Source organism: Dama dama, chromosome 20, assembly GCF_033118175.1.
Source record: "Dama dama isolate Ldn47 chromosome 20, ASM3311817v1, whole genome shotgun sequence".
Lineage (NCBI taxonomy): Eukaryota > Metazoa > Chordata > Mammalia > Artiodactyla > Cervidae > Dama > Dama dama.
The window spans coordinates 23,207,876-23,331,080 of NC_083700.1; the positions used below are offsets into that span (position 1 = coordinate 23,207,876).

At 39.0% G+C, this 123,205-nt stretch overlaps 2 protein-coding genes and 1 non-coding gene across 3 annotated transcripts; all 3 read right to left on the reverse strand.

Moving 5' to 3' along the window:
* Positions 1-15,034: 15,034 nt before the first annotated feature.
* LOC133074498 (olfactory receptor 5J3-like) lies at positions 15,035-91,800 on the reverse strand. Its single transcript, XM_061168428.1, has 5 exons — positions 91,794-91,800; positions 81,883-82,811; positions 31,007-31,153; positions 16,690-16,746; positions 15,035-15,451 (listed from the first exon to the last, which is right to left on the reverse strand). Exons 1-5 carry the CDS (start codon positions 91,798-91,800, stop codon positions 15,035-15,037), a joined length of 1,557 nt encoding a protein of 518 aa, XP_061024411.1.
* On the reverse strand, positions 56,366-56,470 carry LOC133041756 (U6 spliceosomal RNA). The gene has a single exon (XR_009689331.1). It is a non-coding gene; the product is annotated as a U6 spliceosomal RNA (small nuclear RNA).
* Positions 91,801-115,269: 23,469 nt separating the features above from the next.
* On the reverse strand, positions 115,270-116,556 carry LOC133074499 (olfactory receptor 5J3-like). Its single transcript, XM_061168429.1, has 2 exons — positions 116,547-116,556; positions 115,270-116,231 (listed from the first exon to the last, which is right to left on the reverse strand). The coding sequence occupies exons 1-2, from the start codon at positions 116,554-116,556 to the stop codon at positions 115,270-115,272; spliced, it is 972 nt and encodes a 323-aa protein (XP_061024412.1).
* Positions 116,557-123,205: the final 6,649 nt, after the last annotated feature.

A 123,205-nucleotide genomic window follows, 5' to 3' on the forward strand; every position in this document is an offset into this window, starting at 1 on the left:
AATACTCTATCTGCCACATAGCAAACACTCAATAGACATTAACTCTGACATACATATGTATAAAACCTACACTATCTAGATTGCTTGAGTTATTTTTTGTGCATGTGGTTGTATTAATGCCTGCTTGAGTTATAGCTATTTCATTATTCAATATGTTCTCCGCTCTTGCTTACATTCACAGAGCTGTTGTTTTTCTGCAGTGATCTCTTCCACTAGTTTTCAAGCTCATCTTAGAAGGTCTTTTACAGTCTGGCTAACTCCCTGCAGTTATTAGTACCGAGAATGCTCTGTGCACAGTGGGTACCTAGCAAAGGCTGCTGGCTGGCTGACTGATTGATTTACTACCGACTCCCCTCCCTCCTATTATAAGCTTTCATCACTGCAAATATAAGAACCTCCTTATCTACATCTCCTGCCGTCCAGAACAGTCTTCCTAGATCTCCCTGCCTCATTGACTCACCATCTCATTTCACCCTTTCTTCCTTTTCCTGGACATTCTAACTTAGTTCTTCTCCCCAGACTATCATTTTAAGTCAGTGCACACATTTTTAGTTTTGGAAAATGCTTCCCATTTTCTCCTGTGTGTTAATTTGGCCATACCCATTTCTATGGAGCCTAGCTGTATAAATGAGACAATGGCTCCAAGAGCCACTTGTAAAAAAAGAAAAAAAGAAAAGTTCTATGCAGACTGTCAGGGACATTAAACACATACTTTAGACCAGAAGCTGAAACTGTGGGAGAGGAAGCTTCCTTAGATTGTCTCTTCTCTCGAAGCTGTATCTGGGGGAATGTTTTTATTTATTTATTTATTTTTGGGGGGGATGTTTTTAAAGGAATTCTCTGAATATGGAGTGGGGGCTGGGGTGGGATGAAGCCTTCGCCATCTGGATGAGAAAGATTCAGATGTTGAAACAGATCTCTGGAGTTAATGAATTTCACAGTCCTCTGCTCTTACTTTCCTTTCAGTCTCAGTCTAGGAACAGACACCTGGTTGGAGCTCCTAAAGTGGCAGGCATAAGTAAGGAAGTGAAGCAGAGGTGAAGCAGACTTCTCTGGGAAGTGCTCTCCTTCTGAAACTAAGCAAGGAGCTTTAGGGGCGAAGGTAACCCAGGCAGTCTCCTGGCTCTGTGCTGATCAAGTACCAAGGTTCACCCACATTTATGCACCTGCAGCTTTTTTTCCCCCCAAACTTAAGTCTGGGCTAATTACAGAATTTCATTGTATTTTCATACATATAATAATTTAGTCTATCCTGTAAACAATTCATTTACAATTCAATTAAACAGCCAAGGAGAACAAAATGTTAAAATAAACATGTGTTTAAATAAGATACAATATGTATAATTAGACATAACACATCCCCATATCTTAAGCATTTAATGTGCACAATAACACAAAACAGGTCATTTGAGGCTATGCCAAATATCAGGGATTAGATGACCTTTAAGTTCCTGCCAAGCCGGAGAGTCTATGATTTTGTGATCTGAATGAAAAATGAAAAATTCATTGCGTCATCCAAATGTTTATAAGGATCCAGCTGTTTGATGTCAGGTCGACAAAACACCCAGACTACTGACAGAGGCATTTCATTTTCATCCAGATGTTTCTGCATTGTGTTGATTTAGCCTGATGCATAGCAAAGTTAAGTGACTTTCTCAGGATCTGTGACAAAATCTTCTGAATATACCATCAGTAAAAGGATTTAGGGGTTTACCACCTTAGTATCCGTACCACCAATGTCTTGCTCCTGCCCCACTGATAGCTTCTGCATCCATGAGATGAAAACAGTCCGTTCAGTTCTCTTCATTCTCCAGGTCATCACTCTCCTCATGCCCCCCTCCCCCTCTCCAACTAAGGTCGGTGTTTAACCTGGGCTCTGACCCATGACAAAGTGGACTCCTCCATCACAGAGCTGTGCATCATGGCCTTTGTCTTTGTTGAAGCAGCTTCTGTTCATGGTGATCACTGTGTCTCTGGGACACTATATTCCAGGCCAAGGGCTGGCCAGATCAAAATTTCTAGCCATCTTAAAGGTTGATTGCCGTGCAAGCAGTCACAGCCACCATGCATCCTCCCATTAGTATGGTCAATAATACAACTCATCTAGATTTGGCTGTGATTCACAGGCCTGGCTGAGGTGACTGATGCTGACCAAAAGTCCTATCCACACTCTGTAAATCTAAATGCTGTCCTTGAGTTGCAGCTGCAGCTTCTGTATGCAGAATCCTGTGCTGTTTGCAAATCAGTCTCTTTGACTCAGCTTCTTCCGGTTGCCTTGACTCCCAGTGAATTTCCCAGTGTCTGATTGCTGCCCATCCCAGGCCCATCTGGTACCTCTCACACCCAGATGTCTCAGGCTTGACCATTCGGATTGAAATTGTGTGGCTACAACCTCTTCCTCTGCAACCTCTCCTGGCTTCTTTTCTTCCAGCCCCTGCCCCTCACTTAATCATTGCCTCCAATCCTCTGCACAGACCCTGCTGTTGCTACTTGAGTCCCACCCAAGTCTAGATAGCCTGGCCTTGACTGTCCACAGGGCTGGTAATAGACCAAACTCCCTATGTGACCTTGAGCAAGTCACAACACCTCCCTGCACCTCACTGTCCTTATCTTAACATGAGAGCATTGGATTAAATCAGGTCTGAGGCCCCCTCCAGTTCTAAAATTATATTGTCTCTCTCTAATACTGTTAGACTGGCTGCCTTCCAAAGTGTCACTGCTTATCATTCTATCTAGTTGTTATGCAGGAATTTTTGGAGGTGGGGGTGAAAAAAATGAGGTCATGGGACTAATATCTTGAAAAATTATAAAATGTGTCTATTACCCTTCTCATCTTCATCTTTTTTCCCCCTCTGTTGAATTTAAAACTCAGAGACTTAAACATACACATTATGACAGTTCTGTCACTTCCCCAAATTGCAGGGTGAAAACAGAGAAAGGTGCAGGTTAGCTTAGCACTCTGTTCTACAAGCAATGCTGCTTCTGGGCCCAGGGTGGAGGCAGGAAGAGGCTCTACACAGGGAAGCTGGGGAGGGGGAGAGGGGAGAAGAGAAAGACACAGGACTGAAGAAAGGTGCCTGCATTCATGTGGATATAGGAGAGAAGTGCTCACCTGGAGCATCCAAGCAGTTCTGTGTGTGGAGTTTAGATATGTTCATTTCAAATGAATATAACACTTAAGACACTTAGCATATGTACAGTGTTGAGAGATTTCCAGTGTTTAGGTTTCCAGATAAACTATCATCTATGGTAGTAAAAGTTTGTCCATTCCTGGTCTGGATGTTCCAGGGAGATCACATTAACTGCTCTACGCTCACACGTTTATACAGGTAAAATCAGGTTAGTGAACATCCAGCATAGTTTTCAAGAAATCACAAAGGGTGTTAATCTAAGGAGGGGGGTGTTGAAGTGGAGAAGAAGGCACTTACTTCTATAACCTCTTATGTGAATGAGGTTATAAGGTTTTTGCTGCCATGATTGTTTTTATAATTTGACACTGCCAACTGATACAGTGGTTGACTTTCCCACAGCATAACCCTGGTGGTGATTTTTTTAAAAAGATCACTTGATATTATCTCTGATTTTTGGCCTCTAAGCTCAGGAATGGTTCTGAATACCTAACTCTGTTTCCAAATTAAATCACAAGAGATCAAATGTAGCAATACGTCCTATGTTGGGTAGCACCAGATGAGACTGGGACCTCCACCTCTGTTCAGAGCTAGCCAGAGACACAACCTTGCTTCAGTGAGATGTACCATTCTCAAGGGAACAGAGTATGACCTGGGAGGATGGATTCACTACCCTGTTCACCCAACAACTCTTCTACCCTCACACGTACTCCTTGTTTCTCTCTTTCTTCCTTTTCTCATATCATCTCTAATCTCTCTCCCCTGTAACCTCTGGATTGAGATTTTGCTTTAAAAACTCTTTCAGCATTCTATTCCTCTCCAAATTAACTTCTCCAATGGCCAGGGTAACCTTGGGTTATAACCCTCTCCTGCAGTTTCTGGAGTGAGTGAAAATAAGAGGGCTTGTTAGCCTGGTCAGGAACAGAGATGCTAATCCTTAGTGCAAAGGCAATTGCTAAGAGTCCTAAGGGTGGGGAGAATCAGCCAAAAGAACCAAATTGGACTGAACCAGCATGAAGCTGTAGATATTGCAGGGGTGAGTACAAAGCTTTGGGATAGCTGCTGATTGAGCCAAGCTGGGGACGGCACTGACAGAGATGCTATGGAAGACAACCTGAGCAGTTTCTAGATCAGAAAGGAGCCCCCAAGTGAGAAAGCACAGGGCAAGTCTCAGCTGACGTGAGTTTGATGCATCATGATCTCTCAACTGTTGAGATAGTGGGTCCAGAGAGAGGATGAAAAATCTAGAAAAGTATGGGAGATCAACCATGCATAATTTTTTTTTTTATTGTTGTGGGGGTTTGTTCTACAATTTCACAGCTTACAAACTGTAATAACAAATACTATCTCATGCAATTTCCACAATTACCCAATATAACTGAGAAGTAGTTATAATTAACTCTATTTTGCAGTTCATTCATTCAATATACTCTGAGAGCCTTTTATAAACAAGGTGCTATGCTAGATATTCAAGATACTACAACAGACAAGACTACATCAACAATTGAAAAGTAAAATTGCAATGAAGTGCGATAGATTATGTTTGAGGAAAATAAGAGTGTCAGCAGGAAGGTTTAACCTGTTCTAGGGAAGTATTCTCAAAAGACGTGACATTTAAGATGAGAACTGACTGGTAGGTAAGCAAGGTTGAGCTAGGAGAGAGGCAAGGGATGAAAAATATTACAGTTATAGGTACAATTGAAAAAAAAACTGGAGACAGGAAAGACAGAAAAGGGAAGTGAGTTGGCTCATTCTAGGAACTGCAAAGAGTGATCACAGTTAGGTGAAGACTGTCAGGGAATGAATGAGAAGAAATGGAGCTGGAAAGAGAGGCAGGAACCAAGTCTTAAAGGGCCTTTGGAGCCATGTTAGGGAGGGTAAATGAGAGGTGAAAAAGATGACACTGAGTTTTCTGCCTTGGGCAAATGTTGGATAATGGTGTGATTTTACTGAGATAGGAAGTCTGGGAGGAAGACCAGGTTTTGAGGGAAAGATAACAAGTCCTGTGTGAGACATCATATGCTCCTGTGCCTTGGGCAGTTGGAGAAAAAGACCTGGAGCTCAGGAGAGGAGCATGGACTGAGGACAGAGGATAGTAATATTTCTACATGGATGGTTATTAAAGACAAAAAAGTGGGTGAAATTATCCAGGGAGAGATGACCGAGGAGAAACAGGCCCAGGATAGAGCTCCATGGCATTCTAAAAGTCAAGGGAAGCGTAGAGGAAGACAGCCTATAAAGGAGAGTGAAAAGCATGTTGTTGAGAGAACATGGTTTGGAAACCATGTTCTCTCTCCTGTCTGTTGAGAGAATATGGTTTGGAAACAGACAACTCTGGCCACATGTCCCTGGGCAAGTTATGTTACTGCTCTAAACCTTGGTCTTTTCCTCTTTGTGTGCATGCGTACTAAGTTACTTCAGTCGTGTTCAACTGTTTGTGGACCCTATGGGCTGTAGCTCACCAGGTTCCTCTGTCCGTGGGATTCTCCAGGCAAGAATACTGGAGTGGGTTGCCATGCCCTCCTCCAGGGCATCTTCCTGACCCAGGGGTCGAACTTATTTCTCTTATGTCTCTTATAGGTACTAATAATAGTACCTATCTTATTGAATAGCATCTAGGAAGTTTAGCATAATCTTGGCACATAGTAAGCATCAACTAATGCTAGCAATTATTTTAATTATTTTAATGAGAAACAAAAATGATAGCAATAAGAGGAAGCAGCAGCTACAGAAGTCAGAAAAGTATCAGATGAAACAATATCATAAAAGTTGAAGGGACAGTGTTTAGGAAAAACTGGTCAATAAGGACAAATGTGATAAGAGGTCAAAATTAAAAGGCTGAAAAAGGTCTACTGAATTTAACTGTAGGTAAGACATTGATGACCTTTGCAATATGTTTCTGTGGCATGGTATGGGAGGGGAAAGTCCTGGAGAACAATGATTGGGTAGAAAATGATACTCAGAAGGGTCTGGTGGCTTAGCCAAGGTGATGCAGCCAGCAAATTCTGTTGTCATGTAGTGACCAAAGCTTATATCATAAGACTTCAAATTTGGTTTTCTTTCCACTTGTATTACTCAAAGAAGGTGATTTAGTAGATAAACATGACTCCGTGACTTACACTGAGTTAACTGAGGAAGGGAAGGAATGAAAAAACAAGAAAGGATGGGAGAGAGAGTGATGGGAAGTATCCAGCAAGGGACAGAATGTGTCAAGAGGGCTAATTAGGCAGACCCATTCCGAAGAAGGGGATATAAAATCAACAAACATTTATTGAATGCCTAAGAGTTGGACTGGCTTCCCTGGTGGCTCAGTGGTAAAGAATCTTCCTGCCAATGCAGGAGACACAGATTCAGTCCCTGGGTGGGGAAGATCCCCTGGAAAGGGAAATGACAACCCACTTCAGTATTCTTGCCAGGGAAATCCTGTGGACAGAGAAGCCTGGCGGGCTATAGTCCATGGGATCACAAAGAGTTGGACACGACTTCGTGACTAAACAACAACAAATCATGTGTTAAGCAGGTGGGAACTGTTGATGAAACAGACATAAGACATGGTTCCTGTTTCCAGGAACAAGATAGAAATATGTAAAAGATGTAAGTGCTAAACCAGTTGTTAAAGGCAACAGTAGAAGAGCTGTCACAAAGCAATATGTGATTTACTGTCAAATGTACTATAGTATTTCATGAATGGATGGACTTCTTCAGACCTTGTCAAGGAAGGGTCACCTAGCGGAGGTAGAGTTCCAAACTGCCAGTTTCACGTAGTTGAACTGGCCCCCTGTCAGTCATCAGGGGACAGGTACTGAGGTTTCCTGGAATTGTGTGATAAGAATGGGGCTGCGGAATGGCAGGGTTCAGAACTACTGGTCCATGATTAGGCTGTAGGATGAGAGTGCTGTTCTCCACTTGGCTGGGGGGGAGTATGGCAGAGGAATAACAGAGGGAAACTAAGAGACAAAAAGACACAGAAAAACAGACATAGAGATATTATATCTTAAAAAAAGGAATGAAGAACACCCAGCACATAGTGGGTAGTCACTGGGTAAATGAACAGAAAATCCAGGGAGACACAGTCCACAGCATACAGGAAAGGCTGAGCCACATATTGGGGAAACTTCAGACTCAAACTTACGTCTTTTTATCTGTATACATTTAGACAAGTTTATTTAATTTTTCTGGGCTTCCTTTTCTTTGCCAGAAAGCCAGGGTTAGTAACACCTTCTTTGACAGCCTGTTGTGAGGCCTGAATGAGATAATACATACATAATATCCAGCACATGGTCTGACCCAAAGTCAATGCTCAATAAATATCATTTGCCAACGACAGTTCAAGGTGATTACAGATGGTCACTTTTTGCTGAAGAAGTTCAAATGCTTTATAAATATTAGAATAGGAAGCTTTGTAAGACCCTGGAAAAGTGGAGGACAAACGTTATCATCCCTGCTTTATGCGTGGAGAACCTTGGCTCTGAGTATCAGAATTCTACCAGAGAAATAAGCCATTCCGTGGGAGGATGGGAAGAGGAGGAAGAGGAGGAAGCAAAGCCCTCCACAAAGATTCTTGAAGGCGGCCTTCCTTCCCTCCAGCCCTCCAGCCAGCTTTCCAGCCTGCCAGCAGGTGGTGGGGTCAAGTTTCACTCCTCTAACGCAGCCCTACCGCTGGCCTTCACTGGGAGTTTGCAAGGATGCAATGTAACCCTGGGCATTTATTTCTTAAAAAAGGCAGGCAGCATTAAGAGAAAAAGCTCTGATCAGACCCAGCATTGGCTCCCTCTGAGAGCAGTTTGCGAATCAGATTCTCTTTGGCAATCTTTCCCCACCCCCTCCACGACAGCTTGATAACAGTCCGTCCTGGTGGGATTTTCTCCCCCGGGACATTCCTGCAACTGAGTTTCAAAACACGAGCGAGCAGAGCCCAGAGACTAAAACAGCCTTCCGGTCTCATTAGTGTGCTGTCTTTCCCTGTTGTTCTGCTTTGCTATTGTGGTTTCTATGTGTGAATGTGATCACTTGTTAGAGTGGTCTATTTACACGGTTTTTCTCTTCCGTTTATTTCCATTACTCAGCACCCTAGAAATCAAGAGAAGTCAGTGCGTCGCGCTTATGATTTCTGGGGCCCTGGTTGCTAGGTGCGTGTGTGAAGACCTGGAGCCTGAGGAGGCGCTCAGCGTCTGAACCAGCATCAAGGGTCTCCTCCAACCCGTCCTCAGGCGCACGCACCAGTGACACTCGTTGTTATGGCTGACTTGAGCGTGTGCGTCACAAAGAGGCCCCTGGAGAATGCCAGAGTACTGGGGTTGAATGGGAACTGCACGCACACGTGCACGATTGTGGTGCTTCAGAAAGGCCTGGCAGGGAGGAGAGGCCTAGAATATTAATGAAGTGTGGGACCTTCAAGTGGGTGTGGCAAACAGTAGGTGCTCAGCTAGTTCGTGGTTGAAGGTGAAAAAATAGAGCCAAACGACCAGGAGAATGGACTTCCCTGATGGCTCAGAAGGTATAGAATCTGCTTCCAATGCAGGAGAAATGGGTTCTATCCCTGGGTCAGGAAGATCCCCTGGAGAATGGAATGGCAACCCACTCCAGTATTCTTGTCTGGAGAATTCCACGGACAGAGGAGCCTGGCAGGCTACAGTTCATGGTGTCACAGAGGGTTGGACATGACTGAATGACTAACACATTCACACACCCCAGGAGAATGGGTCATATGCTAGGTTCTTAGGCCTGAGACTTGGATTGTATTTTCTTCTAGTTACCCCTGGGCCTTGGTTGAGCCCGCACTTCAGCAGGATAAGAAGTGTCTATCTCTTTCCAATTTAAAGCTCTGAGAAGTAGGAAACAGGAACCACTCCTTCTCCCTTAGAACTCAATACCTCATCCCTCATCAGGAGATTCTTCCCTCCTATATGAAGCAAGCTCATTTTCTCCAGATCCATCCTCAGAAGAGCTGCAGAGGTACATTTGCTGGCCCGTTTTAAGGACCCTCCTTATGCCTCATGCTTTTTTCACTCACGTGACCTTTTTCCTCCTTGATGGCTTGTCTCAGTTCCTTTGATGTTTGTCAAGGATCTTACTAACTGGCTATTTTACATCATCCTCTTGTCCCTGCCACAACTTCTGTCGAGGAATAATCAGGCTGTATTTAATGAAAAGGCTGGAATGCTACTTGTCTTGTTTTGTTCACACCAGTTTAGGATTAATAACAATGGCTAAATTCATAGAGCACTGGACCATGTGCCAGGGCTCATGTGTAAGTACTATCTCATTTTATCTTTCAGCAGCTCTATAAGGAAGGTACTAATATTATCCACAAATAATAGCCAAGAGAAACCAGGCACAGAGAGGTTGGGGTACTGGCCCAAAGTCACACTTCAGAGTGGCAGAGCCTGCCACTGTTTGAACTTGAAGTAGTCTAATGTTAGATTTGGCACTCCTGATGAGCCTACCATGAAGTCTGTGTATGGGTGTCTGTTGTCACACTTCCTCCCCATCACTCCCACTGGCCATTCATGAACTTGCTTTTACTTTCTTTTCTGGTCAATATTTTTCCATCTCTGAATGAGCTTTTTATTTTTCCTCTACAACTTCCTTCCTTCATATACTTACATTGTTCCTCAGATGTTTCATGTTTACCTCCTGAGTGCAGGTTCTTTGGTATTAACTGTTGGACTTCCAGCGGCATCTTCCAAAAAGCCCTGGTGGCCTTAGTCTACTTTCCTCCTTTTCTCATCTCTTGCTTTTCCTTACTTTACAACATACGAAACAAAGTGAAGAAGGATTTTCAAGGTGTGACATTGAAAGGCCCTCAGAAAGTATCTACTGACTCGTTCACTTACCCATAAAGACCCAAGTTTTATTCTAATTAAAACATTTTCATTTCTCTCTACTCCTTGCTTTAACCTTAGTATCAGGTACATTGTAGACAATAAGCGTTACTTGGCCATCTGTATCATTCTATGACTCAATTTTTTAGTCTGTAAAATGGAAATAGTATTACTACTTATCTCTTACAGTTCTAGTGAGAACTAAAGGAGTTACTACATGTAAAGAGCTTAGACTGATGCCTGAATTAATAAATGTTGGTTTATTATTGTTATTTTTAATTCTATTTCATATTTCTTTATAAGTCAATATTTCTAAATATTTGTCATATTAAGATGTTTTTGAATAGGAACTGAAAAAATGAACTTCAGTTGATCTTATGATGCTATCAGTGAATTAATAGAAGTTATTTGTATGATTTGGAAAGCACTATGAAGGCTTATCAGTCCTCTTCTCTACCCAGAGGCTTTGGCATGGTCAGGTCGTGCATTTTCCTTGGCTTCCAGATACCCTGAACTTTGGATCATTACCATTTTCCACTCCCATTCCTAAGACACTGTTGGAAGCTTGAGGGCATAGCCTAGACCTGTTCATCTTTTTTTTGCCAGCTCTAAGTCCTGGATCTTCCTGGGCTGCGAAGATCCCCTGGAGAAAGGAAAAGCTATCCACTCCAGTATTCTGGCCTAGAGAATTCCATGCACTGTATAGTCCCTGGGGTCGCAAAGAGTCGGACATGACTGAGTGATTTTCACTTTCACTTTCAAGCCCTGGATCAAGAAGATTCTCTGGAGTAGGAAATGGCAACCCACTCCAGTATTCTTGCCTGAGAAATCGCATGGACAGAGGAGCCAGGTGTGCTACAGTCCATGGGGTCACAAGAGTTGGACATTACTCAGTGCACGTGCACACACACACACACGCACAAGCATGCAGTAGGTGTTCAGCACAGATTTGTTGTTGAATAAAAGAACACAATATCTACATGTTTGTATTCTTTCCTCCCCAACTTTCTACTATGGTTCACCAACTTCTTTCTCATATATAATATACATTTTTCTGGCTTGACTTTTAATTCATTTTCTAATTTACCATAGAGTTTAAAACAAAAATATAAACTGTTAAATGCAGCCAGATAGGTGGCTTACATAGAAACCACAAAAAGGAAAATGAAAGCAAAAATCAATCAGAAGTCTCCAATGCTATCAAGGGAAGAAGGTGGTCCAAGTATGGACAGATAATGTCAGCCTTTTAAGTAGCCCTAATCCTAGAGAAACGGGACAGAGCAGGTGGTTGAGAGCAATCAGCTTTGTAGTTGGACACTCCTGGGTGTGGAGTTCACTGACCTAGATCTCTGATCTTTTGTTTTACCACCAAAAATGAGGTGATAACTGGTAGCCTTCTCCTAGGACTCCTGCAAAGACTGAGATCATTTCTGTCCAGTGCCTGGCATATTGAGAGGCCTTGATAAGTATTAGCTGTAGAAGGGAGGCTGGCCTGCCATGGTCCCCACACCCACCCCAGGCAGGTAGAATGGTTTCTTGAGACCATTCCATGCCCTTTATTCTAATTTTATTTATTTTTTTAATTCTATTACTTATTTTTGGCTGTGCTGGCTTTTGGTTGCTGTGCATGAACTTTCTCTAGTTGCAGAGAGCAGGGACTACTTTTTAGTTGTGGTGCGTGGGCTTCTCATTGGGGTGGCTTTTCTTGTGGCGGAGCACTGGCTGTAGGGCGTGTGGGCTTCAGTAGCTGGTGCTCTTGGGTTTAGTTGCCCCAAGGCATATGGAATCTTCCTGGCCCAGGGATCGAACCTGTGTCCCCTGCACTGGCAGGTGAATTCTTAACCACTGAACCACCCGGGAAGTCCCGTGCCCTTGATTCTAAATCTGTGGTCACAAAGTGTTTGTTCCCCTATGGGACTCGACAGTGAATTCTAGGGATCGGAGAAGGATCTCTCCTTTTCTTTGTGAATGTGTTTGCATTCTGGTTTGTCAGTCATTTCTAAAAGGAATTTCCTACTTGAGGCTTGAACCTGTACTGACAGAGTTTGAGCGCAGTTCTTGGACTCATGGTGACTTTCCCTCTCCCCTTCCTATGATTCAGACGAGATGCAGCTACGTGGAGAGAGCCTGTCAGAAAGAGCTGAGCATCTCTCACCACATAGAGAGCAACAGCAGTAATTTTCATCATGACCATCACCATCATAATAGGTTAATAGGGCACAAATACATTAAGGACAAATGTGAGCCATAAATATAAGAATAATAATTTAAAAGAAATAAGATCATTCATTTTAACTCTACTCCCTACTCTCCTGAGCTTTGCTGAATTTATACAACCAAACAAGCAGCAGGCAGACACCCAGTTGAATACGGTTACCAGAAAAAACTCCCTGCCTTTACCTTGTGATTGGCTGAGCGTCTCCTGAGGGCCGAGAGCTTTTTAAGCAGCTGGTGCAAATGGATGCCTTTCTGAAATTAACCAGTTGATGAATGTCACAAGCAGCAGGCTCCATTCCAGGGTTCGGCCAGGCTGTGCTCAAACTGTCCGTTTCCCTCACAGCCTCCAGGGCCTATGACTAACGAGGAGATGAATGGTCCAGCGCGGGTGGAATGGGATGGGGGTCGGAGGCAGTTTGAAGGGAATTGTGAGATGCTCACCCCTTGCGGGCAGGTGCGTCTCTCTCCTGTGCATCCTTGGATCTATGCAATCCCTGCTGAGACCACAGTTTCTGGATATTGGTTCACATAAGGTCTCAGTCCAGGAGGTTTATGTGTATGGTATAACGGCCGTGTCTTGGCTCAGGTACTTTGTGAACGTGTGTGGTTATTACCCACCCTGGGTTTGAGTTTTCTTATCTACTTATGGAGAAAATAAGACCTGCTTCCCATGTGCCTTGAATGATACATGTGCTTCACGCCGCCTGGAATGTGCTGCATGTGTATGTGTGCTTAGCTGCTCAGTTGTGTCTGACTCTTTGAGACCCTATGGACTGGAGCCCATCAGGCTCCTCCGTCCATGGGATTCTCCAGGAAAGAATACTGGAGTGGTTGCCATTCCCTCTCCAGGGGATCTTCCCAACCCAGGATCAAATCCATGTCTCCTGCCTTGCAGGTGGATTCTTTACCATCTGAGCCATCAGGGAAGCCCTGGAATGTACTGGGTACTCAGTAAATGGTAGGTCACTGATGACGGTGATGATATTGCTTAGCATTATTACTACTGCTATTGAAGAAGTTGAGGTCAGCTAACTTCAGCTATCACAGACTGAAAGTGCTATTGGCAGAGACCTTCTTTTTGGATTCATGTCCTCATGGGTGCTTTTTTAAAATATGGATTCACGTTTTGTGTATACTGAGGTATTAGCAATGCATTTTAGTCACATATCTCAGTGTATTTAATTCCTTCTTGACATGAAAGAGGTGAGAGGTTATAAGACTAGCTTTATTTATAATCATGATTTTGCCAAAGGTTGGACCCATGCCTGAGAACCACTAAAATGAGTCTGGTATAAAGCTATATTTTAAAAATGAGTCTGGTAACTGTGTGTTCCTAGAATTAGCCATTGGAATGGGATCTACACAGGCAATGCTCTGTAGTCCTGGTGGCTCTGTCCTTACAGAGCAACTGGGTTGGACCAGGAGGCTGGGCTAGTCCTAGATCTCCCACCCTCTACTAGGTTTTGGCTGAGTCTCTCGTTGGACCTCAGTCTCCTCATTTGCAAAATGAGAGGGTTGCATTTTATAGGTGACAGACACTAGGAGTGAGAAAGAATGGTGCTTAGAAGAACAGAGAGAGATGAGTCCAGGCCAAAGTTGCTAAAGAGAGAAGCACAGGGCTGGTAAATCTGTTATGAAGAGTAATTCCTGGTCCCCAGAGGACTGGCACTCGGGAAACTAGACTCAACATCTCCGAACCCACCTTGGGAATGTCATAGCCCACTGCCGGGTAGGCAAAGCTGTGTGTAGCCTAAAGAGGCAAAGGTTTCATAAGGCTAAAGAGCCACAAGGAGAGGGAATTAGATTTCAAAGCCTTTGCGTTTGGCCCACTGTTTAGCCACAAGCTGCACCTGTCTTCCTCTTTCTATTAACACAGGCTGCCCCTCAAACACCTATTGACTGTTCCTTAATGGCCAGCAAGTCAGCCAACCTGTTAGTACTAACTACTGTTCACAGCCCAAGAATTTGTGCAATAAGTTGTATTCTTCTTAGGGGTTGTTAGCATACATATCCCAAGGCCAATTGTTGAACATGGCAAGGTAATCTTTTAAGTGCTTACTTACTATTCTGGCCACAAGGCCCTGTTGCCTAGAAGAATCCTTAATGAAAATAGTTACATAAACAAAGAGTTGATCAACGTAGGCATAGTTTTAGGAACACTGCTGGACATCAGCTGGTTGGTGGACATTTGTTATAACAAGTCGGTCCATCTAGGACTCCCCTGTTCTTTCAGCTCTTGACCCCGGCCGTGGTGCACTTATGATGTGCCCTGGACCTCTTCCCAAGTTCAAGTCCTCTGTATGTTGCTCAGTGATAGGGAGTAGGAGTCCTGAATCAGAAAACCTGGTTCCTATGCCTGCCCTGCTGTTTTCCTGCTGTGTGACATTGGGCAACCAGATATTGCCTCTGAGCCTCAGCTGTCTCATCTATAAAATGGGTAAGAAACAATACTCCTCCAGGCTGGTTGTGAAGGTCCATCAGTGTTACCTGCTGGGGGGGAAAAAATAGCACATTGTAAACTGTAGGGCTCTGTGACACCGTGAGCTCTGTGAGGTCTGGTTGGTGATTCTCTTTCTCTCTTCTTTTGTATGTATAATATCTCATACAGTGATTCGCAACCACAGAAGAATTATCCAGAGAGCTTTTAAAGAATACCAAGGCCTGGGCTCCACTCCCAGATATTCTTACTTAATTGGTTTCGGGTGGAGCCCCGGCACTGGTATTTTTAAAAGTTCCCAGGTGATTCTAATGTGTCAGCCAAGGTTGAGATCTACATTTGGCTCATAGCTGGAGGCTCAGTTCTGGTGGATGAATGAATGATTCGCATTCTGACTTCCTCTCCCTGCCCCTGTGGAGGAGGGTGCTTTACACCGGATGGAAGGGTGCTTCCCGTGTCGGGTTGCACTCAGGTGCCTGGCTATTTCTGGAACTGCTCTGCGAGAGCATCTGGACGGTCATGCTCAGAAGATGCCCACAATGACTAACGTGCCGGTGGGCAGCACCCCTGGAGCCCGGGGTGGGGGTAGCCTTGCAGCTGCTGCACTTGGCCACCGGGGCTAGCATCTTTACATGGAGGCTGACCAGGTGGGGGATAGAGGGGCCGGGGGCGGAAGTGAGCTGGGATTCCCTGGCCTCCGATCTACTCTGGTCAATTAAGTCAGGCCAGCCTTCGGCTGTGTTAAATGCTTTAGAAAGTTCCTGGAGTCTTTCCCATTGTTTACCTTGTGGAGACACTTCCGTCAGGGTTTTTTTAATAGAACAGTCCAACATGAAATTAATTTCCTGGGTGAGTTGGTAGTGAAGCACACTGGTGTTACAACTCCAACTTAAGATTTTTCACTTCAGCTTTTGATCCTACTTCCTTCCAGGAATTCTTTTCTAGAATTCAATCAGCCTTAGAGTGTATGTGTATGTGTCTTTGTCTTTTTCTTTCTTTTATATACAAAATTCACCATGATTCAATACATCAGATTTCCTGCACATAGACATGTAGGAATTCCTTCTTTCTTTTCCCGCCTCCCCGCCAGTCACTTTCCCTGGAATTCCTTTCTGATCCCCTCAGAAGTTTCCTTCGGAACTCCCAGTAGCCTTCTTTTCATGGCACTTCCCACGTTCTTGTGTTTTTACCTTGTAAGCACCTTAAAGAAAAGGGGGACACAGTGAAAGCAGAGGCGGAGCTGAGCTTAAATTCCAGCCTTCCCACTTGTTTGCGAGAACTCTGACAAGTTACTTAACTTCTCTGAAGCTCAGTTTCTAAAATCAAGCCAATGATGCCTGACTCTCAGGTCTCAGGACTATTGTGGGAATAAATGAAGAAAGATAAATTGTGGAAATAAATGGAATAAGATAAATAATGTGACAAAGGCAATACCTGAAGCAGAATGGTTCAGGTATTTATTGTTGCGGGCAGGATTTGTGTGTGTGTGTGTGTGTGTGTCTGTCTGTCTGTCTCCTCGGCACACTCCTTTGCCCATTAGAAGTACTCTACAAACATTCACTGATTGGGGTTGGATGAAGGGACCTGGGGATCCAAATCCTAGGACGTTGGCAAGGAAGCTGCTTTATTTACCCCAGCTCCTTGTTAAAGATAAATACACCTCCTACAGTTTTGTTTGTTTTTAAGTGATACTCAGTGCCCTTTATACACATCAACATGCGGCAGAGTATTGTCACCAGATGGAATCATTTGGATTCATTACTAAAAGCTGCTCCATGAAGCTGAGCTAGTTCAGAGAGGAACCAGGGCCCCAGCCATAAGGGGAGGGCCTGGCCAGTGTTGACTAAATGCCACCCCTCTCGCCTCTGCTGACTTACTGACATAATATGATCCGTAGCATGACAGAAGCACTGTCACCCACAAAACACGAGGACACAGAGGTTCAGACAAGTTAGGAAATTTGATCAAGTACCCCAAACAAGGTACAGGGGATTCTTGGCTCTAAAATCCAGGTATTGGCTGTTACATTACACTGGATTTTGAATCAGAGGACTTGTGATGGAATTGTGGTTCTGCCACTCACCACCTGGGTGGCCTTGGGACTGCCACTTAATCTTTCCGAGGCTCCAATTTCCTCCACCTAAAGGGAGATTGGACCACTAGGTGATGGCCGTCTGTGCCCGTCACTGCTAGTCTCTGCAGCCCTCTAGTGGTGCTTTGCAGGTCACGGAGTGGTGCCTTACCTTTCATCACCACAGTCACAAAGGGCTGATGCAGACTCCCAGGGCTCCTGGGAGTCAGACACCCTGTTGATATTCACTTATGACCAAGATAAATGGGGTTCAGAGGAGCCTTAGAGATAGAGATGAACAGCCTGGTCCCCAGAAGACATTATTGTTTTAAAAACTTTTGGTCCTATTGGTTCTATGCTGCACCTAGAATTCTCACTCTTGAATGATAAAGAATGAAAACCTCAAATATAGATTGAAATTTTAAGTTTAAAATTATTTATGGAATAGATATACTCCTGACCTTGTTTGCAGTCTGCTGACTCTAATATCATCAGGCCACTTTGGCTGCTGGAGGTTGTGTTGAGGGGACACTGTGCTGGGGGGTCCTCACATGTAGGTCTAAGCTCTGACTCTGCTATGTATGTACCAGCTGTGTGACATCACTGGTCTCTCACCTCTCTGCACACCAAACTCTTCACTAATAAAATGAGGGGTTTGGCGGCAGAGCTTTTGCTAAGTCTGATATCTTATGCCGGTGCCTGGAGTTGCTTCTTCTTTAGAAGGGTAGATTTTTAACATTCCATCCAGTCATTTACTTTGCTATGCTTGCTGATGGAAAAATGCTGTTCTGGGATAGAGGGTGTTAGGTAAAGATATTATCTGAAGCTATGAAGCTGACTAAGGTCAACAAACATGATCTTACGAAGCATCTACATGCTGATGACTCTTAGATCTCCAACTGGGCTTCTTCTCCGAGATCCAAACTTAGAATCTAAGTGTCTGTTCCATTTGGAAATCTAACAGCTATTTCAGGCCTCTCATGGCCAAATAGAGCTATTGATTTCCCACTCCCAAATACATTCCCCCACCCCGGCCTTCCTCACCTCAGCACATGCTATCATCTCTACATTGTTGTTCTGGGAGCCCTATTTTGTTCCTTTCTTTCACTCATATTCCCACATCTACTTCTTCAATAAACCCTTCATCTCTACCTACAAGGTAAATCTCAAAGTTGACATTTCTCCCATCTTCACTGTCTGCTGCAGCACATCACCCCCTTGACACCTAGATGACAGCCATGGCCTCTTAATTGGTCTTTGGTGTCCACTCTTTCCCTTCTAATCCATTCTCCACAGTGATCATTCAGAAGAGAAGAGCAGATTGTATCACCCCCTTGCTTAAGTTCCTCTAGTGGTTTTGCCTTTATGTATACGGTCAGATCCAAATGCCTTACCATGGCCTACCAGGCACTTGCCAGTCCCACCCTGCCACTCTTGCCAGCCTCCTTTTCATCTAATTGCTCCTCACTCACCTCATGTTGCTCTGGCCACCCTGGTCTTCCCTCTTCCCTAAGATTCCAAAGTCCTTCTCGTCTCAGGACCTACCTGTTCTTTTTTATTAACTACTTTTTATTTTTGGTTGCACTGGTCTTTGTTGCTGTGAACGGGGTTTCTCTAGTTGTGGCAAGTGGGAGTGGCTCTTCATTGCAGTAAATGGGCTGCTCATTATGGTGGCTTCTCTTGCTGTGAAGTACAGGCTCTAGACACACAGGCTTCAGTAGTTGCAGCACATGAGCTCAGTAGTTAACTGCTCATGGGCTCTAGAGTGCAGGTTCAGTAGCTGTGGTGCAGGGGTTTAGTTGCCCTACAGCATATGGAATCTTCCTGGACCAGGGATTGAACCCATGTCTCCTACACTGGCAGGTGGATTCTTATCTACTGTATCAGCAGGGAAAGTCCTTAGGATTGATTCTGACCTTTCTGCCTGAAATGCTCTTCTCATAGAGCTTGGCCTGTCTTCCTCATTTTCATTACCAGTATCATCTCCTCTTACAATCGTGACTCCTCTAAGGGGCCATCCCTAGTCTAACTGGAGTAGCATCTTAGTCTCAGGGCTATTTTTAACATACTTTCCTAGCCTACTCATGTATGATATTATTTATTTGTTTAGGAGTTATCAGAACCCTTCACAGTAGAATATAACCTCCTTTAGGGCAGAAAATGTATTTCTCTTGTTCATCGCTGATTCCCCAGAGCCTTGAATTATACCTGAAACATGCTTTTGTCATCCAGAAGAAAACATTTTTCTGATCATGGCACTTTGGTTGCATTCTCTAGTCTTAGTTGAACACAGTGCTCAAGAAAACCTGTAGGTGTGATTTATTTCCCCCTCTCATGGGTGGGGGTATAAAGAAACAGAATGCAAATAAATGCTGTTTTGGGCCAGCAGAGATGGAGGCAATGAGAGAAAGTAAAAATATGTGTTGGGTGGTGAGTGGGTGTGTATTGACATGTGCCTGCATATGTGTTGGAGAGCAGGATTTCATTTTATAGTTGAGCATGGTAAATGATTTTCAGTTGCATTTTCTACGATTCTGAGCCCAACTTAGTGGAAATAAAGCAGCAGGTGGCAGCAGGAGAGTATTACCACATTTTCTTAGCACTTAAAAGCACTTTTCCAGTGGATGAGAGGCTTTACAAAATGGACAATTAGACACAGCCCCTGCACAAAGAGCTTGCAATCTATAGATGGATCAGTTGTCATTATATAAAAGTCTGTATCTTCAGTACCAAAAACACATGTGCTGAATGTCCTTCTTTGCAAGACGTTAGGCAAAGGCTGCAGAGTCTTCAACCAGGGTGGACCTTGCATTGTGGAGATTATAGTAGAAAACAAAAAATAAAGGAAATATAGATGGTTGCATGAGCCCTGAACAAGTTAAGAAGTGATCATGTATTGCAATTATTTGTCTACTTGTTTTACAGTTTATTGTTTCCTACTTCAGACTAAAAGTCCCTTGAGGGCAGGGACTTTTTCCTTTTTTATTCTTGAGGGCAGGTCTTTTGTATCTTGGAATCCTGAAACACTTAGCAAAGAGCCTATCACAAAAATGAAGCTTAATGAATGTTTGTTGAAAGCATGAAAAGAAGAGTTTAAAAAGCAAGACAGAAAAAAACCCCAGTATATGTTACTATGTAGAAAGAAATTAGGAGCATGTCTTGTATAAAATATTTGAGTTGCATGCTCTTAATCCTAGTTTATGGTCATATTCATCTTTCTTCCTTTTCTGCTCTTCAAGAAAAGTTAAGAAACCTTCCACGCCTCACTTCAGTGGAATATTAGCCATTGAGAGCTCTTTAGACCAGGAAATCTGATTGAATGGGTGAGCTTAGTATTCAGAGAAAACTCTTAAGACATATTCCCATTAAGTTGATTAACGTTGCCCACTATTTTTATAGCTGAAAAGCATCTCTGTGGACCTAGAGACCATGTTCTGTGTTTTATAATCTCCAACATCTTAGGCTCTGTATTGTCACCCAAACAATGAAAGGCAAGAGCCATGTCTTACAACTCAGTTCCAGAGCTTCTCTTGAGATGAAGAGAAGCTCACCATGCCACCGAGCTTTTCCATGCCAGCTCACCGCCCCTGCCCCACAACAGAGGGGACCTGGAGCAATTTCTCCCTCCTAGGGTGGCAGGATGGTGGGATGGGAAGAAGACTGGTAGGCACCAGAAAGTGGAAAGGCAGAAAGGAAGAGCACCCCAGGCCAGAGCCAGCTGTGGCACAGGGCCAGGGAGGAGGAGAGCTCTGTGGAGAAGGGACTTGCAGTGTCTTAGGCAGGTTAAAACAGGGGGGACAGCTTTCTCTGGGTCAGACTAGCTGAGCCTGCGCATGCAAGTTAGATCTCAGATTAGGTTAGGGTTATGTTGGAGTTCCTTCCTAAGCATAAATTCTAAGGAGAAATCATTCTTATATATCTTCTCTATATATCAGATCCAGTATCTGCCACTAGTCCAGGGATTTCTGAATCTTAATTTCCTTTAACAGAGGGAAAGTCTTTGCTTCTACAATGATAGATTAAAAGTTTTAAATGGAAGCAGCACATTTGTGTGAATGAATGTCAATGTATACCTGATAGTCAGCTCCTTTCCTGTTTTGTTTGAGGGGAGGGGAGAAAACCATAGAAAAGTAGGTGCTGGAGACCAGCCAAGGCTGTTATTTTTTTTTTTCCCCTACATTCTCATGCAGAGAAGAGAAGCTGCTGGACCAACTTTACAAAGATCGATATAGGCATTTTAGCAGCTTCTAATCTCTGTTTTTCCCATGATCTGTTCCATGTTTATGATAACCTCTAAAAAGTAATATAAATGTACTCTGAATTATAGATGACTATCTTAAAGACTGAATATGGCCTCCTATTTTTGGTGTCCCAGTTTGTGTCTGTTTCTGATCATATTCCTGCCACATGAAGGACAAATAACATCTCCACCTCATCTGTAGATGAAAGTTTTGTACTGGTTCAAGAAAGTGAAACTGCTGGGAGAATTGTCATCACTATTGTGTGACAGAGAATAGAAATGTCAAACTTGAAAGAATCTGTGCATGTCAGTGAGTACAGCATGTGTATGGTATCAATATTTTAAGTGTTTTACTTGTATTCTTTGTTCATACCAACATGCTGTGGTTCAACAGGAAGAAATAAATGTGCAATAAGTAATTTTTTGCTTAAACGATTTTTAAAAAATTACAATGTTTTATTTGGAAGGGGTGCACCCTTAAATTGAGTCACTCACCCATCAGAGAGTAAAGAATCTGCCTGCAAGGCGGGGGAACTGGGTTCGATTCCTGGGTTGGGATGATCCCCTGGAGAAGGGAACAACTACCCACTCCAGTATTCTGGCTTGGAGAATTCCATTGACAGAGGAGCCTGGCAGGCTACAGTCCATGGGGTTGCAAAGAGTCAGACATGACTGAGTGACTTTCACTTCATTTCACCCAAAAACAAATTTGTGGTTAAATGAGCTCCTTTTTTTATTTTTTTTGAATTATCGGCAATGATATGACAATGATTTAAATGCACATCCATTGTGCACAAAATCGAAAGAATCAAGTCAATAAGATGTTACATTTTTATCAATAAACTCTGCATTGGTGATTTTGCTTAAACAAAATAGTATTACGTGTCACATTAACTTAATGAGGTCAATCTGAATTTTATTGGTGTGCCTATATTTAATTTGTAAATTGATTTGGTTTTATGGTTGCTTATATAAGAGCTGTACGTATAAGGAGTGGAGTTTGCGTTTAGTTTCGTGATTGTACCTGTTTACACTTTATCCCTTTTTACCTGTTTTACTCCTTCCCCACCCGTTCCTCTGCCCCTTCTCTCTGGTAGCCACTATGCTATTCTCTCTACGTGTCTTGCTTTGTTTATTGTTTGTTTTTTCTGTTCCACATATGAGTGAAATCTTGTGGTATTTGTCTTTCTCCATCTCAATCAGCTAATTATTTTTGAAAGTGAATGTTATACTTTATGACATTTATAAAATAAATGTTATACTTTATCATACAGATAATTTAACACTTATTCCACTTGGATCACATATCTTTGAATATAGTTCTTTTCAGTTTTATTAGCCATTAACAGCAAATATCTAAAACTTAGATCTTAGAGACAGTATGTCAGAAAGTATCAAATCAAAAATTTCCAAATCAGAACAGACTTGTGGTTGCCTAGGGGGAGCGGGGTTTGGAGAGGGATGGATTGGGAGGTTGGGGTTAGCAGATGCAAACCGTTATATATAGAATGCATAAACAACAAGGTCTCACTATATAGCACAGGGAACTCTATTCAAGATCCCATGATAAACCATAATGGAAAAGAATATAAAAAAGTTTATTCAGATACGTGAGTGTGTATGAGTCAATCACCTTGCTATACACAGAAACTAATACAACATTATAAATCAACTATACTTCAGCAAAATAATTATTTTAAGTCTCTAAATCAATAAGGCATATTCAATGATGTTGCTGCACTAAAAATAACTCATTATTGTAAATTTTATAAATATTTGAGAGTGAGCACGAAGGCTTTTGCTCTTAATACTTAAAAAACTATTTAAAAGGTTTAATTTTAAAAACTTTTGATATTGGATTATAGGTATCCATCAGCTAATTTTTAATGCTTTCAGTTTCTCTCTTCCTATTCACTCATAAGCTCACTCCAATCATTTTTCTACCCTGACTATTCTATCAAACCTTTCTCTTGTCAAGATCACCGGTGACTTTCATGTGGCTGGACTCAATGAGCGCATCTCAGTCTTCATCTCCCTTGACCTGTCTGCAGCATCTGACATTACTGATCATTTTTTCCTCCTGGAAACACTTTGCACACTTGGTTTCATGGTCAACACACTTTTAGTTCTCTTTCTATCTCACTGGCTGCTCCTTCTCAATTACTTTGGCTCATTCCTCCTCTCCCTCCAAACTTCTTAAATTTGGCACACTTCAAAGTTCAGGTTTTGTCCAACTACTCTTCTAATTCCCCTGGTGTATCATCTAGGCTTTTTTTAAAAATTAGGTGTAATTTATGTATAACATTACCTAGTGTTACAGTTTTAAAATTTCACCCAAATGCTGTTGAATTTCTATAGCCCAGGCTATAGAAAAAAAAAAAGTATATGTTACTGTGTGTGGTTTTTTTTTTTCTCCCTCTCATTTGGCTATAGCCCAGGCCTTTCTCTTGAGCTTCAAGATTTTATACCCAAATGCACTTGTTATCTGTGCACAAGTGTCACAAATGTAACAAAACTGAGCATTAGACCTTACCTGGTAAATGCTCTTCTGCACTGCCCACATCCCCCTTCAGGACTGAGGCCCACAGAAAAGTCCCTATGAGAATTGCTCTCTGCTGAAAGGAGCCGTCTTGCCTATGGTAACACCCTTATTGGGGGTAGCTCCCATCCAACACCTGAGAGGCCTGGTCCCCTCACCTCAACTGGAGACAAGGCTTCTGAGTCTTTCCAGCTCCACATGCATCAACTGGAACCTCTGCCAAAGCTGGATCATAGCAGCTTCTCTGTCCACCCATTTCTACTTCTCTCTTTCTCTTTACCAGGCGTGTTCCAGGGAGCAGTCTTGGGCACAGTAATCTGTCTCACATTTGTTTCCTGGGGAACATGCCTCAGATAGTGAATACAGAGAATGGTCCTTATATATTGATAATTGCCTTAAATGTAAATGGATTTTGGTTGGTACATTTAATCCATTTACATGTACGCACTTCCACTTATCACATCACTCCGCATGATCCTCCAATTGTATGTAATCATTTTATATTGTCAGGTTAATCGTCTTCCCATTAAGACTTGCAGTTGTAATGATCTTTTATTTTTTTTTGTCTAGCTATTGATTATGAAACTGATAAACATCTTTTATTATTGTGATTATGTAACTATTACATAACTCACTCATGATTGGTCAACATAAAAATAATAGAATTCCATATCACCCAAACTACCATTTAATAGAAAAACCTGTAATCACTTAAAAAAATCTAGATGCATATCAGAATCATCTTGGAGATTTTTGAAAAATACAAATGCCCAGGTGTTGCTTTTTCCCTCCAGAGCTCCAGATATGTTTCCAATGAGCAGCCATGTTTAAAAACAACTGGACTCTATGAGAATGGTCCTAGGGAACAGAATTTTAAAAAAGCGTTTTGGAACTGGATCACCAGCCTATTGACTGGAAATGAAAGCCTCATCACTAGCAGTGGGTGGGATACTCATAGTTCTTGGTTTTCTGTTGTGTTTTTAAAATGATGTAGTGTCTTATTATCATCAATTTTTCTATTAATGATTGAGAAGGGTGTTGATATCTCTACTATAATATTGGATTTATATGTTTATCCATTCAGTTCTTTCATTTTTTTCATGTTCTGCTATTAAGTACATGCACATGTAGGCTTGGTATAGCTTCTTGAGAATTAACCTTTTTATCATTATAAATAATCTTGGCTGTATATTTTATCCTGAGTAAGAATTTTGTTTCTTTGTATACTTTGCTTCACTTTGGTTAGGTCAGCAATCTATATATGTGTGTTCTCAGTTATTCAGTTATTTCCAACCCTTTGCGACCCTATGGACTGCAGCCCATATGAGTCAATAAACTCTGTTTTCGGTCTCAACCATATTTGCAATAGGATTCTATTCTCCTCCCTTGTTCAGGACCCCATTTAGTTATATCTTTTCTGAAGCTTCTGAAGACAAAATTTGTTGTTACCTCTGGCAATCATACTGAGCATGGAATCCATTGAGCACATATTGCATGCATTCTAATTTTATTGAGCATGATTGCATGTATTTTTTTTACTTGTAGATTGGCTGCTCTTGGGTTAGTCATCAGTTGTCCAAAATAGGTAGAAGGTGGGATCATGTGATATAATATGACTGTCCAGGGATATTCCTTGATTAGGGCCTATGGATGTACCACTCCCTTGTTGAAAAGTAGAGAACATATACACCATTGATGACAAAATGTAAGGTAAGCCTAAAATATAAGATAATCCTCCTGATATTTTTAAGGTGTATCTCTGTTGTTGCATATATCTCTGGTTCATATTTTGTTTAATGTTGCATCGTATGAATATATTGTAATTTATCAATTTTCTATAGATATACATATGGAAACCTATTGCTTTTCAAACTGATATTTAAAATGTTTATTTATGCTGTCATCAGATAAAATTGTGAGGTCATGCTTCTAGGAAAATTACTAAATCTATAAATTTTTCTTCCTCTTTCTTTCTCCCTTCCCTCCCTTTCTTTCTCTCCTTCCCTTCTTCTCATGATTTCAGTCAGGATACCTCTTGAATATCTAAATAGTTTTATTTGTTTGATGTCATTTGAAGCTGATTAGTCTTTCCCCATCAAAAATACACTTGGTAGTTCAAAAATAAAATAATTAAGGGTATCCTGTAACATGAGAGACTTTGCAAATATCCTTTTTTTCTAATTGAGTGTTGCAAGAAATAAAAATATATCCATAAAATGCTTGTACACAAATATTTATAGTAGTTTATTCATAATAGACTCAACTGGAACTGATCCAAATTTCTATCACAAAGTGAATGAATAAACATGTCATGGTATATTTCTAAATGGAATACTAATTGTATTAGTATCTGTAAAATAGCAGTTATTGATGCACAGAATCTCAAAAATTTTGATCATATTTGGAAGATCCATATTTACATATCCACCTTCAATAGGTTGTGAAAGTAATAGAAGGCATAAAGGGGAGTGGGTTGGGGTAAGGTGTAAGGCCTGGCTATATGAAAATGGAAATTACAGTCTCTTTGAGGTGGGAACATCTGAGATAAGATCTTAATGAGAATGAGAAAGGCTGGAGACAGAGCTAGGAAACAGATTATGTACAGTTCTACAAACTATGGAAAGAAATATACTTTAATAATCAATTTGGTGGGGTATCATGTATATGTTTATTCTATATAAATATATATAAATTAATATTTTATTTGTAAATTTATATCAACACACTATATATTTATAAATAAATACATTAACAATTATACAAATTATATATGTATAGTTTACTTATTATATATTAGGGCAATATATATTATATGTAGAATAAAACAAATATATTTGTTATTAATTTATATATCATATATTGGGATATAACATATATTACATCAGTTCAGTTGCTTAGTCATGTCCAACTCTTTGCGATCCCATGGACTGCACCACGCCAGGCTTCCCTGTCCATCACCAACTCCTGGTGATGCCATCCAACCATCTAATCCTCTGTTGTCTCCTTCTCCTCCTGCCTTCAGTCTTTCCCAGCATCAGGTTATTTTCCACTGAGTAAGTTCTTTGCATCAGGGGACCAAAGTATTGGAATTTCAGCTTCAGCATCAGTCCTTCCAATAAATATTCAGGACTGATTTTCTTTAGGATTGACTGGTTGGATCTCCTTGCAGTCCAAGGGACTCTCAAGAGTCTTCAACACAGTTCAAAAGCATCAATTCTTTGGCACTCAGCTTTCTTTATAGTCCAACTCTCACACCCATACATGACCACTGGAAAAACCATAGCTTTGACTAGACAAACTTTTGTTGGCAAAGTAATGTCTCTGCTTTTTAATATGCTGTCTAGGTTGGTCATAGCTTTTCTTCCAAGGAGCGAGCATCTTTTAATTTCATGGCTGCAGTCACCATCTGCAGTGATTTTGGAGCCCCCCAAAATAAAGTCTCTCACTGTTTCCATTGTTTCCCATCTATTTGCCATGAAGTGATGGGACCAGATGCCATGATCTTAGTTTTGTGAATGTTGAGTTTTAAGCCAACTTTTTCACTCTCCTCTTTCACTTTCAACAAGAGGCTCTTCAGTTCCTCTTTGCTTTCTGCCATAAGGGTGGTGTCATCTGCATATATGAGGTTATTGATATTTCTCCCGGCAATCTTGATTCCAGCTTGTGCTTCATCCAGCCCAGCATTTCCCATGATGTACTCTGCATACATGCTGTGGTTCATGGGGTCGCAAAAGGTTAGACACGACTGAGCAACTGAACTGAACTGAACTCTGCATTTAAGTTAAATAAACAGGGTGACAATATACAGTCTTGACATACTCCTTTCCCAATTTGGAACCAGTTTGTTGTTCCATATTCAGTTCTAACTGATGCTTCCTGACCTGCATACAGATTTCTCAGGAAGCAGGTAAGGTGGTCTTGAATTCCTGTCTCTTTAATAATTTTCCAAAGTTTGTTGTGATCCACACAGTCAAAAGGTTTGATGTAGTCCATAAAACAAAAGTAGACATTTTTCTGGAACTCTCTTGCTTTTTTGATGATCCAAAGGATGTTGGCAATTTGATCTCTGGTTCTTCTGCCTTTTCCAAATCCAGCTTGAACATCTGGAAGTTCACAGTTCGCGTACTGCTGAAGCTGGGTTGGAGAATTTTGAGTATTACTTTGCTAGTATGTGAGATGAGTGCAATTGTGTGGTAGTTCATACATTCTTTGGCATTGTCTTTCTTTGGGACTGGAATGAAAACTGCACCTTTTCCATTCCTGTGGCCACTGCTGAGTTTTCTAAATTTGCTGGCATGTGAGTGCAGCACTTTCACAGCATCATCTTTTAGAACTTGAAATAGTTCAACTGGAATTCCATTGCCTCCACTAGCTTTGTTTGTAGTGATGCTTCCCAAGGCCCACTTGACTTCACACTCCAGGATGTCTGGCTCTAGGTGAGTGATCATACCATCGTGATTATCTGGGTCATGAAAGATCTTTTTTGTATAGTTCTTCTGTGTATTCTTGCCACCTCTTCTTAATACCTTCTGCTTCTGTTAGGTCCATGCCATTTCTATCCTTTATTAGAACAAATCTGATCTATATATTTATGAGTTTGTTTGTTTTTGAAGTATAGTTGACCTACAAGCCTACGTTAGTTCTTGGTTCACAATGTAGTAATTCAGTATTTCTATACATTTCAAAATGACCACCCTGATCAGTCTAGTTACCATTTGTAACCATACAAAGATATTACATAACTATCAACTGTATTCCCCTCACTACACATTTCATACCTGTGGCTCATTGATTTTGTAACTGAAAGTTTGTACCTGTTAGTCCCCCTCACTTGTTTTTCTCTTCCCCTCATTCATCTCCCCTCTGGCAACCACCTTTTTTTAAATCTCTGTGTCTATAACTCTGTTTCTATTTTGTTATGCTTGATCATTTGTTTTGCCTTTTTGGATTCCAAATGTAAGTGAAATTCATATAGAGTTTGTTTTTTCTTGTCTGACTTATTTTACTAAGCACAGTACAGTGTAGGTCCTTTGTGTTGCCAAAACTGGTAATATTTCATTTTTTTTTAAGCCTCTTCATTTTTAAAATATATTCCATTGAATATATAAGTCACATCTTTTATTAATGAGCACTTCGGTTGCTTCCATATCTTGGCAATTGTAAATAATGCTGCAATGAACATAGGGGTGCATGTATCTTTTATAATTAGCATTTTTATTTGCTTTGTATATATACTCAGCAATAGAATTGCTGGATGATATGTTGAAAGTGAAGTGAAAGTGAAAGTCACTCAGTTGTGTCCAAGTCTTTGTGACCCCACAGACTATACAGTCCATGGAATTCTCCAGGCCAGAATATTGGAGTGGGTAGCCTTTCCCTTCTCCATAGGGCCTTCCCAACCCAAGGATTGAACTCAGGTCTCCCACAATGCAGGCAGATTCTGGACTTTCCTGAAGGCTCAGATGGTAAAGAATTTGCCTGTAATACAGGAGACCAAGGTTCAGTCCCTGGGTCAGGAAGATCCCCTGGAGAAGGGAATGGCAACCCACTCCAGTATTCTGGCCTGGAGAATTCCGTGGACAGAGGAGACTGGCAGGCTATAGTCCATGAGGTCACAAAGTCGGACACACACACACACACACATAGTAGTTTTATTTTTAGTTTTTTGAGGAATCTCCATACTGTTTTCCATAGTGGCTGCACCAATTTACATTCCCACCAACAGTACACAAGTGTTCCCTTTTCTCTACATTCTTGCCAACACTTGTTGTCTTTTTGATAAGAGCCATTCTTACAGGTGTAAGAATGGGGGATTGATGCAGGTTCAATCCCTGGATTAATAAGATCCCCTGGAGAAGGAAATGGCAACTCACTCCAGTATTCTTGCCTGGAATATCCTATGGACAGAGGCGCCTGATGGATTATAGTCCACAGGGTCTCAAAGAGTCAGACACAACTGAAGTGACTTAGCAGGATGTAATTATTGATAGGTATATACTTATTGCCTTTTTGTTAATTGTTTTTGGGTTATTTTGTAATTCTTTTTTGTTCTTTCTCTTTTGTTTTCTTTTGTGATTTCATGACAACTTTAGTGTTATGTTTGGTTTCTTTCTCTTTTGAGAATGAATCTTTTATTTTGGTTTGTGCTACACTTATGTGTAGCAATCTCTATTCATATGTGATTATTTTAAGTTGGTAATCTTTTAAATTCAAACATATCTTAACAACCGTATCTTTTAACTTTTGCCATTTTAATTACAATGTGTCTTTTTTTTTTTGTTACAGTGTGTCTTGATGTGGTCCTTTGTGGGTTGATCCTGTTTGAGACTCTGCTTCCTGAACCTAGATAATCTGTTTCCTTTCCCAGGTTAGGAAACTCTTCAGCTATTATGTCTTCACATATGTTCTCTACCCCTTTTTCTGTCTCTCCTCCTTCTGGGACTCCTACAACACGAATGTTAGTATGCTTGATGTCATCCTAGAGGTCTCTTAAACTGTCCTCATTTTTGTTTTTCTTTTTTCGGTTCAGCTTCAATGATTTCCACTATTCTGCCTTCTAGTTTATTGATTTGTTCCTCTGTATCATCTAATCTACGTTGATTCCTTCTAGTGTATTTTTAAATTTCATTTATTGTATTCGTCATCTCTTTTTGGTTTTCCTTATATTTTCTAACTCTTTGTTTAAAAATTCTAACTTCTCATTCTGTTCATTCAGTCTTCTCTCATGGTCTTTGAGCGTCTTTTTGATTATTACCTAAAGTTTTTATCCAATAGATTTTTAATCTCCAATTTACTTAGTTCCTCTGGAATTTTATCTTGTTTCTTTGGAACATACTTCTCTATTGCCTCCTTTTGTTTACTTCTATGGTTTTGTTAAGTTGGTTAAATTGGTTATGTACCAGTACCAGTCTCTTTTTGTTATGTTGGTTATGTTTCTCAGTTTTGGAGTAGTGGCCTTATGGAGGAAATGAACAGTGTACATCCTTTTGTTTTCTAAAGACTTATGCTCAGGGTGTCGTCTATGTGGGTTGCGTGGTTCCTTCTGTTGTGGTGGACTGAGTACGATGCACGTGCTGGTAGATGTGGCTGACCCCCATTCCAGTTAGTTGCAAGGCCTTGCCTTTTCAGAGCCTGCCAGCTACTGGTAGATGGGTCCAGGTCCTAGCATGGCTGGTCGCATGTCCAGGGGAGTTCAGTTCTTGTTTTGTGCTATTAGTGGGTCAGGCTGAGTGATGAGGAAGCTGGCTATGGGGCCCTGGAGGGTCCTAGGACTAGTGCTGGCCCATTGGTGTGCAGAGCCAGGTCCCAGAGCAACTGGCTACATTTCCAGGGATCTTGGAGTTACTGTTGACCCACTATGGGTGGACTGATGGGGTCTAGAGTGTCCTGAAGCCTGATCATGGATGGGGGTGGGTTCAGAGCCTCTGGCTTCAGGGTTTTTGGAGTCCTGGAGTTGGTGTTGACCCACAGATGGGCAGGGCCAGTGCCCATGGGGGTCCCACTACTAGTGCCAACCCATTGGTGAGTGGCTCAGGCCCTGCCTGACAAACCTGGCCATATGACCTCAATGGTCCTGAGGTGGTGTCTGCACGTGAGTGGGTGAGGCCAGGTTCCAGGGCCAGGGCTGACCCACTGATGGGTGGAGCTGGGTTCTGGATTCTCTGGCTATAGAGCCCTGGTGTCTTAGAGTTATTGGCCTATAGGTAGACAGAGTGGGGCCTAGTAGGTCCCGGGGCTGTTGCTCACCTCCTGGTGGGTAAGGCTGGGCCTCAGGGGGTAGTGTCAGCCCTCTGGTGGTTGAATCTGGGTGTCAGGTCCTCTGGTGGGTAGAACTAGGTCCCAGGGCAGCTGAGGACTCAGGGCATCCTATTGCAGCTAGCTTAGTGATGGATAGGCTGTCTCCCTGACCAGTTATCTGCTTGCTCTGGGGTGTCCCAGGACTGATACCAACCACCTAGTGGACAGGGCCAGGTTCTGGCACTAATTAGCTAGAAGGAGGATTCCAAATTGTCCTTCCAGTACCAGTCTCTTCATGGTGGGATGAGCTCCTCAAAATGGCTGCTGCCAGCATCTGTGTCCTTAAGGTGAGTCCCTGTAGCCTCCTACCTTTCCAGGAGGCCCTCCAAGATCAATTGGGTTTGACCAAGTTTCCTTTCTAATTACTCTTTCTGCCCTAGGTCTGAGAGTTTGTGAGATTTTGTGTGTCTTTTAAGGGTTGGGTCTATTTCCTGCAGCCTTCTAGCTCTCCCCAAAGTAAGCCTTATTGACCTTCAAAGTCAAATGTTCTAGGCACTTGTCTTCCTGGGGCAGGACCCCTAGGCTGGGGAGCCTGATATGGACCTCAGACCTCAGAAGAACCTCTGAAGTTGAAATTATTCTCCCATTTATGGTCACCTACCCAGGGGTTTAGGTCTTGACAACACTGTATCTCCACCCTCTTGCATGACTCATTGTGATTCCTTCTTCCTTTAGTTGTAGAAGATCTTTTCTACAGTTTTTAGGTGTTTCTCATCTATACTTGCTCTGTACTTAGTTGTAATTTGGGTGTGCTGGTAAAAGGAGGTGAGATCAATATTTACTGTCTTCCTATTCTACCATCTTTTTAATTGGATGCTGAAAATAATAAATTTTATATTCTTGAATTCTATATTTTGAGTTTTTCAAAAACTGTTTGATTTTTTTTCTGTCCATCAGCTTAGTTAGTTTCAAGGCCTATTATTTTAGGACAGATCTATAGGAGTCTTTCTCTTTTTTCTTTATTTTAATTGGAGGTTAATTACTTTACAATATTGTAGTGGTTTTTGCCATACATTGACATGAATCCACCATGGGTGTACATGTGTTCCCCATCCTGAACCTCCCTCCCTCCTCTTTCCCCATCCCATCCCTCAGGGTTATCCTCGTGCACCAGCCCTGAGCACCCTGTCTCATGCATTGAACCTGGACTGGCGATCTGTTTCACATATGATAATATACAAGTTGCAATGCTCTTCTCTCAAATCATCCTACCCTCGCCCTCTCCCACAGAGTCCAAAAGACTGTTCTATACATCTGTGTCTCTTTTGTTGTCTTGCATATAGGGTCATCGTTACCATTTTTCTAAATTCAATATATATATGTTAATATACTATATTGGTGTTTTTCTTTCTGACTTACTTCACTCTGTATAATAGGCTCCAGTTTCATCCACCTCACTAGAACTGATTCAAATGCATTCTTTTTAATGGCTGAATAATATTCCATTGTGTATATGTACCACAGCTTTCTTATCCATTTGTCTGCCGATGGACATCTAGGTTGCTTCCCTGGCTATTATAAACAGTGCTGTGATGAACATTGGGGCACACGTGTCTCTTTCAATTCTGTTTTCCTCAGTGTGTATGCCCAGCAGTGGGATTGCTGGGTCATATGGCAGTTCTATTTCCAGTTTTTTTAAGGAATCTCCACACTCTTCTTCATAGAGGAGTCTTTCTCTAGGACTAATTTTGCAATACTCCCAAGGTATGGATATTCTGGTATCTCTACTGACTGCTCTATTGTTCAGTGTATCTATACTTCAGATGGTAAAAATCAGAATGACTTCTGGCCCTGGGAAAAATTTAGTTTACATTCCTTTTAGTAGTGCCTGTGTGCTCAGTCATGTCCAACTCTTTGTGACCCTACAGACTGTAGCCCACAAGGCTTCTCTGTCCATGGCATTTTCCTAGAGTACTGGAGTGGGTTGCCATTTACTTCTCCAGGGGATCTTGCCAACCCAGGGATCAAACCCATGTCTCCTGCATTGGCAGGCAGATTCTTTACCACTTGTGCCACCTTGGAAGTCCACAATCCTTTTTAACCCTCTAATAATTGGTCTTCCCCCAAAGTTACTCCTGCCTGGCTTCATAAAGTTTTACCCTATACATGTACAAATTTGTATTCAGTCAGATTCGAAAGGAAATGCTAATGCAAATTTCTGAAATTCATTCTCTGTATTCTATGTTCTCTCTCTCTTTTGAATATCTTGTCCCCACAAATTCTAACCTTCTTAAGTTTCTTGTATAATACTTCTATGTCTCCTCAAATGAGTGAGATAACTAGTCTTTGTTTGGATTCTTTCTCCTTGTACTGTGATTGAGAAATTACCTCCTGGCAGGAAACTTTGGAATGGTAGAACCTATCTCTTTTGTTTTCCTTCTTTCAGGGATCTCAGACCTGTACTGCCTCATGTCCAATGTCTGAAAATGGTTGTTTCCTATGTTTTATGACTGCACTCTTACTCATTCATGTCTGGAAGAGAGATTCCAGGAGTATGTTTTATTTTATTGTAAGAAAAATAGGAAGATGGCGGAGGAGTAGGACGGGCAGACCACTTTCTCTCCTACAAATTCATCAAAAGAATAACTGAACGCAGAGCAAACTTCGCAAAACAACTTCTGATCGCTAGCTGAGGTCATCAGGCGCCCAGAAAAGCAGCCCATTGTCTTCGGAAGGAGGTAGGACAAAATATAAAAGATTAAAAGTGAGACAAAAGAGCTAAGGACGGAGATCCGTCCTGGGAAGGGAATCTTAGGCGGCATTGCTTGGAGTAGGGTCCGGGCCTGAGTGCCCTGAGGACAATCGGAGGGAGCTTCTAGGAGTTGCCAACTTGAACTGTGGGAGACCAAAGGAGAGAGAGTAAATTAACCGGCCCGAACACACTGCCGGCCGTTCGCAGAACAAAGAGACCGAGAAAATCCAGAGAAGAGCTCGCAGGCTGCGGACCGGCCCAGCCCCGCCAGAGGCAGGAGGCAGGGGGGAGGGGAAGGTCGCCGCGAGACACAGGGCGCAGGCACCCGACCGGCGCGGGCGGGGACTGGGGCTGGGGACGCGGAGGGCAGAAGGCGCGCGCACCCGACTGGCGCCAGCGGAAACTGAGACTGGATCCGCGGAAGGGAGGGGGAGCGCCACACCTGGGGAGAGTGCGCCCACCGAACCCCTGGCTGCCTGGACCGCTCTGACGGGGAAGGCACAGAGGGCAGGCACAGCTTTTTGTTCCGCGCTTTTGTGGAACACCCGAGGGCTGGAACCTCGCGCAGCGCGGGGTGCGCTCCATATAGAGCAGCCGGGAGCCTGAGCAGCGCAGACGGAGAGAGCAGCGTCAGCCCTTCCCAGCAGCGCAAGCCGCTCCCTGCAGCGCCAGCCCCTCCCTGCCCCGCAGAGCGACGGAACTAGCTACCTGAATAAGAGTCCACCTCCGCCCGCCTGTGTCAGGGCGGAAATGAGGCTCTGAAGAGACCGGCAAACAGAAGCCAAATAAACAAAGGGAACCGCCTCAGAAGGGACTGGTGCAACAGATTAAAATCCCTCTAGAAAACACTGACTACACCGGAAGGGGCCTGTAGACATCGAGAAGTGTAAGATGGAACGAGGAGCTATCTGAAACTGAGCCGAACCCACACTGACCACAACAGCTCCAGAGAAACTCCTAGATATAATTTTACTTTTTTCTCTTTTTTTAAATTTTTTTTCTTTTTTCTCTTTTATTTTCCTTTAAAATCCCCTATTACTCCCCCATTACTCCTTAACTTTCATTTCCATAGATTTTTACGATTTTTTTAATTAGGGGAAATTTTTTTTTCCTCTCTCTTTTTTTTTCTTTTCTTTTTCTTTTTTTCTCTCTTTTTTTTCTTTCCTTTTTCTCTTCTATTTTCTATTTTTCTTTTTCTCTTATTTCTTTTAGAGTCCTCTAGTACTCCTCTACTACTCCGTAATTTTCATTTTCAATACACTATAACCTTACAAAAAAAAAAAAAAAAAAAAAGAAGAGAAGCCCTATTTTTAAACCGAAGATTATTCTCTCCCAATCTTGACTCTCTGTTTTCTGCCTCAGAACACCTCTATTTCCTCCTTTCCCCTTCTCTTCCCAATCCAATTCTGTGAATCTTTGTAGGTGACTGGGCTACGGAGAGCACTCTGGGAACAGACAGCTGCATAGATCTGTCTCTCTCCTCTTGAGTCCCCCTTTTTCTCCTCCTGCTCATCTCTATCTCCCTCCTCCCTCTCCTCTTCTTCATGTAACTCTGTGAACCTCTCTGGGTGTCCCTAACGGGGGAGAATCTTTTAGCCATTAACCTAGAAGTTTTCTTATCAGTGCTGTATAGTTGGAGAAGTCCTGAGACTACAGGAAGAATAAAACTGAAATCCAGAGGCAGGAGACTTAAGCCCAAAACCTGAGAACACCAGAAAACTCCTGACTACATGAAACTTTAAGTAATAAGTGACCGTCCAAAAGCCTCCATACCTACACTGAAACCAACCACCACCCAAGAGCCAATAAGTTTTAGAGCAAGACATACCACACAAATTCTCCAGCAACGCAGGAACATAGCCACGAACGTCAACATACAGGCTGCCCAAGGACACACCTAACACATTGACCCATCTCAAAACTCATTACTGGGCACTCCATTGCTCTCCAAAGAGAAGAAATCAAATTCCACGCACCAGAACACTGACGCAAGCTTCCCTAACCAGGAAACCTTGACAAGCCAATCGTCTAACCCCACCCATGGGGTAAATCCTCCACAATAAAAAGGAACCACAGACCTCCAGAATACAGAAAGCCCACTCCAGACACAGCAATCTAAACAAGATGAAGAGGCAAAGAAATACCCAACAGGTAAAGGAACATGAAAAATGCCCACCAAGTCAAACAAAAGAGGAGGAGATAGGGAATCTACCTGAAAAAGAATTTAGAATAATGATAATAAAAATGATCCAAAATCTTGAAAACAAAATGGAGTTACAGATAAATAGCCTGGAAACAAAGATTGAAAAGATTCAAGAACTGTTTAATAAAGACCTAGAAGAAATAAAAAAGAGTCAATTAAAAATGAATAATGCAATGAATGAGATCAAAAACACTTTGGAGGGAACCAAGAGTAGACTAACGGAAGCAGAAGATAGGATAAGTGAGATAGAAGATAAAATGGTGGAAATAAATGAAGCAGAGAGGAAGAAAGAAAAAAGGATCAAAAGAAATGAGGACAACCTCAGGGACCTCTGGGACAATGTGAAATGCCCCAACATTCGAATCATAGGAATTCCAGAAGAAGAAGACAAAAAGAAAGGCCATGAGAAAATACTCAAGGAGATAATAGCTGAAAACTTCCCTAAAATGGGGAAGGAAATAGCCACGCAAGTCCAAGAAGCCCAGAGAGTCCCAAACAGGATAAACCCAAGGCGAAACACCCCAAGACACATATTAATCAAATTAACAAAGATCAAACACAAAGAACAAATATTAAAAGCAACAAGGGAGAAACAACAAATAACACACAAAGGGATCCCCATAAGGATAACAGCTGATCTATCAATAGAAACCCTCCAGGCCAGAAGGGAATGGCAGGACGTACTGAAAGTAATGAAAGAGAATAACCTACAACCTAGATTACTGTATCCAGCAAGGATCTCATTCAGATATGAAGGAGAATTCAAAAGCTTTACAGATAAGCAAAAGCTGAGAGAATTCAGCACCACCAAACCAGCTCTTCAACAAATGCTAAAGGATCTTCTCTAGACAGGAAATGCAGAAAGGTTGTATAAACGTGAACCCAAAACAACAAAGTAAATGGCAACGGGACCACACCTATCAATAATTACCCTAAATGTAAATGGGTTGAATGCCCCAACCAAAAGACAAAGATTGGCTGAATGGATACAAAAACAAGACCCCTATATATGCTGTCTACAAGAGACCCACCTCAAAGCAAGAGACACATACAGACTAAAAGTGAAGGGCTGGAAAAAAATATTTCATGCAAACGGAGACCAAAAGAAAGCAGGAGTCGCAATACTCATATCAGATAAAATAGACTTTCAAATAAAGGATGTGAAAAGAGACAAAGAAGGACACTATATAATGATCAAAGGATCAATCCAAGAAGAAGATATAACAATTATAAATATATATGCACCCAACTTAGGAGCACCGCAATATGTACGGCAAACACTAACGAGTATGAAAGAGGAAATTAATAGTAACACAATAATAGTGGGAGACTTTAATACCCCACTCACAACTATGGATAGATCAACTAAACCGAAAATTAACAAGGAAACACAAACCTTAAATGACACAATGGACCAGCTAGACCTAATTGATATCTATAGGACATTTCACCCCAAAACAATCAACTTCACCTTTTTCTCAAGTGCACACGGAACCTTCTCCAGAATAGATCACATCCTGGGCCATAAATCTGGTCTTGGAAAATTCAAAAAAATTGAAATCATTCCAGTCATCTTTTCTGACCACAGTGCAGTAAGATTAGATCTCAATTACAAGAAAAAAATTGTTAAAAATTCAAACATATGGAGGCTAAATAACACGCTTCTGAATAACCAACAAATCATAGAAGAAATCAAAAAAGAAATCAAAATATGTATAGAAATGAATGAAAATGAAAACACAACAACCCAAAACCTATGGGACACTGTAAAAGCAGTGCTAAGGGGAAGGTTCATAGCATTACAGGCTTACATCAAGAAACAAGAAAAAAACCAAATAAATAACCTAACTCTACACCTAAAGCAACTAGAGAAGGAAGAAATGAAGAACCCCAGGGTTAGCAGAAGGAAAGAAATCTTAAAAATCAGGGCAGAAATAAATGCAAAAGAAACTAAAGAGACCATAGCAAAAATCAACAAAGCTAAAAGCTGGTTTTTTTGAAAAATAAACAAAATTGACAAGCCATTAGCAAGACTCATTAAGAAACAGAGAAGAACCAAATTAACAAAATTAGAAATGAAAATGGAGAGATCACAACAGACAACACTGAAATACAAAGGATCATAAGAGACTACTACCAGCAGCTCTATGCCAATAAAATGGACAACTTGGAAGAAATGGACAAATTCTTAGAAAAGTATAACTTTCCAAAACTGAACCAGGAAGAAATAGAAGATCTTAACAGACCCATCACAAGCAAGGAAATTGAAACTGTAATCAAAAATCGTCCAGCAAACAAAAGCCCAGGACCAGATGGCTTCACAGCTGAATTCTACCAAAAATTTAGAGAAGAGCTAACACCTATCTTACTCAAACTCTTCCAGAAAAATGCAGAGGAAGGTAAGCTTCCAAACTCATTCTATGAGGCCACCATCACCCTAATTCCAAAACCAGACAAAGATGTCACAAAAAAAGAAAACTACAGGCCAATATCACTGATGAACATAGATGCAAAAATCCTTAACAAAATTCTAGCAAACAGAATCCAACAACATATTAAAAAAATCGTACACCATGACCAAGTGGGCTTTATCCCAGGAATGCAAGAATTCTTTAATATCCGCAAATCAATCAATGTAATACACCACATTAACAAATTGAAAGATAAAAACCATATGATTATCTCAATAGATGCAGAGAAAGCCTTTGACAAAATTCAACACTCATTTATGATTAAAACTCTCCAAAAAGCAGGAATAAAAGGAACATACCTCAACATAATAAAAGCTATATATGACAAACACACAGCAAGCATCACCCTCAATGGTGAAAAATTGAAAGCATTTCCCCTGAAATCAGGAACAAGACAAGGGTGCCCACTCTCACCACTACTATTCAACATAGTGTTGGAAGTTCTGGCCACAGCAATCAGAGCAGAAAAAGAAGTAAAAGGAATCCAGATAGGAAAAGAAGAAGTTAAACTCTCACTGTTTGCAGATGACATGATCCTCTACATAGGAAACCCTAAAGACTCTACCAGAAAATTACTAGAGCTAATCAATGAATATAGTAAAGTTGCAGGATATAAAACTAACACACAGAAATCCCTTGCATTCCTATATACTAACAATGAAAAAACAGAAAGAGAAATTAAAGAAACAATACCATTCACCATTGCAACAAAAAGAATAAAATACTTAGGAGTATATCTACCTAAAGAAACAAAAGACCTATACATAGAAAACTATAAAACACTGATGAAAGAAATCAAAGAGGACACAAACAGATGGAGAAACATACCGTGTTCATGGATTGGAAGAATCAATATTGTCAAAATGGCTATTCTACCCAAAGCAGTCTATAGATTCAATGCAATCCCTATCAAGTTACCAACGGTATTTTTCACAGAACTAGACCAAAGAATTTCACAATTTGTATGGAAATACAAAAAACCTCGAATAGCCAAAGTAATCTTGAGAAAGAAGAATGGAACTGGAGGAATCAACCTGCCTGACTTCAGACTCTACTACAAAGCCACAGTCATCAAGACAGTATGGTACTGGCACAAAGACAGAAATATAGATCAATGGAACAGAATAGAAAGCCCAGAGATAAATCCACGAACCTATGGACACCTTATCTTTGACAAAGGAGGCAAGGATATACAATGGAAAAAAGACAACCTGTTTAACAAGTGGTGCTGGGAAAACTGGTCAACCACTTGTAAAAGAATGAAACTAGAACACTTTCTAACACCATACACAAAAATAAACTCAAAATGGATTAAAGATCTAAATGTAAGACCAGAAACTATAAAACTCCTAGAGGAGAACATAGGCAAAACACTCTCCGACATAAATCACAGCAAGATCCTCTATGACCCACCTCCCAGAATACTGGAAATAAAAGCAAAACTAAACAAATGGGACCTAATTAAACTTAAAACCTTTTGCACAACAAAGGAAACTAAAAGCAAGGTGAAAAGACAGCCCTCAGATTGGGAGAAAATAATAGCAAACGAAGAAACAGACAAAGGATTAATCTCAAAAATATACAAGCAACTCCTGCAGCTCAATTCCAGAAAAATAAATGACCCAATCAAAAACTGGGCCAAAGAACTAAACAGACATTTCTCCAAAGAAGACATACAGATGGCTAACAAACACATGAAAAGATGCTCAACATCACTCATTATTAGAGAAATGCAAATCAAAACCACCATGAGGTACCATTACACGCCAGTCAGGATGGCTGCTATCCAAAAGTCTACAAGCAATAAATGCTGGAGAGGGTGTGGAGAAAAGGGAACCCTCTTACACTGTTGGTGGGAATGCAAACTAGTACAGCCGCTATGGAAAACAGTGTGGAGATTTCTTAAAAAACTGGAAATAGAACTGCCATATGACCCAGCAATCCCACTTCTGGGCATACACACTGAGGAAACCAGATCTGAAAGAGACACGTGCACCCCAATGTTCATCGCAGCACTGTTTATAATAGCCAGGACATGGAAGCAACCTAGATGCCCATCAGCAGATGAATGGATAAGGAAGCTGTGGTACATATACACCATGGAATATTACTCAGCCGTTAAAAAGAATTCATTTGAACCAGTCCTAATGAGATGGATGAAGCTGGAGCCCCTTATACAGAGTGAAGTAAGCCAGACAGATAAAGAACATTACAGCATACTATCACATATATATGGAATTTAGAAAGATGGTAATGATAACCCTATATGCAAAACAGAAAAAGAGACACAGAAATACAGAACAGACTTTTGAACTCTGTGGGAGAATGTGAGGGTGGGATATTTCAAAAGAACAGCATGTATACTATCTATGGTGAAACAGATCACCAGCCCAGGTGGGATGCATGAGACAAGTGCTCGGACCTGGTGCACTGGGAAGACCCAGAGGAATCGGGTGGAGAGGGAGGTGGGAGGGGGGATCGGGATGGGGAATACGTGTAAATCTATGGCTGATTCATATCAATGTATGACAAAAAAAAAATAATAATAAAAAAAAAAGAAAAGAAAAATAGGACATTAGGGAAGGTAGTTTCCTTTTGGTGGGTCGGGATGGTGGGCAGAGGAGTGATGTGATTTATGATTGATATTTTCAAAATATTATTTTGATTACCTTATAGAAAATTGAGTGACATAAGAGTGGAATCAGAAAAAACAGTGAAGAATATTGCAGAAATCTGAGTAAGGAGTATGTCACTTTCTGTCTATCTCTATAAGGATTAAATCATGTTTGCTGTAGCTGCTGACATTAAACACCACCTAAAAGGAGTTCAGGATGAAGAGTAGAAATGAGATACTTTGTGTTCTGGGAAAAACTGACAAAATAGATCTTCAGAGAGTTAGATGTTTTCAGGAGAAGATTTTATAAACCCAATTTTTGTATCTCCTCATATCTAGGAAAGCACTAAAACCCTTCATGGTGAGGTCTGCTCCAAGTGACTAGCAGTAACCTTCACAAGACTAGCAGAGACTTTCTGCAAAAATGTCTTGATTGCATGTACTCCCCCTTCACCAAAATCATTTATATACTGATCTTGCCCCTGTATCTTTGGAGCAGTTTCTCAGAGCTATCTGAGATGTTGTCTTCCAGGCTATAGTCTTCATTTTTTCCCAAATGTAACTTAACTCACAACTCTCACTTGTGCTTTTTTCTTTTTTAAAGTCAATAGCTAGTAGTTTTTAGGTCCAGGTTTATGTTCAGATAGATGACATAGTCTTCAGAAATATAGAACTTAGTCAAAGATTGAATGTTAAGTGTGGTTTGGAAATTTTGTGATTGGTGGAAGATGAATAGAGGATCAGATAAAGGGCAGGAGAAATCGAGAATTGTTTAAAATAGTATTTTGAACATAGTGAATTTGTGATTCCTATCAGACATTGAAGAGAAGATGACAAGTAGGCAGCCAAATCTGTAAGTTTCAAGTTCAAAAGAGACTGGAGATATAAACTCTAGAGTTGTAGACATATGGGTTTTAAAGTTATGGGAACAGATAAAGTAATCCTCAGAGGGTGAGTGGTTAAAGTTACTAAAACTCGACATTCCTTCAGTAAAGGTATGTGGTTGATTTCTTAGTTTATTTATAAATATTTAACTCTGGAAAATGAGAGAAGGTCAAGCAGATATTGGCCTTATGTATGTGGAATGTTCAGTGCAGATCAGGTTGGTAGTAAATATGTAGCAGATGCCAATAAGTTCAGATTCCTGGGGAAATCATTTATTGGAGTGTGGAGGCAATCACTATGAGCTGGTGGCTATTACTATGAGAATGTTCCCAGGTAAATGATCAGAAAGACCAGGAAGAAAAATCCCTGTAGGTTGGATGGTTAGAAAATCTCATGAAAATGAATTCTGTTTGGTTGTTCACTTCAAATTATGTCACAGTGGCAAAACAATGAGAAAAAAGACACCATAGTGCACAAAACTTTGCATTCTAATGCAGGGAGTGAGTCAGAGAGCTAAGATCCCACATGCCTTGCAGCCAAGAAACCAAAACATAAAACAGAAGCAATATTGTAATAAATTCAATAAAGACTTTAAAAATGGTCCACATCCAGAAAAAAAAAATCTAAAAAAAAAAAACAAAAACATAGTGCAAGTGCAGAAAGTGAAAAGTGAAAATGTTAGTTGCTTAGTTGTGTCCGACTCTTTGTGACCCAATGGATTGTAGCCCGCCAGTTTCCTCTGTCCATGGAATTCTCCAGGGATGAATACTGGAATGGGTTGCCATTGTCTTCTCCAGGAGGTTTTCCCAATTCAGATCAAACTCAGGTCTCCTGCTTTGCAGGCCAATTCTTTTATCATCTGAGCCACCAGGGAGAGAGCACCCTAAGCAGGCTTGTAAACTTGTGGGTTGTGTCAAATGACTTGGGTTACAAGACAGCCTGAACTGTGGAGGGAAGAGAGCAGGGCTGTCTTTGGGAGACCATCATGGCTCCTCACTGAATAGACCTTGGTGGTTCAAGCACAGGCACCTCCCTGGGCTTCTGCGGCTGCCAGAGAGTGGGAATGATTGGAGACTTGGTTCAAACCTGCATGCCTCTGCATTAGAGTGAGTTCATTCCCTGCTAGTTATGCAAAAACTTCGCTCCTAGCATTACCTTCATTACATATTTAAAGGTATTTATGAAAATGTATTTTTATTATTATGCTTATAATAGATATTGATGAATAAAAAAATACAAAAAGATGCTTAACACCCACAGAATCTATGTTTCATTTCAATGCTTTTCTTTCTATTCTCATTCTCTTTTCCACCTCCTCACCATTCTGTTTCTCTTCATGTCTTCACAAAATACAGATCTTAATTTATACTCAATTTTATAACTTTTAAAAACTAATCTCATACCACAAACATTTTCCATAGCTTTCAATATATATTTGAATATATAATTTCCTATGGCTGCATAACATTCCATTATGGGGAAGTACTGAAGAAGGAAATGGCAACCCACTTCAGTGTTCTTGCCTGGGAAATCCCATGGACAGAGGAGCCTGGCAGGCTATAATCCATGGGGTAACAAAGAGTCAGACACAGTGGCTAAACAACAGCAAATGTGGAAGTACACATAAAAATGTATTTATGAACATTTAGGTTGCTTTCTTGATTTTGCCATTACAGAAGTCCTATGATGAGCATCCTTTACATAATTATAGATGATCTTTTGCTAGTTTCTTCAAGGTAAATGTTTAGGTTCCATTTTTTAAACAGTTTTTTTGAGAATTCTTTTTTTGAGGAGAGTATTTTTTGTTTTGTATGGATTTTTTTCTTTTTCTTAGGTTTTGTTAGAATATCAACATTTGAAAAACACTTTAATGGTGTTTTATAAGCCTAAAAATAATACTGAATTTACTGATTCTTTTCTAAAATCTATCTCCCTCCTGGGAAACATATAATGTAAAATCTTTGCAAGGTTTTGATAATCTGGAATAGATTTTATTTTTCTTAATAAGAATAGTTTTCTTTTCAGAGTTTATAAATATTTAGAAAATTTAATCAACCCATTAGTTTCAGGTCAACTTCTTTGATATATTTCCTAATTGACAAAACTGTTACTAACATCTTGTTATATTTTATATTAATGTTTAATAAAAATTGAGATTTATAATATTTAATATTTCCTAGAGAGTAATTGAAATGAATGCCAATTTTCTGTTTATTTATTTAAACTTTGAGCCAATGCTGGCTTCTTTTCCAATGTATCTCTTCTGGATTTAGAGTCAGTTAACTATAGTGGAAAGAGTAGGCTTTGGTGCCAGGTAGCTTTGAATCCTGGCTTTACCACTCTGTCCTCTGTATATCTCAGTTCACTTATCAAAGTGATAAGTATTACAGTATCTACCTCATAAATTTGGGGAGAAGAATTAAATTTGATTATTAATCCATGTAAAAACCTCTTAAGATACAATGTTCTCCCCATCTCTCTTCCTAATGCTCCCCACATACCATCTCACCAGCTCTACTGCTCCCTCCTGGGTCCAGGCAACCACCGTCTCTCCCCTGGACTATGCAACAGCCTCTGCACTGATCTCCTAGCTTCCACTTTTGGCTCTACTAGTCAATTCTCATAGCAGCCAGAGTGATTATTTATAGATACAAATCCCATTGTGTCACTCCTGTCATCAGTCTTAAAGTGCTTTCTCATCACATAGAAGAAAAAAGCCTCTGACATGATCTGGTCCCTGACTACTAGGAGACTAATTCTTACCACTCTTTCTATTCTCACTTGGCTTCACTCATACCAGACTTCTTGCTGTTTTCAGCACATCCCCACTTGCTGTTCCTTCGGCCTACAACTTTTTCTCCTTCAATATTTGCATAGTTCTAAGACTTTTAATCACAGCCATGAAATTAAAAAATGCTTGCTCCTTGGAAGAAAAGCTATGACCAACCTAGACAGCTTATTAAAAAGCAGAGACATTACTTTGCCAACCAAGGTCTGTCTAGTCAAAGCTATGGTTTTTCCAGTGGTCATGTATGGATGTGAGAGTTGGACTATAAAGAAAGCTGAGTGCCAAAGAATTGATGCTTTTGAACTGTGGTGTTGGAGAAGACTCTTGAGAGTCCCTTGGACTGCAAGGAGATCCATCAGTCAATCCTAAAGGAAATCAGTCCTGAATATTCATTGGAAGGACTGATGTTGAAGCTGAAGCTCCAATACTTTGGCCACTTGATGTGAAAAACTGACTCATTGGGAAAGACCCCAGTGCTGGGAAAGATTGAAGGTGGGAGGAGAAGGGGACAACAGAGGATGAGATGGTTGGATGGACTCGACTCAATGGACATGAGTTTGAGTAAGCTCCGGGAGTTGGTGATGGACAGGAAGGCCTGGCATGCTGTGGGCCATGGGGTCACAAAGAGTCAGACATGACTGAGCAACTGAACTTAACTTTGCTCTTGTCCTTCAGGCCTCTCACCACAGGCTACCTCCTTGAAGAGGCATTCCCTAATCTTTCCAACTATAACATAAGAGAATCCCTTCCCATTCCCTTATTCTGCTTTTTTCTCTGTAACAATAATCATTATGTAACATTTAATAAAATGTATAGATGTTTTTCAAACTTCTGCCTCCCCAAGAATAATGTAAGCTCAGTGAAGCCAAGAGACTTCCTCAAGTTTGTCATCTCTCTAGTCTTAGGGTCCAGTACAATATCTGTCACCCTGAAATGTGCTCAATTTTTTTTCTGGAATAAATGAGTGAATGAACAAGTAAATCAATCACTATACATTTTAAAAATGATTTCGGGATCCAGTGTATTTTCTTGAGCAAAGTCTAGCTTAATTCTGTTTTATCTTATTAGTCTTCCTGGGTGTGCCCCCTTTATTTTAGGAAAGCTGTTAATATGTGTATTTTAATCTTTAATCTGGAAAGTATTACTAGTTTTACTAGCTTAAGTATTATCTTCCATATCAGTTGTTTTGTCATCACCATTCTAACTGTTCTTCTAACTGGACTTTTTCTTCTTCCTAAATGAGCTGACCAGCACAGTTTGCCCTTTTCAGTTTTGATCTTATGTGAATATTATGGTCATTAGAAGTACCTCAAACTCATTTATCTGAATGACAGAAGAAACAGATCAATATATTAAGTGTCTTAATGTAAACTTACTTGGCAACTGAAGAGTTGTTGTTTAGTCTCTGAGTCATGTCTCTCTCTTTTGCAACCCCATGGACTGTATAGCCCACCAGGCTCATCTGTCTATGGGATTATCCCAACAAGAATACTGGAGTGGTTTCCATTTCCTTCTCCAGGGGATCTTCTCAACTCAGGAATTGAACCTGTTGTTCCCTATATTGGCAGGTTGGATTCTTTACTAGTGAGTCATCTGGAAAGCCCAAATACAGAGTAATACTTAAAAACTGATCAACATAGAAATGAAAGCCATCCTAATGATGCTGTCTTCCTGCTACCAAAATCTCTTTAAAATTAAAAGTGAATTATTTCCCTCTTCAGTTTAAAATAACTTCAGGGGCTTCTCATCCTCTATAACAGTAGTTCTCAAACCTCCGTGCATATCAGAGTTGCTTGGAGGACTTGTTAAAATAGATTGCTTGGTCCATGCTCAGTTTCTGACCCAGCAGGTCTAGGTGGGGTCTGAAAATCTGCATTGCTAACAAGTTCCCAGGTAAGGCTGTTGCTGCTGGTCTGGGAACCAAACTTTGAGAACTACTGCTCTGTACTGTACAAATACCTTCACACAGTGTGCAGATTAGGTTATCATGGTAGTTAAAAGGTGTAAGAGATTCAGGCCAATCCAGTTGTACCGTTCCCTAGCTATGTTACTTTAGGAAAGGTATGTTATTCCTTTTCAGGGTAATTCAGTGTAATTCATGTGAATTTTAGCAGAACACAGTTCAGCAATTACACTGAACATATAAAGAGAACAAGTTTCATAGTAGTGCTTTTCTCACAGATTTGTTGTAAGGTTAAATGAGATAATACCTATAAAAGGTCATGCAGAGTAATCAGCCCCCAAATGTTAACAGTTCTGCAGGGTCCTCTAGAAAACTGTCTCTGTTTCTTCAACCTCAAAGTACTATGTGGAGGTCTCTCAAATACACTACTCTGTTTCACTCTTTCGTTCCTTGGATCATGGCTCTTTACTGTTTGGTTTGCCTTTGCCTTCATTCTACTTTGCCTGGTTAACTATTACTCTTCCTTTAATACTAAATTCTGACATCACATCTGCCCAAAGCACCTCCTGAGGTTCTTAAATGCGGCTTGGTGTTCCTCTGTGTGGACAGTCGGCTCTCTGCCTTATATTGTATATTTGGGATGATGGCCCCATGACAAAGACTGTCTACTTTGCTCAGTTGACTGTCTCTGAGACAGACATGTTAACTGTCCTTTGAACTATTAGAGATAGAGAAATTTCAATGATAGAGAATAGAGAAATTTCAATGATAGAGAATAGAGAAATTTCAATGATAGAAAATAGAGAAATTTCAATGATAGAGACATTTCTAGGGCTCCATGGAAGCTCAGAGGAAGGGGAGCATCTCTTACTTCCATTTACAAAAATCCACAAGAGAATGACATAAACTACCAAAAACAGACTCACTAATTCCACATTGTCTCTTTCAAACCACATTAATTAAGCTTTTTATTTTTGTCAGTTCACTGAAGCACACCTACGAGTCACCAATGACTTCCATGTAACCAAATCCAATCCCCATTTCCTAGTGCTTATTGTACTTGATTTACTTGATATAAATAATCACTCAATTTCATTTGTCCTTGGGACAATACTCTTGATTTTTCTCTTACCATATTGTCTGATTCTTCTCTGTCCTTTTGCTTCTTGCTATGGTCTGAATGCTTGTGTTCCCCCAAAATTCATATTAAAATTCACATTTTAATTAGGGGCCTTTATGAAGGTGGAGCCCTTAGAATGGGATTAGTAAAAGGACTTTCTAGCCTCTTCTGCCATGTGAGGCTATAACAGGAAATCTGTAATCTGGAAGAGGACTGTCACCCAACTCTGTTGGCACTCTGATCTGGGACTTTCAGCCTCTAGAACTGCAAGGAATGAATTTCTGTTATTTATAAACTACTGAGTCTGTGGTTCTTTGTCATTAGCAGCCTGAATGGCCTAAGACACTTTTCATCTTTTTAAGCTAAATGTTGGACTGCATAGAATTCAGTTCTCAGAATCCTTTTTTCTTCTGTTGACACTCATACTCTATGTATTCTTATCTACTCCCAACGCTTACGTTTATGTACTGATGTATATATCACGGGTTTCCAGGTAGGAAAGAATCTGCCTGTCAACACAGGAGATGCAGGTTCAATCCCTGGGTTGTGATGATCCCCTGGAGGAGAAAGTGGCAACCCACTCCAGTATTCTTGGTAGCAGTGGAGATGGTAAAATGTAGTCTGATTCTGAATATATATTCATGTTAAAGAAGTGAAGATATGCTGGTGGATTTACTGTGGAGTGTAGCAGAAACAGCAGAGTCAGGGATAGCTTTAAGATTTTTGACAGGTAAAAATAAACTGGATATATATATATATGTATATATATACATACATATGTATATATATATATCTGACAAGAGAGTCCTAAAATATATGAAACAGAACTTATAGAATTAAAGAGACAATTCAACAATAATCATTGGAAATCTCAATACTCCACTTTCAATAATGTATAACAAGGCAGAAGATCAACAAGGAAACAGAAGACTTGAACAACATTGTAAAGTAACAGGAATTAGCAGACATCTATAGAACATTCCAGCTGTATTAGTTTGTTTGGATTGCCATAATAAGATACCACAGATTGGGTGGCTTAAATAACGTATGTTAATTTTCTCACAGTTCTGGAAGGAAGAAGTCTAAGATCAAGGTGCCAGAAAATTGGGTTTCTAGTGAAACCTCTCTCCCTGGCTTGTATATGGCCACTTTCTCATTGTGTCCTCACATGGCTTTTCTTCTGTGCACACATGGAGAGACAGAGAGAGTTATAATGTATCTTCCTTCTTCTTATGGGTCTACCACCCTATTAAATCAGGGCCCCATCCTTATGACCTTATTTAACATTAGTTATCTCCTTAAAATTTCTGTCTCCAGATACAGACACACTGGGGGTATGGCTTCAACATGTGAATTTTAGCAGAACACAGTTCAGTCCATAATATTACCTCCTAACAGCAAAATACGCATTCTTTTCATGTGCACGTGAAACATTCTCCAGTATAGATCATATTCTATGCCACAAAACATGCCTTAATAAATTTAATTTTTTACTGAGGTTTAGCTTGTGTAAAATATTGTGTTGTTTTCAGGTATACAGCAAAGTGATTCAGTTATACAAATATAATTTTTCAGATTTTTGTCCCATTATACGTTACTACAAGATGTTGACTATAATACCCTGTGCGTGTGTACGTGTGTGCTCAGTTGTGTCCGAATCTTTGCCGCCCTATGGACTGTAACCTGCCAGGCTCCTCTGTCCATGGGATGTTCCAAGAAAGAATACTGGAGTGGGTTGCCATTTCCTCCTCCAGGATGTCTTTCCAACCCAGGGATTGAACCAGCGTCTCCTGAATTGACAGGGAGATTCCTTAGCACTGAGCCACCTGGGAAGCCCCATATACTTTCCTATTGTTGTTGTTCAGTCCCTCAGTTGTATCCAGCTCTTTGTGACCCCATGAACTATAGCACGCCAAGCTTCTCTATCCTTCACTCTCTCTCAGAGTTTGCTCAAACTCATGTCCATTGAGGTGGTGATGCCATCCAACAATCTCATTCTTTGTCATCCCCTTCTCCTCCTGCCTTCAATTTTTCCCAGCATCATGCTCTTTTCCAATGAGCAGCTCTTCACATCAGGTGGCCTAAGTATTGGAGCTTTAGCATCAGTTCTTTCAATGAATATTCAGGGTCTTCCTGATTTCCTTCAGAATTGACTGGTTTGATAAGGGACTTCCAAGAACCTTTTCCACCACCACAGTTTGAAAGCATCAATTCTTCAATGCTCAGCCTTCTTTATGGTCCAGCGCTCACATCTGTACATGACTACTGGAGAAACCTTGCCTGAAAAGAGAAATTTTCTCCTGCCTGGAGAAACTTTTATCTGCAAAGTGATGTCTTCACTTTTTAACATGCTGTCTGAGCTTATCATAGCTTTTCTTCCAAGGACCAAGCATCTTTTAATTTTATGGCTGTAGTCACGATCCACAGTGACTTTTGGAGCCCAAGAGAACAAGGTCTGTCACTGTTTCCATTATTTTTCCTTATCAATTTGCCATTAAGTAATGCGACTGGATGCCATGATCTTAGTTTTTTGAATGTTGAGTTTTAAGCCAGCTTTTTCACTCTCCTCTTTCACCTACATCAAGAGGCTCTTTAGTTCTTCATTTTCTGCCATTAGGGTGGTGTTATCTGCATATCTGAGGTTATTGATATTTCTCCCTGCAATCTTGATTTCAGCTTGAACTTCATCCAGCCCAGCATTTCACATGATGTGGTCTTCATAGAAGGTAAGTAAGTAGGGTGACAATATACAGCTTTGATGTATTCCTTTCCCAATTTGGAACCAGTCTATTGTTCCATGTCCAGTTCTAACTGTTGCTTCTTAACCTGCATACAGGTTTCTCAGGAGGCAGGTAAGGTGGTCTGGTATTTCCATCTCTTGAAGAGAGTTTGTTGTGATCCACACTGTCAAAGGCTTTAGTGTAGTCAGTGAAACAGAAGTAGACATTTTTCTGGAATTCTCTTGCTTTTTCAGTGATCCAGTGGATGTCGGCAATTTGCTATCTGGTTCCTCTGCCTTTTCTAAATCCAACTTCTACCTCTGAAAGTTCTTGGTTCACATACCATTGAAGTCTAGCTTGGAGGATTTTGCTAGCATGTGAAATGAGCGCAGTTGTGTAGTAGTTTGAACATTCTTTGTCATTGCCCTTCTTTGGGATTGGAGTGAAAACTGACCTTTTCAAGCCCTGTGACTTCTGCTGTTTTCCAAATTTGCTGGCATATTGAGTGCTTTCACAGCATCATCTTTTAGGATTCAAAATAGCTCAGTTGAAATTCCTTCACCTTCACTAGCTTTGTTCGTAGTAATTGTTCCTACGGCCCACTTGACTTCACTCCAGGATGTCTGGCTCTAGGTGAGTCATCACACTATCATGGTTATCCAGGCATTAAGACCTTTTTTGTACAGTTCTGTGTATTCTTGCCACCTCTTCTTAATCTCTCTTGCTTCAGTTAAGTCCTTACCTTTTCTGTCCTTTTTTGTGCCCATCTTTGCATGAAATGCTCCCTTGGTATCTCGTATTTTCTTGAAGAGGTCTCTTCTTTCCCATTCTATTATTTTCCTCATTTCTTTGCATTTTTCACTTAAGTCTTTCTTATCTCTCCTTGGTATTCTTTGGAACTCTGCATTCAATGGTATATCTCTTTTTCCTTTGCCTTTTGCTTCTCTTCTTTTAGCAGTTATTTTAAGATCTCCTCAGACAACCATTTTACCTTCTTTCACTTCTTTTTCTTAAGGATGATTTTGGTCACTGCCTCCTGTACAATGTTACAAACCTCCATCCATAGTTGTTCAGGCACTCTATCAGATCTAATTCCTTGGATTTATTTCTCACTTCCACTATATAATCACAAGGGATTTGACTTAGGTCATACCTGAATGATCTAGTGGTTTTCCCTACTTTCTTCAATTTAAGTCTGAATTTTGCAATAAGGAGCTAATGATCTGAGCCACAGTCAGCTCCTGGTCTTGTTTTTGCTGATTGTGTAGTGTTTCTTCATCTTCGGCTGCAAAGAATATAATCAATCTGATTTTGGTGTTGACCATCTGGTGATGTCCATGTGTATAGTCATCTCTTGTGTTGTTGGAAGAGGGTGTTTGCTATGAGCAGTGTGTTCTCTTGGCAAGAGTCTGTTAGCCCTTGCCCTGCTTCATTTTGTACTCCAGCGTCAAACTTGCCTGTTACTCCAGGTATCTCTTGACTTCCTACTTTTGCATTCCAGTTGCCTATGATGAAAAGGACATCTTTTTGGTGTTAGTTCTAGAAAGTCTTGTAGGTCTTCATAGAACCATTAGACTTCAGCTTCTTTGGCTTTAGTGGTTTAGGCATAGACTTAGATTACTGTGATGTTGAATGGTCTGAATGGTTTGCCTTGGAAACAAACCAACATCATTCTATTGTTTTTCAAATTGAACCCAAGTATTGCATTTTGGACCCTTGTTTACTAATGAGGGCTACACCATTTCTTCTAAGGGATTCTTGCCCACAGTAGTAGATACAATGGTCATCTGAATTAAATTTACCCATTCCCATCCATTTTAGTTCACTGACTCCTAAAATGTTGATGGTCACTCTTGTCATCTTCCATTTGACCACATCCAATTTACCTTGATTCATGGACCTAACATTCCAAGCTTCCTATGCAGTATTGTTCTTCAAAGCTTCAGACTTGACTTACACCACGAGATGCATCCACAACTGCGCATCATTGCCACTTTGGCTCAGCCTCTTCATTCTTTCTGGAACTATTTCTCCACTCTTCCCCAGTAGCATATTGGACATCTAGCGACCTGGGGGGCTTATCTTCGATTTTCATATCTTTTTTGCCTTTTTGTACTGTCCATGGGGTTCTCAAGGCAAGAATACTGAAGTGATTTGCCTTTACTATGCTGTACTTCCCTGTACTATACAGTAAATTCTTATTATTTTATCTATTTTATATATAGTGCTGTGTACCTGTTAATCCCATACACCTAATTTATCTTTCCCCATCTTTCCCCTTTGGTATCCATAAGGCTGTTTTCTAGGTCTGTGAGTCTGTTTCTATTTTGTAAATAAATTTATTTGTATTATTTTTTTAGATTTCACATATAAGTGATAGTATATAATATTTGTCTTTCTCTGTCTAACTTACTTCACTCTGTATAGTCCATCTAGGTCCATCCATGTTGTGCAAATAGCAACATTCCATTCTTTTTATGGCTGAGTAATATTCCATTGTAATACATACCATATCATCTTATATTCAATTTTTTTTTTTTTTTTATTAGTTGGAGGCTAATTACTCCACAACATTTCAGTGGGTTTTGTCATACATTGATATGAACCAGCCATAGAGTTACACGTATTCCCCATCCTGATCCCCCCTCCCACCTCCCTCTCCACCCGATCCCTCTGGGTCTTCCCAGTGCACCAGGCCCGAGCACTTGTCTCATGCATCCCACCTGGGCTGGTGATCTGTTTCACCATAGATAGCATACATGCTGTTCTTTCGAAACATCCCACCCTCACCTTCTCCCACAGAGTTCAAAAGTCTGTTCTGTACTTCTGTGTCTCTTTTTTCTGTTTTGCATATAGGGTTATCGTTACCATCTTTCTAAATTCCATATATATGTGTTAGTATGCTGTAATGTTCTTTATCTTTCTGGCTTAATTCACTCTGTATAAGGGGCTCCAGTTTCATCCATCTCATTAGAACTGATTCAAATGAATTCTTTTTAACAGCTTTTTAATATTCCATGGTGTATATGTACCACAGCTTCCTTGTCCATTCATCTGCTGATGGGCATCTAGGTTGCTTCCATGTCCTGGCTATTATGAACAGTGCTGCGATGAACATTGGGGTGCACGTGTCTCTTTCAGATCTGGTTTCCTCAGTGTGAATGCCCAGAAGTGGGACTGCTGAGTCGTATGGCAGTTCTATTTCCAGTTTTTTAAGAAATCTCCACACTGTTCTCCATAGTGGCTGTACTAGTTTGCATTCCCACCAACAGTGTAAGAGGGTTCCCTTTTCTCCACACCCTCTCCAGCATTTATTGCTTGTAGACTTTTGGATAGCAGCCATCCTGACTGGCGTTGTAATGGTACCTCATTGTGGTTTTGATTTGCATTTCTCTAATAATGAGTGATGTTGAGCGTCTTTTCATGTGTTTGTTAGCCATCTGTATGTCTTCTTTGGAGAAATGTCTGTTTAGTTCTTTGGCCCAGTTTTTGATTGGGTCATTTATTTTTCTGGAATTGAGCTGCAGGAGTTGCTTGTATATTTTTGAGATTAATCCTTTGTCTGTTTCTTCATTTGCTATTATTTTCTCCCAATCTGAGGGCTGTCTTTTCACCTTGCTTATAGTTTCCTTTGTAGTGCAAAAGCTTTTAAGTTTAATTAGGTCCCATTTGTTTAGTTTTGCTTTTATTTCCAGTATTCTGGGAGGTGGGTCATAGAGGATCTTGCTGTGATTTATGTCGGAGAGTGTTTTGCCTATGTTCTCCTCTAGGAGTTTTATAGTTTCTGGTCTTACATTTAGATCTTTAATCCATTTTGAGTTTATTTTTGTGTATGGTGTGAGAAAGTGTTCTAGTTTCATTCTTTTACAAGTGGTTGACCAGTTTTCCCAGCACCACTTGTTAAACAGGTTGTCTTTTTTCCATTGTATATCCTTGCCTCCTTTGTCAAAGATAAGGTGTCCATAGGTTCGTGGATTTATCTCTGGGCTTTCTATTCTGTTCCATTGATCTATATTTCTGTCTTTGTGCCAGTACCATACTGTCTTGATGACTGTGGCTTTGTAGTAGAGTCTGAAGTCAGGCAGGTTGATTCCTCCAGTTCCATTCTTCTTTCTCAAGATTACTTTGGCTATTCGAGGTTTTTTGTATTTCCATACAAATTGTGAAATTCTTTGTTCTAGTTTTGTGAAAAATACCGTTGGTAGCTTGATAGGGATTGCATTGAATCTATAGGTTGCTTTGGGTAGAATAGCCATTTTGACAATATTGATTCTTCTAATCCATGAACACGGTATGTTTCTCCATCTGTTTGTGTCCTCTTTGATTTCTTTCACCAGTGTTTTATAGTTTTCTATGTATAGGTCTTTTGTTTCTTTTCTTTTTTTTTTTTCTTTTGTTTCTTTAGGTAGATATACTCCTAAGTATTTTATTCCTTTTGTTGCAATGGTGAATGGTATTGTTTCCTTAATTTCTCTTTCTGTTTTTTCATTGTTAGTATATAGGAATGCAAGGGATTTCTGTGTGTTAGTTTTATATCCTGCAATTTTACTATATTCATTGATTAGCTCTAGTAATTTTCTGGTAGAGTCTTTAGGGTTTTCTATGTAGAGGATCATGTCATCTGCAAACAGTGAGAGTTTAACTTCTTCTTTTCCTATCTGGATTCCTTTTACTTCTTTTTCTGCTCTGATTGCTGTGGCCAAAACTTCCAACACTATGTTGAATAGTAGTGGTGAGAGTGGGCACCCTTGTCTTGTTCCTGATTTCAGGGGAAATGCTTTCAATTTTTCACCATTGAGGGTGATGCTTGCTGTGTGTTTGTCATATATAGCTTTTATTATGTTGAGGTATGTTCCTTCTATTCCTGCTCTGTGGAGAGTTTTAATCATAAATGGATGCTGAATTTTGTCAAAGGCTTTCTCTGCATCTATTGAGATAATCATATGGTTTTTATCTTTCAATTTGTTAATGTGGTGTATTACATTGATTGATTTGCGGATATTAAAGAATTCTTGCATTCCTGGGATAAAGCCCACTTGGTCATGGTGTACGATTTTTTTAATATGTTGTTGGATTCTGTTTGCTAGAATTTTGTTAAGGATTTTTGCATCTATGTTCATCAGTGATATTGGCCTGTAGTTTTCTTTTTTTGTGGCATCTTTGTCTGGTTTTGGAATTAGGGTGATGGTGGCCTCATAGAATGAGTTTGGAAGTTTACCTTCATCTGCAATTTTCTGGAAGAGTTTGACTAAGATAGGTGTTAGCTCTTCTCTAAATTTTTGGTAGAATTCAGCTGTGAAGCCATCTGGTCCTGGGCTTTTGTTTGCTGGAAGATTTTTGATTACAGTTTTGATTTCCTTGCTTGTGATGGGTCTGTTAAGATCTTCTATTTCTTCCTGGTTCAGTTTTGGAAAGTTATACTTTTCTAAGAATTTGTCCATTTCTTCCAAGTTGTCCATTTTATTGGCATAGAGCTGCTGGTAGTAGTCTCTTATGATCCTTTGTATTTCAGTGTTGTCTGTTGTGATCTCTCCATTTTCATTTCTAATTTTGTTAATTTGGTTCTTCTCCCTTTGTTTCTTAATGAGTCTTGCTAATGGTTTGTCAATTTTGTTTATTTTTCAAAAAAACCAGCTTTTAGCTTTGTTGATTTTTGCTATGGTCTCTTTCGTTTTTTTTTTGCATTTATTTCTGCCCTAGTTTTTAAGATTTCTTTAAAAATATGGAACGCTTCACGAATTTGCGTGTCATCCTTGCACAGGGGCCATGCTAATCTTCTCTGTATCGTTCCAATTTTAGTATAGTGCTGCCGAAGCGAGCACAAAGATTCAATTCTTGATGAACAGTTAAGTTGTTTCCATGTCTTTGCTATTATAAATAGTTCTGTTACGAACTTTGGGGTGTATATATCTTTTCATAAGTTTAATAAATTTTAAAAAGGTGAAATTATGCAAAGTATATTCTCCAACTACAATGAAATGAAATTAGAAATCAATAACAGTAAGATGTTTGAGAAATTTACAAATATGTAGAAATTAAGGAACACACTTTTTTAGCAGTTTTTTCAATGAGTTGATGCTTTTCTTAGAATTTTTATTTGTTTATTTTTGATTGTGCTGGGTCTTTATTGCTGCATGCAGGCTTTCATTAGTTACAGTGAGAGAGGTCTGCTCTCTAGTTGTGTGTGCAGACTTCCCATTGCTCTGGGTTCTCTTGTTGCAGAGCACAGGCTTGATATGTGTGGGCTTCAGTAGCTGTGGCATGGGCTCTAGAGCATGGGCTCAGCTGCCCTGAGGCATGTGGGCTCCTCCTGGCCCTGGGATTAGACCCTGCCCCTGCATTGGCAGGTGAACTCTCAACCACTGGGCCACCAGGGAAGTCCGTAAGTAACACACTTTTAAGTAACAAATGAATCAAAGAGGAAGTCAAAAGGGCTACTAGAAAAGACCTCAAGATGAATGAAAGTGAAGACACCAAATACAAAAAGTGATTGCCAAGGGGGAGGAGGTCAGGGGAAGGATGAGTGAAAGGTTGGAGTTAGCAGATGTAAGTTTTTATATATAGAATGGATAAACAACAAGACCCTACTATAGAGCACAGAGGATCATATTCAATATCCTATGATAAGTCATAATGGAAAAGAATATTTTAAAAAGGGTGTATATTTAACTGAATTATTTTGCTATACAACAGTAATTAACACAACATTGTATACTGGCTGTACTTCAAAAAAATGTTATAAATCTCACAAAAATCCCAAAACATAGGATTCAGTAAAACCAAGGGTAAAAGGAAATTAGAAAAAGAAAAACTTAATTCTCTTGCAATTGATTTGGAGACATATTGAAAACAAGTGATTAAATACTGCCCACGGGCCCATGGGATATCAGCATAGATAAGTATATTAGCATGTTTTATGAGTAGATCCTACCAAAAGGTCACTTAAAATGCTGTTCATCATGAAAGGAAATTGGTAGGGATGTTGCAGAACCCATGATGTTGCAGACATCATGGTGAACTCATACAATAGACACATATCTGGAAGGCTGTCTTCCACTCTCTGAATGAAGATGAAGTTAAAGCTATCCCATAAATCTAATTTCATGAAGATGGTACTTTCTGTCCTAGGATCTTCATGGAAACCAGGTTTGGGTGTGGGAGTGGGGCGTCTGCAAGGGGACCAAAGGAGACTAAACAGAGAACGTCTGGAAGAACATTTATCCTGGGTTGTGTACATTTACTGGATCATGATTTGCTCTGAAGATGTGGTGAAATCCAAGGACTAAGAAAAATTAATTTCCCTACATTCATGGAATTTATCATATCATTTCAAGAAGAAATTTCAGAATCATGAAACCCATAGTGGTCATTGAATCCTGAGGTTCAAAAATTCCTCATTCCACCCTAGAAAGTAGCTAGATTAGAACTATATTTGAGGGGAGTGGTCTGTAATGTGAAGATAGAAGTTGTGGAGCTTGAAGAGAATTCCTGAAGCAATAGCTTATGGTGAGGGAGCGATTTTTAGAACACCCTAGAGCTCATGAGATTTGTTTGCTAAGTCAATTTTGACAGTCAAGGAGTAAGGAAATGTCATCAGATGACATTGTTATTGGAAAATAATTGAGAAAGAACAGGTTTCGGAATGAAGATAATTAAATCATTTTGGAAATTTAAGGTGTTTTGGGATATCCAACAGCCTGAAATTGAAAACACAGGATTTATCAAGGCTTCAGGGGAAAGGCTGAAGTTTACAGTTTATAGGTCTTTGGCATGATATTAGAAGCTGAAGCCATGGTTGTCTGTGACATACATCAGGAAGGGTAGTTAAAATGAGTAAAATACAATTGAAGATGCGATCCTCACACATTTGAAAAAGAGAAAAATTTGTTAAGCAAGGATCTGCAACAGACTTTCAGATGTTCACGTCTATCTCCAGAGTGGCTACAGGCACTGAAATCTCCAACTTTCTGGCATTGGTTACTTTCAGTGAATTCATATCTGAAATGGGTCAGGAATCTGTGTGAACTTGAAATAAATTCCTCTGTAATGAGGGCACTGCTTTCTGTGATCTTTATCATCTCTCTAGATGAACCTCAAATTCCTCCTACCTTGGTAGCTGACATATGATTTTATCTCCTGATAAGGAAAAACCCAACTCAATATCCCAAATTAATCCAGGTATATTTGTAGAAAGAAAAGAAGGTCTCTCATATAGGACATTCTTTACAGAGTTACTCTGAGACACTTGCCTAGTTCTTGATTAGCCAAACTAACACAAAGGGCACAAGTTTTTAGGAGTCAAAGTTGGTTGCCTTTTAGGATTGATCACACTGATTATTTCACTTTTAAAAAATTTTTTATTGGCGTATAGTTGATTTATAATGTTGTGTTAGTTTCAGATGTACAGCAAAGCAAATCAGTTACACAGGTACATATATCCACTCTTAAAGTGAATGTTTTCCCATATAGAGTTATTACAGGATATTGAGTAGAGTTCTCTGCTATGTAGTAGGTCCTTATTAGTTATCTATTTTATAAATAGTAGTGTGTGTATGTTAATTCCAATCTCATTTATTCCTCCTCTTCTCTCCCCTTTGGTAACCATATGTATGTTTTCTACATCTGTGACTTTATTTCTATTTTGCAGGTAAGTTCATTTGTACCATATTTTAAGATTTTATATATAAATGATATCAATATGACTTTTGTCTTTCTCTGACTTACTTCACTTAGTATGATGATTTCTAGGACCCTCCAGGTTGCTACAAATGGCATGATTTTGTTCTTTTTTATGGCTGAGTAATATTTCGTTGTATATATGTATCACGTCTTCTTTATCCATTCCTCTGTCGGTGGACATTTAAGTTGCTTCCATGTCTTGGCTATTGCAAATAGTGCATCAATGAACATTGGGGTGCATGTATCCTTATGAGATATGATTTTCTCTAGATATATGCCCAGGAGTGGGGTTGCTAGATCATATGGTAGTTCCCTGTTTAGTTTTTTAAGGAACCTCCATACTGTTCTCAATAATGGCTGTACCAATTTACATTCCCACCAATGGTGTAGGAGGGTTCCCTTTTCTCTACACATTCTCCAGCAATTTTTGCTTGTAGATTTTTTTTTTTTAAAGAAGAATGGAAGTCAACACTGCTTTTATTCTTTTTTTTAAAAGTAACTTTATTCTGGCTGTGCTGGGTCTTTGTTGCTATGCAAGCTTTTCTCTAATTGTGGCAAATGGAGGCTACTCTCTAGTTGTGCTGTGTGGGCTTCTCATTGTGGTGGCTTCTCTTGTGGAACATGGGGCACATGGGTTTCCATAGTTGCGGCACATGGGCTCAGTAGTTGCAGCTCCTGGGCTCTGGAACACAGGCTCAACAGTTGTTGCACACGGTCTTAGCTCCATGACATGTGGGATCTTTTTGGATCAAAGACTGAACCTGCATTGGCAGGTGGATTCCTTACCACTAAGTCACCAGGGGAGCCCTTGTTTGTAGATTTTTTGATGATAGCCATTCTGACCAGTGTGAGATGACACCTCATTGTAGTTTTGATTTCCATTTCTCTTTAATTAGTGATGTTGAGCATCTGTTCACACTGCTTATTTTAAATATCTTAAAATATGACTTCTATTTACTTAAAGATAGGTCCTGAAAAATAATAGTAGACCTAATAATTAGAGTGCTGTCCTCAGTCGTGTCTAACTCTTTGAGACCCCATGGACTGCAGCACGCCAGGCTTCCCTGTCCATCACCAACTCTTGGAGCTTGCTCAAACTCATGTCCATTGAGTCGGTGATGCCATCCAACCACCTTATCCTCTGTCATCCCCTTATCCTCCTGCCTTCAATCTTTCCTAGCAGCTCTTCACATCACGTGGCCAAATTATTGGAGCTTCAGCATCAGTCCTTCCAATGAATATTCGGGACTGATTTCCTTTAGGGTTGATAGGGTTGATCTCCTTGCAGTCCAAAGAACTCTCAAGAGTCTTTTCCAACACCACAGTTCAAAAGCATCAATTCTTTGGTGCTCAGCCTTCTTTATGGTCCAACTCTCAAGTCCGTACATGACTACTGGAAAAACCATAGCTTTGACTAGATGGACCTTTGCTGGCAAAGTAATATCTCTGCTTTTTAATATGCTGTCTAGGTTGGCCATAACTTTTCTTCCAAGGAGCAAACGTCTTTTAATTTTATGGCTGCAGCTACCATATGTAGTGATTTTGGAGCCCAAAAAACATAAAGTCTCTTACTGTTTCCATTGTTTCCCCATCTATTTGCCATGAAGTGATGGGAGCAGATGCCATGATCTTACTTTTCTGAATGTTGAGCTTTAGCCAACTTTCTCCACTCCCCTCTTTCACCTTCATCAAGAGGCTCTTCAGTTCCTCTTCGCTTTCTGCTATAAGGGTGGTGTCACCTGCCTATCTATTGGTATTTCTCCAGCAATATTGATTCCAGCTTGTGCTTCATCCAGCCTGGCATTTCGTATGATGTACTCTGCATATAAATTAAATAAGCAGGGTGACAATATGCAGCCTTGACATACTCCTTTCCCAATCTGGAACCAGTCTGTTGTTCCATGTCCAGTTCTAACTGTTGCTTTTTGACCTACATACAGATTTCTCAGGAGGCAGGTGAGGTGGTCTGGTATTCCCATCTCTTGAAGAATTTTCCATGGTTTGTTATGATCCACACAGTCAAAGGCTTTGGCATAGTCAATAAAGCAGTAGTAGATGTTTTTCTGGAGCTCTCACTTTTTCAATGATCCAATGGATGTTGGCAATTTGATCTCTAGTTCCTCTGCCTTTTCTAAATCCATCTGGAATTTCACTGTTCATGTACTGTTGAAGCTGGCTTGGAGAATTTTGAGCATGACTTTGCTAGCATGTGAGATGAGTGCAACTGTGCAGTAGTTTGAACATTCTTTGTCATTGCCTTTTTTGGGGATTGGAATGAAAATGGACCTTTTCCAGTCCTGTGGCCACTGCCGAATTTTCCAAATTTACTGGCATATTGAGTGCAGCACTTTCACAGCATCATCTTTTAGGACTTGAAATAGCTCAACTGGAATTCCATTGCCTCCACTACCTTTGTTTGTAGTGATGCTTCCGAAGGCCCATTTCACTTTGCATTCCAGGATGTCTGGCTCAAGGTGAGTGATCACACCATTGTGGTTATCATGAAGATCTTTTTTGTATAGTTCTTCTGTGTATTCTTGCCACCTTTTCTTAATATCTTCTGCATCTGTTATGTCTACACCATTTCTGTCCTTTATTGTACCATTCTGTCATCTGATTTAAAATATCTTTTTAAAATACTTTGAATTATCCAAAGTTTATAAACAAAACAAGACATACTTCTTATCCTTTATTCTAAGAATTCAGGACATATGATTAATAGGTAGGCAATTTTTATTAAAAATTCCAAATCTCAGCACCTGAAGGATCTTAGAGTATTTATAATTCAATAGAAACTTGATACTGAAGTTAAAATTAATTCCTAAAACCAAATTCAAATGATGAAAATGCTATAAGCCTAGAGGCCTTAATTAGAAATAAATAATTTGCTTTGCCAAATTAGGAAATGCCTGTTGCATAAGCAAAGGGGGTTAAGCTTCTCCATATTAATGTCAGTATATTCAGATTCATAGTCACAACTTATTTTGTTAATTTGGAAATCTACATATTCTAGGGAATATTAGGTGATTATCACTACTTGCAGAAGCTGATGTATTCTTACAGAGTTGTAATAATCTCATCCTCATGGTTAATTGAAACAAAGTGAATCTGGAAGATCCCCTGGAAGGAGGGCATGGCAACCCACTCCAGTATTGTTGCCTGGAGAATTCCATGGACAGAGGAGCCTGGAGGGCTATAGTCCATGCAGTTGCAGAGTCAAACATGACTGAGCAACTAACTCTATCTCATTGTATATATATGTACTATCTATCTATATGTTGGCATGAAGCTTGGTTTTATGATTTGTTTCTATTATTGTTGCTGTCACATTTGTTTTCTGCTTTTCAATTCTATGTTTTGCTAATTTAATCTGAGCAAGCATTTTATAGCTTCTAGAGAGTAATGAGTTCCTCATCACTGGAGATACTCAAGTAGAGGCTGGACTGCCACATCGGTTGAGATGACTTTTACGGTTCCTAACAACCATTAATTTTTACTGTCATTCTTAGATGTGTATGCAGTGTAAATATGGCATCATAAAGAGTTTGAGGATTCCATATTTCTCCTGAGTGGTTCAAATCAGTTACACCTGAGGAGCAGTAGACAATCCCTGGAGCCAGACATTCCTGACTGATTTCAGATCATCCTGATTTGTTATTCCCAAGACAAGGAATCCTCTGATAAACTCTTGTATATGCAAGTATCTCAGAAATTTTCTTGAGATTTGGGCATCTTAAGCACCCAGTGAACAGATCTAGCTTTCTGTCTGGGCAACCCTGAAGTTCTCCCTCTGTGCTCTAAGAAGAAAGAGACTGTTATTATAGACCACTTTCTCAAGTGGTGCGGTTGATAAAGAATTTGCCTGCCAATGCAGGAGACACAAGAGGTGTGGGTTCGATCCCTGGGTTGGGGAGATCCCCTGGAGAAGGAAATGGCAACCCACTCCAGTATTCTTGCCTGGAAAATTCCATGGACAGAGGAGGCTGGCGAGCTATAGTCCATGGGCTCTCAAAGCATTAGCCACAACTGAACAGAAACACACACCCCTCAATTTAGCTTTCAAATCAGACTTCTTTTGTTTTTTTTTTTTTTTTAATTTTTATTTTTATTTTTTTTTTCCAGTGGGTTTTGTCATACATTGATATGAATCAGCCATGGATTTACATGTATTCCCAATCCCGATCCCCCCTCCCACCTCCCTCTCCACCCGATTCCTCTGGGTCTTCCCAGTGCACCAGGCCGGAGCACTTGTCTCGTGCATCCCCCGACTTCTTTTGAATGGTTGCTTACTGAAGCTCATTTGTAAAGTCTTGGTCAGGCTACCTGCATTGTTACCCTTTTGTGACTCTGTCCCTAATATGTGCAAACTTTCTCCCTTACTGCATCGCTTCTTCAGCTTAACCATCAAGTGTATGACTATTGGGTATTGACAGTGAGTACCATTCAGTGGACAAGTCACTTCACCCCCATGGCTATAGTCATCAACTTTAGTCATCTGCAGAGTACTGCTTCTCCCTGGAGAAATGCATGCATCTAACAATCCTTAGACATCCACACTTAAAAAGGGCTTCTAAGCCTAGGAGCAGACAACCTCTCTGTTATGAACATTCATTTACTCCACAGCATGCATTGTGTGCCTGTTTTAGAACTGTAGTACTATAAATGAGAAGACACAATTCTCACTCTCAAGAATCTCATGGACATGGTGTATCTTTGTTGTTGTTATTGAGATATTCCAAATAGTACATTTATTTTCAGCTGTGCATTATCATCCATACTAACATGTTGATAAATAGATGAAATTATTGCTTACTCTTTTAAAAACAGCTTCCTGCCTGCTTTTATTTTATTTTATTTATTTTTGTTGACGTATAGTTGATTTACAGCTTTATGTTAGTTTCAGGTATACAGCACATTGACTCAGTATTTTTACAGATTGTGGTTTTTCTTCAGTTGCTAAGTTGTGTCTGACTCTTTGCAGCTCCATAGACTGCAGCATGCCAGGCTCCTCTATCTTCCACTATCTTCCAGTTTCCTCAAATTCATGTCTGTTGAGTCAGTGATGCTACTTAACCATCTTGTCCTCTGCCACACCCTCTCCTTTGGCCGTCAGTTTTCCCCAGCATCAGCATTTTCCCCAATGAGTCGACTCTCTACATCATGCAGTCAGAGTACTGGAGTTTTGGCTTCAGCATCAGTCCTTCCAATGAATATTCAGGATTAATTTCCTTTAGGATTGACTGGTTTGGTCTTCTTGCAGCCCACGGGATTCTCAAGAGTCTTCTCCAGTACTACAGTTTGAAAGTATCAGTTCTTTGGTGATCAGCCCTCATTATGGTCCAATTCTCAGATCTGTACATGAGTACTGAGGAAACCATAGCTTTGACTATTCGGACCTTTGTCGGTAAAGTGATGTCTCTGCTTTTTAATACACTGTCTAGGTTTGTCATAGCTTTCTTTCCAGGGAGCAAGCGGCTTTTAATTTCATGGCTGAAGTCACCATTTGCAGTGATTTTGGAGCCCAAGAAAATAAAATCTGTCACTGCTTACACTTTTCCCCCATCTATTTGAATGAAGTGATGGAACTGGATGCCATGATCTTAGTTTTCTGAATGCTGAGTTTCAAGCCAGATTAAATTTTTATGGATTATACTCCATTAAAAGTTATAACAAGATAATGGCTATACCTCTCTGTGCTATGTAATATATTGCTTTTCTATTTACACATAGCAGTTTGTATCTCTTAATCCCATACAAACTATCTCTCTCTTTCTCCCTCCATCTCCCCAAAGGTAACCACTGGCTCATTTTCTATATCTGTGAATCTGTTTTGCTATATACATTCATTTGTTTTATTATTTAGATTCAACATATAAGTATATTCAGTATTTGTCTCTCTCTGTGTGACTTATTTCAGCAAGCATAATATTCTCTAGGTCCATCTGTGTTGTTGCTAAAGGCAGAATTTTGTTTGTATGACTAATATTCCACTGTATATATATATATACCACATCTTTATCCATTCATCAGTTGATGAACACTTGAATTGTGTACATTTTTTGGCCGTTGTAAATAGTACTGCTATTGTGGGTACATGTATCTTTTTGAGTCAGTATTTTCATTTTCCCCAGATATATAGGGAATTTCTGGGTCAAGAGTGGAATTTCTAGATTATACAGTAGCTCTGTTTTCAGTTTTCTGAGGAACCTCCATTCTGTTTTCCATAGTGGCTGCAATAAATATACATTCCCATCAAAGTATACGGGGGTTATTTTTCCCTCCATGTCCTCACCAACATTTGCTAGTTGTAGACTTTTTATAATAGTCATTCTGATAGATGTGAGGTAATATCTTATTGTGGTTTTTATTTACATTTCTCTAATAATTAATTCTGTTAAACATCTTTTCATGTGCCTTTTAGCCATTTATATATGTTTTCTTTGAAATAAATGTTTATTCGGGTCTTCTGCCCTTTTTGATTGGGCAGTTTTTTTTTATATTGAGTTGAATGAGCTGTTTATGTATTTTGGATATTAACACCTTGTCAGTCATATCATTTGTAAATATTTTCTCTCATTTTGTAGGTTGTCTTTTCATTTTGTTGATGGATTCCTTTGCTATGCAAAAGATTTGAAGTTTAATTAGGTCCCATTTGTTTATTTTTGCATATATTTCTTTTGCTTAGGAGACAGATATAAAAAATATTGTTTTGATTTATATCAAAGAATTTTTTGCCTGTATTTTCTCCTAGAACTGTTATGGTTTCAGGTCTTCTATTTAGGTCTTTAATCCATTTTGAGTTTATTTTCATAAATGGTTTGAGGAAATCTTATCACTTTACATGTATCTCTCTAGTTTTCCCAGGCCCACTTACTAAAGAGACTGTCTTTTCTCCATCATAGATGTGTAAATTTACTTTTGGGCTCTCCATTCTGGTCCGTTGAGCTATGTGTCTGTTTTTATGCCAGTACCATGCTGTGTTTTAAATTCTATTTGTTTGTTTTTGGCTGCATTGTGTCTTCATTGCTGTGTGAGGGCTCGTCTCTAATTGCAATGAGTAGGCATTACTCTGTAGTTGTGGTGTATACGCTTCTTGTTTCAGTGGCTTTTCTTGTTGTGGAGCACAGGCTCTAGGGCATGTGGTCTTCAGTAGTTGCAGCACATGGGCTCTGTAGTTGTGGCACACAGGCCTAGTTGCCTTATGGCCTGTGAGATCTTCCTGAACCAGGGATCAAAACCATGTCCCCTGCATTGACAGGAGAATTCTCAACCACTGGACCACCAGGGAAGCCCCCCATGCTGTTTTGATTACTGTAGCTTTGTAGTACAGTCTAAAGTCAGGTAGCATGATAGCTCCAGCTTTTTTCTTTTTTCTCAAGATTGTTTTGGCTATTTGGGGTCTTTTGTGTTCAATATGAATTTTAGGATTATAAGTTCTATAATAAATGTCATGGATATTTTGATAGGGATTACATTCAATCTGTAGAGTATTTTGGGTAGCATGGCTATTGTAATGACATTAATTCTACCAATCCAAGAGCACAGGCTATCTTTTGATTTTGTTGTATGATCTTCAATTTTTTTCATGACTGTTTTGTAGTTTTCAGAGCATAGGTCTTTCATTTCCTTACTTAAGTTATTCCTAGATATTTTATTCTTTTTGATGTAATTTTAAACAGGACTTTAAAAACTTTCTCTTTCTGATAGTTTGTTATTAGTGTATAGAAAAACCACTGTATTTCTGTTTGTTAATCTTGTATCCTGCAACTGTACTGAATTTATTTATTCTAATAGTTTTTTTGATGGGTACTTGATGGAGTTTTCTATATACGGTATACAGTATCTTGTCATCTGCAAACAGTGACTCTTTTACGTCTTCCCTTCCAATTTGGATTCCTTTTCTTTTTCTTATCTAATTGCTATGGCTAGAACTTTCAATACTATGTTAAACAAAAGTCATGAAAATGATTGTCTTTTTCCTGAATTTAGAGAAAATGATTTCAGCTTTTTACCATTGAGTATGGGATGTTAGCTATGGGTTTGTCATAAGTGGCCTTTATTATTTGAGATATGTTTCCTCTATACCCACTTTGATGAGAGTGTTTATCATGAATAGATGTTGAATTTTTGTCAAATGCTTTTTCTGCATCTATTGAGGTGCTCATGTGATATTTATATTTACTTTTGTAATGTGTTTCATATTGATTGATTTACAAGTATTGAACCATCTGTGTGTTCCTGAAATAAATCCAACTTAGTCATGGTATGTAATCCTTTTCATGTATTGTTGGATTCAATTTGTTAATATTTTGTTGAGGATTTTTGCATCTATATTCATCAAATATTGATAATATTAGACTGTAATTTTGTAGTGTCTTTGTCTGATTTTTGGTATCAGGGTAATGGTGGCTTCATAGAGTAAACTTGGGAGTGTTCCATTCTTTTCAGTGTTTTGAAATTTTTGAGAAGGATAGGTATTTACCTCTTCTTTATATTTGGTAGATTTCTCCTGTGAAGCTGTCCAGTGCTGGACTTTTGTTTGCTGGGGTTTTTTTAAATTACAAATTCAATTTCATCACTAGTAATTAGCCTGCTCAAATCATCTGTTTCTTCTTGATTCCATCTTGGCAAGTTGTATATTTCTAGAAATTTGTCCATTTCTTCTAGGTTGTCCAGTTTGTTGGCATATAACTCTTCATAGCATTCTCATGTGATTTTTTTTTTTACCTCTCTAGAATTGGTTGCTATTTCTCTTTCATTTCTTATTTTGTTTATTTGGGTTTTCTATCTTTTCTTTTTGGTGAGTCTGGCTAAATATTTATCAGTTTTTTTCCCCAAAAAACTAGCTCTTGGTCTCATTGATCTTTTTCTCCTTTTTTGTCTGTTTTATTTATTTCCTCTCGGATCTTTTTTTATTCTTTTCCTTCTGCTATCTTTGGGATTTGTTTGTTCTTCTTTTCTGTTTTCTTTAGATGATTTATAACATCCTTTAGATGCTAAGTAAAGTTGTTTATTTGATATTCTTCTTGTTTCTTGATGTAGTCCTGTGTCACTGTAAACTTCCCTCTTAAGACTGCTTTTTCTGCATTCCATAGATTTTGGAGCGCTGTGTTTGCACTTTCATTTATCTGAAGGTATTTTCTGATTTCCTCTTTGGTTTCTTCAGTGACCCACTGGTTTTTTAATATCGTGTTGTTTAGTCTTCGTATGTTTGTATTTTTTCCATTTTTCTTTCTGTACTGATTTCCACTGTGGTTGGGGAAAAAGATGATCAATATACTCTCTATCCTCTTAAATTTTTTTGAGACTTCTCTTATGGGCTAGCATGTTATTCTGGAGAACATTCCATGAGCACTTGGAAAGCATGTTATTCTGCTATTTTTGGATGGACTATCCTGTAGAAATCTATTAACTCCAACTAGTCTTCTGTGTCATTTAAGACCACTGATGCCTTATTGACTTTCTGTCTGGATGATCTGGCCATTGATGTAAGTGGAATGTTAAAGTTCCCTATTACTATTGTGTTGTTGTCAATTTCTCCATTTAAATCTGTTAATCTTTGCTTTATATACTTAGATGCACATTTTTGGGTGCATATATTTTAATGAGTGTAATTTCCTCTTCTTATATTGATCCTTTTGTCATTATATAACGTGATTCTTGGTCTTTTGTTAGATACTTTGTTTTTCATTATTTATTTATATTTTTTGTATCAGAAAATTTAGTTGTTTAAAAATTTTTATTTATTATTGTTGGCTTGCTAGGTCTTCCTTGTGTGCAAGTTTGATCTAGTTGTGGAGGGTAGGGGCTGCTCTTTAGTTGTGCTGTGTGAACTTCTTATTGTGGTGGCTTCTCTTGTTGCGGAGCACAGACTCTAGGGCATGAAGTCTTCAGTAGTTGCAGTGCAGGTTCAGTAGTTGTGGTTCCTGGGCTCTAGAGCACAGGCTCAATAGTTGTGGTGCACTGGCCTAGTTGCTCTGTGGCATGTGGAATCTTCCAAGATCAGGGATCTTCCCACGTCTACTGCAGTGGCAGGCAGATTCTTTACCACTGAGCCACCAGGGAAGCCCAGAAAATTTAATTTTTAATGATTTAGAAATTTAGTCATAATTAAAATTTTTTATTTTACATTGGAGTGTAGTTGATTAACAATATTGTGTTAGTTGAGACTTTGCTTTAAAGTCTATTTTGGCTCATAGAAATATTACTACCCCCACTTTTTTATCATTTCCATTTGCATGAAATATCTTTTTCCATCCCCTCACTTTCAGTCAGTGTGCATCTTTAGCTTTGGAGTTAGTCTCCTGTAAGCATTATATAGATGGATCTTATTATTATTTTTTAATTCAATTAGCCACTCTGTCTTTTGATTGGAGCATTTAGTCCATTGATATTTAAAGTGATTATTGATGGCTATGTACTCATTGACATTTTACTATGTGTTTTCCAGGTTTTTTTTTTTTTCCATTTATTTTTATTAGTTGGAGGCTAATTACAATATTGTAGTGTTTTTTGTCATACATTAACATGAATCAACCATAGGTTTACATGTATTCCCCATCCCGATCCCCCCTCCCACCTCCCTCTCTACCCAATCCCTCTGGGTCTTCCCAGTGCACCAGGCCCAAGCACGTGTCTCATGCATCCAACCTGGGCTGGTGATCTGTTTCACCCTTGATAATATACATGTTTTGATGCTGTTCTCTCAAAACATCCCACCCTTGCCTTCTCCCACAGAGTCCAAAAGTCTGTTCTGTACATCTGTGTCTCTTTTTCTGTTTTGCATATAGGGTTATCGTTACCATCTTTCTAAATTCCATATATATGTGTTAGTGTACTGTAATGGTCTTTATCTTTCTGGCTTACTTCACTCTGTATAATGGGCTCCAGTTTCATCCATCTCATTAGAACTGATTCAAATGAATTCTTTTTAATGGCTGAGTAATATTCCATGGTGTATATGTACCACAGATTGCTGGGTCATATGGCAGTTCTAATTCCAGGTTTTTAAGAAATCTCCACACTGTTCTCCATAGTGGCTGTACTAGTTTGCATTTCCACCAACAGTGTAAGAGGGTTCCCTTTTCTCCACACCCTCTCCAGCATTTATTGCTTGTAGACTTTTGGATAGCAGCCATCCTGACTGGTGTGTAATGGTACCTCATTGTGGTTTTGATTTGCATTTCTCTGATAATGAGTGATGTTGAGCATCTTTTCATGTGTTTGTTAGCCATCTGTATGTCTTCTTTGGAGAAACGTCTGTTTAGTTCTTTGGCCCAGTTTTTGATTGGGTCATTTATTTTTCTGGAATTGAGCTGCAGGAGTTGCTTGTATATTTTTGAGATTAATCCTTTGTCTGTTTCTTCATTTGCTATTATTTTCTCCCAATCTGAGGGCTGTCTTTTCACCTTGCTTTTAGTTTCCTTTGTTGTGTAAAAGCTTTTAAGTTTAATTAGGTCCCATTTGTTTATTTTTGCTTTTATTTCCAATATTCTGGAAGGTGGGTCATAGAGGATCCTGCTGTGATTTATGTCGGAGAGTGTTTTGCCTATGTTCTCCTCTAGGAGTTTTATAGTTTCTGGTCTTACATTTAGATCTTTAATCCATTTTGAGTTTATTTTTGTGTATGGTGTGAGAAAGTGTTCTAGTTTCATTCTTTTACAAGTGGTTGACCAGTTTTCCCAGCACCACTTGTTAAAGAGGTTGTCTTTTTTCCATTGTATATCCTTGCCTCCTTTGTCGAAGATAAGGTGTCCATAGGTTTGTGGATTTATCTCTGGGCTTTCTATTCTGTTCCATTGATCTATATTTCTGTCTTTGTGCCAGTACCATACTGTTTTGATGACTGTGGCTTTGTAGTATAGTCTGAAGTCAGGCAGGTTGATTCCTCCAGTTCCATTCTTCTTTCTCAAGATTACTTTGGCTATTCGAGGTTTTTTGTATTTCCATACAAATTGTGAAATTATTTGTTCTAGTTTTGTGAAAAATACCGTTGGTAGCTTGATAGGGATTGCATTGAATCTATAGGTTGCTTTGGGTAGTATAGCCATTTTGACAATATTGATTCTTCCAATCTATGAGCATGGTATATTTTTCCATCTGTTTGTGTCCTCTTTGATTTCTTTCACCAGTGTTTTATAGTTTTCTATGTATAGGTCTTTTGTTTCTTTAGGTAGATATACTCCTAAGTATTTTATTCTTTTTGTTGCAATGGTGAATGGTATTGTTTCCTTAATTTCTCTTTCTGTTTTCTCATTGTTAGTGTATAGGAATGCAAGGGATTTCTGTGTGTTAATTTTATATCCTGCAACTTTACTATATCCGTTGATTAGCTCTTGTAATTTTCTGGTAGAGTCTTTAGGGTTTTCTATGTAGAGGATCATGTCATCTGCAAACAGTGAGAGTTTCACTTCTTCTTTTCCTATCTGGACTCCTTTTACTTCTTTTTCTGCTCTGATTGCTGTGGCCAAAACTTCCAACACTATGTTGAATAGTAGTGGTGAGAGTGGGCACCCTTGTCTTGTTCCTGATTTCAGGGGAAATGCTTTCAATTTTTCACCATTGAGGATAATGCTTGCTGTGTGTTTGTCATATATAGCTTTTATTATGTTGAGGTATGTTCCTTCTATTCCTGCTCTGTGGAGAGTTTTAATCATGAATGGATGTTGAATTTTGTCAAAGGCTTTCTCTGCATCTATTGAGATAATCATATGGTTTTTATCTTTCAATTTGTTAATGTGGTGTAGTATATTGATTGATTTGTGGATATTAAAGAACCCTTGCATTCCTGGGATAAAGCTCACTTGGTCATGATGTATGATTTTTTTAATATGTTGTTGGATTCTGTTTGCTAGAATTTTGTTAAGGATTTTTGCATCTATGTTCATCAGTGATATTGGCCTGTAGTTTTCTTTTTTTTGTGGCATCTTTGTCTGGTTTTGGAATTAGGGTGATGGTGGCCTCATTGAATGAATTTGGAAGTTTACCTTTTTCCATCCCCTCACTTTCAGTCAGTGTGCATCTTTAGCTTTGAAGTGAGTCTCCTGTAAGCATTATATAGATGGTTCTTCTTATTATTTTTTAACCCAATTAGCCACTCTGTCTTTTGATTGGAGCATTTAGTCCATTGATATTTAAAGTGATTATTGATAGGTATGTACTCATTGACATTTACTATGTGTTTTCCAGTTGTTTTTTTAAAATACTTTTCCCTGTACTTCTTTTGGTTTCTTTCCTTGTAGTCTGATGATTTTCTTTAGTGGTATGCTTGTGTTTTCCTTTCTCTTTAGTTTTTGTGCAACTATTGTAGGTTTTTGATTTGTGATTTCAATGGAGTTCATATATGGTGACATAAAACTACATCTAGTTGTTTTAAACACATAGTCTTTAAAGTTTAAACACACTCTAGAAACTCTCACAGAGAGTTCCAAACAAGATGAACCCAAACAGACCCATGCCAAGAGTAAACTCTGCATGTTTTACTCTCCTCCCCTTCACTTATGTGTTTGGTATTATATTGTACACTTCATGTTTATCCTTTTACTGAATATTATAGTAATAGCTGATTTTACAGTTTTTTGTCTTTTAATCTCCCTAGTAGCTTATTTAAGACATTTATCTTTAGACTTAACTATATTTTTGCCTGGACTAGTGTTTTTCTTCCTTTCCTATAGATTCTTTTTTTCCCTAGCTTTTCCACCTCTTAGACAAGATCCTTTAAAATTTCTTTCATGGTAGATTTAGTATCAGTAACCTCTTTTAGTTTTTGCTTGTCTGAGAATTTCTTTATCTCTTCTTCTATTCTAAATGATAATCTTTCTAGGCAGAGCATCCTTGGTTGCAGGGTTTTCCCTTTCAGCCCTTTGAATATATCATGTCACTCCTTATGGCCTTCAAAGTTTTTGCCTAAAAGTCATCTGAAAGCCTTATGGGTTTTTCTTTTTATATACTTCTTCGGTTTTCTCTTGCTGCCTTTAGAATTCTCTCTCTAGCATTGACCATTCTATTTAAGGTGTGTTGGCGGGTCTGCTTCAGTTCATCTTGTTTGAACTCTCTGTGCTTCCTGTACTTGGTTATCTTCCTTCTTCGTGTCTGTGAATTTTTCAGTCAAACTTTCATCAGATACATTTTCAACCCCTTTATCTTCCTCTTCCCCTTCTGGGACATCTATCATGTTCACATTTCTTTGCTTGATGTTGTTTCATAGATCCATTTTCATTTTTAAAAATATATTTTTCTTTTTGCTGCTCTGGTTGAACAATTTCCATTATTCAGATTAGGTATACATTCTTCTGTATCAATTAGTCTGTTATTAATTCCTTCTAGTGTGTTTTTCATTTAAGTTATTGTATTCTTTAGTTGTGACTGGTTTTTCTATTTTCTAGTTCTTTAGAATTCTCAATTGTATTCATCTATCCTTTTCTGTAACTAAGCTAGCATGTTTATTACTAGTGCTTTGAATTCTTTATCTGGAAAATGGTTTATTTCTGTTTCATTAGTTGCTTTTCAGGGATTTTCTCCTGTTCTTTCAAATGAGCCAGATCTCTCTGTCTTATTTTATGTAATTTTCTCTTTCTCTATGAAATTAGCTGAAAGAGTCACCTCGTATGGTTTTAATGCATTATGTGGGAACATCCCTATACAGTCAGCATGTGTTCAGTGGCTTTGGTGGGAGAGCTGGATTTAATGTGAGCAGGAGTCACATTTTTCCTTAAGGTGTGCCAGCAGCTATCATCTTGGTAGGAGGTGGTGCTGGAGATGGAGGGGTTAGAGATGGAGCCAGATGTGAGCCAGGGCTTACTCTCTGTTCAGTGGCTATCACCACCCTATTGTGGGTGGGAATGGGTTCCAAGTTGCTGGAGCAGAATCTCTAGGGGTCAGGTTCAAGCCACAGGACAAGCACAGTCCATGTGGCGTCCCAACATCGGTTAAGCTCTGGGCTGTTGCAGTCTAGCTTCAGACAGAGATGTGCTGCCTAAGTGCCAGTAATGGCTTCCACTGCCTTGCTCAGCACTGCTTTGGGTCAGAGCCACCTCTGTTTTCTTGCAGTCACACTTATAAGTGGGGCTGAAATGTGTGCTCAGCTCAGGCTGGGGCACATATCAGAGCAGTCATGGGAAACCGGCCACTTATGCAATTTTCAGTCCATGCTCTCTGTCCTGCTTCAGGAGCAAGCAAGCATATGCACACCCCTTACAAGCAGAGTCCAGGCTTCCTCAGACTTCCAGTCTTCCTGTTAATACCTCTGGCCCTCTAAGCAGTCAAGGGGGCTCATATTCCTTGTGTGGACCCCCAGGGGGGAGGTGCCCAATATGTGGCTCAAACTACTCACTCTTTAGGGAGGGTCTCCACATGTGCATGCTCCCTTTTCCAAAGCACAGGGCTCAACCTGATCACTTCCTTTCCCTTTGTACCCAATTTTGTGTGAATATTTCTTACAGCCTTGGTTGTACAGGAATCTTTATGTAAGTCTACAGTTATTTTTCAGTGAGAATTGTTCTACATGTTGACTATTTTTGATGTGTTCATGGTGGGAGATGAATTCTTTGTCCTCCAACTCAGGCATTCTTGGTCTAGTCTCCGAAAACAGTAAAACCTTTAAACTTAATTTTGGTGTGAATATTAAAATCTCCAGGATTATACCTTGTGCTACTATCCTGAGTTATTCTGAGTTTGGGCCTCAGTTAGGTGTGTAGATATAATAAGGGATGGTGGGTGAGCTTTTTAAAGGAATATCCATTACTTGTAATGATCTCAGGTGAGAACATTATAGTTTTAACTGAGAGGAAGATAGTCTCAGATAGGGGAGGAAGGGATGTTTCTATTGACATGAAAGGTTAATGGAGATTTAAGGGTTCAAAGTCCTAAGATCTTCCCAAGTTCTATGTATTTTCCCACTTCAACTGTCAGTCATTACCAAGCCAATGTCCTAATTAGCACATAAGACACCTAGAGAAAACATGGACTTATAATTTTCTTTGATATTATACAATTGATAGAATCAGATTTTTGTTCTAATATTAAGCTTCATTTTATATAAGATTTAAAATAAGATTTACTGAGCATGGCCCTGCCCATCAGACAAGACCCAGTTTCCCCCACAGTCAGTCTCTCCCATCAGGAAACTTCCATAAGCCTCTTAATCCTTACCCATCAGAGGACAGACAGAATGAAAACCACAATCCCAGAAAACTAATCAAACTGATCACACGGTCCACAGCCTTGTCTAACAATGAAACTATGAGCCACGCAGTGTAGGGCCACTGAAGACAGACAGGTCATAGTGGAGATTTCTGACAAAATATGGCCCACTGGAGAAGGGAATGGCAAACCACTTCAGCATTCTTGCCTTGAGAACGCCAGGAACAGTATGAAAAGACAAAAAGATATGACACTAAAAGATGAACTCCCCAGGTTGCTAGATTCCCCATATGCTACTGGAGAAGAGTAGAGAAATAACTCCAGAAAGAATGAAGAGATGGAGCCAAAGCAAAACCAACACACAGTGTGGATGTGACTGGTGATGGAAGTAAAGTCCGATGCTGCAAAGAACAAAAATGCATTGGAATCTGAAATGTTAGGTCTGTGAATCAAGATAAATTGGAAGTGGTCAAACAGGAGATGGCAAGAGTGAACATTGACATTTTAGGAATCAATGAACTAAAATGGACTGGAATGGGCAAATTTAACTCAGATGACCATTATATCTACTACTGTGGGAAAGAATCCCTTAGAAGAAATGGAGTAGCCCTCATAGTCGACAAGAGAGTCTGAAATGCAGTTCTTGGGTGCAATCTCAAAAATGACAAAATGATCTCTGTTCATTTCCAAGGCATACCATTCAGTATCATAGTAATCCAAGCCTATGCCCCAACCAGTAATGCTGAAGAAGCTGAACGATTCTATGGAGACCAATAAGACCTTCTAGAACTAACACCCAAAATAGATGTCCTCTTCATTATATGGAATACAAAAGTAGGAAGTCAAGAGGTCAAGAGATATCTGGAGTAACAATCAAAATTGGCCTTGGAGTACAAAATGGAGCAGGGCAAAGGGTAACAGAGTTTTGCCAAGAGAATGCACTTGTCATAGTAAACACCCTCTTCCAACAATACAAGAGAAGACTACACATGGACATCACCAGAGGGTCAGTACTGAAATCAGATTGATTATATTCTTTGCAGCCAAAGATGGAGAAGCTCTATACAGTCAGCAAAACAAGACCAGGAGCTGACCATGGCTCAGATCCTAAATTCCTTATTGCAAAATTCAGACTTAAATTGAAGAAAGTAGGGAAAACCACTAGACAATTCAGGTATGACCTAAATCAAATCCCTTATGATTATACAGTGGAATGACAAATAGATTCAAGGGATTAGATCTGATATACAGAGTACCTGAAGAACTATGGACAGAGGTTTGTAGCATTGTACAGGAGGCAGTGATCAAGACCATCCCCGAGAAAAAGAAATGCAAAAGGCAAAATAGTTGTCTGAGGAGTCCTTACAAATAGAGAAGAAAAGAAGAGGAACTAAAGGCAAGGGAGAAAAGGAAAGGCATATCTATAACTTGCAGAGTTCCAAAGAATAGCAAGGAGAGATAAAAACATTTTCCTCAGTGATCAATGCAGAGAAATAGAGGAAAACAATAAAATGGGAAAGACTAGAGATTTCTTCAAAAAAATTAGAGATACCAAGGGAACATTTCATGCAAAGATGGGCACAATAAAGGACAGAAATGGTCTGGACCTAACAGAAGCAGAAGATATTAAGAAAAGGTGGCAAGAATACACAGAAGAACTATACAAAAAAGATCTTCATGATAACCACGATGATGTGATCACTCACCTTGAGCCAGACATCCTGGAATACAAAGTGATGTGGGCCTTTGGAAGCATCACTACAAACAAAGGTAGTGGAGGCAATGGAATTCCAGTTGAGCTATTTCAAATCCTAAAAGATAATGCTGTGAAAGTGCTGCACTCAATATGCCAGTAAATTTGGAAAATTCGGCAGTGGCCACAGGACTGGAAAAGGTCCATTTTCATTCCAATCCCCAAAAAAGGCAATGACAAAGAATGTTCAAACTACTGCACAATTGCACTTATCCCACACGCTAGCAAAGTAATGCCCCAAATTCTCCAAGTCAGCTTCAACAGTACATGAACAGTGAAATTCCAGATGGATTTAGAAAAGGCAGAGGGACTAGAGATCAAATTGCCAACATCCATTGGATCATTGAAAAAGCAAGAGAGTTCCAGAAAAACATCTACTTCTGCTTTATTGACTATGCCAAAGTCTTTGACTGTGTGAATCACAACAAAATGGAAAATTCTTCAAGAGATGGGAATACCAGACCACCTCACTTGCCTCCTGAGAAATCTGTATGTAGGTCAAGAAGCAACAGTTAGAACTGGACATGGAACAACAGACTGGTTCCAAATTGGGAAAGGAGCATGTCAAGGCTGCATATTGTCACTCTATTTATTTAACCTATAGCAGAGTACATCATGCAAAATGCCAGGCTGGATGAAGCACAAGCTGGATTCAGGATTGCTGGGAGAAATATCAATAACCTCAGATAAACAGATGACACCACCCTTATGGCAGAAAGCGAAGAAGACCTAAAGAGCCTTGATGAAAGTGAAAGAGGAGAGTGAAAAAGTTGGCTTAAAGCTCAACATTCAGAAAACTAAGATCATGGCATCCAGTCCTATCACTTCATGGCAAGTAGATGGGGAAACAATGTAAACAGTGAGAGATTATTTTTTTGGGCTCCAGAATCACTGCAGATGGTGAATGCAGCCATGAAATTAAAAGACATTTACTCCTTGGAGTTTTCCAGTAGTCATGTATGGATGGGAGAGTTGGACTATAAAGAAAGCTAAGCACTGAAGAATTGATGCTTTTGAGCTGGGGTGTTGGAAAAGACTCTTGAGAGTCCCTTGGACTGCAAGGAGATCCAACCAGTCCATCCTAAAGGAAATCAGTCCTGAATATTCATTGGAAGGACTGATGCTGAAGCTGATACTCTAATCCTTTATGAAAGATACTCCAATCCTGATGTGAAGAACTGACAAACTGGAAAACAGCCTGATGCTGGGAAAGATTAAAGGCAGGAGGAGAAGGGGTCGACAGAGGATGACATGGTTGGATGGCATCACTAACTGGATGGACATGAATTTGAGCAAGCTCAGAGTTGGTGATGAACAGGGAAGCCTGGCGTGCTGTAGTCCATGGGGTCACAAAGAGTTGGACATGACTGAGAAACTGAACTGAACTGAATTGATTAAGCTACATCAGTTTTGAGAGAAAAAATATTTTCTGGTTGATTGACTTTCCCTTGAATGAGAAATTTAATGCCTGAGCCTATCATTTTCTTCCTGTAAGCTTTCTGTTGTAATCAGTAGTAGTAGTCAGTAAGCGATCTTTACAATCTTCATTCTCACTATAAAGGTCAATTGCAGCACTAATTTGGTGCTCCAAAGCCTGGTTTTCAATAGACATTTTATTTCAGACAGTGACTGTTGATAATTTTAAGAATCTGTTTTGTTATTGCATACCATGAATGATCATATTTCCTATTTCCCATTGGCTATGATGTCATCAGTACTTTTAAACTCCAGCAGATCAGATACCTAATCCAAGATTTCTGCCTTTGAGGGTGTGTTTCCTAGAACCACTCCTGATAGAAAATGCTGTCACAGAGGAAAATGTTCACAGAGGAAATGAAAAACTACTTTATGTATTTCAACCTATAGGAATTTAGCATAGAAAATAAGTGATAAAATTGTTTAAAGGGCTTGAAGAGCCAAAAAAGGGAGGGAGAGAAGATATTATTACTCTCTGTGGAAGCCTCTATCCTTCCTAATAGAGAAACTTATTTCATACTTGTGGGTTTCCCCGGTAGCTCAGCTGGTAAAGAATTTGCCTGTAACGCAGGAGATCCTTATTCAATTCCTCTGTTGAGAAGGTCCTGGAGAAGGTATAGACTATCCACTCCAGTCTTCTTGGGCTTCCCTGGTGACTCAGATGGTAAAGAATCCACCTGCAATGCAGGAGACCTGGGTTCAATCCATGGGTTGGGAAGATCCCCTGAAGAAGTGAACAGCTACCCACTCCAGTGTTCTTGCCTGGAGAATTCCCTGGACAGAGGAGCCTGGCAGGCTACAAGTCCATGTAGGCTACATTCCACACTTGTATAACCTTTTGTTTCAAAAGCAGCTGTTACAGAAGACTGCAAACTTCTGGTACCACAGGACTGTTTCTGCCACTGCAGTGCTGGTGTTGCTGCTACCAGATCCAGAAAAAGAAAATTTCTCCTTTATCCTTTTTCTTCTAATCTCCCATGTATGACTCTTACATTGGTAGAATATAAGAAGGGGTCTTAGTGGCAAGGGAGCCTGAAAACTATAGTTTCCAGGGCTTCAGCCCTTGTGATGTGGGGAAAACTTTAAAGGATTGAGATAGTATGGAGAACCAATACAAAGTATCTGACACATCTTGATTCTGCAAACTGTAAAAAGAGTATTTGTGGAAAGAGAGGAGAGAAAGGAGTTCCTGGGAAGGTTATGACCAACTGGCTGGATGAAGCACAAGCTGGAATCAAGATTGCCAGGAGAAATATCAATAACCTGAAATATGCAGATGACACCACCTTTATGGCAGAAAGTGAAGAACTAAAGAGCCTCTTGATGAAAGTGAAAGAGGAGAGTGAAAAAATTGGCTTGAAGCTCAACATTCAAAAAACTAAGATTATGGCATCTGGTCCCATCACTTCATGGCAAATAGATGGGGAAACAGTGGAAGCAGTGGCAGACTTTATTTTTGGGGCTCCAAAATCACTGCAGATGGTGATTGCAGCCATGAAATGAAAAGGCATTTACACACATGAAAAGATGCTCAACATCACTCATTATCAGAGAAATGCAAATCAAAACCACAGCAAGGTACCATTACATGCCAGTCAGGATGGCTGCTATCCAAAGTCTACAAGCAATAAATGCTGGAGAGGGTGTGGAGAAAAGGGAACCCTCTTACACTGTTGGTGGGAATGCAAACTAGTACAGCCACTATGGACAACAGTATGGAGATTCCTTAAAAAACTGGAAATAGAACTGCCATATGACCCAGAAATCCCACTTCTGGGCATTCACACTGAGGAAACCAGATCTGAAAGAGACACATGCACCCCAATGTTCATTGCAGCACTGTTTATAATTGCCAGGACATGGAAGCAACCTAGATGCCCATCAGCAGACAAATGGATAAGGAAGCTATGGTACATATACACCATGAAATATTACTCAGCCATTAAAAAGAATTCATTTGAATCAGTCCTAATGAGATGGATGAAACTGGAGCCCATTATACAGAGTGAAGTAAGCCAGAAAGATAAAGACCAATACAGTATACTAACACATATATATGGAATTTAAAAAGATGGTAACCATAACCCTATATGCAAAACAGAAAAAGAGACACAGATGTAAAGAACAGACTTTTGGACTCTGTGGGAGAAGGTGAGGGTGGGATGTTCTGAGAGAATAGCATTGAAACAAGTATACTATCAAGGGTGAAACAGACCAGCATCCCAGGTTGGATGCATAAGACAAGTGCTCAGGGCTGGTGCACTGGGAAGACCCAGAGGGATGGGATGGGGAGAGAGGCGGGAGGGGGGATTGGGATGGTGAATACATGTAAATCCATGGCTGATTCATGTCAATGTATGGCAAAAATCACTACAATATTGTAAAGTAATTAGCCTCCAACTAATAAAAATAAATGAAAAAAAAAAAAAAAAAGGCGTTTACTCTTTGAAGAAAAGTTATGACCAAGTTAGACAGCATATTAAAAAGCAGAGACATTACTTTGACAACAAAGATCTGTCTAGTCAAGCCTATGTTTTTCCAGTAGTCATGTATGGATGTGAGAGTTGGACTATAAAGAAAGCTGAGTGCCGAAGAATTGATGCTTTTGAACTGTGGTGTTGGAGAAGACTCTCAAGAGTTCCTTGGACTGCAAGGAGGTCAAACCAGTCCATCCTAAAGGAAATTAGTCCTGAATATTCTTTGGAAGGACTGATGCTGAAACTCCAATACTTTGGCCACCTGATGAGAACTGACACATTAGAAAAGACCCTGATGCTGGGAAAGATTGAAGGCGGGAGGAGAAGGGGACGACAGAGGCTGAGGTGGTTGGATGGCATCACCAACGCAATGGACATGAGTTTGAGTAAACTCTGGGAGTTGGTGATGGACAGGGAGGCCTGGCGTGCTGCAGTCCACGGGGTTTCAAAGAGTTGGATACAACTGAGCAACTGAAGTGAACTGAGACAGCATATTAAAAAGCAGAGACATTACTATGCCAACAATGGTCCATCTCGACTGAGCAACTGAACTGAATTGATATGTAGGAACTGAAGATCTGGATACAGACTTTCTAAAACTACCTATGTTATAAATACTTTGAATTTTTTTTTTTTTTTCCAGATGGCTGCATACCCTAGTTTGAAGACCATTGACCTCTAGAGAAAATATTGCCAAGGAACACATACTCCAACCAGCTTCCTCAGGGCACATTTGACCTCCTTGTTTCTCAAGCTGTAGATAATGGGGTTTAACATGGGAGTCATAACACAGAAGAGTACAGAGACTAGGATGTCCATGTCTAGGGAGTAGCCTTCTCTGGGTCTGTCATAGTTGAAGTTGGCTGTTCCATAAAAAACCACCACCACAGTGAGGTGGGATGCACAGGTAGAAAAGGCCTTGCTCCTGCCCTGAGCAGAGGGAATCCTAAGGATGGCAGAGATGATGAGTATGTAGGACACAGCAGTAAACAAGCAGGGACTCAGGCCAATAGTGGCACTGGCCACATGGAGCACAAACTCATTGAGAGAGGTATCTGAGCAGGAGAGCTTCAGGAGGAATGGGATGTCACAGAGAAAGTGACTGATCTGGTTAGGCCCACACAGAGTGAGTGTGGCTGCTAGCACTGTGTGTGTCACAGAATTCACCAGCCCACATAGCCAGGACCCAGTCACCAGAAAAACACAGACCTTTACACTCATGAGGACTGGATATTGAAGAGGGTGGCAGATGGCTACATAGCGATCATAAGCCATAGCTGCCAGTAATACACATTCAGCACCAGCACATGTCACGAGGAAAAAGACCTGGGAAAGGCAGCAGTCATAGGAGATGGTCTTCTTCTCCCGGAAGAAGTTCATTAGCATAACTGGAATGGTGGTGGATGTGTAGCAGATGTCCAAGAAGCTCAAGTTGCTCAGAAAGTAATACATTGGAGTGTGGAGAGCAGAACTGATCCTGGTAGATGTTATTATGAGCGTGTTCCCAAGGAGGGTTGTCAGATAAATGACCAGGAAGATCAGGAAGAACAAGCCCTGTAGGTTGGGGTGGTTGGAAAATCCCAAGAAGATAAATTCAATGACATCTGTTTGATTGTTCATTTCAAGTGGTGTCACAGCTACAAAATAATGAAAAAAAAAGCTGTAATGAGAAATGTACAAAGAGCACCCTAGATTGGCATGTCTTGTGGGAGAACATAAGTTCTCACTCAACACATCTGGCCAGCTCAGGCCCAGGGACAATTTTTCACATGGCTGCTGGTGCATGAGAATACATGGAGATTTGGATTTGGTCTAAACCTACCACAAGCTGCTAGAGTAAGAGTGAGAGTTAGAGTAAGCTCATTTCTTAATGGTTCTGCAAAATCTTCTTCCTAACATTATACTTAGCTGCTTTAAATACTTTTTTGTAAATATTTTATTTTTACGTAATAAATTTTCATTGTGGAAAGTTAAGAAAATGCAGAAAGATGCAGAGAAAAATAGAACCATCCACAGAATCAATGCTACCTTATAGAGTATTCCATTTTAGTTTCTTTTTCTATATATGAATCTTGATTTCTATAGGCTTAAAATGTAAAAATGCATTATATTCTACTATATAAGTGTAATTTTCTTTCTTTGCGCATCTAGTTTTCTTCCGTTCCTTTTGCTACTATAATATAGACACTAGCATGAACAATTTCATGAACAAGTGTCTGTGAACATCTCTCATTTCTTCAGAATAAAATTTTCTTTTTGGCATATTTTTAAATAAACTAATCTTACTTTTCTCAATAGGAACAATTATCTTTTAGGACTTATATTTTTAAAAGGGACCAATCACACACTTAGGTATTTTTCCTCATTAAGAGAATCTTTAGCATTCCAAAATTAAACCTCAGTTAAATATTACATGTTTTCTGAAAAGATAATTAATACAAGTACCAATTTTCTATTAAATCATCCATTCTAATCTCTGAACTATTGTTATGAACTTCAATTTCCATTTCATTTTCACTCTGGGAGGCAAGATAATGAAGAGTGAGCTCTTGAGACAGATGTGAATTATAACCTTACATCTGCTGCTTACTAGATGCAGAGAGTGGATAAATTAACTGATCTCTCTTCCTTAGTTTCCTCATTTTTTTTCTGATATCCATAGTGCCTATCTCATGGTTGTTGGAAAAAGTAACATGAGTAAGTTATATGCCTAGCACTTATGTGCTCAATACTCTTTATCAGGTTAGAAATTCTCTTCTATCTCTATTATATTGATCATTTCTATAATGATGGACATCAAATTTTGTTAAATAATTTTTCTGCCTCTTTTGAGATTATATATACATATTATATAAAATATTTAGTCTATTAATGTTGTAAATTACATTGACTGAATTTTTGAATGTTGAACTAGCCTTGCATTCCTGGAATCAATCTCAATTGATTTTAATGTGTTATCCTTTCAATATATTAATGGATTAAATTTGCTAATATTTTGTTGAGGAGTTTTTTATCTATGTTCTAAGAAATGACATTGGTCTATAGCTTTCTTGTAATTTCTTTATCTAGTTTTGTTATCAGTTCTCAGGGTAATGCTAGCCTTATTGGATGTATTGGAAAGTGTCTCTCTTTTTTAAATTTCTAAGAGAGGGTGTATAGAATTGGTATTATTTCTTCCTTAAATGCCTGGTCAAATTCAACAATGAAACCATATGTCCCTGGGTTTTTAATTTTTGTTGGTTTGAATTTATTTATTTTTAATCAAAAGATAATTGCTTTACAACCTTGTGTTGATCTCTGCCATACGGCAATGTGAATCAGCCATAGGTACACATATTTTTTGAAAGATTTTAAACTATGAATTTAACATAAAACTATTCAGATTATCTACTTTCTTTTTGAGTGAGTTGTGGTACTTTTTGGTGTCTTTCAAGAAAGTGGTGTATTTCATTTTGTTGTTGACTTTATAAGCATAGAGTTTGTAGTATTCCATAATTATCCTTTTAACATGGGGTCAGCATTGGTATCTCCTCTTTTATTTTTGATATTGATAGTTTAAGCCTTTTGTCTTTTTTCCTTAGTCTGGCAATGAATTTATCAATTCAAATATCTTGTCAAAGAACTAGTTTTTAGCTTCATTGATTTTCTCTGTTGTTTTCAATTTTATTGATTTCTTCTATAATCTTTGCTATTTCCTTGATTTTATTTGCTTTGGTTTAATATACTCTTGTTTTTCTACTTTCTTAAGGGAGCTTAGGTCATAATTTTAAACAAACTTTCCTAATATATTAATTAAATAGTATATAGTAAATATAAATTAAATATACATTTTGCTATAAACTCTATTGTATCCCACAAGTTTTGATATAGTGCATCTTTTTTTTTTTAATTTTTTTTATTAGTTGGAGGCTAATTATTTCACAACATTTCAGTGGGTTTTGTCATACATTGATATGAATCAGCCATAGATTTACACGTATTCCCCATCCCGAGCCCCCTCCCACCTCCCTCTCCACCCGATTCCTCTGGGTCTTCCCAGTGCACCAGGTCGGAGCACTTGTCTCATGCATCCCACCTGGGCTGGTGATCTGTTTCACCATAGATAATATACATGCTGTTCTTTCAAAACATCCCACCCTCACCTTCTCCCACAGAGTTCAAAAGTCTGTTTTGTATTTCTGTGTCTCTTTTTCTGTTTTGCATATAGGGTTATCATTACCATCTTTCTAAATTCCATATATATGTGTTAGTATGCTGTAATGTTCTTTATCTTTCTGGCTTACTTCACTCTGTATAAGGGGCTCCAGTTTCATCCATCTCATTAGGACTGATTCAAATGAATTCTTTTTAACGGCTGAGTAATATTCCATGGTGTATATGTACCACAGCTTCCTTATCCATTCATCTGTTGATGGGCATCTAGGTTGCTTCCATGTCCTGGCTATTATGAACAGTGCTGCGATGAACATTGGGGTGCACGTGTCTCTTTCAGATCTGGTTTCCTCAGTGTGTATGCCCAGAAGTGGTATTGCTGGGTCATATGGCAGTTCTATTTCCAGTTTTTTAAGAAATCTCCACACTGTTTTCCATAGCGGCTGTACTAGTTTGCATTCCCACCAACAGTGTAAGAGGGTTCCCATATAGTGCATCTTAATTTTGTTCAAATAATTTTTTATTTCATTTAAGATTTTCTCTTTGTCCCAAGAGTTATTTAGAAGCATGTTGACTAATATCCAAATATTAAGGGATTTTCCAGATATCTTTCTATTATTTTATTCTCTTATGGTTAAAGAATATGCCTTATAACATTATTTTCAATTTGTTTTTAATAGTCAGAATATGATCTGTCTTAATATATGTTACATGTGCACTTGCGTAGAATATATATGCTGAAACTGTGGAGTCGAGTAATTTATAAATGTTAATTAAATTAAGTTAGTTGATTGTTGTTCAGGTCATTTGTGTTCTTACTGAATTTCTGCCTACTTATTATCTCAGTTAATGAGAAGGTAGTGTTGAAGTCTCCAACTGTAGTTATGCATTCATCTATATCTCATTTCAGATCTATTCTTTTTTCCCCTCATGTAATTTGAAGTTGTTTTTCAAGGATATAAGATTGTTAAGTCTTCTTGCAGATTTGACTGCTTTATCATTATGTAATATTCCTTTTAATCTCTGATAATCTTATTTCTTTTGAAGTCTATTTTATCTGAAATTAATATAACTACTTCATATTTAATTTGGTTTGTATTTGCAAAGTATATCTTTCTCTAGTCTCTTACTTTTAACCCTTTTACCTCCTTATATTAAAAGTGAGTTTCTTCTGACAGTGTATAGTTGAACATTGCTTTTTTTAAAAATTCAGTCTGACAATATCTGCCTTTTAACTGTTGTATTTAGACCATTTCACATTTAAAGTAATTATTGATATGTTTGGATCATGATATATCATCTTACTAGCCATTTTCTGTTCATTCCATTTATTCTTTATTTCTTGTTTGCTCTTTTTCTGTGTTCTATCTGCTTAATTGAGCATTTTTATGATTCTATTTTTATCTCCTTTATTTATTTATCATTTACCTCTTTGTAAAATTTTCTGGTTGTTGCCTCAGAAATTACAATATACATTGTAAATGATCCAAGTCTGGATGCATATAATACACCACTTCAATATAGCTGTAAGACCTTACATTTCCAATTTATCCCTTGCTTCCTTTTTGCTATTATCATCATATATTTTACTTTTACATACACTACAAACATGTATTTCATTGTTACAATTTTTGGTTTAAACTGCCAATTTTGAGTATTAAGAATAAAATTAATTTTATTTTACTGTATTAGTTTCCTATGGTTGTCATAACAAATTAACCACAAGCCTGATGACTTGAAACAAAAGAAAAGTGTTCACTCACAGTTCTGGAGGCTCAGAAGTCTGGAATCAAAATGTCAACAGAGCTATGCTCCCTCTGAACACGTGAGAGGAGAAACCTCTCTTGACTCTTCCTAGTTCTGGTGTCTCCTGGAAATCAGTGATGCTTCTTGGCTTGTTGCTGCGTCACTTCAATCTTTGCCTCTCAAAACATGACCTTCTTTTCTGTGGGTGTCTCTGTGTGTCCTCTCCTTTTCTTGTAAAGACACTAGTCACAGAATTTAGGGTCCACTGTAATTCAGTATGACCTTATCTTAATTAACTTAAATACTTACACATTCAAGTGTAATTTGGAAATCAGGTCACATTATTATTGGATGAGATGGTTGGATGGCATCACCGACTCGATGGATATGGGTTTGGGTGAACTCCGGGAGTTGGTGATGGACAGGGAGGCCTGGCATGCTGTGGTTCATGGGGTCGCAGACAGTCAGACACAACTGACTGACTGAACTGAACTGAACTGATGGGACTTTTGGTAGACATAAACTTGGGAGTGATATTATTTAACCCAGTACATTTGCCCTCACTTAATCCACTTCTAGTACTCTTTATTTCTTTGTATAGACCCAAGTTTCTGACTTAGAAACATAATCTTTTTCCCTGAAGAACTTCATTAATCTTTCCATTAGAGTATATCTTGGTAATGTACCCCCTAAGTTGTTTTTTTTTTGGTCTGAAAAAATGTTTATTTTTCTTAATATTTGAAGTGTATTTTCTGGGTTGACAATTTTTCTCTTTTTTTAGGACTATAAAGATGCCACACCATTGTCTTCTTGCTTGCATAGTTTCTGTTGAGAAGTTTGTTTTAACTCTTATTCCTGGTACTCTGTCAGGTTGAGTTTTTTCCTCTAGCTAATTCTTATTTGTCTTTCTTTGAAGAAGTTTGAATATAATATGCCTAGGGTTTTATTTTGTTTCATATGAATCCTGTTCTGTGTTCTCTGAAGGTCCAGATCCATCTTAAATTTTGGAAAATTTTCAGCCATGGTTTCTTAAAATATATACGTTTAACCTTTCCATTCTCTCTCTTCTTTCTGGGATTCTAATTATGTGTATGTTAGACAGTTTCATGTTATGCCATATCTCTTGGATGTTCCATTATTTAAAAAAATTTTTTTTCCTTATATTTTTGTTTGGGTAATTTCTGCTTACTTATCTTGAAGTTTAAATTCTATCTTCAACTATGTGTCAAATCTACAGATAAGCCTATTAAAGGGCATTCTTCATCATTGCTACATTTTTATTTCTAGAATTTCTATTTTATATTTTCCCTTAGTTTCCATCTCTTTGCTAAAATTAACTGTTAGATTTTGTATATTATTTACCTTTTCCATTAAAATCTTAGCCTATTAATGATTGTTATTTTAAGTTTCTTGTCCAATAATTTTAATATTGCTTTCATTTCTGAGTCTGGTCCTAATATTTGCATTGCCTCTTCATAATGCATTTTTCCTATCTTTTTCTATGCATCATAAATTTGTGTTGAAAGCTGGACCTACCATATAGGATAATAAATATCAAAGTAAAAAAATTTTTTGTTTGGAGATGAATATGTCTTTCCTTTTATAATACCTTGAGTGTTAGGGTTAATTTAGTGAGTGATTAGACTAAGTTTGAGTTTGTGTTCCTATGATCACTCTAGGATACCAGTAGATTCAAAGTACCCTACTGATGCATTGTATCTAGAGTATGGGCTACTGTGTCCACATTTCTGCTCCCTGATTCACTTTGGGTTTTCCCTTTTTCTGTTCTCTAGAAATTATTTTCTTCAAGATCTCCTAGCTGTATTCCACTATTATTGTTACTTGATATTTGTTAGTGAGCTGGTGGGGAACAGAGGAGAAGTATTCTCTGATGTTATAGTTAAGCCTTAGTCTTAGGTCCTGTGGGCCTGGGTCTTGGGGGTGTTGCCTTCACAAGTGATCCTGTTCCTCCTCCAACTGTAGTGCTGAGCCTAGCGTATATTACTGTTTCCTAAAACCCAAAACAGTAGACTTTTACCCCTGTTCCTGTTCTAGACTGTAATGGGTTTCCATTGTGTCCTAAGGTGACAGTTTTTATTTTTCTAGTCCTTGCAGATTTCAGCATTTATTCTGTAGTAGAGATAGAAGAAATGGATCTCAAAAGTTTAGACAGTTTCTTATTTTTTTTTTTCATTTATTTATATTAGCTGGAGGCTAATTACTTTACAATACTGCAGTGGTTTTTGCCATACATTGAAATGAATCAGCCGTGGGTGTACATGTGTTCCCCATCCTGAACCCCCCTCCCACCTCCCTCCCCATCCCATCCCTCTGGGTCATCCTAGTGCACCAGCCCTGAGCACTTGTCTCATGCATCAAACCTGGGCTGGTGATCTGTTTCACAATTGATAATATACATGTTTCAATGCTATTCTCTCAGATCGCCTTCTCCCACAGAGTCCAAAAGTTTGTTCTATACATCTGTGACTCTTTTTCTGTCTTGCATATAGGGTTATCGTCTACTGCTCCTTTTCCCCACCCTTCACCCCCTAGCTCAGTCCTGCTGCAAATAGCATCATTAGGAAAGCTTTCTCAGATTATGTCCTGGTCTTCCTTATAAGTATGTGATAGAGATCATAGAGAAAATGCAAAAGGGTGTGCACTTTCTTAGGTCTATGGTCCTCAGGGACTTCACACTCTCATGCTAGCATACACTTAGTCTCTAGCAATTCATTAAATATTTTAAGCTGAATCTTCTTACCATCTTATGAGGCAACTACTGGTTTATGTTCCAGGTTAAAAAAAAAACATGGATTCTTGTGGTTGTCTATTTCTCTTCAGATTTTTTTAGTTGTTTGACTTGAGACCTCAATTCTTAATAGGTTAAGAAATTTTCATTTCTCCTACTTTTTGTTGTTAATGTAATGGTGGGAGAAACAAGCTTTCCAGTTCTTTAAATCTTCAAGCTGAAACTCACAATCTGTATAACTACTTTTGAGAACTATTTGGTAGTTTCTAATAAAATTAAACATGTTTTATTCTATGACCCAATTATTCTATTCTTAGGCATATTCTCAATAAAATAGATGCATAGTTCACAAAAAAGACTTGTATGAAGATATTCAAAACAGATTTTTCATAATAGCTCAAACAGTATGCCAATAAACAGGAGAGTAGTAAATAAATTGTGACATTTCATATGGTACAGTGCTGCACAGATACATGAAGTAACATTAAATCTAAGAAAAAACATTTTGTTGAATGAAAGCCAGATATGAAAAAATATATAATAAATATGAAGTTCAAAAATAAGAAAAGCTAAACTATGATATTCAAATAAGAATAGTGGTTACTTCCATGGGTTGGGTGTTGTATTTCCTGGAAAGAAGAATGAAAGAATATCATGGGGGTAATTGAAGTGTTCTATATAGTTGATTTTGGCAGTTTGTATATATATGTAAAAATCTATCAACCTGTGCACATAGATTTGTGCATTTGATTGAATGTTGATTATAATTCAATTTTAAGAATAAGAAAAAACATAAAAGCAAGAAGCATTTTCAATGCAATTTTTATCTCAGGATTCATCAGAACCAGATCTAAATACTTTTAAAGTCACTAAGACTTAACTATAACATTTTCCAATTTTGTGTCTCTCTACTTCTTCTCTACCACAATGATATTTCAGTACATATCACCTTTACAAATCGTATCAAATCACATTTTTGACATGTTTTATGTGGAGGCATGAATATGATTGCTGGGTACGTGAAGCTTGAACCACGGATACAAAGTCATGCTCATAATAGAAGTAAATGTATTTGTATGTGTGAGTGTATACATGTGTATGTATATGTGCATGTCTTAATGAGAGAGATTCATGCATGAGAACACTAATTCCATAGGTAATTGAATGTCAGATTGGTGTCCCAGGTAACACTGGTGGCAGAAATCTCAAGTAAAATATACAGCAGTTGTTCTGTCTAGCCAAGACAAAGCAAGTTCTGAGAACTTGTGTTATCCTACTGGCTACAGGAGAAAGAACCTGGAGATCTCTAGAGCACTAATGAACTTCTCTGAGAGCTGCATTGCTACTAGGAGAAGGAAAGTTACTGGATACTGAGTTCTGCTAGAAGCCCTCTCACCTACAGCTGTAACCCATATCTCTAGTGATTCCTGCTAGGTTGCAAGGACAGGTGGGGCAATCCTAGTTGGTTGCTGCCAAATTCTAGAAGATTAATTCTGAAGAAATTGGTGCTTTTTACTTCAAGTAGAACTTCATTAGCTAGCCTAGAGAAGGTGGCAGGGCATTGGTTGCCCCTGGGGTACAGTCTAGGTTGTATGAAGCTGTGTCAGGCCTTCCTTTCTGGACAAAGTCCTTGGGGTTAACAATAACAAAGTCATTCTGCAACAGAGACCTCAGAAAATATCCTTCATCCCTTCGCAGGCCATCAGAGAGCCCAGATATCTGCCTGGAAACCAGACTTTGGTATGAGAATGTGCAGAAACTATTGCAGAGTATCAATAATGGCCCACAGACCACAATCTAGGTGAGGGGAGACTGGAACCAGGGACATCTGGAGGGTAATAGCCTGGGTTTTAGAAAATTGTCAGTTTTAAAAAACTAGTAAAAATCTATAGATCCAGAAAAAATATATATGCCCAGGTACAGAGTGTTTATACAATAGCAAATTGGGAAACCCAACCCCAAAGTCACTTACAGGCCATGTGCCTTAGATTAAAACACCTTTGTTTAGTCCAAAAGAGTAGTCTGAGAACTAAAACCAATAAAAAAATGACATGTTGTGTTAATGGAAGACATAGTTTTAGGGCTTGGGGAAAAATGCCTGAAGCAGCAGTTCCCAGAGAAGAATATATGTGTGGGGACTTTGAGGCTGATAGATGGTGAGGACATGGTGAAGACACCAAATCAGCTTAGGCAGGCTGGAGTCATTAATTAAAAGCAGAAATAAATGATGTGCAGCAGGTATGGGGAAAGCAGACAGTGGATTAGATTTGAGTAATGTTGATTGTTAGATACCTATGTGATATCTATGGAAATGCCCAATAGACAGTTGAAACTAATTTGTCCTCAGGAGACAGGCTAGAACCTCAGATATAGATTTGGGAGTCATTGTATTGAAGGTGGCTGTTGAAGCCATGGGTGTATGTGAAATCAACCAAAGATAATAGATAAAGTGAGAAAAGATGACCAAGGCAGGACTCTTGTGATCCTCAATGTTTATAAGGAATGTGGTGGAAGATGTATCCAGGAAAAGATTCTAAAATGCTCACAACCCTGTCTAGGTTAGCCTTAGGTGCTGCTTCTCCTAAGTCTTATTAGCATTGATTTTTAGTAAGTCAATATTGGAATTGAGTTGGGAACTTCTGAGTACTCTTAGAAAGTTCTTGTTATTGTGTGTGTTGATAGGGAATATCAACTACACAAACGAACTTCAAGTCATTAAAAAAAAAAAACCAGTGATGTTCCAGGGGAGGGAGCTCAGGGTTTTTGAGGTAGGAGACAGAAAGGCTTCAGGTTGGACATTTATAGTCAGCCAGCCTCCTCTTTGCATTTCCTGAGGCAAGAGATAGGTGGGCTCCAGTTGAGGAATTTACAACCAGCCCCCTCTTTGCTCTCCGAAATGGAAGTAACAACAAAAATGGTAAATAACCAGTCTTTGTTTCTTGTCAACACCTCAAGGGAATAATCATGGCAGGGACAAACAGAGGGAAAAAACCTGAGTAAAGGACAAGGGAGACACTACACACGCACAGAAAGTCTCCTTGGAATCAAAAGTCAGAGGATAATTCCAGGTCAAAATGAGTCTTGCTCCTCTCAGAAGCCTTCACTTTGAGATTCATCTTAGCTGAGGTGTGTGGGCACACCCCAGGGGAGTGTCCTCAGGCCAATTAAACCCCGGCGTGGTGGGGGTGGGGTGAAGTGGGAGACAAAGCAAGATGCTTGGCCTGAGGGAAGACAAAGACCAGAAAACTGCCCCTTTATAAATGATTTAAAACAATTGAGTCATTTAAAGATATGTGGATGGACCTGGATATCTGTATTTCTAAATGAAGTGTGCTAAATAAACATTCTTTTCTTTTTTTTCTTTAAAAAAATAAAACTTCCCAAAGGCCTGACTCTCTCTGAGCTCGCCCTTGTTCCTTTCCACACATACTTTTCTTCTCAATAAATTGTTTACTTTACTCTTTATCTTCTGTCTCCTTGCCTGAATTCATTCTTGACTAGGCAGGCAAGACTAGGGACATTAGCCTTAACTGCTGGCTCCTGTGGTCCAGGGGTTAGGACTCCCAGTCTGGGAAACTAAGACCCTACTTCCAGCTACCACTTGCTGCTGCCTGCTGCAAGCTGCCGTTTTACAGCTGCACATGAGCAGAATCATTTCTATTGCAAGCAGAGACTTTCAGTAACTAATTGACAAGAAGAACATTCAAGAGAGCAGTTAATAGGAAAGGAGTGGAGGAGTCAGGATATAACAGATGCTTCATTTTCACTATACTTTTCCTCTTAAAAGTATAGAAACTTCCAGACTCCAAAAGAAAGGACTTACAGTACATCAACAATTCAGTAATGCCTTCATGGTCTTCCTGAATAGAATACTTTTATGTGTGGGTAGAAATTATCAAGAGTTCATAGCATCCCTGTGACTGCTAAGAATATAAAATAGCTTTCCTCCCTTTCTTTTTCATTTCTTTTAAAAAGTCTTCTAAAAATTCCCCAAACCCCAACCATCAGTAATATATATTTTTAAATCCTGCTATGCCAATCTCTTTTATTGATATCTAGATTTATCTATAGAAAGAAATGAAATTCCTTATGGAAGGTGATCCCAGAAGTTTACTCTGGGTAACTGATGCACGGTCTATGGATATCCAATTATAAAACTGAATTTTCAAGGGTCAAGAATTTAAAATAATATGGTTTCTGAAGTTGTATACATTATTTTTAGTATAAAGTCCTTGAAATGTGACTTTTAATTACTTGAAGTCCCTGAGTAACATTCCTGAGGCACACTATAGATAGATAAGGAGTGAAATCAAAACCATAATAAAATTTTTTCTTGGTCTAACCAGCTAGACTAATTCCTTGTGAGGCAGGAAAATGGGGTAGGTTGTAGAGTAGTGTCCAGTCCATTTTCCTAATCCTTGATACTCATGCTGTCAGCACAGACCAGCTATATTAAATCTTCCTTCTCCTTACCATAAACACCATCAAAATCTATCATTAATAAACACCATTCTACTACACCAAAGTACTACACTTTGTATGATCAACAGGTTTTTTGCTCTCTCAGGATTTACATTAAGTTCCATATGAATTTGTTGTTCAGTCACTAAGTCGTGTCTGACTCTTTGTGGCCCCATAGACTGCAGCACACCAGGCTTCCCTTTCCTTCACCATCTCCTGGAGTTTGCTCAAACTCTTGTCCATTGAGTTGATGATGCCATCCAGCCATCTCGTTCTCTGTCATCCCCTTATCCTCCTGCCCTCAATCTTTCCTAGCATCAGAGTCTTTTCCAATGAATTGGCTCTTTGCATCAGGTGGCCAAAGTATTGGAGCTTCAGCATCAGTCCTTCCAATGAATATTCAGGACTGATTTCCTTTAGGACTGACTGGTTAGATCTCCTTTCCGTTCAATGGACTCTCAAGAGTCTTTTCCAGCACCACAGTTCGAAAGCATCAATTTTTCAGTGCTCAACCTTCTTTATGGTCCAACTCTCACATCCTTACATGACTACTGAAAAAACCATAGCTTTGACTAAACAGACTTTTGTTGGCAAAGTGATGTCTCTGCTTCTTAATGTGTTGTCTAGGTTCGTCATAGCTTCTTTTCCAAGGAGCAAGTGTCTCTTAATTTCATGACTGCAGTCAGTGTCTGCAGTGATTTTGGAGCCCAAGAAAATAAACTCTGTCACTGTTTGCACTTTTTTTCCTATCTGTTAGCCATGAGGTGATGGGACCAGATGCTATGATTTTCGTTTTTTGAATGTTGAATTTTAAGCCAGCTTTTTCACTCTCCTCTTTCACTTTCATCAAGAGACTCTTTAGTTCTTCTTCATTTTCTGCCATTAGGGTGGTGTTATCTGCATATCTGTGGTTATTGATATTTCTCCTAGCAATCTTGATTCCAGCTTGTGATTCATCCAGCCCAGCATTTTGCATGTTTACTCTGCATATGAGTTAAATAAGCAGGGTGACAATATACAGCCTTGATGTACTCCTTTCCCAACTTTGAGCCAGCCCATTGTTCCATGTACGATGCTAGCTGTTGCTTCTTGACCTGCATATAGGTTTCTCAGGAAGCAGATGAGGTGGTTTGGTATTCCCATCTCTTGAAAAATTTTCCAGTTTGTTGTGATCCACACAGTCAAAGTCTTTAGCATAGTCAATGAGGAGGCAGTAGATGTTTTTCTGGAATTCCCTTACTTTTTCTATGATCCAATGGATGTTAGCAGTTTAATCTCTGGTTCCTCTGCCTTTAAAGCCAGCTTGTATATGGAAGTTCTCTGTGCTCATACCACTAAAGCCTAGCTTGAAGGATCATTCAAAACCTTTGCCTAAAGACATTTTCTACAATCATATGGAGAAGATTATATAGGAAAAATAGTTTAAGGATAAATTTTCTTAACACTGTTTCTATAGTAAAAAACATATGGCTTTTAAAAAAATCTCACATAATGCAGTTTTTAAAAAAAATGTGCCTTTCTTTAAAGATTAAGTTTAGTATAACCCACTCAATCAAAAAACAAGATTAATACTCAGTGAGTTACTTTGAGAAGATGAAACAGTTTTATATATCTGAATTCAACCAAGGTTTCCCAAGCTGAATACCTAGTAGAGACACACATTAGATAATAATAGCTAACACTTATTAAATGCCTATTATGTGCTAACTTTTTAACATGTATTACATCTAAACTTTGTGTGTATATATATATATATATATATATATATATATATATATACTTTTATGTGTGGGTAGAAATTATCAAGAGTTCATAGCATCCCTGTGACTGCTAAGAATATATATATATATATATAAATTCTCTTGGTTCACATAACAACCTATAAGACAACCTATTTTGCCCATTTTGCTGACTAAGAAACTAAGGCCCAAAGAATATAAGTCATATAATAATAATTATTAATAACAACAAATTGCTACATGATAATGATTATCTTATCATAAGTCAAGGCATATTAATAAGGCAAGCACAACTTTTATTAAAAATTCTAAATCTCAGGGTTTCAAGAATTTCAAGCATTTAAATTTCAATAGAAAATTGGTACTGAAATTAAACATAAATAATTTTAAAAATATAAAGTGTGGAAAATAAAGACTAGAGGTCTAAAAGGGGAACTTTTTTTTTTTTTTTGCTCTGGTAATAAATGAAATGTTCTGTTGACTAACCTTAAGGAGTTTATTTCCTCCAAGGAAGCAAAATGGGGATAGACTAAACCAGGGTAACTGATATAATTGTGAAAACTCTTACAGCATATATGGGAAATGTCTATTCATATTTAATTTCAATGTTGAAAGCAAATGATTAAAAGCAACCAAACGAAGCAATGGTTAACATTTTTGACCATGGGCTTCCCAGGTGGCTCAGTGGTAAAGAATCTGCCTGCCAATGCAGGAGACTCAGGACACCCAGTTTTGACCCCTGGGTTGGGAAGGTCTCCTGGAGAAGGAAGTGGCAACCCGCTCAGTATTCTTTTTCTGTGTGTATGTGTGTGTCTCTTTTTCTGTCTTGCATATAGGGTTATCGTTACCATCTTTCTAAATTCCATATATATGTGTTAGTATACTGTATTTGTGTTTTTCTTTCTGGCTTACTTCACTCTGTATAATGGGCTCCAGTTTCATCCACCTCATTAGAACTGATTCAAATGAATTCTTTTTAATGGCTGAGTAATATTCCATGGTGTATATGTACCATAGCTTCCTTATCCATTTGTCTGTGGATGGGCATCTAGGGTGCTTCCATGTCCTGGCTATTATAAACAGTGCTGCGATGAACACTGGAGTACACATGTCTCTTTCAGATCTGGTTTCCTCAGTGTGTATGCCCAGGAGTGGGATTGCTGGGTCATATGGCAGTTCTATTTCCAGTTTTTTAAGAAATCTCCACACTGTTCTCCATAGTGGCTGTACTAGTTTGCATTCCCACCAACAGTATAAGAAGTTTCCCTTTTCTCCACACCCTCTCCAGCATTTATTGCTTGTAGACTTTTGGATAGCAGCCATTCTGACTGGCGTGTAATAGTACCTCATTGAGGTTTTGATTTGCATTTCTCTGATAATGCCACTCCAGTATTCTTGCCTGGAGAATATCAGGGACAGAGGAGCCTGATGGGCTACAGACTCTTCATGTGTCTCAAAGACTGACACAATTGAGCATGCACCCATGTAAAATTTTTGAAATCTAATTTTCAAGTGCCCAGTAGATTGCTCATCTACTTAAAATACACTCAACACACACACACAAAATATCAGCATGTAGGAGAATTTATCTAAAAGAAAGTCAAAGCAACTTCAGGTGTTTGTGGACAAAGTTTATTGCTGTGGAATATATGAGGTATTTTCACCCGGTCCAAATTTCTATTTGCACAGTTCCCCATAATATGGGTGCCTGGGACTAGAATGAATAATCTGAGGTCATTGTACAGGCCAGGGCTTCTCAAACTTTAATGTTTATGTAAACAATCTACATTTCCAACAAGCTCCTAGGTGAAGACATGCTGCTGGTCCAGGAACCATGCTTTAGTGGCAAGTATGAAAGTGTTAGTCGCTCAGTTGTGTCTGACTCTTTGTGATCCCATGGATGGCCTGCCAGGCTGTTCTGTTCATGGAATTCTTCAGGCAAGGATACTGGAGTGGGTAGCCATCCCCTTCTCCAGGGGATCTTCCTGACCCAGAGATTGAACCAGGTCTCCTGCAATGCAGGCAGATTCTTTACCATCTGAGCCACCAGTCTAGACTGTTCCCACCTAACAGGCAGAGCTGCTGTAACCCCTAACCACTAGTTTAAAAGTCCTCTCTTAATCCATGTACCAAAAAAAAAAAAAAAAATTCTATATCTTACCTCAGAAACTCATTGCAGCATTAACATTTTTTTTCCAGCCTTTTAAACCTCACCTGTTTCTCCTAGTATAAAGGGGGAAGGGAAGACAAGTAAACTACTACCTTTTTTGTATGTAAGAGCCTTCTAGCTATAAGATTCTACAAGCTATGAAATTCTCATTTCCTTTCAGTATTTTCCAACAGTCTTTTCTTCATAATGGCTAGTTTTCAATTCAAACCAATTTAATTCCTCTATCAGGTCCAATATAGCCCTAGGTTAGGTATTATGAAGGGATCCAAAAGGGAGTAAGACTTGATTCCTGTCCTTAATGAACTTACCATTTCCTGGGAAGATAAACTATAGCATGAGGCAGAAAGCTTTGTAACATTCTGTTTACTTTTAAAATTATCATTTTACTTGGTTGGATAGCCTCTGCTTGAACAACTCCAGGAATAGGACACTCACTACTTGTTCAAAGCCCTCATTCCACCTTGAATATGAGCTCCTTGAGGTTATGGTCTGGGCTTTTCAACTCTGTGCTAAAAACTAGTTAGGGGTCACTCATAGAGTATGTAGTTAATAAATGTTTGATAAGGCAAAAAGGGCTGTAAAGAACATCTGTGGAAGTAGACATCAAAAATTTCTTTAAAGAAGTGGCATTGTCATGGGCCCTAAAGGATCTAAACAGATGGAGCTTTGAGAATGGGCATTTGGGGCAGAGAGAGCAGGGAAGCAAGGAATGGAGGTTGAGTGCCCAGAGTTGGTTCTTTTCTTCTGAGTTGCTTTGTTTTGTTCCTCTCATGTTTGTCCCAAGTCGTATATCCCTTTAAAAACAGAGAGAGTAAATATATAGGGCTTCCCTGGTGGCTCAGATAGTAAAGAATCTGCCTGCAATGCAGGAGACCTGGGTTTGATCCCTGAATTGGGAAGATCCCCTGGAAAAGGGAATGGCAACCCACTCCAGTATTCTTGCCTAAAAATTCCATGGACAGAGGAAACTGGCAATCGCAAAGAGTCCATGGAGTCACAGAGTCAGACACGACTAGCAACTAACACTTTCAGAGCATGACTAAGGCTTCTTTTTCCTTATTTCCAAAACAAAGACCCGGACTGATATACCTGTGAGGTCTCTCCCATCTCAAACAACCTATAGTGATGATATAAAGATGACCTAGTTTTTGCCACCTGCTTAATTTTAGAAACCTTTCGACCAAGTTTGACTCACCAGTCAAGGCTACTCCAAAACAGGGCACAGCATTTTCCTATTCATTTATACATATTACAAATACCATTACTGCTCTTTTTATTTGATACTTGTTGAGCATGTGCTATATGCCAAGTATTCTTCATGCATTAGCTCATTAATTCTCAAAGCAACTTGAAAGTGTTAATTCTACTATTAACCCATTTTGTCGAGAAAACTAAGGCCTTTGCGAGATCATACCAGTAGTCTGAATTCAGAGCTTCAGCTTTGACCACTGAGCAGTACTCCTTCCCCATATTAATGTATGAATATTCAGGATCTGCTCACAACTCTGCTTACTGGATTCATTCCAAGCATTTCATGATAATCCACTTGGCATATTGAATTGAAACTTCACCTTTCTGCTTAAATGACATATATGATTATCAAGACCTTATATTTGTTTCTTTTAAAACCTTGTAGCTTCTTATTTCACAAAATCATCATCACGTATCTGAAAACATGGCATGATTAGGACCATGACAATTTCATATTTCATATGACTAGGTCAAGCCCAATATATCAATGCATTTCTTAGTAGTCACCTATCTAGGAAAATTCTCTCTTAGCATTTATGAACATCTTTTCAGTTTGGTAAAGATTTTACAATGCCTGAAAGCCTCCTTAGCTCCAATATTACATAATAAAATATGTTAATAATATATATGTGCATTATTTTCTATTATTTATCTTTTTTAAGGATTTCAATTTTTCTATTGTGTAACAGTTATAGATACACAGGAAATTGCAAAGAAATGTACAGGGAGTCCAGTCATTACATTTTTTAAACAAGAAATTACAGAACTTTAAATTTCAAATGTAACCCATGCCCTCTGACAAATTCTACGTAAGTCAAAAGCACAGAAGATGTAAATGGGATATCTTCACCTTCACACAACACTCTGCCCACACCGCTGTTAACAGTTTTATGTATGTCCTTCTAGTTCTTTGTTTATATATAATTGAGCATATAAAAGAAGCCAAATTATAAATAATTCCAGCTTCCTTTTCATAATTTTACCCAAAGTCCTATAATTGTCAATAACAGTAGCCCCAAATATAATAGTAGCTACTGTTTATGGAGTATTTATGATGTACCTGGGTGCTTTGTACACATAATCTCATGTATCAACCACAGCAATTGTGTTTAGAAAGCATTAGGATTTGCAAACAAAGGAACTGATACTTAAGGTCATTCAGTTACTAAACTAGAGCCTGGAATTTAATGCAGACACCATCTGACTTGAAGGCTACAATCTTTCCAATTTCCTGTCCTGCTAGAACATTCCATGGAATAAGAGAGAGAGAACCAAAGAGGGGAAATATCTATACTTTTAAAATTTCCTGAGAATTCAGTCAAATCAGATTTTAAAATATGAAAAAAAAAACATTAATGGTAATATCAGTCAGACCAATTTTTTGGAATTCTTCAAATAAAAAGACTCGATTAATTGACTATTTACATTTCCACCCAACTGTTCCTACCCCTTGGCAACCCAAGCATGAGAGCATGAGGTGTTTATCTGGCAAGGATTTCTCAACATACATCTCTGCTTCAAATGTGATCTAGACGGTCATTTCTTACCATTTAGTGCATTTGGTCTTAGGTTTGAGAAGAGGGTGACTCTACAGGGATCCAACAGGAAATTGCACCTGTCCACCAACCTATCTCATGGACAGCACAGAGCCACTGTTAAAATCCGAGTTCCTTCTCATGAATGTGATTGTCAGTGTGGAGAAGGGCTGGCCTCCACTGATGGCCTCTCTAGGAGAGGGAGCCTCAGATCCTTGACCCCACCATCATGGAACCTCATATTCCCAGTGGCAATTGATCCCCTTGCCTGCTGAAGCTAAAAGGGGAACCAAGTCTTGGTTGGGGGTGGGGGGTGGGTACAAAGACTGCTTACAAACAACTGCGGTTAAAATCAGTGGAAAAGAAAAAATACAAAATCCGGTACTGTGGTCATGCACAGAAGGAAAGAAGAGATCAAGAAGGAGCCAAATCAAGAGGACATTTCTGTCCCAGTGGTTCTGGTGCAAACAGCTTTCTGGCCTAAGAAAATTAACACTATGTGGGGACATAAATGGGGCACCACAGTCCTTTGGCCTGTGGTGGTCTTCGTGTTCTCCTTTCCCGTAAGAGCAATGGTCCCAATGGGAACTGTGTGGTGACTGTGGCTCAGTTCCCAACCAGAGAGCAGAAACTCTTCTTTTTATCCCAATAAATAAATCATCTCAATGACAAAAAAGTGAGAATGAAATTATCAAGGAATAACTCTGAATCTATGAGATTTCTTTTGAAAAAATGGATGGTAGGGGAAGTAAATGATTCAATTTCAAGGCTTTATTACAGTTAATAAGTTGTTTGCAGCACATCTCCCAGACATCAGTGTGTTGCAACATAAACCTATAGTTACTGAATAAAAATTTTTCTAAGTATGCATTATGGAAATTTAATTATATTAATTTAAACAAATATTTTGTGTGTACCAATTGTCACGTTGTAATATATCATAGGATAAATGTGTCCCTGTGTTTCCTCCCTGAAAATTGTTCCTTTCTGTCCTGCTTGTCAAAAGTAGAGGAATAATACTTTGCATTCTATATTATTTACTATAAGCAAATTTTCCGCTCCTATTATTTCACTTAAGAAATTCAAACATCCGTCAGGTTTTAGAATAGATAATCCCTAAAATAATTCTACTCTGATTCTATAAGTACTATTGTTGAAAATTGAGATATGCACAGAAAAAATGTTTTAAAATATAATTACCTGAATGCTATCAAAACTGTCATGAAAATATACCCCATAGTTTATAATATTCTCTGAAGAGGTAGGTATATTCTGACACTGGGCAGTTTTTCTCAATTGTGATAGTACATAAGCTACTTACCACTGACTGTTGCCAAAAGCCTTGGATTGCTGGCTTTGGTGGCAGGGCTTGCGGCTGTCACTGTAGTTCCTGGAGTGGAAAGGACACTCTTTGTAAAACAGCTTGTTGACTGCCGTGCATCATAAGGTGATCTTGAGTATGGTCATTGCCTAATGCAAGAGTTGAAAGTCCTTCTTTGGTCTGTCTGGAATTCATTTTTCTGGAATGGACATTTATAAATGCCTGTGGACTGACCTTTTGGGATTACTCATGTCATCAGTCTCTAAGCAGCTGTTCTGGGACTCTTCAGAGTGCAAACACAGCTCGAGGGCAAAAGCCTGACTAGGAACTGTAGAAATTAAGAGCAATTAATTCTCTTGTGGATTCATCAAAGTTATGGCACTCATCTCCCAGCATTCAAAGAGGAGATCAACTTCCTAAATTTTGGGGATTTTTTTTAACTTAATTTTTTTAAATTTATTTTTTTTATTGAAAGATAATTGCTTTACAGATTTTTGTTATTTTCTGTCAAACCTCAACATGAATCAGCCATAGGTATACATATGTCTCCTCCCTTTTGAACCTCCCTCCCATTTCCCTCCCCATCCCACCACTGGTTGATACAGAGCCCCTGTTTGAGTTTCCTGAGCCATACAGAAAATTCCTGTTGGCTATCTATTTTACATGTAGCAATGTAAGTTTCCATGTTACTCTTCCCATACATCTCACCCTCTCCTCCACTCTCCCTATGTCCATAAGTCTATTCTCTATGTCTGTTTCTCCATTGCTGCCCTGTAAATAAATTCTTCAGAACCATTTTTCTAGAGCCCATATATGTTCGTTAGAATACGATATTTATCTTTCTCTTTCTGACTCACTTCACTCTGTATAATAGGTTCTAGGTTCATCCACCTCATCAGAACTGACTCAAATACATTCGTTTTTATGGCTGAGTAATATCCCATTGTGTATAGGTACCACAACTTCTTTATCCATTTATTTGTCAATGGGCATCTAGGTTGCTTCCACTTTCTAGCTATTGTAAATAGTGCTGCAATGAACAATGTGATACATGTGTCTTTTTCAACCCTGGTTTCCTCAGGGTATATGCCTAGGAGTGGGATTACTGGGTCATATGGTGGTTTTATTCCTAGTTTTTTAAGGAATCTCCATACTGTCTCCCATAGTGGCTATATCAGTTTACATTCCCACCAACAGTGCAAGAGCATTCCCTTTCCTCCACACCCTCTCTAGCCTTTATTGTTTGTAGACTTTTTGATGATGGCCATTCTGACTGGTGTGAGGTGATATCTCATTGTGGTTTTGATTTGCATTTCTCTAATAATGAGTGATGTTGAGCTTCTTTTCATGTTTGTTAGCTGTCTGTATGTTGTCTTTGGAGAAATGTCCATTTAGGTCTTTCCCCCACTTTTTGATTGGGGTTGTTTGTTTTCCTGGTATTGAGTTATATGAGCTGCTTGTATATTTTGGAAATTAATCCTTTGTCAGTTGTTTCATTTGCTATTACTTTCTCCAATTCTGAGTGTTGTCTTTTCACCTTGCTTATAGTTTCCTTTGTTGTGCAAAAGCTTTTAAGTTTAATCAGGTCCCACTTGTTTACTTTTGTTTTTATTTCTGTTACTCTAGGAGGTGGGTCATAGAGGATCTTGCTTTGATTTATGTCATCAAGTGTTCTGCCTATGTTTTCATCTAAGAGTTTCTGGTCTTACATTTAGGTCTTTAATCCATTTTGAGTTTATCTTTGTGTATGGTGTTAGGAAGTGTTTTAATTTCATTCTTTTACATGTAGCTGTCCAGTTTTCCCAGCATCATTTATTGAAGAGGCTGTCTTTGCCCCATTATATATTCTTGCCTCCTTTATCAAAAATAAGGTACCCATGGGTGCATGGGTTTATTTCTGGGCTTTTTATCTTGTTCCATTGGTCTATATTTCTGTTTTTGTGCCAGAACCATACTGTCTTGATGACTGTATCTTTGTAGTATAACCTGATGTTAGGAAAGTTGATTCCTCCAGCTCCATTCTTCTTTCTCAAGACTGCTTTGGCTATTTGGGGTCTTTTGTGTTTCCATATGAATTGTGAAATTTTTTGTTCCAGTTCTGTGAAAATGCCATTGGTAATTTGATAGGGATCACATTGAATCTGTAGATTGCATTTGGTAGTATAGTCATTTCCACAATATTGATGATTCTTACCCAGGAACGTGGAATATCTCTCCATCTGTTTTATGTCATCTTTGATTTCTTTCATCAGTGTCTATAATTTTCTGTGTACAGTTCTTTTGTCTCCTTAGGTAAGTTCATTCCTAGATATTCAATTCTTTTTGTTGCAGTGGTGAATGGGATTGATTCCTTAATTTCTCTTTCTGATTTTTTATTGTTAGGATATAGAAATGCAAGTGATTTCTGTGTATTGATTTTGTATCCTGCAACTTTGCTAAATTCACTGATTAGCTCTAGTAATTTTCTGATACTATCTTTAGGATTTTCTATGTACAGTATCATGTCATCTGCAAACAGTGAGCGTTTACTTCTTCTTTTTTGATCTGCATTCCTTTTATTTTTCTTCTATGATTGCTGTAGCTAGGACTCCCAGAACTATGTTGAATAATAGTGGTGAAAGTGACACCCTTGTCTTGTTCCTGATCTTAGGGGGAATGCTTTCAGTTTCTCAGCATTGAGAATAATATTTGCTGTAGGCTTATCATATATGTCCTTTACTATGTTGAGGTAGGTTCCTTCTATGCCCATTTTTTGAAAAGTTTTAATCATAAATTGGTGCTGAATTTTATCAAAGGCTTTCTCTGCATCTATTGAGATTATCATATGGTTTTTGTCTTTCAATTTATTAATATGGTGTATCACATTGATTGATTTGCATATATTGAAGATTCCTTGCATTCCTGGAATAAACCCAACACGATCATGGTGTATGAGCTTTTTGATGTGTTGCTGAATTCTGTTTGCTAAAATTTTGTTGAGGATTTTTGCATCTATGTTCATCAGTGATATTGGCCTGTAGTTTTCTTTTTTGTGTGTTGTCTTTGTCTGATTTTGGTATCAGGGTGATGGTTGCCTTGTAGAATGAGTTTGGAAGTGTTCCTTTCTCTGCAATTTTTTGAAAGAGTTTTAGAAGGATAGGCATTAGCTCTTCTCTAAATGTTTGATAGGATTCTCCTGTGAAGCCATCTGGTCCTGGGCTTTTGTTTTTTGGGAGATCTTTTTATCACAGCTTCAATTTCAGTGCTTGTAATTGGGTTGTTCATAACTTCTATTTCTTCTGCTTCAGTCTTGGAAAATTGAACGTTTCTCAGAATCTGTCATTTCTTCCAGGTTATCCATTTTATTGCCATACAGTTGTTCATAATAGTTTTTTATAATCCTTTGTATTTCTGCCTTGTCTGTTGTAACGTCTCCTTTTTCATTTCTAATTTTGTTGATTCAATTCTTCTCTCTCTCTCTCTTTTTTTTTCCTGGCTAGAGGTTTATCAACTTGATCTTCTCAAAAACCCAGCTTTTAGTTTTATTAATATTTACTATTGTTTCTTTCATCTCTTTTTCATTTATTTCTGCTTGGATCTTTATTATTTTTTCCTTCTACTAATTTTGTTGTTGTTGTTGTTCTTTTTCCAGTTGTTTTAGGTGTAAAGTTAGGCTGTCTATTTGATGTTTTTCTTGTTTCTTGAGGTAGGATTGTATTGCTATAAACTTCCCTTTTAGGACTGCTTTTACTGTATCCCATAAGTTTTGAGTTGTCATGTTTTCATTGTCATTTGTCCCTAGAAATTTTTTGATTTCCCTTTTGAATTCGTCAGTAATCTGTTGGTTATTTAGAAACATATTGTTTAATCTCCATGTGTTTGTGTTTCTTACAGTTGCTTTTTTTTTTTTTTTTTTTGTAATTGATATCTATCTAGTCTCATAGAGTTTGGTTGGAGAAGATGCTTCATATGATTTCAATTTTCTTAAATTTACTGAGGTTTGATTTGTGACCCAGGATGTGGTCTATCCTGGAGAATGTGCCATGTGCACCTGAGAAGAAGGTATATTCTTCTGCATTTGGATGGGATGTCCTTAAGATATCAATGAGGTCCATCTCACCTAATATATCATTTAAGACTTGTGTTTCCTTATTAATTTTCTGTTTTGATGATATGTCCATTGGTGTAAGTGGGGTGTTAAAGTCTCCTACTATTATTGTGTTACTGTCAATTTCTCCTTTTATGTCTGTTAGTGTTTGTCTTATGTATTAAGGTGCTCCTATGTTGGGTGCATGGATATTTACAATTGTTATGTCTTCCTTTTGGATTGATCCCTTGATCATTATGTAGTGTCCTTCTTTATCTCTTGTAATCTACTTTACTTTAAGGTCTATTTTGTCTGATATGAGGATTGCTACTCCAGCTTTCTTTTGCTTCCCATTTGCATGGAATATATTTTTCCACCCTCTCACTTTCAGTCTATATGTATCTTGAGGTCTAAAGTGGGTTTCTTGTAGACAGCATATGTATGGGTCTTGTTTTTGTGTCCATTCAGCCAGTCTGTCTTTTGTTTGGAGCATTTAATCCATTTACATTTAAATTAATTATTGTCATATATGTTACTGTTGCCATTTTCTTAATTGTTTGGGGTTGATTTTATAGATCTTTTTTCTTCTCTTGTATTTCTTGATTATGTAAGTCCACTTAACATTTGTTGTAAAGCTGGTTTGGTGGTACTGAATTCTCTTAACTTTTGCTTGTCTGAAAAGCTTTTGATTTCTCCATCAGTTTTGAATGAGATTCCTGCTGGGTATAGTAATCTTGGTGGTAGATTTTTCCCTTCCAGTACTTTAAATATATCCTGTCATTCTCTTCTGGCCTGCAGAGCTTCTGCTGAAAGATCAGCTGTTTAGCATGTGGGGTTTCCCTGGTATGTTACTTGTTGCTTCTCCCTTGCTGCTTTTAATATTATTTCTTTGTGTTAATTCTTTGTTAGTTTGATTAGTATGTGTCTTGAAGTATTTCTCCTTGGGTTTATCCTGTGTGGGACTCTTTGTGTCTCTTGGACTTGACTGACGATTTCCTTTTCCATATTGGGGAAGTTTTCAACTACAATCTCTTCAAAAATTTTCTCATACCCTTTCTTTTTCTCTTCTTCTTCTGGGACCCCTATTATTCGAATGTTGGTGCATTTGATATTGTCCCAGAGGTCTCTGAGACTATCCTCAGTTCTTTTCATTCTTTTTACTTTATTCTGCTCTACAGAAGTTATTTCCACCATTTTATCTTCCAGCTTATTGATTCGTTCTTCTACTTCAGATATTCTGCTATTGATCCCTTCTAGAGTATTTTTAATTTCAGTATTTGTGTTGTTTGTCTTGGCATGTTTATTCTTTAATTCTTCTAAGTCTTTGTTAATTGATCCTTGCATTTTATCCATTTTGCTTTCAAGGTTTTTTTTTTTTATTATCTTTACTATCATTATTCTGAATTCTTTATCAGGTAGTTTGCCTATTTCCTCTTCATTTATTTGGACTTCTGTGTTTCTAGTTTGTTCCTTCATTCATGTAGTATTTATCTGCATTTTCTTTTTTTAAAACTCATTGTGTTTGAGGTCTCCTTTTCCCAGGCTTCAAGGTTGAATTCTTTCTTCCTTTTGGTTTCTGCCCTTTAAGGTTGGTCCATTCTAAGTTTTTGTTTGTTTGTTTTTCCTCTGATGGGCAAGGCTGAGTGAGGTGGTAATCCTGTCTGCTGAGGATTGGGTTTGTATTTTCATTTTGTTTGTTTAGATGAGGCATCCTGTACAGGGTGCTATTGGTGGTTGGGTGATGCCGGGTCTTGTATTACAGTGGTTTCCTTTGTATGAGTTCTCACTATTTGACAACCACTAGGGTTAGTTCTCTGGTAGTCTAGGGTCTTGGAGTCAGTGCTCCCACTTCAAAGGCTCAGGGCTTGATCTCTGGTCAGGAATGAAGATTCCACAAGTGGTTTGTTATGGCATTAAGTAAGATTAAAACAAATATCCAAAAATGAGAAATCAAAGATGAACCCCAGACAAATGGCAGTTACAGAATCAGGCAAATAATAATTAAAATAATGGAATATACAATATACATATACACCCATGAGCAAAGTCAAAACAGTCCAACAAAAATAAAGTATAATAGATTGACCCAGTGAACAAAGGAAATCAAAAATTATATTTACCAGTTAAGAACAAAGTTAACTAAAGCACAAGCTGGAAAACAAAACTAAAGCAAGGTGCCAGTTGGGGAATAAAGCAATGAAAAAAAAAAACCTAACAAATATGTTGAGAGGAAAGGAAAGAAAGAAAAGAAAGAAAGAATACCTATGCAAAGTTAAATAGAGGTAGATGAAGAAGATTTATATAGATTGAAGATTAGCTGCAAGGGGAAAAGAACAGTAGGAAAAGAAAACAAAGGAATAAATATAGAAAAAATAATAATAGGTTTAAAAAATTAAAATTAAAAAAAGAGAGAGAAAACAAACTTCCCCAGAACTGCAAAAGCCCAATATAGAGGCAGAGGTTTATAACAACAACAAAATACATGACTGAGAAAAAAAGAAGCTCAAAAGTTAAGTTATATTTCATAGTGCCAGTAAAATTGACAACTACACAGAGGTGGGGGAAAGGAAAAAGAAAAAAAAAAAGTCCAAAAGAATCTACAGAACAAGTCAAAACATAGGAATAATAAATGTTTTTCTTGAGTCACTGCTGTCAGGTCCCTTTTCACTGGGAGTTACAGTCCATTTCACCTCCCTAGGATGCCCTCTAACACTATGCTGATCTCTGGATCTGCTGTGGGAGCAGCTCAGATACTAATCTGCTCCTTCTGCTCTGTGTTCTTGCCTCCAATGTCCACAGCTATCAGAACTAGTGTGTTTTCTTTTGTGGGAGCTCTCAATGACCTTTTATATATTCCACAGACACAGAGTCTGTCTAGTTGATCGTGTGGATTTAATCTGCAGCTTGTGCAGCTGGTTGGGAGGGTTTTGGATCTTCTTCCTTAGTCACACTGCTCCTCGGTTTCAATTATGGTTTCATTTCCACCTCTGGATATGGGTCGCCCACTGGGGTTTGCTCCTGAGGCTGCCCTGGAGGACTTGGGTTTGCCCATGTGACGGCCAGGTGTGGAGGTGGTGCAGCTGCTTGAGTCTCAGGGGTTCTGGCAGCACCAGGTACTCAGAGGAGTTTGCGGCTAGGGAAGTAGGAAATACAGTGCTCTATAAGAGTATGGCAACCAGTATTGGCCAATACACTCCACTATTCTTGCCTGGAGAACCCCTCTCCCTGACAGAGAAGCCTGGCAGGACACAGTCCACAGGGTCTCAGAGCTGGATACTACCAAAGCAACCCTGAGCGCATAAGTGCAAGACTTTCTTTGCCTGTGACAGCTCTGCCCCAGTGAGAGCTGAGGATGAAGGTAGCGCAGCTGCTTGGCTTGTGGGGACCCTGGCAGCAGGTGTGCAGGGACACGGACTGCCTCTGCCGCAGGAGTTATGGCCCTACTAGAGTCTTTTTTTCCAAGCTTCTTGTAGCTGGCGATCAGAAGGCCTCTTTGGTCAGTCTTTCTCTGAAGCCCCGCCCATTCAGGCACTTAGAGGGCTTCCTTCCAGGGGTCTTTCTCTGTTGTTCCACACATCAGGCACATACAGGGGCCCCCAGCCTTGGGTCCTACTCTGTAGTTCAGTGCATCAGGCATTTGATGGGCCAGCCTCTCTATTGTTCAGCTGCCAATGCATGGGGGATGCATGAGGGGAGAGAGACTATGGTGATGACTCCACCCCCTACACGTGACTCAGCAGTATTGCCTTGCTTCCATTAATGCCAGGCTTTCCTCCACAGGCATTTCCCACCACAAACTCCTCTTTCATATCCCCTCGATCAGTCTCTCCACAGTCAACAGCAGCCCTTGCCCTGGGATTACTCCACAATCCCTAAACTCCAGCTCCCAGCCACTGCGCCGTCTAGGATATGTATGGCTGCGGCAAGGACTGTCTGATTCTCATTCCATTTAGGCTGCCACAGATCAGCTGCTTCCTTTTCAATCTTAAATGTTTCTCCTCTTACTCAGACAGTTGCCCCGATGTGGGGATCGGACCCACCAAGGGCAGGTCCAGTCCTCCTGACACTCCCGTTTTTCCCCCTAGTTCCTTCATCCTACCGAGTTTTGCCTGGATCTATATATTCTTTTCTGCTGGTCAGGTACTCCTGTCTGTTCTCAGCTGGTGTTCTGCATTCACTTCTGTGTCTGAAGGCATATTCCTGATGTATCCGTGGAGAGAGATGTATTCCACGTTCACCTACTCCTCCGCCATCTTGTTCTTAGCTGGGATATTTTTAAGTGAAGTTCAATACTAGATTTCTATTAAGAAGTCATGGGTGCTTCCATATGTTGTGAAGTAATTAGCCTCCAACTAATAAAAATAATTGGAAACAAAAAAAGAAGTCATAGGTGGCAGAAGCCTATGATACTGGCTTATCCTCCTGTGGGCTTATTTGTTTGGATTCCAGCAGTATGGGGAGTTTCCTCTTAGACTTGGACTCTTCATGCTGAATTATCTGCCTGTTGAATGTGTATCTGGAGCTACCGTTTTAGCAACCTATCTGTTCTCTTGGTGCTAAGCACTCCCAATTAGGTCTGCTCACCTGAGCATGATGCATCCTTCCTTCTGTTAGTGGAAGGAGGATCTGGAGGCCCTCCTGCAGGCCTTGGTTCTTAGTAAGGATGCAAGAAGAGTCTAAGGTCTTACCCATTGCAAGAAAGTTTATTAACAATAAGGAAAGAAAGAACAGGTGGCAAAGAGTTGGACAGGACTGAGCACACATGAAGAAAGAACAGAGAGAACACCTCAAGAGAGAGGTGGGTCATGCCAAGGGAGGCCAATGGCCCTGGAGGACTAGGGTACAGGGTTTTTAAAGCAGGGTCATTTGTATAATCTGCGGGGGAAGGGGTGTCATTGACTGACAGCCTTGACTGACAGCTGGTGGTGGTTTAGTCACTAAGTCGTATCCTACTCTTGCGACCCCATGGACTGTAGCCTGCCAGACTCCTTTGTCTGTGGGGTTCTCCAGGCAAGAACACTGGAGTGGGTTGCCATTTTCTTCTCCAGGAGATCTTTCTGGCCCAGGAACCAAACCCAGATCTTCTGCATTGCAGGCAGATTCTTTACTGACTGAGCTACGACAGCTGCAGATTCTATAACAAGATGCTCTACTGTGCATGTCCTTCCCATAATTCAGTCTGTTATAATTAGATGTATGCATGGAATATTTATGAGCAGTTAATGAGTTCAGTGGCTGCTAAAATCCTTAGTACAGGATAGTGTGAGGTGTGCACCTACTAAAGTAGGGAAAGTCTCTCGAGTTGGCTGGTGGCAGGGTTTTATAGCCTCCTGACTGTTTCTGGAGTAGTGGTGGGCACTTTAGGGGCAAAGTTGGTAAATTGGCTGGTGGGATTAGGTGGCTATTGGATGGCTACCTGAAAGGACCATCTCTGGTTGCTCTCAGCTAACTTGCATCCTTGTATCTTCATGTCCCCTGAGGTATTGTTATGCCATTTCTCATGACCTGGTCATGACACTGTAGATTTGGGTTCAAAAAAGAATAAGCCAGAGTCATCAAACGTCTCTGTAGGGCACAGATAGGAGAAAGACTCCAAGTCTGAAAATCTAGCAGTATTTTGCCTCACCAAAATTAGAGTAAAAAGTATCTATAGCTCAAAAACTTCCTTAGCAAGGTAAGTTTTTCCACATGTAAAGTAGTTCAGTTCAGTTGTGTCTGACTCTTTGTGACTCCATGGACTGCAGCATGCCAGGTTTCCCTGTGCATCACCAACTCCCAGAGCTTGCTCAGACTCATGTCCATTGAGTTGGTGATGCCATCCAACCATTTCATTCTCTGTCATCCCCTTCTCCTCCTGCCTTCAATCTTTCCCAGCATCAGGGTCTTTCAAATGAGTCAGTTCTTCGGACCAGGTGGCCGAAGTATTGGAGCTTCAGCATTGGTCCTTCCAATGAACATTCAGGGTTGATTTCATTTAGGATTGACTGATTTGATGTCCTTGCAGTCCAAGGGACTCTCAAGAGTCTTCTCTGACACCACAGTTCAAAAGCATCGATTCTTTGGTGCTCAGCCTTCTTGATGGTCCAACTCTCACATCCATACGACTACTGGAAAAATCATAGCTTTGACTAGATGGATCTTGTCAGCAAAGTAATGCCTCTGCTTTTTAATACACTGTCTAGGTTTGTCATAGCTTTTATTCCAAGGAGCAAGTGTCTTTTAATTGCATGGCTGCAGTCACCATCTGCAGTGATTTTGAAGCCCAAGAAAATAAAGTCTGTCACTGCTTCTATTGTTTCCCTATCTATTTGCCATGAAGTGATGGGACCAGATGCCATGAACTTAGTTTTCTGAATGCTGAGTTTTAAGCCAAGTTCTTCACTCTCCTCTTTCACTTTCATCAAGAGGCTCTTTAGTTCCTCTTCATTTTCTGCCATTAGGATGGTGTTATCTGCATATCTGAGATTATTGATATTTCTCCCGGCAATCTTGATTCCAGCTTGTGCTTCCTCCAGCCTGACATTTTGCATGATATACTTTGCATATAAGTTAAATAAGCAGGGTAACAATAAATATCCTTGATGTAGTCCTTTCCCAATTTGGAACCAGTCTGTTGTTCCATGTCCAGTTCTAACTGTTGCTTCTTAACCTGCATACAGATTTCTCAGGAGGCAGGTGAGGTGGTCTGGTATTCCCATCTCTTGAAGAATTTTCCATAGTTTGTTGTGATCCACACAGTCAAAGGCTTTGGTGTAGTCAATGAAGCAGAAATAGGCGTTTTTCTGAAATTCTCTTGCTTTTTCAATGATCCAACAGATGTTGGCAATTTGATATCTGGTTCCTCTGTCTTTTCTAAATCCAGGTTGAACATCTGAAATTTCATGGTTCACATACTGCTGAAGCCTAGCTTGGAGAATTTTGAGCATTACTTTGCTAGCGTGTGAGATGAGTGCAACTGTGTGGTAGTTTGGACACTCTTTGGCATTGCCTTTCCAATCTTGGGACTGGAATGAAAACTGACATTTTCCAGTCCTGTGGCCACTGCTGAGTTTGCCAAATTTGCTGGCATATTGTGTGCAGCACTTTGGCAGCATCATCTTTTAGGATCTGAAATAGTTCAACTGGAATTCCATCACCTCCACTAGGTTTGTTTGTAGTGATGCTTCCTAAGGCCCACTTGACTTCAGATTCCAGGATGTCTGGCTTTAGGTGAGTAATCACACCATCCTGGTTATCTGTGTCATGAAGATCTTTTTTTTGTATAGTTCTTCTGCATATTCTTGCCACCTTTTAATATTTTCTGCTTCTGTTAGGTCTATGTCATTTCTGTCCTTTATTATGTCCATCTTTGCCTGAAATAGTCCCTTGGTATCTCTAATTTTCTTGAGGAAATCGCTAGTCTTTCCCATTCTATTGTTTTCCTCTATTTCTTTGTACTGATCACTTAGGAAGGCTTTCTTGTCTCTCCTTTCTATTCTTTGGAATTCTGCATTCAGATGAGTATTTCTTTCCTTTTTGCCTTTGCCTTTCACTTCTTTTCTCTCATATTTGTAAGACCCCCTCAGACAACTATTTTGCTTTTTTTGCATTTCTTTTTCTTGGGGATGGTTTTTATCACTGCCTCCTGTATAGTGTTCACTGCTTCCTGTACAATGTTACAAACCTCTGTCCGTAGTTCTTCAGGCACTCTATCAGATCTAATCCCTTGAAACTATTTGTCACTTCCACTGTATAATTGTAAGGGATTTGATTTATGTTATACCTGAATGGTTAGTGGTTTTCCCTACTTTCTTCAATTTAAGTCTGAATTTTGCAATAAAGAATTCATGATCTGAGCCACAGTCAGCTTCTGGTCTTGCTTTTGCTGACTGTATAGAGTTTCTTCATCTTCTACTGCAAAGAATATAATCAGTCTGATTTTGGTATTGACCATCTGGTGATGTCCATGTGTAGAGTCATCTCTTGTGGGAAGAGGGTGTTTGCTGTGACCAGTGCATTCTCTTGGCAAAACTCTGTTAGCCTTTGCCCTACCTCATTTTGTACTCCAAGGCCAGACTTGCCTGTGAAGTAGTAATGTTGCTTATTAAAGACCTTAGAATCATTAGGCATCTGGGAAGTGCAAATCAAAATGATACAGTAGTTTACACATACTAGGAAGGCTATAAAAGAAAAAGTACATATAACGTGTCGGTCAGGATGTGGAGAAATTAGAACCCACATACACTGCCCTTGATAATGTAAAATAGTGCCTCTGCTTTGAAAAAATTTAACAGTCCTTTTAAAGTTTATGATGTGATCCAGCAATACCACTCAAAACTATAGACTCTATATAAATACAAATATTTATCCTAAAACTTGAATATGAGTGTCATAGCAGCATTATTCATAATAGTAAAAAGTGAGAATGACTAAAATGTCTATTGAGTCAGTAAGTAAAATGTGGTAAATCTGTAAAATGGAAATCATTCAATGAGAAGAAGGAATGAAGTACCACAACATGGTTTATGTATGAACTTTGAAAATGTTCCAAGAAGCCAGACACAAAAGGCACATGTTGTAGAATTTTATTTATATGAGACATCCAGAATAAGGATATCCATGGACCCAGGAAGCAGAATAGTGGTTTTCTAGTGCTTCAAATTTGGGAGGATATGGGGAGTGACTGCTAATGTATACTGGGGTTTATCTAGGAGGTTACAAAATGCTCTAAGTTATCAGTGGATTGGAGAACACACAGTATTTAGGATCACAGTGTGTGAAATGCTCAGTACAGGTGTACATATTTGTCCTGGTGGAACCAGTCATCACAGTTGTCAAGAGATCATATATAAAAAGAGTGCTGTTTAAATTGTAGCTAGAATACTCAATTTTTCTCCAATTAATAAATTTTCCAGAATGAAACTGTTTAACCATTGATCTCACTAGAGAACCAGCATTCTTTAGCCAGCTTCCTCAGGACACTTTTGATCTCCTTGTTTCTCAGACTATAGATGATGGGGTTAAACATGGGGGTCCCAACACAGAAGAACACAGAGACCAGGATGTCCATATCCAGGTTATAGCCTACATTGGGTCTATCATAGTTAAAGTTGGCTGTTCCAAAGAAGATAACCACCACAGTGAGGTGGGATGCACAGGTAGAAAAGGCCTTGCTCCTGCCCTGAACAGAGGGAATCCTAAGGATGGCAGAGATGATGAGTATGTAGGACACAGCAGTAAACAAGCAGGGACTTAGGCCAATAGTGGCACTGGCCACATGGAGCACAAACTCATTGAGAGAGGTATCTGAGCAGGAGAGCTTCAGGAGGAATGGGATGTCACAGAGAAAGTGACTGATCTGGTTAGGCCCACACAGAGTGAGTGTGGTTGCCAACACTGTGTGTGTCATAGAATTCACCAGTCCACATAGCCAGGACCCAGACACCAAACAGACACAGACCTTCACACTCATAAGGACTGGATATTGAAGAGGTTGGCAGATGGCTACATAGCGGTCGTAAGCCATAGCTGCCAATAATACACCCTCAGTGCCAGCACAGGTCACAAGAAAGAAAATCTGGGAAAGGCAGCCCTCATAGGAGATAGTCTTCTTCTCCTGGAAGAAGTTCACCAGCATGCCTGGGACAGTGGTAGATGTGTAGCAAATGTCCAAGAAACTCAGGTTGCTGAGGAAATAATACATTGGGATGTGGAGGGCAGGACTGACCCTGATGGCCATTATTATGAGTGTGTTCCCAAAAAGAGTTGTCAGATAAATGACCAGGAAGACCAGGAAGAACAAACTCTGTAGATTGGGATGGTTGGAAAATCCCAAGAAGATGAATTCAGTGACGTCTGTTTGATTGTTCATTTCGAGTGGCACCACAGCTACAAAACAATGAAAAAAAGAAGCCATAATAGGAAACATACAAAGAGCACCCCAAATGGGCTTGAAACCTTATAGGGCCATGTGAAATAATGTTGGATATAGACAGCTTGGACTGTGGAAGGAAGTGTGCAGAAGTGTCTTCAGAGAAACTGGAACTTCTCATTTAGCAGATCTAACCAACTCAGGCCCAGGGACAACCCACACATTTGCATGGCTACCGGTGTGTGAAAATAAATGCAGACTTGGTAAAACCAACAAGCTACTAACCTCTTCATTGGAATGAACCCATTTTTCACTACTTTGGTAATACCTACCTCCTATCATTGCCCTTTTTAGTAAACATCTTAATTTTTTTCTAAGAAATATAATTTCATTACAAAAAATTAGGAAAATGTAGAAAAATATAAAGAAATTAATCACCTGCTGAATCAGAATCAGTGCTACTTTTTAGTGTACTCCATTGTAGGTTTTTTCAGTTATGTAAATCTTGAGCTTTGGTTATAGTTTTAGACTGTTAGGAGTACAATTTCCCAAATTGGAAAGAAAGAAGTAATACTATCTATTCACAGAGGACATAATCTCATACAGAGAAAGTACCAAAGAAACTACAAGAAAGGTACTAGAGCTTATAATCAAATTCAGTGAAATTAAACATGCAAAAATCTTTTGTTTCTGTACACTAAGAATGAACAACCTAAAAAGGAATTTTAAAAATCACTTCTATTTATAATAATATCTACAAGAATTAAGTACTTATAATAAGTCTCCCTAAAGGGTGAAAAGACTTTTTATACCGAAACCCACAAAGCATTGCTGAAAGAAATTGAAGGAGACATTAAAAATGGCAAGTCATCCTATGTTCATGGTTAAGACTTAATATTGTTAAGATGTCAGTATTCCAAAATGATCTACAGATTTTACCCAATCAGTATCAAAATTCTGTTAGATTTTTCCCACAGAAATGGAAAAGCCAATCCTCAAATTCATATGAAATTGCAAAAGGCCCTGAATAGTCAATACAATCTTGGCAAAAAAACAATAAAGTTGGAGTACTCACACTTCCTGACTTTGAAACTTACTACAAAGCAATGGTATTATTGTACTAGCATAAGACAGACATATAGACCAATGGAATGAATAAGGAGCCTAGAAATAAACTCATACAAACATTTTAATTGATTTTCAGCAAGAGCGCCATGACCATTTAATGGGATAAAAAGTTTCTTCAACGAGTGGTTCTGGGAAAACTGAATATCCACATGCAAAAGAATGAAGTGGTCCCTTAGCTTATATAATACACAAAATTAACTCAAAATGTTTAAAGACTAACACTTAAAAGCTAAAATTATGATTTTTTATAAGAAAACATTGGAGGAAATCTTGATAATATCTTGCTATTGATAACTTATATGGGAGAAATAAAAATAAACCATGTTTCATCTTTATTCTTACTAAGAATTGTTATGTAAAAACACAAAATTGAATGATATGAATCTATCAGAGAAATTTCATCTGCAATTAAAAACCTTTCTAAAAAGAAATTCCAGGCCCAGATTGTTTTGTGGTGAATTCTACCAAACATTTTAAGAAGAAATAATATAGTATTACAAAATCTCTTCAGCAATAAAATCAGGGAATACTTCCTAATTTGTTTTATAAGGACATAATCTTGACATGAAAATGTAATGAGGTATTTACAAGAGAAGAAAATTATAGCTGATATCCCTCAGGAACACAGACACAAAAAGTCTGAACAAAATACCATCAAATCAAATCCAGTGATACTTAAATAATATACAAGAGTGTGTTTTGGCTTATTACAGGAATGTAAGTAATCATTGCCACCCTCTATTAACAGAATAAAGGAGAAAAACTGTAAACATCTCAATAAATGCCGAAAAAAGCATTTGACAAAGTTCAATACCCGTTCATAATAAAAATTAAACATATAACAAACTGGGAATAAATGGAACTTCCTCAACCTGATAAAATATATAGCTTGTATTATACTTAATAGTGACACATTCTGTGTAACACATTAAACAATAATGGCCATTCTCAGAGTTTCTATTCAAAATTGTACCAGAAGTCCTAACTAATGCAATAAGGCAAGAACAGTAAAAGGCACAAAAGTTTGAAAGATGTCAACCTACCTTTATTTACAGATGTCATGATTGTGTATGTAGAAAATCAAAAGGAATTAAAGAAGTAATATTTATGAAAATCTCAGGAAGCAAAGTCAACATACAAAGATTAATTATATTCTATAATCAATAAACCCTGGAAATATAATTTAAAACCATACTATTTGCAATAGCTTTAATTATCAACAAGTATGTAGTAATAAATTTAGCAAAAAATTTGCAAGATCTCTTCATTGTAAAGCACAAAATGTTGCTTAGGGAAATTAGAGGCAAATATCATCCTATAGTTTCAATACAATTCAAATAAAAATTTCAGTAGTCCTTTTTGAGCAATTTACAAACTGATTCTAAAGCTTATATGGAAATTTAATGGCTCTAGAATAGTCAAGATAATCTTGGAAGATAAAGTTGGAGAACTTACCCTTTCATATTTCAAGAATTAATAATTATAAATAATTAAGATAGGCTGGCACTATTGTAAGGAAAGGCAAACAGATCAGTGGAACATAATAGAGTTCAGAAATGGATCCATAACATACACTGGCAATTGATTTTCAGTGTAACTACCAAAGCCATTCAATATATTAAAGATTTTTCAATAAAAGGAGCTGGAGCAACTGAATATAGGTATGAAAAATGAATAGTCTTAATTCTCAACTTATACAAAATTAATAATCCTACTTTTTATCAAAATTAAGAACTTTTGCTCTTCAAAAAGCACTATTAAAGATTAAAGAGCAGTATAGAGACTGGCAAAATATATTTATCTCACAAAGCAGTAACATTCAAACTATATTTTAAATGCCTATAAATCAGTAACAAAAACACAAAAAACAAATGAACAACCCAATTGAAAATTGGGAGACATGAATACACACTTCACAAAAGACTATATCTACATAGCCAATAACTTAAGATGCATCAACATCAGGTAAATTCAACTTAAAACAATGTGAATTAGGAGGGGTTAGAAAGGACATCCTTGTCTGTTCTTGAACTTGTGGGGAAATCTTGTAGCATTTTACCATTAAATATGATGTTAAGGGTAGGGTATTTTTTGCTTTTTGCTTTTTTAAAAAATTCCCTTAACAGTTAAGGAAGTTCCATCTATACTTACTTTATTGAGAGTTTTGTTATAAATGAATGTTAAATTTTGTTGAGTTTTTCCTACATCTATTGAGATGTGTGATTTTTTTTTTTTATAATCCCACTTCTGAGATTCCAATTATGTTTATGTTTGGTACTATAAGATAGCTCTTAGTATTGTTTCTATCTCCCTGATGATGTTACCCCAATTTTGCTTGTTGTTTACTTTTTTCATTGAATGCCTTAATCTATTAACCATTGTTATTTTAAATTCCTTGTCTGGTTTTAACATTTGTCATATCTTGAGTCTGATTCTGATGTTTGTTTTATCTCTTTAGAATGTTTTTTACCTCTTAATATACTTCATAACTTTTTGTTGAAACTGAACAATTAAGACAGTAGAGACAGAGGTAAATTTGGGGGAGATGAGGCTTGGAGATGAGCCTTCCCTTGTGCTAGACCTTTAGTGTGGGAGTTAGGGTTAATCTATTGAGGAGTTGGCCTGACTTTGGAGTTTGTTGTCGCTATGGTTACCTTCAGTGCACTACAGGCTTCAAATTTCTCCACTGATTTCTTGTACTTAGGGTTAAGCCAGTTTGCCAGAGGTTTTATTTTTCTCAGTTGTTACTCTCCCTATCTGCTATGTGTCTTCCTTTCATACTACTATCCCCCAGAGATAATCTTTTTCTTGATTCCACTGTAGCAATGGTATTCCACTGTTAATTTCACTCATTGTTTGTTGGGGGGTGGAGGGTGGGGAACTGGGAGTGGGGTGGGACGTGGGGGAGTGGGGAGGTTTCCTGTGATATTACACTTAAGTCTTAATCTGAGGTACTGTGAACCTGGGTCTTGGGGGTATGGCCTTCCCAAGTGATCCTGCCCCTCCACCAGCTATAGTGTTGGTCCTTGCACATATTCCTGCCTCTCCCTGAGTAGTGGAATTTTTGTACCTGTCCCTTCTCAGCTACAATGTTTTTCCAGAATGTCCCAAGGTGACAGTTTTTTTTTTGTTGTTGCTTTTGCCTGCAGATTACAATTTTACTTCTGTAGCAAAAAATATGGTAAATGGGTTTGGAAGAAGTTTTTGCATTCACTGCTGTTCCCTCCAACTTCTTCCTCCAGACAGCTCCATCTAGGGAAGCTTTCTCAATGCTTCTTGCTCTTCGCTGTGAGCATTTGGTGGAGCTCGTGGAGGAAAGCAAGAGGGTGCAAACTTTCCTATCTGTGGTACCTAGGGACTTCACACTCTCATGCAGGCCTACTGTTTGTCCTTTAGTGGCCAAGTTGTGTTCAACTCTTCTGTGACCCCATGGACTGTAGCCTGCCAGGCTCCTCTATCCAAGGTATTTCCCAGGCAAGCATACTGGAGTGGGTTGCCATTTCCTTCTCCAGGGGATCTTCCCAACCCAGGGATTGAACCGGAGTCTCCTCTTTATCATTGAGCCTCTAGGCCCATACTTAGTGTTTTGTGATTCATTAAATTCACAAAGAAATTGAGTCTTATCAACTTACATGGCATCTGATGGATTCTGCCCCAGGTTAAAAAAAAAAATTTTGGTTCCTGTTTCTCCCTGCAAGAGTCTATGCCTCCCTAGTTTTCTGTTTAGTTGTTTACCCTGAAACTTCTATTACCTAAAGCCTTCAAGAAAAGTCATTAATTTGCATTATGTCCAGCTTTACTGTTGTTGTTACACTGCTGGAAGCAACAATCCAGCTCTCTAAATCTCCGAGTTGAAGTCGGAAGTCCGTATAACTGCTTTTGAAAACTATTTGGAAGTTTTTAATAAAGTCAAAGAAATAGAGGAAAACAATAGAAAGGAAATCAGTCCTGAATATTCATTGGAAGGACAGCTGCTGAAGCTCCAATACTTTGGCCACCTGATTCAAAGAACTGACTCATTGGAAAAGACCCTGATGCTGGGAAAGATTGAAGGCAGGAGGAGAAGGGGACGACAGAGGATGAGGTGATCGGATAGCATCACTGACTTGATGGGCATGAGCTTGAGCAAGCTCCGAGAGTTGGTGATGGACAGGGAAGCCTGGCATACTGCAGTCCATGGGGTTGCAAAGAGTTGGACATGACTGAGTGACTGAACTGAACTAATAAAGTCAAACATCCAGTTACCCTATGACCCAGCAACACCTAGGCACATTCCTAGGCATCTAGAAACATTCCTAGGTACATATCTGAGGAAAGTAGGTGCATATGCTCACATGGTTAATAGTGATCTAAGCCAATTTGTTTGTAATATTAATAATATAAACTAGATATAAACACTCTGCCTATGAACAGGAGAATGGATACAAAACTGTGGCATATTCATACGTTGGAATACTACCCAGTTACTTAAAATACTGATACATGTATAAACACTGAATGAATCTAAAACATTTTTTTAAAAAAATAAAGACTTAATTTGTACCATAGTAGCCATTTAAAAGAAGTTCACAAATAGTCAAAACTAATCTATGGTGATAAAATGAACATAGTAGTTACCTCTGAATAACACTGATGGGAAAGGAGTAGAAAGGAATTTTCTGAGATGATGGAAATATTCTATATCTTAACTTGAATAGTGATTACATGTATGCATATATCTAAAAATCAGTCAACCTATAACCTTAAGGTTTGTGCATTTTATTGTGTGTGAAATATAATTCCCTTTTTAAAAATAAAATACGAAAAAGATAAAAACAGACATTTTTCATGCAATTTTCATTTCTGACCATATCTGTCAGACCCAAATACAACCAGTCACTAAGACCACCTAAATATTTTCTTCCATTTTCTCATCTTTCTACTTTTCCTTCTACCGCAGTTACAGTTCAGAAACTTATCACATTTTATCTGAACCATTGTAACTGCCTTCAGATTGTTTCCCTGTCTACAGTCTTGTCTCTTCAGGCATACACAAGAATAACGATTCATGATTCACAGTGATTAATTTGGAGTGAACCTGGTTGTTAGTCCCATGGGTTTTGGACCACTGATGAAAAATAATGCTCACAGTGTGTGTGTGTGTGTGCATGTGTGTGTGTGTGTGTGTGAGATTGAGGGAGGTGCTGTGTGCAAGAACAATGTCCCATATACAGGTTTGCATCCCAAGCAATATTGATGGCAGAAATCTCAAGTAAAACAGACAGCATGGGTCTGTTCAGCTAAGGGCAAACAAACTTGTGGGACCTCTGTTGTCTTCCTGTTTATAGGAGTAAGAATCCAGAGGTCTCTGGGACCCTAGTGAACTTCCCTGAGAGCATCCCAGAAGAAGGAAGACTGCAGGATTCTGAGCTTTGCTGGCAGCTACCTCACCTACAGCTGCCTCCCTAATCCCTGGAGGTTCCTGTTAGTTGCAGGTACCTGGTAAGTCAGCCCTGACTGGTTACTACCAAGCTCCATCATTAGTTCTAAGAAATCTAGTGATTTTGCACATAAAGGACAACCTCATTAGCTACCTCAGAGGAGGTGTTGGGGATGCAACTGCTTTGGGGACTAGGACTAGCTTGTGGAGGCCATATCAGACCTGCCTCTGAGCTGGCTTCTTGGGAAAAAACAAAAACTGAACAGTCCTTCAACGAGGGTCTCAGAAAATATCCTCTCTTTCCTCATGGGCCTCAAGGGGTCCAGACATCAAGGCTGCCAGGCTTTGGTGTGAGAATAGACAGGATTGGTTGCAGAGTAGCAGCAGTGGCCCACAGACCATGTTTTAGGTGAGGGCAGACTGGAAGCAGGAGACATCTGGAAG

What these genes read in the sequence shown, in the direction of transcription:
- LOC133074498 (XM_061168428.1), bottom strand. An exon ending in CCCTGAGGAAGCTGGTTGGA is followed by an intron (nt 31,154 to 81,882) that starts GTATGTGTTCCT and finishes GTCTACCTATAG; the next exon opens with GCCAATAACTCTAAGACACC. An exon ending in CATTGAGGTCATATGGCCAG is followed by an intron (nt 16,747 to 31,006) that starts GTTTGTCAGGCA and finishes ATCTCCCTTTAG; the next exon opens with GTGGAGGAAATTGGAGCCTC.